We start from the raw sequence: 144,179 nt of genomic DNA, 5'->3' as shown, positions 1-144,179 counted from the left end.
CCTACTTCTTGTTCAGCCAATCGCTAAGACAAACAAGTTTGTTTACATTTACAGTAGATAATGCCCACTTCTTAATTACAATGTCCCCTGAAAGTGAGAACAGGCGTTCATATGGCACTGTTGTAGTTGGCATCGCAAGATATTTACGTGCCAGATGCGCTAAAGATTCATATGCCTCTTCATGCTTCAGCCACCATTCCAAGCTGATGACACTCGTTTAAAAAAAATAATGCGTTAATTAAATTTGTGACCGAACTCCTTGGGGGAGAATTGTATGTCACCTGCTCTGTTTTACCCAAATTCTGCCATATATTTCATGTTATAGCAATCTCGGATGATGACCCAACACATGTTGTTCATTTGAAGAACACTTTCACTGCAAATTTGACAAAATGTAAAGAAGGTACCAATGTGAAATTTCTAAAGATAGCTACAGCACTCGACCCAAGTTTTAAGAATCTGAAGTGTCTTCCAAAATCTGAGAGGGACGAGGTGTGGAGCATGCTTTTGGGAGTCTTAAAAGAGCAACACTCTGATTCAGAAACTACAGAACCCAAACCACCAAAAAAAGAAAATCAACCTTCTGCTGGTGGCATCTGACTTAGATGATAAAAATGAACATGTGTCGGTCCGCACTGCTTCGGATCGTTATTGAGCAGAACCCGTCATCAGCATGGACACGTCCTCTGGAATGGTGGTTGAAGCATCAAGGGACACATGAATCTGAAGTGCGTCTGGCATGTAAATATCTTGCGATGCTGGTGTAATGGTTTGCCCCCCTTTGAGATGCCACCTGATGTACCGGGATACCACTGAGCCCGCCTGTTCTGCCAGGCAGGGCACCCTTTTTACCTGTCTTGCTGAGCCAGGCTATTAAGCCTCCTCCAACACACACACAGGCAGGGCCACACCCAACTGCAGAATGACACAGACACTGAGATCAGCTCTGGGAAGACTCAGTTTAAGGGACTTGCCCCCACCTCCCTTGGAGTGCAGAACAAAGGTATATTATGAAATCTGCCTCTTCCCTCAATGTGGAGGAAGATATGCACAGCCTCTTACCCCTCTCCCCGAATTATGAAGTGCACCAACAGGGTTATATTATAAACAAGAAATACGTTTATTAACTACAAAAGGTGAATTTTAAGTGGTTAAAGAGATAAAGAGATTAGGGGGCTGGAGCACTTGTGAGGAGAGGCTGAGGGAACTGGGATTGTTTAGTCTGCAGAAGAGAAGAATGAGGCGGGATTTGATAGCTGCTTTCAACTACCTTAAAGGGGGTTCCAAAGAGGATGGATCTAGACTGTTCTCAGTGGTACCAGATGACAGAACAAGAAGCAATGGTCTCAAGTTGCATTGGGGGAGGTTTAGGTTGGATATTAGGAAAAACTTTTTCACTAGAAGGGTGGTGAAGCACTGGAATGGGTTACCTAGGGAGGTGGTGGAATCTCCATCCTTAGAGGTTTTTAAGGTCAGACTTGATAAAACCCTGGCTGGGATGATTTAGTTGGGGATTGGTCCTGCTTTGAGCAGGGGGTTGGACTAGATGACCTCCTGAGGTCCCTTCCAACCCCGATATTCTATGATAACAGACAGAATAAAGCATATTACTAAGTAAATAAAACAAAACACGCAAACTAAGCTTGTTTCACTAAATAAATTGGTTATAAATAGTAATTTCTCACCCTAGATATTGTTGCAGACAGATTACAGAAAGTCTTGAAAGGCAGCTGCACTGGTCTGCAGTTTGAGACCTCAGGTATTATTACTCACAAGCTAGATGCCCTTCCAGCTTGGGCTCAACCCTTCTCCCCCCAGTTCAGTTCTTGCTTCCAGGTGTTTTTCAGTGTCCCTTTGGGTGGGGAGGCAGAAGAAAACCACAATGAGGTCACTCCCATGCCTTATATAGCTCTTGTGTAAGGCAGAAACCCATTGTCTTCCAGTGGAAAAACACTGGCATTCCAAAAAGGGAAGAGGGGTGTCCAATACCAGATGACTCGGAACCATGTCTCTGCAGGGCTGTGGCAGCCATTACTTGTAGGCTGTCACGAGTGTCCTCAGGAAGACTAAACTCTTTTGTAGCACATTGTTTTTGCTAATGGACCATTAGCACTGTCTGGCTTTCTCATTGTTGTATCTAAAGGGCTAGTTGGGGATGACATCCAAAGTAACACTTTTGAAATACAGATACATAGTCAATATTCCTAACTTCAGATACAGAAATGATGCATGCATACAAATTGGATACTCACATTCAGTAAATCATAACTTTTCCAATGATACCTTACAAGACCCATCTTGTGTAAAGTACATCTCAGTTATGTCATATCCATATCATAAGCATATTTCCATAAATAATATGGAGTGTAACGTCACAGCTGGCTACAACAGTGCCATGCAAATGCCTGTTCTCACTTTCAGCTGACATTGTAAATAAGAAGCAGGCAGCATTATCGTCTGAGTGACTGGCTGAACAAGAAGTAGGACTCATTGGACTTGTAGGCTCTAAGTTTTACATTGTTTTATTTTTGAATGCAGGTCTTTTTTGTACATAATTCTACATTTGTAAGTTCAACTTTAATGATAACGAAATTGCACTACAGTACTTATATTAGGTGAATTGAAAAGTACTATTTCTTTTGTTTTTTTACAATGCAAATATTTAGAACATAACATAAGAACGGCCATACTGGGTCAGACCAAAGGTCCATCTAGCCCAGTATCCTGTCTTCCGACAGTGGCCAATGCCAGGTGCCCCAGAGGGAATGAAAAGAACAGGTAATCATCAAGTGATCCATTCCTTTTTGCCCATTCCCAGCTTCTGGCAAACAGAGGCTAGGGACACCATTCCCTGGGGTGGCTCCAGGCACCAGTGCACCAAGCGCGTGCCTGGGGCGGCAAGCCGCAGGGGGCGGCGTGCCGGTCGCCATGAGGGTGGCAGTCAGGCTGCCTTCAGCAGCATGCCTGTGGGAGGTCGGCAGGTCCTGCGGCTTCGGTGGCAATTCGGTGGCGGGTACGCCGAATCCGCGTTACCAGCGGACCTCCCGCAGGCGTGCCGCCGAAGGCTGCCTGACTGCCGTGCTTGGGGAGGAAAAATACATAGAGTCGCCCCTGACCATTCCTGCCCATCCTGGCTAATAGTCATTGATGGACCTATTCTCCAAGAATTTATCTAGTTCTTTTTTGAACCCTGTTATAGTCTTGTCCTTCACAACATCCTCTGGCAAGGAGTTCCACAGGTGAACTGTGTGTTGTATGAAAAAATACTTCCTTTTGTTTGTTTTAAACCTGCTGCCTATTAATTTCATTTGGTGACCCCTAGTTCTTGTGTTATGAGAAAGAGTAAATAACACTTCTTTATATACTTTCTCCACAACAGTCATGATTTTATAGACCTCAATCATATCCCCCCTTAGTCGTCTCTCTTCCAAGCTGAAAAGTGCCAGTCTTATTAATCTCTCCTCATATGGCAGCCGTTCCATACCCCTAATAATTTTTGTTGACGTTTTCTGAACTTTTTCCAATTCCAATATATCTTTTTTGAGATAGGGCGACCACATCTGCATGCAGTATTCAAGATGTGGGCGTACCATGGATTTATATAGAGACAATATGATATTTTCTGTCTTTTTATCCATCCCTTTCTTAATGATTCCCAACATCCTGTTCGCTTTTTTGACTGCTGCTGCACATTGAGTGGATGTTTTCAGAGAACTATCCACAATGACTCCAAGATCTCTTTCTTGAGTGATAACAGATAATTTAGACCCATCATTTTATATGTATAGTTGGGATTATGTTTTCCAATGTGCATTATTTTGCCTTTATCAACATTGAATGTCATCTGCCATTTTGTTGCCCAGTCACCCAGTTTTGAGAGATCCTTTTGTAACTCTTTGCAGACTGCCTGGGACTTAACTATCTTGAGTAGTTTTGTATCATCTGCAAATTTTGCCACCTCACTGTTTACCCCTTTGTCCAGATCACTTATGAATATGTTGAATAGGACTGGGCCAGTACAGACTGCTGCGGGACACCACTATTTACGTCTCTCCATTCTGAAAACGGACCGTTGTTTCCTATCCATTAGTTACCAATCCATAAGAGGACCTTCCTTCTTATCCCATGACAGCTTATTTGCTTAAGAGCCTTTGGTTAGGGACCTTGTCAAAGGCTTTCTGAAAATCTAAATACACTATATTCACTGGATCCCCCTTGTCCACATGCTTGTTTACCCCTCTCAAAGAATTCTAGTAGATTGGTGAGGCATGATTTCCCTTTCCAAAAACCATGTTGACTATTCCCCAACAAATTATGTTCATCTATGTGTCTGACAATTTTGTTCTTTACTATAGTTTCAGCCAGTTTGCCCGGTACTGAAGTCTGGCTTACCAGCCTGTAATTGCCGGGGTCACCTCTGGAGCCCTTTTTAAAAATTGGCGTCACATTAGCTATCCTCTTGTCATTTGGTACAGAAGCTGATTTAAATGATGGGTTACAGACGACAGTTAGTAGTCCTGCAATTTCACATTTGAGTTCCTTCAGAACTCTTGGGTGAATACCATCTGGTCCTGGTGACTTATTACTGTTTAGTTTATCAATTTGTTCCAAACCTTCCTCTAATGACACCTCAATTTGGGACAATTCCTCAGATTTGTCACCTAAAAAGAATGGCTCTGGTTTGGGAATCTCCCTCACATCCTCAACCATGAAGACCAATGTAAAGAATTCATTTAGTTTCTCCGCAATGGCCCTTTCGTCCTTGAGTGCTCCTTTAGCATCTCGATCGTCCAGTAGCCCCACTGGTTGTTTAGCAGGCTTCCTGCTTCTGATGTACTTAAAAAAAAATTGCTATTACTTTTTGAGTCTTTGGCTAGCTCTTCTTCAAAATCTTTTTTGGTCTTTCTAATTCTATTTCTACACTTCATTTGCCAGAGTTTATGCTCCTTTCTATTTTCCTCACTAGGATTTAACTTCCACTTTTTAAAAGATGCCTTTTTACTTCTCGGTGCTTCTTTTACTTTGTTGTTTAGCCCTGGTGGCTCTTTTTTTGGTTCTCTTACTATGTTTTTTAATTTGGGGTATACATTTAAGTTGAGCCTCTATTATGGTGTCTTTAAAAGGTTTCCATGCAGCTTACAGGGATTTTACTTTTGGTGCTGTACCTTATTTCTGTTTAGCTAACCTCCTCATTTTTGTGTAGCTCCCTTTTCTGAAATTAAATGCTACAGTGTTGGGCTGCTGTGGTGTTTTCCTGCCACAGGGATGTTAAATTTAATTATATTATGGTCATGATTACCAAGTGGTCCAGCTATATTCACCTCTTGAACCAGATCCTGTTCTCCACCTAGGACTAAATCAAGAATTGCCTCGCATCTTGTGGGTTCCAGGACTGCTCCAAGAATCAGCAGCTGTTTCTTGCACCTCCACCACACTCTTCTCTGATCTACACTTTTCTTCAGGAATGTGCATGGTTACATCCACTTAAGATGGAGATATGGATGCTGCAGTAGCTGTCAGGTCACCTGCACTCTGACTAACTGGAAGATCAGGCATCTCCTCACCACTCACATCCTCACTGGAGCCGGAAGGCTCACTGTGAACATTTGTGTCTATGTATCTCAGGAGAGCTCCTTCCTGCTTAGATAGAAAAGCTTCCTTTCTTTCTTTTTCTGAATGCTGCCCCAGAGGGGCATTTTCTTCTTTCACTCATGACTGCTGTTCTGTGCCAGCTATAGTGGCTCTCAACACTCAGTTGAAGGGGACAAATAAGCAGGCTGGTAGCAGGGCCTGAGTGAGGGAAGATATCAGCATCTTAAGGGCCTGACTGGCTCCTACTACTTCAGTTGACTGCCTGTTCTCCTCAAGTGGGTTCAGAGAAGCAGCAGGAAACAGGAAGCTCCCTGAGAAGCTGGTGTTAATCAGTCCAGGCTCCTGGGGGTGCTAGAGAGGCAGGGGGAGGGATAGCTCAGTGGTTTGAGCATTGGCCTGCTAAACCCAGGGTTGTGAGTTCAATCCTTGAGGGGGCCACTTAGGGATCTGGGGCAAAATCAGTACTTGGTCCTGCTAGTGAAGGCAGGGGGCTGGACTCAATGACCTTTCAAGGTCCCTTCCAGTTCTAGGAGATGGGATATCTCCAATATAATCTAAAAAAATAAGAGGCGGCTCCTCCTCCTCTCTCTCCCTGCAGCTCCTGCTGCTTTCTGTTATTCCCTCTCACCTTTTCTCCTGCCTGCCTGTTATGTCTCTTGTGCCCTCCTTCCTCCAGCACAGCACTCCACTTTCTCTGTGCATCTAGAGCAGAGAGAATACATATGCACCAGCAGCAGACACAATTTTCTACTCTCTGGGTTCTAGTGGCGCCCCCCTTCCCCTACAGTCTGGCACCTGAGGCGGCCGCCTCATGGTAAGGCCAGCCCTGGTTGTAGCTTGTGCTGTAAATTATAAAAACCAATTAAATAAAAATACTGACTATCTCTTTCTCCTAAACCTTAGTTAAATCTTAATCAGAAGAGAGACTCAGAGGTTGCTTGTAGGTGCACAGTATTAACAGGTTTCAGAGTAGCAGCCGTGTTAGTCTGTATCCGCAAAAAACAGGAGTACTTGTGGCACCTTAGAGACTAACAAATTTATAAGCTTATGCTCAAATAAATTTATTAGTCTCTAAGGTGCCACAAGTACTCCTGTTCTTTTTAGTATTAACAGGGTACAGCAGACAGAAAGAGAAGTAGAGTGAGCTAGTGGCCTTAGCATAGAATTGGCAGCTTACAACTTCTGAGTTCTAGTAGCGGTTTGCCACCAAGTAACTGTGTGGCCTTGGGTGACCTCTGTCTCTATTTCCCCAGGTGTAAAATTATAACAATCATGGGTTAAAGTAAACAGGAGCACAGCTCCCCCTCTTCTGCTAACCATGCACCCTCCCTCTGTTTCAGTATTCTTTCCTTTCTTTCCTCGCTGAGGCACCTATCAGGCTGAGCTATTTGCAGCAGAAGCAGAAGGAAGAGCAAATGCCTCGCTGGGAATTTCCTGGGTTCTCATCTTCCTGCCAGTAGGCGGAAGAGCAGGAACACTTAACTGAAGAAGAGCAGTTGCCCCTGCTGTAAATCCTTTATCTGGCTTTTCTCTGGAAGATTCTGTTCCTCTGCCAGCTCCCCACAGGGAGGGTAGGAGACCATCTGCACTCAAAACCCCCAGAGGGGAGGAGTACAAGAAGAGACCCTCATTGCTTCTGGCTTCTCTCTCATTCCCATTCTTATCCTGATAATACCTGACACCACATGGCTATACATCATTGCCTCACCATTACTTAAATTGTAAGCTCTTTGGCACAGGGTATTGGTGGGATTCGTTAATGACTATTTAGAACTTTGAAGAAATATAAATGCTGAGCATCACTTGACTTAGAAGTTAAAAAGACACATATTCAAAGGGTGTTTAAGCATTTATCAATACAATACAGATAGGCAAGGACTGAAGAAACTTAATCTCCCCACCCCATTCCTGCTCTGAAATACTTTGATTTGTTGATTTGCAGTGCATGCCTTAGGGTATGTCTAACTGCAATGTAAGCCCAGGGTTAGTGGGACTTGAGTCAGCCCACCTGTGTTAGGGAACCCTGGGCTTGAGTATCTAGACTGTATTTTAACCCGATGTTAAGACATTTCTAACCTGTGCTTTGGTGTCCACACTACAGTGTGCAGACCGATGTCAAAGTAACCATATCCCAGAGTCCTTAGCGCCCTCTCCCCCCCCAAAAAATATGGCCACTCCAGCCCTTGGACTGTGGTGCACTGTGGGAAAACTTTACTGCCCACCCTGCACATTACCAGGAAGCAGCTCACTTTGCAAAAATCTTGATCAGTTCGCTCTCCATTGCAAACCCAGGAGGTTCTCTGAGAGTGTGCTTGCAGATCAGTGATCAGAAGAGAATGGGTTAATGCTGACCTGAGCGGCTGCAGTTTGCAAAGGTGTCATAGCTTCATATTTCAATAGATTGGATTGCAGACTGCTGGGATAGAGAGACTAAGGAAGTTGTCTCATGGCATTGTGGGAACTTCCAGCCTACTCCCAGGACACGAATCAAGGGGGGTTGTGTCTACACTGTAAAGCAATAGGACTTGGACCCTGGGTCCCAGCATAACTCGAGCTTGCGCTCTCCAGCACAGGCTTATGTTGCAGTGTAGACATACCCTTAGAGTTAACTTTGCCAGGTTTGAGAAGGAGTAGGCAAGGTTTGCGTCATCTCTTATAGTAAGAGCTGCTGCTTTGTAGAAGGGATGATGCTGACTGAGATGTGTTTTTTGATATTGCAATTCTAAAAAACTGGCAGGGTGCTTAGCAAAGTTTCCTCTAAGCTGCGCAGCCGAGCAGCAGCCTATCAAGGGCCGCACAGGTGCTCAGGGCTGTGGCAGGGAGAGGTGCCTCTTCCATGGCCCCTACCCCAGACCTGCTGCGGCCGGGGAGAGGCGCCTCTTCCCCCAGCCCAGGAGCTGCTGTGGTGGGAAGAGGCGCCTCTTCCTCCCCACCCCAGGTGCTGCTGCAGGGAGAGAGAATGTTGGGGGGATTCCTCTCTCCGTCACGGCCCCGGGGCAGCCTGCACCCCAAACCCCTCATCCTTAGCCCCACCCCAGAGCCTGCACCCCCAGCCAGAGCCCTCACCCCCCCGCACCTCAACCTTCTGCCCTAGCCCTGAGCCCTCTCCCACACTCTGAACCCCTTGGTCCCACCCCTGCCACACATCACCTCCATATTGGTGCATATAACGAAATTCATTCCGCACATGCATGGGAAAAATTAGAGGGAACATTAGTACTCAGGGCCTGGGTAAGGGTGGGTGCTTTTTTACTGTTGTGATGACTGGTGTGTGTATGTACTGCCTTCCTGCTTATTGCTTCCTGCTCTCTTTCCTGTTTGTTTCATGGTTCGTGCTCCCTGAAGAGAGAGAGAGAGTGTGTGTGTGTGTGTGCGCGCACATTCACTCAGGGCCTGCTGCTACATAACAACAGTCCAAATGGCAGGTATGTTGTGTTCAGAGAGTTGCTGACTTAACTGGTTCGTGGTAATTGCATGTTTTGACTGACCACTTACCTGTGTGTCTTGCTTTGATTTCCTTGTGGTTTGGGATTGTAGTTCTGGGTTGAATTGCAGCATAACAATTGTTAAAAACAAAACAAAAAAATAAAAATATAAACACTGTGTATCGTATGTATAAATAGCTTTGCAAGATACAACATAAGAAATCTGGGTCCTTTCCTTAACATAAAATCACAGAATGGTAGAACTGGAAGAGACCTTGACAGGTCATCTAGTCCAGTCCCCTGTACTCATGGCAGGACTAAGTATTATCTAGACCATTCCTGACAGGTGTTTGTCTAACCTGCTCTTAAAAATCTTCAATGATGGAGATTCCACAACTTCCCTAGGCAATTTATTCCAGTGACTCATAGACTCATAGACTTTAAGGTCAGAAGGGACCATTGTGGTCATCTAGTCTGACCTCCCGCATGATGCAGGCCATAAAAGCTGACCCACCCACTTTCCCTTAACTCAGCTGTTGAAGTCTCCAGATCGTGATTTAAAGACTTCAAGTCGCAGAGAATCCTCCAGCTTGCGACCCCTGCCCTATGCTGCGGAGGAAGGCGAAAAACCTCCAGGGCCTCTGCCAATCTACCCTGGAGGAAAATTCCTTCCCGACCCCAAATATGGCGATCAGTAGAACCCCGAGCATACAGGCAAGAATCTCCAGCCGGACCCTCATTTTACCAGCGATGGCACGTTATTGCCTAATTGACTAAAATCACGTTATCCCATCAAACCATTCCCTCCATGAACTTATCTAGCCTAATCTTGAAGCCAGGGAGGTCTTTCGCCCCCACCGTTTCCCTCGGAAGGCTGTTCCAAAATTTCACCCCTCTGACGGTTAGAAACCTTCGTCTAATTTCAAGCCTAAACTTCCCCACGGCCAGTTTATATCCATTCGTTCTCGTGTCCACATTAGTACTGAGCTGAAATAATTCCTCTCCCTCCCTGGTATTTATCCCTCTGATATATTTAAAGAGAGCAATCATATCCCCCCTCAGCCTTCTTTTGGTTAGGCTAAACAAAACGAGCTCCTCGAGTCTCCTTTCATAGGAAAGGTTTTCCATTCCTCGGATCATCCTAGTGGCCCTTCTCTGTACCCGTTCCAGTTTGAGTTCGTCCTTTTTAAACATAGGAGACCAGAACTGCACACAGTACTCCAAATGAGGTCTCACCAGCGCCTTGTATAACGGAAGCAGCACCTCCTTGTCCCTACTAGAAATACCTCGCCTAACGCATCCCAAGATCGCATTAGCTTTTTTCACAGCCACGTCACATTGCCGACTCATAGTCATCCTGCGATCAACCAGGACTCCGAGGTCCTTCTCCTCCTCCGTCACTTCCAACCTATGCGTCCCCAGCTTATAACTAAAATTCTTGTTAGTCATCCCTAAATGCATCACCTTACACTTCTCACTATTAAATCTCATCCTATTACTCGCAAAAATAACAGGAGTACTTGTGGCACCTTAGAGACTAACAAATTTATTAGAGCATAAGCTTTCGTGGGCTACAACCCACTTCTTCGGATGCATATAGAGTGAAACATATATTGAGGAGATATATATACACACATACAGAGAGCATGAACAGGTCTCCCCTTGTAAGTATTCTCACACTTGCTTCTTATCAAACTGTCTGTACTGAGCTATCTTGATTATCACTTCAAAAGTTTTTTTTCTCTTACTTAATTGGCCTCTCAGACTTGGTAAGACAACTCCCACCTGGGTTGTAGCCCACGAAAGCTTATGCTCTAATAAATTTGTTAGTCTCTAAGGTGCCACAAGTACTCCTGTTATTTTTGCGGATACAGACTAACACGGCTGCTACTCTGCATCCTATTACTATTACTCCAATTTACAAGGTCATCCAAGTCTCCCTGCAGAATATCCCGATCCTTCTCCGAATTGGCAATACCTCCCAACTTTGTGTCATCCGCAAACTTTATCAGCCCACTCCTACATTCGGTTCCGAGGTCAGTAACGAATAGATTAAATAAAATCGGACCCAAAACCGAACCTTGAGGAACCCCACTGGTGACCTCCCTTCAACCTGACAGTTCACCTTTCAGTACTACCCGCTGCAGTCTACCCTTTAACCAGTTCTTTATCCACCTCTGGATTTTCATATCGATCCCCATTTTTTCCAATTTAACCAATAATTCCTCATGCGGCACAGTATCAAACGCTTTACTAAAATCGAGGTATATTAGATCCACCGCATTTCCTTTATCTAGAAGGTCTGTTACTTTCTCAAAGAAGGAGATCAGGTTGGTTTGGCACGATCTGCCTTTCATAAATCCATGTTGTAATTTGTCCCAATTGCCATTCGCCTCAAGGTCCTTAACTACTTTCTCCTTCAAAATTTTTTCCAAGACTTTGCATACTACAGATGTTAAACTAACAGGCCTGTAGTTACCCGGGTCACTTTTTCCCCCCTTCTTGAAAATAGGAACCACATTAGCTATTTTCCAGTCCAACGGTACCACCCCCGAGTTTACAGATTCATTAAAAATTATCGTTAAGGGGCTTGCAATTTCTCGTGCCAGTTCCTTCAATATTCTCGGATGAAGATCATCCGGTCCGCCCGATTTAGTCCCGTTTAGCTGGTCAAGTTTGGCTTCCACCTCTGATGCTGTAATGTCAATCCCCCCTCCTTTATTCCCCTCTGTCCTGCTCACTCTATTTCTAAGCCCTTCATTAGCCTTATTAAAGACCGATGCAAAATATTCATTTAGATATTGTGCCATGCCTAGATTATCCTTAATCTCCACTCCATCTACATTCTTCAGCAGTCCCACTTCCTCTTTCTTTGTTTTCTTCCTATTTATATGGCTATAAAACCTCTTACTATTGGATTTAATTCCCCTCGCAAGGTCCAACTCTACACGGCTTTTGGCCTTTCTCACTGCATCCCTACATGCTCTGACCTCAATAAGGTAGGTTTCCTTGCTGATCCCTCCCCCTTCCATTCTTTGTACGCTTTCTGTTTTTTCTTAATCGCCCCTTTGAGACGCCCGCTCATCCAGCTAGGTCTAAATCTCCTGCCTACTATCCGTTTTCCCTTTCTCGGGATACAGGCCTTGGACAGCTCGTGCAACTTCAACTTGAAATAATCCCAGGCATCATCTGCCTTTAGATCCCTAAGTATGTTAGCCCAATGCACTTCCCTAAGTAGTTGCCTTAATTTATTAAAGTTGGCCTTTTTGAAATCATAAACCTTAGTCACAGTTTTATTTCTGTTAATCCTTCCATTTAGTTTAAACCGAATTAGCTCATGGTCACTCGAGCCAAGGTTGTCCCCTACAACCATTTCCTCAACGAGGTCCTCACTACTCACCAGCACCAAATCTAGAATTGCATGCTAGTGCTTAACTAGCCTGTCAGTTAGGAAATTTTTCCTAATGTCCAACCTAAACCACCCTTGCTGCAATTTAAGCCCATTGGTTCTTGTCCTATCCTCAGAGGTTTAGGAGAACAATTTTGCTCCCTCCTCCTAATAGCAACCTTTATGCACTTGAAAATTGTTATCATGTCCCCTCTCAGTCTTGTCTTCTCCAGACTAAACAAACCCAGTTTTTTCAATCTTCCTTCATAGGTCATGTTTTCTAGACTTTTAATCATTTTTGTTGCTCTCCTCTGGACTTTCTCCAATTTGTCCACATCTTTCCTGAAATGTGGCACCCAGAACTGTATGCAGTACTCCAGTTGAGGCCTAATCAGCGTGGAGTAGAGCAGAAGAATTACTTCTCGTGTCTTGCTTACAACACTCCTGCTAATATATCCCAGAAGGATATTTTCTTTTTTTTGCAACAGCGTTACAACTGTTGACTCCTATTTAGCTGGTGATGCACTATGACCTCCAGATCCCTTTCTGCTGTGCTCCTTTCTAGGCAGTCATTTACCATTTTGTATGTGTGCAAGTGATTGTTCCTTCCTAAGTGGAGTACTTTGCATTTGTCTTTATTGAATTTCATCCTATTTTCTTCAGACATTTCTCCAGTTTGTCCAGATGATTTTGAATTTTAATCCTAGCTTCCAAAGCACTTGAAACCCCTCCCTGCTCGGTATCGTCCACAAACTTTATAAGTGTACTCTCAATACCATTATCTACATCAGGTAGATGCTTTGGTCACCAAAGTCAAAAACTTTTTGGCCCAAGGGCCACATCTGGATATGGAAATTGTATGGTGGGCCATGAATGCTCACAAAATTGGGGGTTGGGGTGTGGGAGGGGATGAGGGCTCTGGGGTGGGGCCAGAAATGAGGAGTTCAGGGTGTGGGAGGGGGCTCCGGACTGGGGCAGGGGGTGCAGGCAGGGGGTGAGGGCTCCAGCTGGTGGTGCGGGCTCTGGGGTGGGGCTGGGGATGAGGGGTTGGGGGTGTAGGAGGGTGCTCTGAGCTGGGACCGAGGGGCTCAGAGGGAAGGAGGGAGATTAGGGCAGGGGGTTGGGGCGCAGGAGGGGGTCAGGGATTTAGGCTCCAGGCGGCACTTACCTCAAGCAGTTCCCAGAAGCAGCCGCATGTCCCCCCTCCGGCTCCTACGCAGAGGTGCGGCCAGGCGGCTCCGTGCGCTGCCCCGTCCACAGGCACTGCCCCGGCAGCTCCCATTGGCCGCGGGTCCTGGACAATGGGAGCTGTGGGGGCGGCGCTTGGGGCGGGGGCAGCGTGCAGAGCCCCTGTCTGCTCCTACGCGTAGGAGCCAGAGGGGGGACATACCGCTGCTTCCAGGAGCCACATGGAGCAGGGCAAGCCCCGCATCCCACTCCCCAGCGGGAGCTCAAGGGCCGGATTAAAACATCTGAAGGGCCAGATGTGGTCCCCAGGCTGTAGTTTTCCCACTCCTGGTTTGTAAAATGTCATGATGAACTTATTGGCAAAATGTCTTTATTTTACTAGGATTACCCTAGGCTGGTCATGCCATGCCACAGTTTTTGTGGAATAAAAATAGTAATAAGTCTCTTTGTGAGTGAATAAAATTGCTTCATTTATTCACTTAATTCTCTTTTGAATCTCATCCAACTTCTACTCAGTCCCTTAGCTAGGCTTTACTGCTATCACTCTGCATTAGTAGGCTGTCAGTATTTACAGTGCACCTTAAACCATTGTTAGGATCCTGTCACTGGCTGACTGGTTCTTTAGGGCAAACCATGACTCACCTTAGCTGAGAGCTCAGTCTGGCCAGAAGATGCAAGAGAGTCAGGGGAGTTCCCTCCCTGGAAAAGGCCTGGTGAAGGCAGGCTGAAGGGAACCAGAGGGATCAGGTTAGGCTCCTGTGGAATACCCTGAGGTAGGGCTTGGAGACATAGATTCCTGAGAAGAAACTGTCAGAGTCCCCGGGGAGGCAGTGAGGAGAAACTGTGGGCTATGGCATGAATGTAGGGTTGCCAACCTTCCAATTGAACAAAACAAAACACCCTTGCCTTGCCCCAAGACCCCACCCCTTCTCTGAGGCCCCGCCCCTGCTCCCTCCTTGCTCACTCTCCCCCACCCTCAATCACTCGCTCATTTTCACTGGGCTTGGGCAGGGGGATGGGGTTCAGGCTCCAGCTGTGGGTGCAGGCTCTCGGGTGGGGCCAGACATGAGGGGTTCAGAGTGCAGAAGGGGGCACCATGCTGGGGCAGCGGGTTGCTGTAGGAGGGGGTGAGGGCTCTGGCTGGGGTGTCTGCAGGGCCGGCTCCAGGCACCAGCTGAGCAAGCAGGTGCTTGGGGCAGCCAAGGGGAAGGGGTGGCACGTCGGGCTCTTCAGCGGCAATTCGGCAGAGGGTCCCTGTCCCTGTCCCTGTCCCTGTTGGAGAGAAGGACCTGCCGCCGAATTGTCACCGAAGAAGAAAGCGGCGCAGTGGAGCTGCCGCTGATTGCGATCGTGGCTTTTTTTTTTCCCCGCTGCGTGGGGCGGCAAAAACCCTGGAGCTGGCCCTGGGTGTGTGGGTTCTGGGGTGGGGCCAGGGATGAGGGGTTTGGGGTGCAGAAGGGGGCTCAGGGCTGGGGCCAAGGGGTTTGGAGTGTGGGAGGGGGCTCAGGGCTGGGGCAGGGGCTTGGGGTGCAGGAGGGGGTTTAGGGTGCAGGTTCCAGGAAGGAGTTTGGGTGCAGGAGGGGGCTCAGGGTTGGGGAAGGGGGTTCGGGTGTGGGAGGAGGTTCAGGGTGCAGGCTGTGGGAGGGAGTTTGGGTATGGGATGGTGTTCAGGGCTGGGGCAGGGATTGGGGTACTGGAGTGGGTACAGGCTTTGGGCAGCACTTCCCTCAGGCGGTTCTTGGAAGTGGTGACATGTCCCTGCAGCCCCTAGGCACAGGGGTGGCCAGGGGGCTCCAGGCACTGCCCTCACCCACAGGCACTATCCTCGCAGCTCCCATTGGTTGTGGTTCCCGACCAATGGGAGCTGTGGAGCCACCGCTTGTGGTGGGAGCAGCGCACGGAGGCCCCCTGGCCACCCCTCAGCCTAGGAGCCAGTCACGTCGGCCACTTCCAGGAACTGCGCAGAGTCAGGGCAGGCAGGGAGCCTGCCTTAGCCTTGTTGCTCTGCTGACCAGACTTTTAACGGCCCGGTCAGCAGTACTGACTGGAACCGCCAGGGTCCTTTTTCGACTGGGCGTTCCATTTGAAAACCAGACACCTGGCAACCCTGTACAAATGGCCCAAGAGAGGTAGAAGCAAGATTTGTTTTGGGATGTTTCATTTGACTGTTTTTAACTGGAGGAGGAGTTACCCAGGAGGAGAGTGAACTTGTACTTGACCTGGCCAGAGGCCAGGCTATGTAAGGCCCAAATGAAGACAGGCCATTGCAGGGCCAAGGAAGTAGCTGCCAGCAGGTGGGATGCTAGAGATGAGCGTTTCTGCAGTGCTACAACCTGACACAAGGGGGTGCATTAGAGGGAAGTGCACTACCTTACAGATCCCTGTTCAATTACAGGTTTTATGTAGCAGGAGGGATGAGTTGGTAACTTCCCATATTGGAAAGATTTTCTACTGTGTATTTAGTCTGAGAGCCCAAGCAGGGCTGGCTCTAGTGTTTTTTTTTTTTTTCCCGCCCCCAAGCTCTGAGAGCACAACTGCCTAAGCGCAAAAAAAAAAAAGCCGGAATGCCACCCCTGGAATTGTGCCGCTCCAAGCACGTTTAATTTATTACTCTTTCCTTTATAATAGCCTGGTTTTGATTTTAGTGTGCTAGTAAGGCGCATGTGATGAAAAGGACTCATTAATAAGGGCCAAATTGCTGCATACCTCATAGCAAGCTGCATAGCTATGAAAAAGGTTAAGCATTTGGGGGAGGGTGGGTTCTTAAGAAAAAAAATTGATATCCCAATGACTGCTCTTGACCACTCTTTCTCCCCCTCCCCTTTCTACTACTCATCTTGAGATACAGTGGTTAACATTTGTTAACAGGAACAAAATAGTGATATCTGAGGAACAATTCCATTCTATTAGGAATGAAGGGAATAATAATATCCCTTCTTGACACTCTATAAAGGCTACTGAATATCGTTAGTTGATGCAGAAAGAAGATACTGCATCAGAAAAGATGGCAGCCACTATCCTCTTGTTGATGTCCAATAGAATATCTAGCAGAAGAAGGCCAATTCTTGTCTTCAGCTGCCTGTGCACGTGTGCACACACATCAACCTGTTTCCACTGGCATCAGGGGGCCAAATCTTCTTCATAGGAGTAGTCTGACTCCTTAAGTGGGACCAGTTGCATGAGTTGGGCAAGCTGCATTTGGTGAGTGAGAATTGTACTCTGTATATTAAGACAGAATTTGACCCCAAACCCTACATTTATTACTTTTTTTCCCCCTTCTGTGGCTACGTGGAAATATATTGCTTTTTTTTTTTTCTCCATAGAATTCTTTGGGCTCCTTAAAGACTTCATCTGACGAATCCTCACATCGCGCTCTCTCAAGAGAGCGCCATTTGAGTCCAACAGCTACATACCAACAGCCATACTGGGTCAGACTAATGGTCCATCTAGCCCAGTATCCTGTCCTCCAACAGTGGCTGGTACCAGATGCCAGGTCAAGATTCTGATTTTTTTTCTCCCTAGTGATCTGTAATAGTCTCAACCATCTTCAGGAGATGCAAGAACAGGAAAGTGAATACTATTTTAATTAGGCACACTTCATTTTCTTACTACCCTTCACTGAAGCAGGCAAAAAAAATATGAATTCGTTATGTAACACAGTGTTGGGGTCCACTAGGCATAGCTACCAGGTAACTCGGGAGAGTGGAAGGCCAAAAGTGTCGATGAAACTCTTTTGCTCTGGGCCTATCTGAACCCCCAAACCCCATCTTGTGAACTCTCACCTACTTCTGTGCTAACTGCTTACATGCTCTGAAGCAGGCTGAAGCAGAAATGTATTGGTCAGCGTTTCTAGCAGATGGCTGCAGTTTCACTCACACTAGCAGAAATAATAGAGATAAGGAGGAGAGAACAGAGGGGTAGTTAGTTTGCAGATGTCTAACTCAAGGTCGCAGAGACTGGGAAAGTTTTCTCACAAGCTTATGTAGAGCTTATTGTAACAGTTGTCTGGAAGGGAGGGGTGAGGAGGAATAGCCAGACAAAGAGATGTATGGAAATAGTTTGGAGTATAAAAGGTAAAAGTTATTTGTATTTGTGGCACTGGATTTGAGACATGCTGGTCTCCTAGTGCCATTTCAGAGCTCTGAAATAAAGTTGGCTTGCTTTCTCCCCTCGGTGTCTTCATTGGTGCTAAGCACACCGGGCCACGGACCTTTGTTGTCCCCTCGAGCCCCTTGAGCGGCCAACAACAGCAAATTGCCCAAAATCATTTGATGTAATTGTATATACTGTAAGAAATGTTGGCCCTGAACCAAATTCTGCTCTCAGACTTGTATGTGTGACTCCTCAGCACTAATTAAAGATCAATCAGAACAGTATGTATACATCCTTGGGCAGAAAAAGAAGCCAGAAATAAACCCCCTAATAATAACCTTCCTCAACAATTTTCTTATTAGTTTTGAGGTCTCAAGAGTGTGCTATGCTTAATTTGATAACTGATCTTGCATTAATCAGAAAAATGAGCCATGTAGCACCCAGGGAAAAAATTAATCAATGCATAAAATTCAAAATATATCCAATCAATCTAAATTCCCTCCACTGCAGCAATTACTGAGTGGAAATTCTATAACCTATATTATGCAAAGGTCATAGTAGTTCCTCCTGGCCTTAAAATCTATAAATAAACTATTCCTTTTATTCATTCACATTGCAAGTCCTGTCATGATTTTGTCCTATTATAAATATACACTGTAAATTATTATAGAAAGGTAGTGTTTATGGCTAGGGATGGCCCTGGGTTTAGGGATACCTGGAGCAGGGAGTTGCTTACCTAATCATTTTGGCTAATGGCCACTGATGGACCTATCCTCCATGAACTTATAATTCATTTTTGAACCTGTTATAGTCTTGGCCTTCACAACATCCTCTGGCAAAGAATTCCACAGGTTGATTGTGCATTGTGTGAAGTTCTTCCTTTTGTTTATTTGAAACCTGCTGCCTATTAATTTCTTTGGGTGACCCCTAGTTCTTGTGTTTATGTAAAGGAGTAAATAACACTTCCCTATTCAATTTCTCTGCTCCATTCATGATTTTATAGACCTCTAGCATATCCTCCCTTAGTTGTCTTTTTTCCTAGCTGAACTGTCCCAGTCTTCTTAATCTCTCCTCATATGGGAGCGGTTCCATACCCTAATAATTTGTGTTGCCCTTCTCTGCAAATTATCCAATTCTAATATATCTTTTCTGAGATGGGGAGACCAGAACTGCACTCAGTATTCAAGGTGTGGTTGTACATGGATTTATCTAGTGGCATTATAATACTTTGTTTTATTATCTATCCTTTTCCTAATGGTTCTTAACATTCTGTTCGCTTTTTTGACTGCCACAGCACATTGAGCAGATGTTTTCAGAGAACTACCCACGATGACTGTAAGGTCTGTTGCTTGAATGGTAACAGCTAATTTAGACCCTTTTATTTTAAGGGGGAAGGGATAGCTCAGTGGTTTGAGCATTGGCCTGCTAAACCCAGGCTTGTGAGTTCAATCCTTGAGGGGGCCACTTAGGGATCTGGGGCAAAATCAGTATGTGGTCCTGCTAGTGAAGGCAGGGCGCTGGACTCCATGACCTTTCAAGGTCCCTTCCAGTTCTAGGAGGTAGGATATCTTTATTATTATTATTATTTTTTGTATAGTTGAGATTATTTTTTCCACTGTGCATTCCTTTGCACTTATCAACATTGAATTTCATCTGTCATTTTGTCGTCCAGTCACCCATTTTAGTGAGATCCTTTTGTAACTCTCCACAGTTTGCTTTGGATTTAACTATCTTGAGTAGTTTTGTGTCATTTGCAAATTTTGGCACCTCACTGTTTACCCCTTTTCCAGATCATTAATGAATATGTTGAACAGCACAGGTCTTACACTCTTATAAAATGAAACCCACAATGCAAAGTCAGCGATGGTGCTACTGCTGCACCATAACAAAGTGATCCAAACTAGCTGACTCCTGAATATAATAAAGAATAGTTTTGTATTGTTTTTAAATCATGCAGAGGGGATTGGCCAAAACACTAGAGCAGTTGACTCTATTACTAAAATGGCTCTACACTAAAATGACTTAATGTTTGAAAAGTACTTGCCAGTTTGAAGTCAGTGGCACTTAAGTATGTGCTTAGCTTTAAGTAGGTGCTTGTCTGAACAGGGATAGACATAAGCATGTACTTAAATGCCACGTTAAATCAGTGCCTTAAAACAGAATGAAAATGATGAAGTTTATTTAGATTTGGGCCTGAACCAAAACCCTGCATCTAACTTTGTATGAGTTCAAAATCTGAATCCCAGTCTGTTGACTTGAATGGAACGACACCCATTTATACCAGCTGAGGCTCTGACCCAAATACTGCAGTACAATAAAAGCTGACTTTTTGATGTTGCCCTGTGTATATCTGTTTAGATATTTTTTAATTAGCCCCAGTGAGTTTGTACAAATTTACTGTATTTTAAGCTTTTTGGGTCTACAGTGAGGATGAACTTTCTTTCATTTAAAAGAATAAATTAAAAAAACTTATTATGTTTCTGTTGCAAAGACATATAACATCCCCAAAAGAATTTTATTTAATAGTACTATTTTTAGTAAGCCATTGAAATAATAATTACAATATAATTTAAAAATAATTTGTGAAAGCATTCACTGGACAAATTGTAGGGGTCAAGGATTTCCTGTACAAGATTATATATAAAATCATCCTTTGCTCTCAGGAGCTGCCCACAAAACACCATAGAAACAGGTCATAAAAGAACAAGACACTTCTAGCTAAAAATTATTTTAAAAATAGGATTTAAGAGATTTCTTAACTTTTTATCAAAGATGATGTATTTGTAGCTTGTGTCTGTTCCCTTCTTCCTCAAGCTCAAAAGACCCAGGGCCCAATCCAGCTCCTGTTGAAGGCAGTGGGAGTCCTTTAATTGTACAATGTACATTGTTGAAGCTGTGAAACATCTGATGCTAAAACCATTACATATGCCTCTTGAAATTCCATGTAATGAATGCAGCTGGTTTAATTATTAATTACAGATAATGTTCACTGAGAATTCAGTCCTATTTCTGTTCCTGAATATTCAGGAACTGATTAAGAGTCCTATAGCACCTTATAGACTAGTTGCCACAGGACTCTTTGTCGCTTTTTACAGATCCAGACTAACACGGCTACTCCTCTGATACCAGGAACTGATTGTGACTTCTAACTTTATTTTCAACTATATTATATGGTTTGTTTGGACAGACAGTTTTCAATATGGCTTTTTTTGTGAACTGTCCAATTCAGCTAATTTTCATTCCATATTTGTGGAGTGTGGTTGGTCACCAAAGTCAAAAGGCATTACCTCTGCTCCGAGTAACTCACTGGAATGTTTTAAATCACAGAGTAATGAATGATGAATAGCAAATACCAAGGTTGCACTTGAAAGAAATCCAAGAATATTGCAGGGTTTGGAAATGCACAGTTAAGGTTATTTTGGTCCCTTAATACTGCCATTATGCTATGCAATGATTAAATATGATTACAATTAAGGTACGTTAGTGTATTGGGCCCAGATTAGATGAAAGTGATCTTTAAAGATGCATTAAAAGTTTTTTCCCTATTTTTCACCTCCATGTGTCATTACTACAAAATATTCTTCACCCTGAAGTTACTGATAAGTATTCTCAACTATAATTCCATTTTAACACAGTAGTTTTGTCTTGGAATTTCCTGGGGTGTAGTTTTTAATTAAATTTGTACATAAACACTGAAAATGAAACCCTCAGGAGATATTTCTAATGATTTGATGCTATGTAGTATCAACCTTAAATCATTTTTTAATATTCACTTTTGAAGACAGATTCAGCACAACAGCACTGAGTAGTTGAAGTGTGCAGGTGACTCATGCCCTTAATTTGGAACTGAGGGCTACACACTTTTCCAGACTCATGCTAGGCATTTCATCTGCCTGGGAAGTTGCCGGGGAGGGAGCTGGGGTTTGAGGCACAGCTGTGAATGGTGGGAGGCAGGGAATTGATTGTATTGATATTTAAACATTTGCTAGGTAATCTTAACCCTTTCCTTCCCTAGAACCTTTTTCCCTGCCCCCAATAAAGTTTCCTTTAGTATATTGTTTTTGGGAATAGCATTTCATTTGTTGGAGTTTGTATTAATGCATTTTGTGGTTTGTGTACTGGGTCGTACTCCTTGTTAAGAGTGCTAGCATTAGTCATTTCCCCAGGGGACAGTACCTTTGGTGTCCCAGGCACAGAGAGGTGTCACCTGTGGAGACACTAGGCATCACAACAAAGAACCCAGGACCCAATCCATGTAAGGAGTGGGGAGAAACCACTCCAAATAGCAAGCATCAGGGAGGAGGCATGAGCTACAATTAAGGGATGGGCTACTGGGGCACTCTGTATCTCAAAGCAGCATCCTGGAACCCCCATATTCACCACTGTTTTATAATTATGATCTGGTTTGTACAAAGTATGCTTTGTGAGGTATCATTTTAAAAATCTTGATCTGTTGAACATTAATATCCTGTTGGATTTATGTGCTATCATTGTATGTGGAGTTATGAAGTTTTGCTATGTGTATGTTCCCGAAATATGTTGTGAGGTTGGCACAGGGGTGAAAGTAATATTAAAGTCTTACTGGTATGGGGGCCACAGGCAGAAGGGGCGGGGCTGGGGTTCAGCCTTCCCCAGCCAACCCATCTGCGCTGCTGGCCCGCGCTGCCTGGGGCTCTGGTAGCGATTTAAAAGGGCCCGGGACAGCTGCCCCTTTTGCTCCCCGGAGAACTCTTCCCAACTGCAGCCCTTGGGGGAGTAGAGCGGGTAAATGATGGACAGGGGGACCTAAGAGGGGTCTAGGGAGTCTGGGCTCCCTCCCTGGTAGGATACACTATATTCTTCATAAAGAACAGAGAATCCCTGCTTTAAATGCAAAATTGAATTCTGCCTTCTAAAATTCTGTATAGAGTCATGATATCACTTCTAGTGCAGGGGTTCTCAAACTGGGGGTTGGGACCCCTCAGGGGGTTGTAAGGTTATTACATGGGGGTCACGAGCTGTCAGCCTCCACCCCATACCCTGCTTTGCCTCCAGTATTTATAATAGTGTTAAATATATAAAAAGTGTTTTTAATTTATAAGGGGGGTTGCACTCAGAGGCTTGCCATATGAAAGGGGTCACTAGCACAAAAGTTTGAGAACCACTGCCTTAGTGCTGGTGATATAGAACCTGGAAGAAGGAGGAACTGGAAAGACGGACTTCTTGCCTTGAGCAAGTCAAAGCCATTTTTCTTCTTTTGGAGTACTGTATATACTCGTTCATAAGCCGAATATTTTTGCTAAAAAAGTAACGCATCAAAGAGCGGGGGTTGGCTTATAAACAGGTCTACACCAAAATTTGATGATTTTAAACTCTATGGAATCATTGAATCGAATATATAATACATTGTCGTTTTGTTTACTTGGAGCATCTGCAGGCCTGGAGCCCCTCAGCTCCCTGTGGCCACGGTTTGCCGTTCCCAGCCAATGGGAGCTGCCGGAACTCTCCCATTGGCTGGGAACGGTGAACTGTGGCCACAGGGAGCTGAGGGGCTCTATGCCTGCAGAATCATAGAATCATAGAATATCAGGGTTGGAAGGGACCTCAGGAGGTCATCTAGTCCAACCCCCTGCTCAAAGCAGGACCAATTCCCAACTAAATCATCCCAGCCAGGGCTTTGTCAAGCCGGGCCTTAAAAACCTCCAAGGAAGGAGACTCCAACACCTCCCTAGGTAATGCATTCCAGTGCTTCACCACCCTCCTAGTGAAATAGTGTTTCCTAATATCCAACCTAGACCTCCCCCACTGCAACTTGAGACCATTGCTCCTTGTTCTGTCATCTGCCACCATTGAGAACAGCTGAGTTCCATCCTCTTTGGAACCCCCCTTCAGGTAGTTGAAGGCTGCTATCAAATCCCCCCTCATTCTTCTCTTCTGGAGACTAAACAATCCCAGTTCCCTCAGCCTCTCCTCATAAGTCATGCGCTCCAGACCCCTAATCATTTTGTTGCCCTCTGCTGGACTCTTTCCAATTTTTCCACATCCTTCTTGTAGTGTGGGGCCCAAAACTGGACACAGTACTCCAGATGAGGCCTCACCAATGTCGAATAAAGGGGAACGATCACGTCCCTCGATCTGCTGGCAATGCCCCTACTTATACAGCCCAAAATGCCGTTAGCCTTCTTGGCAACAAGAGCACACTGTTGACTCATATCCAGCTTCTCGTCCACTGTGACCCCTAGGTCCTTTTCTGCAGAACTGCTGCCTAGCCACTCGGTCCCTAGTCTGTAGCAGTGCATAGGATTCTTCCGTCCTAGGTGCAGGACTCTGCACTTGTCCTTGTTGAACCTCATCAGGTTTCTTTTGGCCCAATCCTCTAATTTGTCTAGGTCCCTCTGTATCCGATCCCTACCCTCTAGTGTATCTACCACGCCTCCTAGTTTAGTGTCATCGGCAAACTTGCTGAGAGTGCAGTCCACACCATCCTCCAGATCATTAATAAAGATATTAAACAAAACCGGCCCCAGGACCGACCCTTGGGGCACTCTGCTTGAAACTGGCTGCCAACTAGACATGGAGCCATTGATCACTACCCGTTGAGCCCGACGATCTAGCCAGCTTTCTATCCACCTTACAGTCCATTCATCCAGCCCATACTTCTTTAACTTGGCAGCAAGAATACTGTGGGAGACCGTATCAAAAGCTTTGCTAAAGTCAAGGAATAACACATCCACTGCTTTCCCCTCATCCACAGAGCCAGTTATCTCATCATAGAAGGCAATTAGGTTAGTCAGGCACGACTTCCCCTTGGTGAATCCATGCTGACTGTTCCTGATCACTTTCCTCTCCTCTAAGTGTTTCATAATTAATTCCTTGAGGACCTGCTCCATGATTTTTCCAGGGACTGAGGTGAGGCTGACTGGCCTGTAGTTCCCCGGATCCTCCTCCTTCCCTTTTTTAAAGATGGGCACTACATTAGCCTTTTTCCAGTCATCCAGGACCTCCCCCGATCGCCATGAGTTTTCAAAAATAATGGCTAATGGCTCTGCAATCTCATCCGCCAACTCCTTTAGCACCCTCGGATGCAGCGCATCCGGCCCCATGGACTTGTGCACGTCCAGTTTTTCTAAATAGTCCCGAACCACTTCTTTCTCCACAGAGGGCTGGTCACCTTCTCCCCATATTGTGCTGCCCAGTGCAGCAGTCTGGGAGCTGACCTTGTTTGTGAAGACAGAGGCAAAAAAATCATTGAGTACATTAGCTTTTTCCACATCCTCGGTCACTAGGTTGCCTCCCTCATTCAGTAAGGGGCCCACACTTTCCTTGACTTTCTTCTTGTTGCTAACATACCTGAAGAAACCCTTCTTGTTACTCTTAACATCTCTTGCTAGCTGCAACTCCAAGTGTGATTTGGCCTTCCTGATTTCACTCCTGCATGCCTGAGCAATATTTTTATACTCCTCCCTGGTCATTTGTCCAATCTTCCACTGCTTGTAAGCTTCTTTTTTGTGTTTAAGATCAGCAAGGATTTCACTGTTTAGCCAAGCTGGTCGCCTGCCATATTTACTATTCTTTCCACACATCGGGATGGTTTGTTCCTGCAACCGCAATAAGGATTCTTTAAAATACAGCCAGCTCTCCTGGACCCCTTTGCCCTTCATGTTATTCTCCCAGGGGATCCTGCCCATCTGTTCCCTGAGGGAGTCAAAGTCTGCTTTTCTGAAGTCCAGGGTCCGTATTCTGCTGCTCTCCTTTCTTCCTTGTGTCAGGATCCTGAACTCGACCATCTCATGGTCACTGCCTCCCAGGTTCCCATCCACTTTTGCTTCCCCTACTAATTCTTCCCTGTTTGTGAGCAGCAGGTCAAGAAGAGCTCTGCCCCTAGTTGGTTCCTCCAGCACTTGCACCAGGAAATTGTCCCCTACACTTTCCAAAAACTTCCTGGATTGTCTGTGCACCGCTGTATTGCTCTCCCAGCAGATATCAGGGTGATTAAAGTCTCCCATGAGAACCAGGGCCTGCGATCTAGCAACTTCTGCTAGTTGCCAGAAGAAAGCCTCGTCCACCTCATCCCCCTGGTCTGGTGGTCTATAGCAGACTCCGACCACGACATCACCCTTGTTGCTCACACTTCTCAACTTCATCCAGAGACACTCAGGTTTTTCTGCAGTTTCATACCGGAGCTCTGAGCAGTCATACTCCTCTCTTACATACAACGCAACTCCCCCACCTTTTCTGCCCTGCCTGTCCTTCCTGAACAGTTTATATCCATCCATGATAGTACTCCAGTCGTGTGAGTTATCCCACCAAGTCTCTGTTATTCCAATCGCATCATAGTTCCCTGACTGTGCCAGGACTTCCAGTTCTCCCTGCTTGGTTCCCAGGCTTCTTGCATTTGTGTATAGGCACTTAAGATAACTCATTGATCGTCCCTCTTTCTCAGTATGAGACAGGAGTCCTCCCCTCTTGCGCTCTCCTGCTTGTGCTTCCTCCCAGGATCCCATTTCCCCACTTACCTCAGGGCTTTGGTCTCCTTCCCCCGGTGAACCTAGTTTAAAGCCCTCCTCACTAGGTTAGCCAGCCTGCTGGCGAAGATGCTCTTCCCTCTCTTCGTTAGGTGGAGCCCGTCCCTGCCCAGCAATCCTCCTTCTTGGAACACCATCCCAAGTAAACAAAATGTCCCAACCAGCCAGCGGCTTACCCTGACGGGCCAGGAGCCAAAGTTTGCCAACCCTTGAAATATAGGGTTGGCTTATGAAAGGATCATACAGTTTTTGCTATTTTTACCTAACCATCTTGGGGGGTCGGCTTATAAACGAATGGGCTAATGAACAAGTATGTACAGTATATAGTCCACACTCATTCATTTTTTTGAATTTTTTTGCCTGGTCTATTTGTTTTTATTTGATCATTCTCTCTTGTGCTTAGTAATCACATTGTGCAATAAAACCACCATAACACTGTGTTTCCTGCAAGTCTGGATACAGAGTTATTTACCACCTTCCAGCCCTCATCACACCGGGAACTCTAGCAGGCACACAAATCTTTTGAGGGAAGATTGTTAGTACTATATAGTTTTATTTATCTGGACCTCAGACATAGAATGAAGCATGAAATAGCTCGTTCTATCACTTGAGGGTTTTTGCATTTAACGATTGCTGTGTTTCTTTGTTAATAAATTGCAAACCTGATAGATGAATCTTCTGCTTCTGTTGCCAATGAGAGCAGACATAAAATTAAAATAGAAAAGATGAAGTAGTGTTTGCATATAAAGAATGGAACTTAATTTTTGTTGCTGCTTGTATTCAATTCCTTTCTACAATTGACTGACTTACAGCAGCTATGAGAACTGCATGAAGACTTCCTGCTTGGGCATCTGAGATTAATTATTTCACTCTGTGCATGTGTATATGGGTAATTTGCTGGATTAGGGACTTGATCATACTCTTATTAAATTTAAATCTGCTATTGATTTTAGTGGTGCAGAAGCAGATCTTGGCTCTGTGGAATGAAAACACTCTGCAGCAGAGACCTCATCTTTGTATTTGACCACACAGCACTACAGCCACCTATGGTATTATATATCTTCTGGGAGGTTGTGGCCATCCCTCCCTGTCAGTCTCAGAGGGAAGCCAGGGTGCCCCCCCCCCCATGTCCCTGTCAAGATACCGGTTACTGGGCAATTAGCAATCTCTGAGGCCCTGGCTCTTGCGGCAGGGCCAAGCAGTCCATAGACTGGAGCCTGGCTCTCAGGTAGGGCAGAGAACCAAGCTGTCTATTACCTGACATCCTAACTCACGCAGACAAACACAGGTCTCTTGGGTCAGCGGGGATCCAGCTGAAACACACTAACCAGGATTCTAGCCATACAACCGGACTACGGTTTGGTGTCCCTGGACTACTTCCTACAACCCCCTCACAGGGTATCTTTACTCCCTGGGTGTCCTCCGTCTCCTCAGGGTATGCAGTCAGCAGTGTCCTTGTCAGCTAGCAGCTAAGGCAGTCTCTCTGGGTCCTCGGTGTTCAAGTCCCAGCAGCGGGTGGGAGGCTTCTGTCTCCTTCAGAAGCTGCGGGCCACACTTTTTATACTTCCTGCCCTACCCCTCTGCTTCCTGCTAGGCCATGCCCCCTTGCTAAAATCTATATAAGAACACTAAGCGTTTGGGGCTCCATCCTGCAAGGAGCTAAGTGCTTTGCTTTGATCCAACAAAGCATTTAAACATCTGCTTAACTTTAAGCATCTACTTAGTCCCTACTGGGCCTACTCCTGCTTAAGTGCTTTGTTAGATCAGGAGCAGAGTGTTCAGCACTTTACAGGATTGAGCTCTTGTATAACACTTTTAATCTACGATCTCAAAGCACTTGACAATGGTGAGGAAAGATAATTTTCTAAAATAATAATATATTGCTTTTCTCTTACATTGTTTTGGTCAAATGGTTGTGAATTTACTATCGCTTTAATATCCAATGTTCCCAATGTATCTGTCTTTCAAAGCCAATATCAACAAAAGGTGCATTTCTCTTTGTTCTTTACAACCAAAGATACTGTACCTTACACCATACCTTTTGGATAAATATCTGACATCAGAGTGTTGGGTGTAGTGAGCTGGTTGGGTCTGATGAGAGATAGGGTATACTATGCCAGAGGGTATTAGGACTCTTAGGGTCACTGGTATCTCATCCAGTTTCAGACTGTTCCAACTCCCTCCCCATACTTCTTCAAGGACCTTTCTCACAAGATTCTTCTACAACAAGAGGTCAGCTGCCTATTACAACTGGGAATGCTAGAGGAGGTTCCCCTAGAATTCAAAGAGAAAAGCTTCTACTCCCACTACTTCTTGATCCCAAAGAAGAAAGGTGGGTGGAGACCCATCCTTGATCTCTGACATCTCATTGCCTTTATTCAACCTTTCAAGTTCAGGATGGTCGCCCTAGCCTCCATCATCCTCAAACTAGATCCTATGGACTTTTCGTGGCTCTTGACCTACAGGATTCTTCCTTTCATATTTTGATACTCAGCGCACAGTTCATGGTAGGAACAGCACCATTATCAGTACAGGGTCCTACACTTCTATCTGCCCACAGCCCCAAGTGTCTTCACCAAGATCCTCACTGTGATGGCAGCACTTTTAAGGAGATAAGGAGTCCAGTGTACCTGTCCCTGCGTGTCTGACTGATAAGGGGCTCTTCTATTCCATAGGTCAGAGCCTCTATGCATAAGACCTTAGATCTCTTCGCCACACTAGGCCTCAAGGTTAACCGGGACAAATCAGCACTGACCCCAACACAAAGCATAGAATTTGTAGGAGCAGTATTAGATTCCCAGATGCCACAGTGCAGGTTTCAAACCAAGTCAGACCTCATGCAGCAACTTCATGTGCAACCAATAACACAAGTGAAAACCTACCTGAAGCATCTTGGTCACATCAGCATGCCTGTACATCATGCAGCATGCCAGATGTAATCTTTACCCTATCCAAGGGTGGTTGAGAGCAGTATATCAACCTAACAGAGACAGCATGGATAAGTGGATCCCCCTTCCCAGGAGATCCTGACATTAGTAGACCAGTGGACACAACCAGACCAGATATGCACAGGAGTTTCATTCTCTGCATCCCTTCCTTCGAAGAGCCTGATCATGGACAACTCCACCCAGAGGTGGTGAACACACCTGTACCAACTCCAGATTTACCAGAAGTGGCCTACTCTCAAGACATCCCTTCACATCACTGTGTTAGAGCACTGAAGTATATGTCCAGCTTGCAGTCTTACTATGCAAGTGCTTACAGACAATACTGCTATGATCCACTACAGCAACAGCAAGGAGGGGCCCAATCATCCTCCCTATGCCAAGAAGCCATGAATCTAATCTCAGAGCATTTGGCACCAGGTGATCCGGTAGCTCTCCATCTCCTGAGCCTTCAAAACACGAGCAGAGAATCCTTCAAGAGTCATATTGTTCCCTGAAACCCTCAGTCCTCCAAACTGTCGTCCACAGATGGGGACATCAAGACAGACTTATTTGCAACATGCCACAACAAATACCAAAAACTCTGCTCCAAGGGAAGAGAGATCCCAAGATCCCTCACCAATGTTTTCCACATCCTTTGTGCTCCAGACTTCATGAATGCTTTTCTGCTGATACCCATGATTCTCATGGTCCTGTGGAAGCTCAAACAAGCTTCAGAGACCATCATCGGCCTGAAACTGGGGCCGGACAGTTCTGGTACTCTGACCTCAGGAGACTATCAATCCAGAAACCAATTACCTTACCGCATCTACCTGCTCTACTGTCTTTGAACAACAGCCAGGTCCTACATCTGTGCTCAGAGTCCCTGCATCTGTCAGCCCAGATGCTGGCTGGTTGACATCAGCTGAGAGGAGCTGCTCAAATGCAGGTCTTGATATCCTGCTTCAGAATAGGAAACCATTCATGAGACAATTCTACTGAGCTAAATGGAAGCGGTTCTCCATTTGGGCGGAGCAGTAGTGATTGAGGGCCATGCAAGGTTTGATCCTCAATATACTGGACTACTTGATCTCATTGAAATGGTCAAGACTATCTCCCAGTTTGATTAAGTTGCATTTGGCCACCAGCTTGGCTTACCAACCCCCAATACAGGCCCATAAAATATTCTCCCTCACTGCAGGGATGAGATTCCTTGAAGGATTGACCCAGGCCTTTCTGCCAGTCCTCCGTGAGATCTCAATTTAGCGCTGACAGGATTGATGGGACCTTTTGATGAAAACAGCCTTCCTGTTGGCCATTACATCGGCCAGGAGAATAGGTGAAATTCAGGCCCTCGTGGGAGGTACCCCTTATACTGGCTCTCACAATAACAAGGCCACTCTGAGACCTCATGTTAATTTCTTGTCTAAGTTTATTTTGGAATTTCACATTAACCAATCAGATCACCTCCTGGTCTTCTTTCATAAAACTAATTTGACACTGGCTGAAGAAAAATCCATACACTAGACATGGGTAGAGTGGTGTTCTTTTATATGGACAGAACCAAATCAATTAGGACCTCACTGAGATTGCTTGTGGTATTTGCAGAATGAACGAGAGGGCAGCCAATATCCTCACAGAGACTCTCCACATAGATTTCAGGCTGCATATTTACCTGCTACTGTTACGTCGTCACAAAGAAGGATCCACCTGGACATGTCAGATCCCATTTGCCTCAAGTGTAAGATGGTCACCACTTTGAACAATATCCCCTTGACAAACATTTGTAGGGCAGCAATGTGGAGTTCAGTCCACATGTTCACTACTCACTATGCCTTGCTACAAGCTTCTGGATCAGATGCAATCTTTGGTAGGGCAGTCCTCCAGCCAATATTTCAGCAGGACTCCTCTTACCCACCCCCAAGCTCAGGATACTGCTTTCTAGTTACCAAGTGTGGAATTTGTGTGGACCATCACTTGAAGACAAAACGGTTACTAACTCTATAATAACTACGATTCTTTGAGATGTGTGGTCCACACAGATTCTACGACCGGCCCTCTATCTCCACTAATCTGAGTTCTGACTCTAGGGATTGTTATAGGTGAAGGAACTAAGTGGTACCTGAGGCAGCCCTGCCCCCTCAACTACGATGATTGCAAGGTTTTTGAGGATGCAGAGATGGCCCCAACAGGTGCTGCTATTCAAAAGACTCTGATCTCATGCACATGAGGCACATGAGCACCGAGAGTGGAATCTGTGTGGACAATGCATTTTTAAGAACTACAGTTATTGTAGGGTAAGTGACCATACTTTCCTCCCCCAATACTCCAAGTGTGTTACCCTCCACTTTGCAAGATCCTTCTCTGGCTCCCTGTTTTCTTCCATATCACATACAGATTCCTCATCTTAACATTCAGGATCCTGCATGGCTTCACCCTTAGTCACATTTCCTCTCTAATCTCCTGCTATTCCCTCACTTGGACACTTTGTTCTGCTATATTCTTCTCATCACAATGCTCATTTTTTTCATCTTTTTGGGGAGGGTGATTGTTAAGGAATCCCTGAGAAAGGAGAAAAGTAGCACTGTTCTTAAACCTTCAGGGGAGTAGGGTGAAGGAATGTTCCCCATTCCTTACTATTCTCCCTTAAATTCCATCTCCAAAATGCCAGACTATATCCATACTCTGACTTCAACTTCTGATATTTTCACTAAAGAGTTTTGTCTTTACTATTATAATTCCTTATAGTTTCTACTTAAAGAAAATCCCAAACTTCTCCTGCAATGATTCAATACAACAGAATTCTGATATTGCCTCAATTCTTGCTGACCTGTGACTTTTAAAATTAGGTTGCAGTCAGTCCATCTCTGCCTAATGACCAATTGTTAGAAAGTGGCTAATTTATTCTATCTTGTGGATAAAACTGAAGAGTGAACTATTTTTTTGCCCCTCACTTACGTAAGAACTTCTCCTTTTTATGAGCTAAGAAAGAAAAGGAGAAACAGCTAAACTAAACTGAAGTTTTCTTTCAGGTGGGAAACACTGAATTCTCCTCCCAATTTTAGCTAAATTGCAGTCACACTGCATCAATTAGTTAACCCCTTAATAGAGAGAAAAATGAGAACCAGTTTTCTTACTGCTCTGAGGACATCAGAAATAAGGCATGCTGCAATGATTTAAAAGAAAAACGCTTTTATGCATCAGCTGTGTTATTTTCATTCATTCACTACCCACATATGAATTCTTTCAGTACACAAGGTGATAAATTATATTTATTATTTCTTATGGGTATTGTGGTAGCACCCAAAAATCCCAATCAGGTTCAGAGCCCCGTTATGCTAGTTGGTAGACCAACACAAGGAGAACTCAATCCCTACTCCAAAAACCTTACAATCTAATTTGAAACAAGATGCAACAAGCAATTGTAAGCGGGACAAGGAAGAGGATACAGAAGGAGAAAGGCAACAACAAGATCACACAGTTACTTAGGCAAGCTATATGCACAACTTGATTTATTCAGTCATCTGAATTTTGTCATTATTTGTCAGCCATTCTGACCTCTGCTGAATTAATCCATCATTACTTGGCTGATTTCTTGTATCAAGGTAGAAGTGGCTCCTGAGAAAGGATTTGAGAGGAAGAGGCAGAAAATTAGGCTGCTGAGTCTGGCACTGGGTGTTGATGGATCAGAGGGTATGAGAAGGGAAGATATGGTAAGAAAGAAGAGTGGCTAATTAGGAAGGGATAAAGTTCTGAAGGCCCTTGAAGGCAAGAACAAGTAGTACTGCTCAGCTTTAAATGAAAATCCACATTTCACAGGCATAATCTCAGCATAAATTAACAATACACTTGCCTAGTAAACTGAATATACAACATTTTTCTCAAAAGCAGCAGTTGTAATTACTTTTGCTAAAATGCATAGTCAGTTGATGAATATGGATAATATTTCCCTCATAACTTTATCCCATAAAATATTTAAATATCATAATAAAGTTGACGCAAATGATTTAATTAAAATCCCCACAATTCTTAGGCTAGAGTTAAGGTTAATGTGTTATATGTGTGCTTCTTTGTACTTGTTAAAAATAAAGTGATTTTGGCTATTATGCAGAGAGTGAAAAATATAATTTCCTTAACTTTTCACTTCCTGGGTTTTGCGAATTATACATGGCTGTTACTTAGCAGCCTTGACTGTTTTTAAAATAATATTGTGTTTTTGAAATACTTAACATGATGTATTTGTAGACAGTTATATTTTGTTTAATCTAAACATCTGGTTCTACTGTATTAAATTCCTAAATAATTCTTTGACTATTTCTTATCCTAGAATTAATTATACAAATGTTTGTTTGTTCCAACATTCTGTCGAAATAATCCATTAAGTGTCACATGTGGTGGTATGTATGTGGGAACACATTAGCTAAGTTACACCAGTATGTACTAAGGTCCTTATTCAGCATAGCATAGCACTTTTGCATATGCTTAAATCCCATTGAAATAGCAATATAGAGTGCACCTGACTGGCTCTGCTGGCCAGAGAGGGAGAAATGGTGTCATGGCCTGGATCTCTCCAAGTTCCCTTTGGAGAGATGTATGTTTAGGAAGTGGAATAATCTATCCAGGGAAATATGAAAAACTCCAGTGTGGGATCACTGAAAATAGACTGAACACACCAGTGCAATGTGTGTTCTTGGTAGAGCATATGTCCAATTAAAGCTTTTACAGTTGCAAAGGTAACATTCACAAACACAAAGTGAGAGACAAGGTGGGCGAGGGAATATCTTTTATTGGACCAACTTCTGTTGGTGAGAGAGACAAGCTTTCGAGCCACACAGAGCTCTTCTTCAGGTCTGGGAAAGGTACTCCGAGCATCACACCTAAATGCAAGGTGGAACAGATTGTTTAGCATAACTGGTTAGCACTAAAAATCACGGATGGAAGAGAGACACTGGATTTATGGATTATTACAACAGTCTGTAACCCACTAACCTCTTCTTTTTGTCTTATGACTGCAGAGATGTTAACAGACCATTTTACCTCGAATGGTTCTTTAGAATATGTGCTAACTACATATGCCAAAATACTTGAGCAAGAAGAAGAGCTCTGTGTGGCTCGAAAGCTTGTCTCTTTCGCCAACAGAAGTTGGTCAAATTAAAGATATTATCTCGCCCACCTTGTCTCTAGATATCTTGGGCTGGGCCCGATATGGCTACAACTACACTGTATAAAGTGATGCAGTCATTCCTGCCCTCTTACTCTCCATTTTACCTACCAGACTCCTTTCTATTGGCTTCCATTTGTTGAAAGATACTTATTTGGCTTAAATAATCTTTTGTATCTCACCATTTAATAATACTTATTACCATGTCTTCGTGCTTCCTGGTTTGTTTAGGATTATGCATTCCTTCTGTGCTTCTGTTTTGGGTATGCTCAAGTATTTTGGCTGAGTCTAGGAATTTTATTTTCATGTTGACTTTTTAAAAAATCTCTCTTTCTAAAGTGTAGTGCCCAGTGCTCGATTTGTCTCTCTCCCCCAAACATATCGAACGCACTTATATTGTTGTCACTATTACTTACTGTTGCTACTTGAACCAGCTGCTGTGTGTGTGACTTGGGAGTGAGCCAAAAGTAGCTCCTTGTGTTCTAAGGCTCATCTGTTGATCCACCCTGCTAGCGAGGGTTAGAGCCCTGCTTAGAGCTGATGATGTTCTACTGACTCACTGGGCTTTTCTATAAAGGCAAAAAGGTGTGGAGTTTTTTCAACTGACTTAACAGAACTAGATTGAAAACAACCCTTAATACCAGTGTAGACACCAGTTAACACCTTATTAATCATGTTTATTATCATAGTGGAACCATAACCATTAGGGCCAACCCAGAATGGGGCCCCATTGGGCTAGGCACTGTACAGACATAGAGTAGTAGACAAAGTGCTTACAATATAAAGAGACAAGACAGACAGAGGATGGGAAAAGAGGTAGAACACACAAGCAGAGTGAGCAATATGCTGGCAGCAAATGTTGTGTTAGTACCGCTTTTGTGGCCCCGGAGGGGTTACTTAGGAGGGATCGGCTGAGTGCAGAGAAGAGGGAAGGAGGGTGAAAGGGTCAGGGCAGGAAGAAGAGGCGGATAAGAGGGGCAGGTGTGGAGGAGGTAGGAGGTGGGTTGGAGAAAATAGCCAATCAGCACAGCACAGAGAAAACCCAGACAGAACTGGAAAAATGTTCTGAATGTCCAGAGGTCCCTGCTTTGGCTGCTTCTGATGCTACCAACTGGAATCTTTGGCTGGCTACTCAAGGGGAGGCATCACCAGGTGCTAATGCTCCCAGTGTGGTGGTGGTAGTGGGGTCTTTCCTGCACAGTTCTGGGTCCAGAGGGGTGCTGGGAGGAGGGATGGCCCAAACTGCAGTCCCAGATGCTTTGGATCCATTTGCTCCTACTACCTGGAGTCTCTGCTTTCTCCTCTGCAATTTTGCTCCAAAGTCACATAGTGGAGGGGCAAGGAGGGGAGGAACCAACTTAGATCATTCAAGTTGGTTGTGTGGCATGGCGTGATGGTACGCCACCAGCTCAGAGGCTTTAAAGGTATTAAACTGTGTCTACATGGACATGAAGGGCTATTTTTAATCAAGTTAAGCTAACTCTATTGCAAAACACACTGTTTTATATTACACAAAATGAATGTTAAAAGAACATTAAGGTTGCAAAGTCAAACACTCAAAAGTTATGAAATGCAAGAATGAAGATTGCTTGTGCAACCTTAACTTTGCACTCTTGGATGTATGTGTTATGAGACAGTCTTTAATTACATGACCACATACCACTTCTTCCACAGGACCCCTGCCTCATTCAGTGCACAGGATAGATGGTGCTCACTGAATGAGCAGCTATTCAAAATTTTGTTTTATCCTTGTCGTTTAATGCATAGTCTATTCCCTATTTACTGCATGCTATTCAAACCCTGAAGCCAGATTTATTAATTTCTTCATTGGCTTTTCTATGGTACTCATCACTATCATATCAGAGTGCTTCAGAAACATCAATGAATTTAAACTCTCAAAAACTCTGTGAGGTAAGGAGGTAGTATTATTCCCATTTTACAGATGGCAAACTAAGGCATGGAGAGATTAAGTTTAAAAGTATCCACTAATTTTGGGTGCCCAATTTGAGACACTTAGTACCTGATTTTTCAGAGTATTTAGCATTATATAGTACTTTATATGTCCAAAGCCCAGCTTCTAGTGACATCATTTGCAGCTGTGAACGCTCAGCGCTTCTCTAAATTAGATCCCAGAGTCTCAAGGCAGGTACCCAGAACATGAGGAATACACAATTAGTGAGTACCTGTGAAAAGTTTGGTTTACGTGATTTGCTTAGCATCACATAGGAACTCTGTGGCAAAGACAGGGATAGAGACAGTTCTCTGGGGCAGCATTCAACTGCCTTAATCATGAGACCATCCTTTCTCTTCCTGCAATCCCCTGCCTCATTCACGACACAACTTCCAAATTCTGCAAAAATGAGGCAGAAGTTCAACAGACAACTCTTTTGTTCACTATACAACCCTGATTCATCCCCAGAGCAGCTCCAGCTAGGGTGACCAGACATCCCGATAAAATCGGGACTGTCCCAATTTTTCGGTGTTTGTCCTGCGTCCTGACCGATCAGTGGTCGGGATGCAATTTGTCCCGATATTTCGCTCTGCCGGCATTTTTTTTCCCTCCGCCGGCGGACACCCCCGGTGTCCCGATATTTTCTTCCTCTCATCTGGTCACCCTAGCTCCATCCTGGGCACTGAAGGAGGCAGAGGTTTTGTGGAAAAAATCGTATGTGATCATGTAATTAAACCCTGTATCAGAATGCATATGCAGAGGGGGCCGAATTAAGGTTGCACAAGTGCTAGAGCTTTTGAAAGAAAAGGTTACCAGAATTTTTTTAACATTGAAAAACAACGTATTTTTCCCAAACCTCATTCTTGGAAACCACAGAACTGTTTTGGCTGAAATTGTCCAAAGCAGTTCAGCCCAAGGTAGACACATGGCATGGAAAATTTCAGCCTGAGTCATTAAAGTCTGGTAAAGTTATAAGCAATTGAAAACTGGCTTTTATAATGGGAAGTGGTGGATAAAAGGCAGGGCTATGAGCCCTGCCTATAACTATTAACACCAAAAATCTTGCCTTGGGAATACATCAAAGAATTTTTTTAAAATAGCACAGCAGTAGGTATTCAACAAATAGAACATCAAGCACACCAACAAACTAAGACTAAACTTTTAAGGTTCTTAACATGTCTCTAGTTCATAGCCTATTACTATGGCCTCGTTGACTAAGCTGTAAGATTTCTGGAAAGGGTAGTGACTCTTCACTGCAAAATAAGCCTGGAACTAGAGGTGCTGGGGGGCTGCCGCACCCCCGGGCTTGAAGTGGTTTCCATTATATACAGAGTTTACAGTTTGGTTCAATGGCTCACAGCACCCTCAGTATACAAATTGTTCCAGCATCCCTGTGTAGATGAGTTGATTCACTGTATGAACCATCTCAGAAAAAAACAGAATCAGCATGTATTACCCAAGTAATGAAATTTGTTGAAGATATTAAGACACAAAGCAGGAGGAAAAAAAACATAATTTAAAAACAAAATAGACTAGTCAGTCTGTAGCATGTATTATGCTACAATGTATTATGAAAGCAGCTTGGCAAACTGAGAAAATGTCCATATCTGTAACATTTCACAGTTGCTTGTTATACTAATGCATAATTTCCACACAATTGCATTTCATAACTAGATTTCTACCTGCACAGTTAGTGCTCTATTACACAACAAATATGAATATGAGAAAAACTTTCTTCAGTGTACCATTGTTTATACAGCAAGATATACTAGTGTTGGATGTTTTGATGAGGTTATGGGCAAATATTGATTCCTCCAGGTACTTGCTTTATTGAGAGCACTCTGACCAGCACAAACTGATCTCCTCAGAAGTGTCATTTTCTGGAAATGGGATGCCATCCCAGCATCAATGCCCCAATTCAGCATTAATTTTAAGCATGTGACTAGTCTCATTGACTTCAGTGAAACTACTCGTGCTTAAATACCCTGCTGAATCAGGGCCTAACCAATGAGTATTCCCCAAAAGGTTCAATTGTGCCCCTGAGGCACAGCCCTGAGCTGTTGATGGTGTAAAGCCACACTGCCTAAGGGAGAGCAGGGGAGGTATTGTTTCAGAATGGTGTTGCCAGCCTGTTCTGCCTCTTCTGCTATGTATTAGCTTGTAAATGTTTGTAGCTGGAGGTGAAGAAAATGCTGACGTGCTGAGAAGAGCTGAATGAATAACATGAAAATGTGAACATTTAGCTTCCTTCTGCTCACAGACTGTCTATGAGGAAGTCATAATTCCCGGGAATGTATTCATTCACATTTCTTCGAGAATTTTTCCTTCCTGGATTGTCACAAACAGTTTTTTGCAAGTATCTATATTTGATATTTGAAATTCAAGCTACATTGTAGTTGTGATTGATCACAAAAGTCACATGGAATTGTTTCTGTTCCCTAATAGGACAAGCATAATTCTTTTATATAATTGAATTTTCTAGTGCAAATACCTGAGAGACTTCATGTTCCATAAAGACTAGAGTGTGCAAGTTTAAAATGGGCTTGTTGTGTGCATGTGTTCTAATAAATAATACCTAGCTCTTATATAGTGCTATTCATCAGTAGATATCAAAGAACTTTTCAAAGGAAATCTGTAGCATTATCCCCATTTTACACCTGGGGAAAGTGAGGCACAGACAGGGGCATGACTTGCCCAAGGCCACTAGCAGACCTTGGGCAGAGCTGGGAATAAAAATACAGGTCTCCTGAATCCCAGTCTAGTGCTCTTTCTACTATTCCACACTACTTAATCTCAATTGCAGACTAGAATCCTGGAAGATATAGACCTGGAAAGGATATACCCAGTGTGCAGAGTAACTACATCAACTTGGAGTGAAATTTCTAACTAGCTAAGGAAAAAATCATGCCAGTAGAGGTAGATTACTATAATTAGTTAGAAAAAAATGTTTTTTGCATTCTGGATTTTTAAAATATTTCTAATTTATGAACCAACTGCTTGCTTCTTCTGCTACCTTTTACAATATTTATTAATGCATATGTTAAGAGGTGCCACCTTGTGGATTTCAGAGGAGCTTTGTAAAAAATGCTTAGACAAACGTTTGATGAGCACAGTCTCATTAAACTTTGTCTGAACAGTATGTTTTGTTTTGTTTTTTAAATATCCCTGATATATTCTCAATTATGTATTTCAGTTATGGAGATTTTGTTCTATACTGTTAATGAAGATTTCAGAAAGGGATATTTTCTTCCAGTCTCTCATACAGGTGGAATGCTGTTTACTGTTCATTACGGAAGTCAAGTTTGGCTAACTCCCATAGTGCCTAGTGAGTAGCATGAGGTTTATTTAAATAAACAGTGCTTTGGAAAGAAGAGGTCTGGCTAAAGTTAGGGATTGCAAGTCAACCTTTAGTTCTTGGATTTATTAGGACTGCTTTCTGTATCTTGAGCATTGACCATAACCAGATGAAATTGCCATTTGACAAGTCAGCTTGGGATTTTATCCGTCAGAGAGGAAAACACTGGCAGTGGATAACATTGGACATTTATCACCTCCAAGTTGTTCCTTTACGGCTGTACTTTTAATATCTTCCATTCTAAGTATAGAGAATAAAGCTCACTGAAACAGGAGGTTATTGGTTTATGGGAAATTTCACTTTTTCAGTATTTGGTTTCATTTTGAATCAGAACAAATCCATCTTTTTAAAATTCCTATGAACCAGAAATCCTGGGGGGGGGGGAGGGGGGATTGTTTAGGAGACACCAACAAGTATTGTTTCTACTCCCTGGGACCCTCACAGCTGCTGAATAAAATCAACATTCTTATCAGTTTGACTCAGCAGCTGCCAGAGTTACCAGGGTCTTTGGCTCCCAGGCAGGAGCAGCTTGAGGAACTATAAGAAGAGGGTGTCAGGCGGAAAGAGCTAATCCCCAGAGCAACCAGGAGGAGGTTCTGCCAAGCAGTGAGTAGAGGTTCCTATGACAATGGTGCAATAATAAGACATTAGAAGTTCTGTAGTTTGTGCCCCTTAATGTCAGGAACGGTGCATAGGGGTCTTCTTACCATGGGGACTGTCAAAAGTCAGGTAGGATATAAGAATGGTCTGTGTTTTTAATGTGGGTTTAATGATGGGTAAGTGAAAGTATAATTATAGAATTGTAGGACTGAAAGGGTTGAGAGTTCATCTCCCTCCTCCTTGTAACAACCTTTCATATATTTAATAACTGTTACGTCCCCTCTCAGTTTTCTCTTCTTCAGGCTAAACAAACTGAATTTTTTTCAATCTTCCCTCATAGGTCATGTTTTCTAGATCTTGAATAATTTGTGTTGCTCTTCTCTGGACTTTCTCCAATTTGCCCACAACTTTCCTGAAATGTGGTGCCCAGAACGGGGCACAATACTCCAGTTAAGGCCTAATCAGCCTGGAGTAGAGTGGCAGAATTACTTCTCGTGTCTTGCTTACAACACTTCTGCTAATACAGCCCAGAATGATGTTTGCTTTTTTTGCAACAGTGTTACACTGTTGACTCATATTTAGCTTGTGATCCACTGTGACTTCCAGATCCCTTTCTGCAGTACTCCTTCCTAGGCAGTCATTTCCCATTTTGTATATGTGCAGCTGATTGTTCCTTCCTGCATTTTCCTTATTGAATTTCATCCTATTTACTTCAGATAATTTTTCCAGTTTGTCCAGATCATTTTGAATTTTAACCTTATTCTCCAAAGCACTTGCAACCCCTCTCAGCTTGGTATTGTCCACAAACTTAATAAGTGTACTCTATGTCATTATCTAAATCATTGCTGAAAATATTGAACAGAACCAGACTCAGAACTGATCCCTGCAGGACCGCATTCGATATGCCCTTCCAGCTTGACTGTGAACCACTAATAACTAATCTCTGGGAGTGGCTTTCCAATCAGTTATGCACTCACCTTATAGTAGCTCCATCTAGGTTGTATTTCCCTACTTTGTTTGTGAGAAGGTCATACGAGATAGTATCAAAAGCCTTACTAAAGTCAAGATATGCCACATCTACCACTTTCTCCCTATCCATAAGGCTTGTGACCCTGTCAAAGAAAGCTACTAGGTTCATTTGACATAATTTGTTCTTGACAAATCATACTGACTGTTATTTATCACCTTATTATCTTCTAGATGTATGCAAATTGATTGCTTAATTATTTGCTACATTACCTTTCCTGGTACAGAAGCTAGGCTGACTGGTCTTTAATTCCCTGGGTTGTCCTTATTTCCCTTTTTATAGATGGGCACTATATTTGCACCTTTCCAGTCCTCTGGAATCTCTCCCATCTTCCATGACTTTTCAAAGAGAATCACTAATGGCTCAGATAGGGTCATGCTAGAAGAACATGACAAAAGATTGAATACTGTATTTCAAATTACATGAGAAAATAGCTTGAAACTGAACAAAACCAAATGCCTTTAAAAATATGGAAATCAGGTACTTAGAAAAATATATCTAAAGGAATAATACCTTCAGAAAACGTATTACAAAAACAAAACTAGATAACTAGTAGCACAGAATGTAAAAGAAGTGTTGGGTGATGAGAGTGATTATTTTAGTGGGTGGATGCATCCCAAGGCATCTAGCAAAAACAACGTTTCTAAGATGGCTCAGAGGACATGGAGTGCACACGAACAGCAAACCATTATGAACAATGGGATGCTTGGAAAAAAATTCTCACCACACTACCAGTGTTATAGTACTTTGATGAGTAACTGCCAAATAAGGTTCTTAGGAGTGCTTCACAAGATGGGGTGCGTGTGCACGTGTAATGAGTTAAAACTCCCAGCAAAATTAGACCTTGCATCCTTGATCTCAATTGAGTATTAAGGCAAAGAAATTAAAAAGGAAATAACTGCATATAAACTTGCTACAGTCACTCAGAGGTCTCTCATGCAATGTGGAAGTTCATGTAGACAGAGGCTACAAAAAAAGAAATTCTGCAAAGTTGTTGTGATGTTGCACTCCAGAAGCTTTATGAAAATATGCTTATGATGTAACTGGAATATGCTTTATGCAAAAGGTATCTTGTAAGGTATCATTACAAAGGTTATAATCTACTGTGTGTGTTCATCCTATTTGTTTTCATGTTTTATTTCTATGTCTGGAGGTAGGACAATAAGATATAAACTTGTATTACTGATGTAAACACATTAAGTGGAAGCCATTAAGGGTGCTTCAGAATCAATGACCTGTAAATGGCTCTGTTTACTTGCAAACCTTCCTGTGTACATGTGGGCAAGCCCAGGAAGAATGGAGACTGGGGTCTCACAGGACATGTGACCATGTCACATGATACTAAAATCCATCTTAAATCTGTTACTTTTCCATTTAGAAGGAGAGGTGGGGACCCAGAGAGACAAAAGATTCCCACCTTGTGTCAAAGCTATAAAAGGGGGTGGAGCAGAAGAAAGGAGGCGGCCAGTCATCAGAAAACCCCTGCTCACCACCTAAAATATCTGCTGGAACTAACAAGGACTGTACCAGTGGACAGGATTGGGCCCAGACTAGGAAGGAGTCTAGTCTGTGAAAGAAGCTTATTGGAACATCTCTGAGGGTAAGATATTACCAGTAATCAGTTTCTTAATGGATTAGGTTTAGACTTGCGTGTTTTTGCTTTATTTTGTTTGGTGAATTACTTTGTTCTCTCTGTTATTACTTGAAAACTCTTAAATCCTACTTTTTATACTTAATAAAATCACTTTTGTTTATTATTGAACCCAGAGTAAGTGATTAATACCTGGGGGAGCAAACAGCTGTGCATATCTCTCTATGAGTATTACAGAGGGCGGACAATTTATGAGTTTATCGTGTATAAGCTTTATACAGAGTAAAACGGATTTATTTGGGGTTTGGATCCCATTGGGTCTGGGTGCTGCAGAGGTAACATGCTGAGCTGTTTTTGGTTAAAGTCTGCAGCTTTGGGGGCATGGCCCAGACCCTGAGTCTGTGTTGCAGCAGGCTAGCATGTCTGGCTCAACAAGGGTAGGGTTCTAGAGTCCCAAGCTGGCAGGGAAAATGGGCTCAGAGGTAATTCCAGCACATCAGGTGACAGTCCCAAGGGGGTCTCTGTGACTGAACCCATCACAGTTGTAGACTTTTGTTAAGGGAAACCAAATCATATTGCTTTCTGTGTTAACATATCAGATTTGAAAGTGTTTACATGAAGGACATAGTGGTACTGAAATATCAAAAAGACATAGACAAATGTCAATATTTTGAACCAGTTTAACTATGGACAAAGACTAATAGCACAATAAAATAGATTGCTATATGTAGAGTTAAGGAATGTAGATAGTAGGGAAGATCCGTATGTATGTATGTGAGCTATAAAGCAACATGATTGAAATGTAATAAAATATCTTCAGAGCTATTATTTGGCAGGAGCATTCAATAAAAATGCCCATTAGCAAAAAGTGTATCCCACTATTTTGAATAAATAGAGCAAAACAATGATTGAGAAAGACTTTGTTTTTCTTTTGAAGCTTAAGCAAGCATCTAAATTGCCAGGTAATTCTGTGGGTCATATCAGGCAATCTACCAAGAAGAGAGGGGTAAACTGCAGTGCTGATTGAGATCAGTTACTACCAGATCATACTTGGTACATAGAGATGCTGGGAAAATTTGGTGAAAAGTTAAAATTTTGCTAATCAGTGAGAAAAACAAACAAACAAACAAAAACCAACCCTCCCTTCCCCCCACCCACCCCCGGCCAAAAAAACCCCCCACACCTATCATTGGTATTATAACCAATTTAGGAACTGAAGTTTTGATCATTAACCAAAAATTTGAAAAATAAAGGGAATGAATGAGTCAACATGCCACCAACTAGCTGAAGAAATGATCTTGAAATAAATGAAGTTTGAAAACCTGAGTACCATAAAGTATGTTAATAGTGAAACAGCTAGTACTACAGAGATTACAGAGACACACATTCTGGGCACGCTATTCACAGATGATAGATTTTAAGGCCAGAAGGGACCATTATGTTCATGTAGTCTGACTTCCTGCATATACAGGCCATAGAATTTCAGCAAGCGATTCTGGCATCAAGCCTAGTGGCTTCTGGTTGAGCTAGAGTAGATTATCCAATCTTGATTTTAAAAATTCAAGTAAAAGAGAACCCTCCACATACCTAGGTAAACTGATTATCCCATAGTTTAAAAATGTATGCCTTATTTCTAGTCTGAATTTGTCTAACTTCTGCTTCCATCCATTTGATCTTTCTCTGACTTTGTCTGGTAGATTTAAAAGATATCTACTAACAGAAATCTTCTCCCCACATAGGTGTTTACAGAATATGATCAAGCTACCTTTTAACCTCTTGGATAAACTAAATAAATTGAGTTTCTTTAGTCTCTCCCTGCAAGGCAGGTTTTTCAGTCCTGGGAGCTGATGTTCATTTGGTTATCCACCATGGTCCTAAATCTTTTCCTGAGTCACTACTTTTCACGATACAGTCCCCCATCCTATAAATGTGACATGCATTTTTGGTTTTGAGATATGTGACCTTGCTTTTTGTATTAGAATATCTCCAAAGATAAACTTGCTAACTGATTTGCAATGTTTAATGTTAGTTTTGACAAAAGAAATGTATTGAGTTACTCCTGCATCAAAAACACAGGAAGCACCAGGAGTGAGTGATGACAAAAGGTAGGGCTGACTCACTCGGATCACTCCAAAATGATTAGGGCTGTACTGAAAGGAGAACAATAAAAGCTGAGTAGAATTTTGCTGGCCTCTCAGAGTGCTTCTAGACAATAGAGGTAAAATGAAATATGTTCTTTATGCAAATTATGTGTTCGTAGAAGTAAAAAAAATCTAAATCTATATTTCTCTATCTTAAACCAACCATATATTTTTTGAACCAAATCCTGTGGTCCTTACAGATCAGTAAAAAGTGCTCATTAGTTGATTAGGCATTTTGGCATTAGATTTGACATGTAACATCATAAGGTGATCTATCTTCATATTCATCTGGTAAGTAGATTATTCTCAAATAAAAAAAGTTTTATTGTAAACTAACAGTATTAAATCAGGTACCTTATTTGCATAATTTCCTACCACTTACCATTTTCAGTTGATAAAGGCCCCTTTAAAAAAAAAAAACATTCAACACAGTAATTGCAAGCTTCAGCATTTTGTCAACACAGATTCTTGGATTTTTGCTTCGGTAAATTTTAGAATTGGATGAAGCTGATTAGAAAAACAGAACACATAATTAAACATTTATGCTTTACTTTAATCAACAACTGTTAAAAGATAGCTTTCTATAGCAACTTTATTGGCATTTCTGGTGGGGCTGGAAGGTGTTACAATAGCGGCAGAGATTGCTGTAGCCATAGTTGCATTAGCAGTCCCGTGATGGCTTTGCTTCTGCTTTGTGGACTCGGAGAAGGATTCCTTCCCACCCAATACCAAATCTGGGGAAGCAAAAAGTTAAGAAATCTGGGAAATATACGTAAATGAGGCAATACCCTAATTTGCATACTTGGGAACAATGCATAATTACATCAGCTACATAAATCATGTCAGCTGTCCAGATTACTCAGGTCCAAATGTCTCACCATGAATTATTTCTCATTTCTTTTTGATGACAGAAGAACATAATTAAAAGGCCAGGTCTCCATATTGTTCCTCCCACCCATGAAGGGTCATTGTCTCCCCTTGGCCAGATCTTCCACCCAGACCAATAATGGGTCAGCAGGGGGCAGCATGATGAATAAGTTGATGTTCTTGTCCTCCTGCTCATGAAGTTGATGGGTTGCGAGCTGGGAAAGATTCCACAGTTGCTGAAAGGAGTGGGTATCAGGCCAGGGTGTCTGATTCCCTGAGAAGAGTGGTGGTGGTGCATTGGGACCCATCAGCTGTAAGGACCCATAGAGCCTTAGCAGCTGAAGCACCGACTGTGCTTGCTCAGCCATTGTGCCCCTGGTGATACTGGGTCAGATACGGGCTAGTACCACAGCATGCTGGAGGCCCTAAGAAAGACCAGGGGGCTGAGGCCCCATACCAGCTAGGGCCAGCATCTGACAAAACAGAGACGCAGCCTAGCCACCTCTCTGCCCACACACAGATCTACAACAACCTTTGTGATGAGGTTTACTGTGCTGTCCCTAACCCTTCCCTGGCCCCTGAGAAGTACAGATTTGGTCAAAGTGACACCCTACATAGGCCCTTTCTAGTCACCACTTCATGGCTTTGAGTGCAGTCTCCTTGGCTGAAATCCACCAGGAAACTTAACCATAGTGATGTTGTCTCAAGTGTCAGCCCTGCAGCTCTGCCAGTGAAAAGGGGACATTGTAGTAGCTGGTTCAGAGCCAGGAGCAGGGTGTCAGAAACTCCCTATGCCCTGCCTGTTTACTTGAACTGTGCACAGGGACTAAGATTTGGCCATAATGTATTACCTAGCTAATACTGTGTCAGTGCTAATTCATCCCTTCTGTTCAACGCATGAAATGCACAGAGCCAAACCAATCAAACTGAGCATCTTCCTCACTGAGCTCAGACAGATTTTATACTAAAATTACAAAATTAACAGTGAGCCTCTGGTAATAGGTGTTTAATTACCAATTTCATGACTGACTTCTTTGTCCATCTCCCCCCCCACACACACAATTGTAAACAGAGATGCAAAACAACTGCTAGAAATTATGACAGTGTCACTTGTACCACAGGCTATGCATAAAGTACTGTAGCCAGCAATCATCTAGCTCCACTTGCCAAGGCCCAAATGTGTAGGAGACTATGTGTGGCAAAGACTCAAAAAGAGAGATACAAAAATATTCACACAGGAAACTTCCTTCTGTAAGCTCAGTGTCATGGTTCTTGTTTGATGTAAACAATTTACATGAAGATACCTCCAATTAGTGCGGAAGGCTGGTAACTAAAATGAGTGACATCTCTCAGAATAAGTGACATTTGAGAAGTATGCCAGTGCCATCAAAACTCAGGGGGACAGCTCATCAGCTGAAGTAAATCAGCATGGCTTTATTGCATTCAGTGCAGCCATGTCAATTTACCCCAACTGAGGATCTGGCCCAGAGATTCTTGCATATTTCTTGGCAAGTATTTTATTCTGAGGCTGGAAACAAGTAGGTTATTGCATCTTGGAGGTTTCTGAACAAATGCCTTTGAGTACATGGTAGGAGAGGGATAGCAAGGGAATAATAATAGGGAGATAATACGGTGCACAGACAATCCAGGAAGTTTTTGGAAAATGTAGGGGACAATTTCCTGGTGCAAGTGCTGGAGGAACCAACTAGGGGCAGAGCTCTTCTTGACCTGCTGCTCACAAACAGGGAAGAATTAGTAGGGGAAAGCAAAAGTGGATGGGAACCTGGAAGGCAGTGACCATGAGATGGTCGAGTTCAGGATCTGACACAAGGAAGAAAGGAGAGCAGCAGAATACAGACCCTGGACTTCAGAAAAGCAGACTTTGACTCCCTCAGGGAACAGATGGGCAGGATCCCCTGGGAGAATAACATGAGGGGCAAAGGAGTCCACGAGAGCTGGCTGTATTTTAAAGAATCCTTATTGCGGTTGCAGGAACAAACCATCCCGATGTGTAGAAAGAATAGTAAATATAGCAGGCGACCGGCTTGGCTTAACAGTGAAATCCTTGCTGATCTTAAACACAAAAAAGAAGTTTATAAGAAGTGGAAGCTTGGACAAATGACCAGGGAGGAGTATAAAAATATTGCTCAGGCATGCAGGAACGAAATCAGGAAGGCCAAATCACACTTGGAGTTGCAGCTAGCAAGAGATGTTAAGAGTAACAAGAAGGGTTTCTTCAGGTATGTTAGCAACAAGAAGAAAGTCAAGGAAAGTGTGGGCCCCTTACTGAATGAGGGACAGAGGACGTGGAAAAAGCTAATGTACTCAATGCTTTTTTTGCCTCTGTCTTCACGAACAAGGTCAGCTCCCAGACTGCTGCACGGGGCAGCACAGCATGGGGAGGAGATGAACAGCCCTCTGTGGAGAAAGAAGTGGTTCGGGACTATTTAGAAAAGCTGGATGAGCACAAATCCATGGGGCCGGATGCGCTGCATCCGAGGGTGCTAAAGGAGTTAGTGGATGTGATTGCAGAGCCATTGGCCATTATCTTTGAAAACTCATGGGGATCGGGGGAGGTCCTGGATGACTGGAAAAAGGCTAATGTAGTGCCCATCTTTAAAAAAGGGAAGGAGGAGGATCCAGGGAACTACAAGCCAGTCAGCCTCACCTCAGTCCCTGGAAAAATCATGGAGAAGGTCCTCAAGGAATCAATTCTGAAGCACTTAGAGGAGAGGAAAGTGATCAGGAACAGTCAGCATGGATTCACCAAGGGCAAATCACAGTATTCTTTCCAGCAAGTTAAAGAAGTATGGGCTGGATGAATGGACTATAAGGTGGATAGAAAGCTGGCTAGATCGTCGGGCTCAACGGGTAGTGATCAATGGCTCCATGCTAGTTGGCAGCCGGTATCAAGCGGAGTGCCCCAAGGGTCAGTCCTGGGGCCGGTTTTGTTCAATATCTTCATTGATGATCTGGAGGGTGGCGTGAACTGCACTCTCAGCAAGTTTGCAGATGACACTAAACTGGGAGGAGTGGTAGATACGCTGGATGGTAGGGATAGGATACAGAGGGACCTAGACAAATTAGAGGATTGGGCCAAAAGAAACCTGATGAGGTTCAACAAGGACAAGTGCAGAGTCCTGAATTTAGGACGGAAGCATCCCATGCACTGCTACAGACTAGGGACCGAATGGCTAGGCAGCAGTTCTGCAGAAAAGGACCTAGGGGTTACAGTGGACGAGAAACTGGATATGAGTCAACAGTGTGCCCTTGTTGCCTAGAAGGCTAACGGCATTTTGGGCTGTATAAGTAGGGGCATTGCCAGCAGATCGAGGAACGTGATCATTCCCCTCTATTCGACATTGGTGAGGCCTCATCTGGAGTACTGTGTCCAGTTTTGGGACCCACACTACAAGAAGGATGTGGAAATATTGGAAAGAGTCCAGCGGAGGGCAACAAAAATGATTAGGGGTCTGGAGCACATGACTTATGAGGAGAGGCTGAGGGAACTGGGATTGTTTAGTCTGCAGAAGAGAAGAATGAGGGGGGATTTGATAGCTGCTTTCAACTACCTGAAAGGGGGTTCCAAAGAGGCTGGATCTAGACTGTTCTCAGTGGTAGCAGATGACAGAACAAGGAGTAATGGTCTCAAGTTGCAGTGGGGGAGATTTAGGTTGGATATTAGGAAAAACTTTTTCACTAGGAGGGTGGTGAAGCACTGGAATGGGTTACCTAGGGAGGTGGTGGAATCTCCTTCCTTAGAGGTTTTTAAGGTCAGGCTTGACAAAGCCCTGGCTGGTATGATTTAGTTGGGGATTGGTCCTGCTTTGAGCAGGAGGTTGGACTAGATGACCTCCTGAGGTCCCTTCCAACCCTGATATTCTATGATTCTATAGAGATTTAATAGCACCTCTTTTACTTAATTCAACTGAGCCCTAGGCAACAGCACATAACTATTTCCTGTTATTCCCCATTGCTCTTTATTGGTTTCCATGTAGGGAATCTAAATGCTGCATGTGCACTCTTTCAGGGTCTGGATCCCCACCCTTGGGGATTAGTGTGTTATTGAGTTCAACGGGACTACTCATTTATATAAAGTTTACTTACTGGCTTAAGTGTTTGCAGGATGGGGCCCATATTTAGGGACCTGAATGACCTAAAACAAAAATGACACAAAATACCAAAGCAACAAGGTGGGTGAGGTGATATCTTTTATTGGACCAACTTCTTTTGGTGAGAGAGACAAGCTCTCTCACCAGACAAAGCTCTCCTTCAAGGTAGAATAGTCCTTTATTTGTGCTAACTACTTTTGCTAAACAATCTGTTCCACCATACATTTTAGCTGTGATGCTGGAGTACCTTTCCCAGACCTGAAGAAGAGCTCTCTGTGGCTTTAAAGCTTGTCTCTCTCACCAACAGAAACTAGTACAATAAAAGATATTCCCTCACCCACCTTGTCTCTCTAATATCTTGGGACAACATGGCTACAACTACATTGCATATAACAAAATACCAAAGATGACAACTGCAAACCGACTTACAGATTTGTAAAAAGCAACAGAGGGTCCTGTGGCACCTTTAAGACTAAGGGATTTGTGTATCCATTACCAGGGTACAATATTTAAAAAAATATTTTATCCCTTCTGATAAAAAGAGAACGGAATTTATTTCACCTATCCAGTAAAACTAAGGTCCTTTGCTCTCTCAAACTCAGTCCATAGTAATCAAGCAACCAGACTGAACTTTTACTTTGATTTAAATAACTTTAACAACCTGCTGGGTGACAAGAGACTTACCCCTCAGTGTTTGCAAGCAGCTGGCTGTGAGCATGCTTGGTAACGTACGTAGCTGCACTGGAGTTTGTTATATGAGAGCAGCTTCTAAGGTGCTCAGGTGCATAAGTGTAACTCAGTTGCTGTAAACATACTCTTACTTCTCTTAATCTTATTAGCTTCAGACTGCCTGAAATGCTACTTCTGCTTCTTGTTGCTCTGTTAGAAATTAAAGGTAAGATTATTCCTTTCCTACTACTCTTATGAGACTGAATGCACTCCAGTATGAAAAAAATAAAATAAAGCATTTTCAATTAGACAATTTTATTTTAAAAAAATTATAAAATGGTTTATTGTTTAAAGTAGACAACTTATCTTTGATTTCTTGATACTGCTCCCATGTCTAGCCTCAATTACTACAAACTATGAATTCATATTTATTCAATGTAAAATTAAATGTTTAAATTTTGTCCTTTTGTAAAAATATTTAAAATAAATCTTTGCAAAATCTTTGCAAGCTTCTTGCTAGTAGGAGAATGTATTTCCTTACATTTTAGAAAAAAGTAAACATTTAATTTACTACCAAGCCTTCATTGATTTCATTAATTATATCTAATGAGATGTATTTGAAATGCTAATATGACACAAAAATAAGCCTTTTCAGTATAAACACATTTAAATTTAGCATTATATGTATGACAGCATCTTGAATATCAAAAAAGATGTCTGAAACAATTATTTCTACTGGAAAAGTTTTAATTAATACTAGGATACAGGAAAAAGCCACAGTATTTTTTTTAAACAAACTTTCCAAAATTATGATTTTTCAGTTCATTAAGATTTCACTTTCAATAATGAAAAGTATTTATCACCCTTTGTTGTTTCCTGACCAAAAAAGTGAATAAATGGTTCTTACTGAATTGAGACTGGAAAGAGATAACATTCTTTGTAGAAGTTTGAAAAGTAATCCCGTAATAAATAACAGTTTTCAAGTTGAAACTTACTGGTGATTACTAATAAGGTACAGAAATTTTAAATACGGTATTTAGCAAACAAATTAAACAAAATACCATTCTGAGGGAAAAACTATGTCTTGGAGAAAATGTTTGTCCAGAGGACCTGGTGGAAGAAAGATGGAACATGTCATGACGCATTTCTCATGAAAAAGGAATTCATGTTATAAAATTCTTTTAAACAAAAGTATGGTGTCCTTTGTTGTAGTGGATGGAGGTTTATCAGTGTAAATACTTTTTACTTTAATTTGCTACTTCATTTTTATGTTTTCACCATTTACTTTACTGTAATAGAGAATATATGATGACTCGCCTTTTAATTACATAGGTTAACACATTTCTTTCATTACTGCAGTTTGGCTGGCTACAAACAAAAGTATGAAAGAAGTTATTACTAGAGCACCTGTTACCATACTGTCTATTGCCAAGTTGTCATATATGTATATTTATTTATTTTGAGTCCTACCAGAGTAAATGAAAAGGGCATCTACCACTCAGTTTAGGTGCCACTATCATCATTAAAATGCAGACATTAGAACAGCTCCCTTATTGCAACTCCAGTCTCTACATCTGTCTCCTAACCAGCAGTAATCAGCAATAAAAACTTGAAACAATCTTACCACAAACCATTGTCATAAGGCTAGGTAGGCTGTGCCGCATGCTCCTAATGTATGTGAGCAAATTCAGGCTGTTTCAGACCCAGGCAGGAAAGGAGTGAATTCCAAAGTTATGGGGCACTTGGAGAGAATGCCTTAGCAGCCACCCCTCTCTCATTCTGAAATGAGACGGGTGGCTGCTATCTGCAAATGCAGTAGTATGGAACAGAGAAAAAGTGGTCTATCACCAGTGTGACTCCCATACAGACAACCACTCAGGTTCCAAGCACATAGAAATGAAATGAAAAGTGAATTGTCCATCTGCTCCAGCTGGTTTCTAATATTAACCCCCCACCCCCAAAATGTTGCTGAATGTCCATATCTTAAATAGAGCACTTCCCTATTGTTTATGGAATGCCATTACAGGGAATCACATTAGGAAACCTCACATTTGTTGCGTGTTTCAAAAGAAAAAAAATGATGCAGAATAAGAAATGGGTGTTTGTTTTTTGATTGATAATTTTTAGGTATCGATACTGTATGAATGTATTATAAAACCCCTAGCACAAATATAAATGTACAGTAATGGATTTGGTAATAGCACTTGGTTATAACAGCTGCTGCTATCTGAGTGATTTATTAATCTTCAGAAGCTACTTTAGGGCTTATCATGAATTACCTGGTGGTATTTAAAAATATGGTATTTTACTGCCCTCTAATGGCCACATATATATATACATATAGGCTCTATTTTGTTTCATTTACCTGTTTATAACTGGTCACTGTAACACAGGACAGAGTATTCCAACCAAAAGTAAACTTCATTTAATTATCTCCAAGATTCATAGAGCTGTGAAAAGTAGTTATACTGAAACCTAGGCATGTCTGAGAAGCAAAACCAACAAGTTTGTTAATGAATTAAAAGAAGCCTGTTCATATCAAAGTCTGCCGACTGACTAAGCAGCAGTTCTGCAGAAAAGGACCTGGGGATTACAGTGGACGAGAAGTTGAGTGCGAGTCAATAGTGTGCCCTTGTTGCCAAGAAGGCTAATGGCATATTGGGCTGCATTAGTAGGAGTATTGCCAGCAGATCGAGGGAAGTGATTATTCCTCTCTATTCGGCACTGGTGAGGCCACATCTGGAGTATTGCCTCCAGTTTGGGGCCCCCCACTACAGAAAGGATGTGAACAAATTGGAGAGAGTCCAAGGGAGGGCATTGAAAATGATTAGGGGGCTGGGGCACATGACTTATGAGGAAAGGCTGAGGGAACTTGGCTTATTTAGTCTGCAGAAGAGTGAGGGGGGATTTGATAGCAGCCTTCAACTACCTGAAGGGGGGTTCCAAAGAGGATGGATCTCGGCTGTTCTCAGTGGTGGCAGATGACAGAACAAGGAGCAATGGTCTCAAGTTGCAGTGAGGGAGGTCTAGGTTGGATATTATCAGGGCTGGCCTTACCATGAGGTGAACTGAGGCAGCCACCTCAGGTGCCAGATTGGGGGAGAGGAGGAGGGAGCGCCACTAGGACCCAGAGTGTAGAAAATTGTGTCTGCTGCTGGTGCATATGTATTCTCTCTGCTCTAGATGCACAGAGATGGTGGAGTGCTGTGCTGGAGGAAGGAGGGCACGAGAGATATAACAGGCAGGCAGGAGAAAAGGTGAGAGGGAATAACAGAAAGCAGCAGGAGCTGCAGGAAGAGAGAGGGGGAGGAGCCTTTATGTACCTCTCTAGCACCCCCAGGAGCCTGGACTGATTAACACCAGCTTCTCAGGGAGCTTCCAGTTTCCTGTTGCTTCCCTGAACCCACTTGAGGAGAACAGGCAGCCAACTGAAGTAGTAGGAGCCAGTTAGGCCCTTAAGACACTGATGTCTTCCCTCACTCAGGCCCTGCTACCAGCCTGCTTATTTGTCCCCTTCAACTGAGTGTTGAGAGCCACTATAGCTGGCACAGAACAGCAGTCCTGAGTGAAAGAAGAAAACGCCCCTCTGGGGCAGCATTCAGAAAAAGACAGAAAGCAAAGGAAGCTTTTCTATCTAAGCAGGAAGGAGCTCTCCTGAGATACATAGACACAAATGTTCACGGTGAGCCTTCTGGCCCCAGTGAGGATGTGAGTGGTGAGGAAATGCCAGTTCGTCAGAGTGCAGGTGACCTGGCAGCTACTGCAGCATCCATATCTCCATCTCAAGTGGATGTAACCATGCACATTCGTGAATAAAAGTGTAGATCAGGGAAGAGTGCGGTGGAGGCACAAGAAACAGCTGCTGCTGAGTTTAGTTCCTTAAGTCTAGATGATCCAGGACTGTGGACCCACTTGAGCAGTAGCCTAAGGTACTTCCTTGTACTGCATGGGCCACAGCAAGTGAAAAACTTCATGTTCCCCAAAGACAATGAAAATAGAAGTTTCCATCCAACACATTACTGGCATGAAATCCCCAATGGTGACAAAGTGGAGAGGCCATGGCTTATGTACTCAAAAACCTAGAATGCTGAATACTGTTTTTGTTGCAAACTCTTCCAGTCTAGTGTTCCAGCTACAGGAACAAAGGACTAGAAAAATCTGGCTACAAATCTGGCATGCCATGAGAAGGCAGCAAATCACCAGAGAGCATTCCATAGGTGGAAAGAGCTTGAGATGAGACTAAGGTTAAAGGCCACCATAGATGATCAGCATCAAGAGAAGATTGCATCAGAGTCTCTTTAATCGCAAAATGTTCTGAAAAGGCTCATTGCCATTGTGAGAATGCTTGCTACCCAAAACCTAGCATTGCATGGCACTTCAGATCAGCTGTATGTGCCGAACAATGGAAACTTCCTTAAAATTGTGGAGCTGATGGCTGAGTTTGATGCTGTACTCCAGGAGCATCTAAAAAGAGTCACCACCCAAGAAATGTACACACACCACCACCTTGGGAAAACAATTCCAAATGACATCATGCAGTTACTGGCAACAAAAGTCAAACAGAAGATTGTGGCAGATCTGAAGTCAGCAAGATAATACTCTGTTATTCTGGACTGCACACCTGACATCAGCCATATGGAACAAATGACTTTAATGGTGTATTTTGTAACAACAGAACCTAGTGAAAATGTCCCTGCAATGGTGACTGTCAGAGAGCATTTTCTAGAATTTGTTGACATTGATGATACTACAGGAGCTGATATGACAAATGTGCTTCTTAAAAAGCTGGAAGATATGGGAATTGCGAAAGCTGACATGAGAGGTCTGGGCTACGATAATGGTGCCAACATGAGAGGAAAGAACAGAGGAGAGCAGACACGGATCAGAGAGTTAAACCCTTGAGCTTTTTTTGTCCCATGCAGTTCTCATTCATTGAACTTGATGGCCAGTGATGCAGCATCAGCTTCTAGCGAGGCTGCTGAATTTTTTAATGTAATTCAAAGCATCTATGTATTTTTCTCTGCATCAACTCATCAATGGCAAATTTTGAAGCAACATCTGGGAACATCCTCTCTTGACAGTGAAACCACCAAGTGCCACATGATGGGAAAGTCGAGTGGAGGTAATAAAGCCTATCAAACACCAAATTGGGAAGATAGATGATGCCATAGTTGCCATTATGGAGGATAATGCTATGACAGGTACTGTTTGTGGGAGAACAGTGGCAGAGGGAAATGGAATCACCAGAAACATACATAACTTCAAATTTCTGTGTGGCTTAGTGTTGTGGCATGACATACTGTTTGAAATAAATGTTGTAAGCAAGAGACTCCAAGGTGTTGATCTTGATATATCTGGAGCAATGGAACAACTGGACAAAGCAAAGTCATACCTACAGTCTTACCGGTCAGATGAGGGATTTCCAAACGTTCTGAAGAGTGCACAGAAGTTGGCAGAGGAACTTCATACTGAAGCTATTTTCCCACCCATTCACGAATACAAGAGTCACCGAAGAAGAAGACATTTTGATTACGAGGCACGGGATAATCCCATAGGAGACCCCAAACAATTCAAAGTTGAATTCTTTAACCAGGTGTGGCGGTGCGACGACTCACTGGCGCGCGCCTCCTGCTGGACATCTCAGGAATTAGCTTTTTCCAGCCCGGAGCGCCCTCTGCAGGCTGGTGTCTCACCTGCCGCTGGCCCCGTGTCTCTCCCAGACCCCGGTGCCCTTTGCCCAGGGGTTCTGCCCACCACATTACCCCCTCACTCTGGGTCTCCCAGATGTTGAGAAGTGATATCAAGTTATGCTGTGGAATCAGCTATACATTTTCCTCTCATGGAGCATCTTCTGTTCCAACCACAATTCCATACTTTTCCTCCAACCATTATGCTGCTTAGTTACATGAAAGTGCAGTATTATTAGGACTATGTTAAATAGGATTAAAACACTCACTTTAAGAAATGGTTGTAGCTGCATAGTTTCATCTTTTCTTTTCTTTTTAACTCTTCAAAGCTATCATACTGTACATATGTTGACACTGAATCTCCTCTCACTGCCTACTGTCCCCATTGCTCTAATATCCAGAACATTTCACATTTTGTTTCCATCAACCTCTCCCTGCAAATTTAGGCCCAGATTCTGCAAACACTTACGTACGTGCTTCACTTTAAGTTTATGAGTTATCCAATTGACTTCTCAGGTGCTTAAAATTAAGCACTTGTGTAAGTGTTTCCAGGATGGCAGGCTTAGTGTTTTCCACCAATGTAATCAAGATTAAATATACTAGATCAAATTTACACGTACTTGTTCAGAGAAATTCCTGACAAATAATGACATAGAAGCAACTGTATACGGTGCAAGGAATCTGGTTATTGCTTTGTGTTTTGTAGTGGTGGGCCGGTTTCATTTGTTTAGTTGGTCAAAACAGCCTGTGTAAACCCTGTGGAAAGGAAGCATCACCATTTGAAGATAGATATGCGTCACTACTATGATGGAAGCAGCCTATCAGATCACAGGCCAGTGTTCACCAGAAGACCTATTGTTGATAAATCACTGCAATACAGGAAACAAAATTGTTCTCCAGCATCTTCAAGAGTTTTACAAATGATGGAAGTCATGAAAAAAAACAAATAGAATCTCTAAAACTATGTAAATTAAAATCCAATGGCAGTGTGTGGCTTCTGGTGCTGCCACAAAACAAATAGCAAACAATAATTACCTAGAATGAGTTTTGAAGTAGAAATGAAATGGTTCTAATGCACATAAATGTTCTTATTTTATCAGAACCTTATGATTAGGGACATGCTCTAATTTACAGACATTGTTTTTTCATGTTTCCAGAATCCAGATCAAAGGCAGCTCAATTAGTCCTGTCTGTCAAAAGGGTTATTTTCCATATGGGAACCTTACGACATGCTTACCATGGGCATTTCACTGTGATGGTGTAAATGACTGTGGGAATGGTGCAGATGAAGAAAACTGTGGTGAGCATAACATCTATGACTACTCTGTGCTCAAGAAACAAAGTGAAAAGTGCTTGTGAGATATATGCTACTCCAGATAATATGCATAAATGGTCTTGAGACAACCTACAAGCATGACAGGTCTAGCAGTTCATCAGTATAGAATAGGGTGACCAGATAGCAAATGTGAAAAATCGGGACGGGGTGGGGGGTAATAGATGCCTATATAAGAAAAAGTCCCAAATATCGGGACTGTCCCTGTAAAATTGGGACATCTGGTCACCCTAGTATAGAATCATAGAATATTAGGGTTGGAAGAGACCTCAGGAGGTCCTCTAGTCCAATCCCCTGCTCAAAGCAGGACCAACACCAACTAAATCATCCCAGCCAAGGCTTTGTCAAGACGAGCCTTAAAAAGCTCTAAGGATGGAGATTCTACCACCTCCCTAGGTAACCCATTCCAGTGCTTCGCCACCCTCCTAGTGAAATAGTGTTTCCTAATATCTAACCTGGACCTCCCCCAGTGCAACTTGAGACCATTGCTTCTTGTTCTGTCATTTGCCACCACTGAGAACAGCCTATCTCCATCCTCTTTGGAACCCCCCTTCAGGTAGTTGAAGGCTGCTATCAAATCCCCCCTCACTCTTCTCTTCTGCAGACTAAATAAGCCCAGTTCCCTCAGTCTCTCCTTGTAAATCATGTGCCCCAGCCCCCCTAATCATTTTCATTGCCCTCCACTGGACGGTCTCCAATTTGTCCACATCCCTTCTGTAGTGTGCAGACCAAAACTGGAGGCAATACTCCAGGTGTGGCCTCACCAGTGTCGAATAGAGGGGAATAATCACTTCCCTCAATCTGTTCTCAATGCTCCTACTAATACAGCCCAATATGCCGTTGGCCTTCTTGGCAACAAGGGCACACTGCTGACTCATATCCAGCTTCTTGTCCACTGTAATCCCCAGATCCTTTTCTGCAGATCTGTTGCTTAGCCAGTCGGGCCCCAGCCTGTAGCAGTGCATGGGATTCTTCCTTCCTAAGTGTAGGACTCTGCACTTGTCCTTGTTGAATCTCATCAGATTTCTTTTGGCCCAATCCTCCAATTTGTCTAGGTCACTCTGGACCCTATCCCTACCCTCCAGCGTATCTACCTCTCCCCCAGTTTAGTGTCATCTGCAAACTTGCTGAGGGTGCAATTAATCCAGATCATTAATAAAGATGTTGAACAAAACTGGCCCCTGGACCGACCCCGACGTGGTTTTCTATTTTCTATTTTTTGCTGTGAAAGAGGAAAATTGCAAACCAGAAGGCCTGGAGCCTGCCAGTGCAGCCTCAAAACTGGGCAATTCTCACTGGGAAAGAGTGGGCCAAGCTGTCTAAAGGAGGCACTGATTCAACCCATGTCCCAGGCAGCCTCCACTGGTAAAACTCCTGTACAGCCCTGGCCACACTTGATAGCTTCCCTTTTCTAGCAAAAATCTCTTGGGGGATGGCAGGGTGAACACTATATATCATTCCTGAGAGCGAATCCCAACAACGTGTGTGTGTGTGTGTGTGTGTGTGTGTGTGTGTGTGAGAGAGAGAGAGAGAGAGAGAGAGAGAGAGAGAGAGAGAGTTGGGGAGGCAGGATTCACAGGCACAAGAGAGTATTATGTTAAACCCTTTGCCAGTGGACGTGCCAGTTACTGTAAGAGAGAATTTCCATTATATGATGATCTAAGGTGGTACAAGAGTCTTAACTGTCTTGTGTGTGAGAGAGCCATGTCTCCACTTGATAATTTCTCAGTGAGTTTCATGAGAAAGTTCCTCTCTCAATCTGGGAAGCGCACACTGCTCCATCTGCATGACCACACAGTCTAAAAGAGATGTAAATCAGAGCAAGGAGCCAGCCCTTTTTTCAGATGGTTAATAAAATTCTTTCTACCTTTGATCCTGGATCCTTCTCTTCCCATTTTATTCAATGTCTACATGGCATTCTATTGAACTTTCTGGTACTATTCTTAAACATCTTGGATCAGAAGCCAGTGCATCCAGCAGTCTCATCTCTTGTTTTGAATCCTACCTCTGTAACTGCTTGTTTCATTTCTAGAGGATGTCTTATATCTTCTGTTTCATCACTTATTTTATTAGGTGCCTCATATCTCCTCCTTTCCCCTCTATTCTTCTCCATGAGCCTGTTCCCTCTACCTTTAGCTTTAAATGTGGACATTTGTGCAGGTGACTTTCCATTTTACATCTTCCTTGGCTAATACCCATCCATTTATCTGCCTGTCTTAACTTTGCCAGCTCCTGATTACACCATATGTTACTACTGAGTGCTTCAATGACTGAAGTTCTCCATCTGTGTAAGGAGTCTTCTTTGTCCCATGACACTAACTTCCATTTATTCTATTCAAAACTGTTTTCCTTGCTTTCTAAATTTTCCATGGCTTTTCTTCGTTTTGCTTTCCAGTCTCATCACCTACATAACCACTAATAGTTAATTTGGCTGTTCCAACCTTGGTCTACTTTCAATATTTTTCCATGAGCCTGTCTGAAATTTGAGGTCATTCTTGTACCTGTGCTACACCAGTTATTGAATCTGCTACAATCTTTGTCTTCCCACTGAGTTTTCTCTCTTTATATCTTGCCTTAGAACATTTTTGTCTTCATTTTAGATTTTAATTGATTCTCATTGTAAGCTACCATGCGAGTGTCTATGCATGTATATATATATATATATATAAATGCATATATAGTATATAAAAATGCACTATTGTATTAATCCTCCTGTTTCAATATTCAGTTATTTTTTTCAGCATACCATTTTTTAGAATTAAGTCTATATTAACTTCATATTTTGGAATATTAATTTAAAGTTTGAACTGGCTGTGTTGGTCATAGTATCCTTACTTATAGAAAAAGGGGCAAGCTCATTTTGGCTGTTGAGATTTCAAATCATTGCACTTTCCCTCTGGGCTCCAGGGTATTTGATTGATATTGCCCGTGGGTCTGGAACAGACAGCCTAACTGAACCGAAGTGTGAAATATCCTGCAGATTCTGGTACACTTCAGAGGTCTGACTTACTCCTCTGCATGACCATGTAATCCAAAGCCACAATCTAACCCTAAATGATCATTTATTGTTAAGAAACCAGAGAGACCCCAAGCAATAGTTGTCAAACATCCTAAAAGGAGAGGGTGAGTTGTCTGCAACAATCATTACTAATTAAAATCTGTTTCATGGTCATTACTTCACAATTGAAATTGTAGAATGACATGTACAAAATATAATGCATTCCATTCCAATAAAAAGTGAAAAATAGCAAAGCCTGCAAATAGCTAAATAAAGCATGGCGAAAGCCTTTGCTTCACCTGATAAATAAACGTTCAAACTTGAGAGCCTAACATTAAGCACCTGAATAAGTAGTCTGATTTTCAGAGGCGCAGAGCAGTCACAGCACCCATTGAAATACATCTTGGATCCCCCACTAAAACTTAGAGAAAACATGGAAAAGCTAATTTAATAGTTTAGAAAGAAAAGTAGGGCATGGGAAATACCAGAAAAAAAGGTATATTGGTAGCCCAGTGTGAATGTATGATATCTGGCTTTGGGAGAAAAGTTGAGAAATGAGTTAAATAGTGGGTAGTTGAGTCATGGGATGAAGGAGTCCTTTCCAGATAGAGAACTTCAGTCTTTGAAGCATTATGTGATACATGTTCTGCTGTGAAATTTTGACCAAACAGGCAATGGCTCTCTCCCTCTTTCTAAACAAGATGATTTTCATGTAATAATTTTCATATTTTTCTTTCCCACTTTCTTTTACAAGCTGATATCTTATTTATAGTGCAGCTGACAAATGTTAACACTGTTTTATAGGAGATAATAGTGGATGAGCAAATATCTTTGACATGGTCCATGGAAAGCCAAATTATCTGGACTTATCACAGGAGTGCTGTAAGTAATACCAGATGAAAAAATCAATACACTTCTCTATTTTAATTTGATTACCATTTTGACTTAATGTTGATCAGATTGAAATGCGTAATCTATTTTATACTTCTGAATTATTCCATTAAATGAATGTATTAACCTTTATTAAAGGGCTCTCTAGGCTATTAGATCGTCTCAGCTGCCTATGTTTTCCAGAGCACATAGAGTTTTTTGCATGCACACAAGCATGGAGCAGAAGGGCACAGTGTGAAAAATGCTAATATATTTGCTCACTCGTGTCAAGTTGTTATTTTTAGGACAACTGTGCAGAAATCAGTAATTCTCTTTCGCAGAGGATTTAGAAATTTGGTCTCGTTCCAATTTGGCTGCTGAAGAACTGGAAGTCAGGGCTCCCCAGCAGCCCACCAAGTGGGCTACTGAGGAGCCAGACAGGTAAGCTGGCAGGAAACCAGGCAGATTCACATCAGAAACCTGCTTGGGTACTGTCAGACTCATGCCAAAATTGAACCGTCTCTGCAAAATGTTTCAATGAAAATTGTTTCATCAGAGAATTTCTGAAAGTACTAATTTTTAGATGTACAGCTATAAGACACACAATGGCTATTGCCCTGAAGCACCCATCCCAATACTAGCTTTTCATATGTACAAGCTTATGTGATTTAAGTTTTGCTTCTATCTTTTTGTGTTTGCTTTCACAATTTTTAAAGCGCTAAAATCCAATGACGTTTATTTCACACCTGTGCCCTCTGGCTGGGTTGTCAGCATAGGGAATCAAACCTTGGCCTTTGGGAGGTTAACATATGAGCCTTTACTGCCAGAGCTAACCCCCTTCCCTGTGTTCTTAGCCAAGATTGTAGTAGGCTCATCAATCTCTAGTTGGCCTAACTACCACCAGAGGGGGACCAAGAGCCACACCAAACAGGCCTGGCTTCCATTTAAAAAGATTGATCCTTAGAGCCCTCCGAAGAAGTGGGTTGTAGCCCACGAAAGCTTATGCTCTAATAAATTTGTTAGTCTCTAAGGTGCCACAAGTACTCCTGTTATTTTTGCGGATACAGACTAACACGGCTGCTACTCTGAAACCTTAGAGCCCTGTTATCACTGAGGAAAGCCCACTATTGTAGGACTGATATGAGTGCAGAAGCAGCATTTGTAGGTTCCTCTTCCTGAACACTCCAAAGTCTTTCCAAAACTAAGATGGAGGGGCATCATCATCAAAAATCTTCATATAAAGCAAAGTCTTGCAGAAAGTTGGGTAGGAGTAAGAAATGCCATAATGGAACAGACCAACGTGGTCCATCTGATCCAGCATCCTGTCTCTGATAGCATCCAGTATCAGATGCCTCACAGGCAAGTGCAAGAAACTGGAATAGATAGTTATGGAATCATCTGCCAATAGGGGACAGTTTCTTTCTAATATCCCCCTTTAGAGGTTGGCTTATGCCCTGAAGCATGGTGTTCATATCTTTTCCAATTTTTTTTTTAAATCCTTACTGATATAACGCTGGATGTTCTTGTGATCCATATAAATATCCACTCCTTTTCTGAAGGAAGGTCTTAAAATGACACAAACAGTCTGTATTAAGCAGATCATAGTCATCCATATGTTACACAGTCACATCTAAAATGCTTTTTCCCCCCCTCTAGGTCTCCTCCAGTATCCAGAAATTTGTGATTGCATAGAAACTGAACTAGAATGTGTAGATGTTAATTTAAAATCTGTTCCACTTGTTTCAAACAATGTAACCCTACTGTAAGTAAACCTCAATATTGTACATGCATAAATACAATTTCCTGCCTTTCCTTTCCTCTCTGAAATAAAAGTGCTGTAGAAACAAATGAGATGGCTAAACACAACCTGAATATGTTTGTAGAATTTGGGGAAAATCTGCTGTCCCACCATGTGCATAGGACGTCATATTCCCTACTATCGCCACTTCTTTGTATCACCAAAAAAAAAAAAAAAAATGGTTAAGGGTAAGAATAATGGTGCTGACCCTTAGAACATAAGAACGGCCATACTGGGTCAGACCAAAGGTCCATCTAGCCCAGTATCCTGTCTTCGGACAGTGGCCAATGCCAGGTGCCCCAGAGGGAATGGAACAGGTAATCATCAAGTGCTCCATCCCCCGTCACCCATTCCCAGCTTCTGGCAAACAGAGGCTAGGGACACCATCCCTGCCCACCCTGGCTAATAGCCATTGATGGACCTGTCCTCCATGAATTTATCTAGTTCTTTTTTGAACCCTGTTATAGTCTTGGCCTTCACAACATCCTCTAGCAAGTAGTTCCACAGGTTGACTGTGCGTTGTGTGAAAAAATATTCCTTTTGTTTGTTTTAAACCTGCTGTCTGTTAATTTCATTTGGTGACTCCTAGTTCTTGTGTTATGAGAAGGAGTAAATAACACTTCCTTATTTACTTTCTCAACACCAGTCATGATTTTATAGACCTCTATCATATCCCCCCTTAGTCGTCTTTTTTCCAAGCTGAAAAGTCCCAGTCTTATTAATCTCTCCTCATATGGCAGATGCTGCAGACCTCTAATCATTTTTGTTGCCCTTTTCTGAACCTTTTCCAAGTCCAATATGTCTTTTTTCAGCTGGGACGACCACATCTGCATGCAGTATTCAAGATGTGGGCGTACCATGGATTTATATAGAGGCAATATGATATTTTCTGTCTTATCTATCCCTTTCTTAATGATTCCCAACATTCTGTTCACTTTTTTGACTGCTGCTGCACATTGAGTGGATTTTTCAGAGAACAATCCACAATGACTCCAAGATCTCTTTTTTGATATCAGCTAATTTAGACCCCATCATTTTATACATATAGTTGGCATTATGTTTTTCAATGTGCATTACTTTGCATTTATCAACACTGAATTTCATCTGCCATTTTGTTGCCCAGTGACCAGTTTTGAGAGATCCTTTTGTAGCTCTTTGCAGTCTGCCTGGGTGTAGCACAGCGCAGACTCACCCCTGCGGTGCCTCCTGCTGGTCGTCCTCAGGAATTAGCTCTTCGACCCAGAAGCGCCCTCTGCAGGCCGGTGATCCGCTTGCCATTGGCCCCCCGTGTCCCTCCCAGGACCCCGGTGCCCTTATCTCAGGGTTCTGCCTCCTGCAGTACCCCACTGTCTTACTGGGTTTCCCCACCCCAGGGGAACCCCCAGCCCCCTATCCCCATGTCGCCTCAGTCATGGCTACTGCTAGTCTCCATTTAGCCCCCGCACTCTGGGGCAGACTGCAGTCTATCAGCCGATCATCATAGGCAACACGGGGTTTGGACTGGCTGCCTTTACCCACCCTCCGGCTGCCCCTCTGCAAGCCCAATGCCTAGATGGGCTTAGAACTAGGCCCTGCAGCCTGGGGAGTTGCTGGCCTAGGGCTTCCCAGCTCCTAAGGCCTTTCCCCAGCCCTGCCTCCCTCTAGGTCCCCTGGGTGAGTTCCCCAGCAGCCAGGCCTGTCTCCCTCTCAAGTCAGAGAGAGACTGCTTTCTGCTTGAGCTCCTGGCTCAAGCCTTTATAGTGCCAGCTGGGCCCTGATTGGGGTGTGGCCCAGCTGAGCCTGCTTCCTCCCCATCAGCCCAGGCGTCTTGCCCTTCAACAGCCCTCCTCCAGGGCTGTTTTAAACCCCTCAGGGTAGGAGCGGGTGACCACCCCGCTATACTGGGACTTAACTATCTTGAGTAGTTTTGTATCATCTGCAAATTTTCCACCTCGCTGTTCTCCGCAATGGCCTTATCATCCTTGAGTGCTCCTTTAGCATCTCAATCATCCAGTTGTCCCACTGGTTGTTTAGCAGGCTTCCTGCTTCTGATGTACTTAAAAAAATTTTTTTTGCTATTACTTTTTGAGTCTTTGGCTAGCTGTTCTTCACATTCTTTTTTGGCCTTCCTAATTATATTTTTACACTTCATTTGCCTTTCTATTTTCCTCACTAGGATTTAACTTCCACTTTTTAAAAGATGCCTTTTTGCTTTTCGGTGCTTCAATTACTTTATTGTTTAGCCATGGTGGCTCTTTTTGGTTCTCTTACTATGTTTTTTAATTTGGGGTACACATTTAAGTTGAGCCTCTATTATGGTGTCTTTAAAAGGTTTCCATGCAGCTTACAGGGATTTTACTTTTGGTGCTGTACCTTTTACTTTCTGTTTAACTAACCTCCTCATTTTTGTGTAGTTCTCCTTTCTGAAATTAAATGCTACAGTGTTGGGCCATTGTGGTGTCTTCCCCACCACAGGGATGTTAAATTTAATTATATTATGGTCGCTATTACCAAGCGGTCCAGCTATATTCACTTCTTGGACCAGATCCTGTGCTCCACTTAGCACTAAATCAAGAATTGCCTCTCCTCTTGTGGGTTCCAGGACTAGCTGCTCCAAGAAGCAGTCATTTAAGGTGTCAAGAAACTATATCTCTGCATCCCGTCCTGAAGTGATATGTACCCAGTCAATATGGGGATAGTTGAAATCCGCCATTATTATTGAGTATTTTATTTTAATAGCCTCTCTAATCTCCCTGAGCATTTCACAGTCACTATCGCTATCCTGGTCAGGCTGTTGGTAATATATCCCTACTGCTAAATACTTATTATTGGGATATCAGTTAATTCCCTGGGAACTGTCTAATTTCCACTGTTTTCACTAGAGATGGGCCTGAATTGTAATAAAAGTTCTAGATACTAATTTTGAACCCCACCAAGTTCACGTGTGTTTGGATCCTGGGTTTGGTTTGGCCTATTACAGAAGTGAGTGAGCTATGAAATGTGTATCTCATGTGCGAATTATAAGCTCTTTGAGGTTGGGACTGTCTTCCTTCATGTTTGTATTGTGTCTAGCACAATCAGGCCGTGATCCTCTGTGGCACTTCTGGGCCCCACGTCAACAAAAATGAATTTTTAAAATGGTAGCATCAGATGACCTTTTACTGGAATTCAACGTATGAAGCTTTAAGTATGGCTTTATCAGTGTTACTATAGAAACCAATCTGATGTTCATTTAGTAAGAGGAACTCTTGTGTAAATTATACAGTTTGGTAGAATGTGCCGTGATTCTGTTAAATATAGCTACTAGCAACAACAACAAAAATATTAGCTGTGCTGATAACTGCTTCATACCAAATGTCACTCTCAGATAAACCTTCATAGGGTTGAACTGTACATACAAAGCACTAGGTACATATAATCCTGGCTTTTCTACATGAGAAAAGAGTGACAGCTAAAACGTCAGGAATTCATATAGCAGACAAAGTAAATCTTAGTAAATCCTCCAAGAACACAGTATATGCGATTATTCCATCTGATTTGAGGTTATGTGTTTGTTATTAGGCAGGTTCTAGTGACAGCCCAAACTGCCTTCCATCCAGAACAGACTGGCAGCCTTCAGAAACTACAATAATTTGAGAGGGTCACATAATTTAAAGAATGGGCTGGCACTAGAATTACTTCTATTTTAATAAAGTGTAAACACAGTAGGGTTTATTTTCCTCTCAGTGCACATGATAATATACTGTATGTGCATCCCTGAATGTGAATAGGGATTGTCCTTGCGTGATAAAACTCAGAACAATATAAGCTTGGTGAGAAACTCTATAGGCCTTTCCCCCACACTGCTGTGCATATTATGTCCTTATGACATATGAGACTACGTTCCACAGACAGAATGAACTTGTTCCTTGAGGCAGTGAGAGACAGCATCCCCTACAGACTGACACAGAGAGTAAAGCTGAAGAAGTTGTCAAGAGAGTTTCATTCTCGTTGGAAAATATTGAACCATATTCCTCCCCAGTGTAACTCCACTGATTTCAGATATATTACACCTAGAATTAATTTAGCCTAGCGGGCTTACATGGCAGAAGGGGTAAATGTGAGATTATGAAACATCTGCAATTGTAGGATGTTTGTGAAAGCTAATTACCCTGTTTTTTTAATCTTATCCCTATCAGATTTCTGCAACATAATTGCATTCAAACTATTTCAAGGAAAGCATTTTTTGGATTATACAAACTTCAGATATTGTGAGTAATCTCTTGCTTTATATTTACTTTTTAATATAACTAATTGCCTAGTGTATACAATAGAATGTGCATAATTTATAAAATTGAATTTTGTAAGACTTACACGTTGCTAAAAATATTCCTATGGGAAATTTCAGCTGTGCTCTTTCTTTCAAATCTTAGTCAATCAAGAGGCAGTGGCCTCAGCAAGATTGCTGGGAGCCAGGAACTCCTGAGGTCTGTTCCCAGCTCTGACTCTGAATTTGCTTTGTGACTATATGCAAATCATTTAACCTCTTTGTGTCTTAGTGTCAACCTATAATAATAATCAGTTACTATATTTTCTTTACAGTGGTGATGAGGATTCGTTAGTTTGATGTTTACAAAGCATTTTAGTCAGTTAGGTTTCTAAAGTTAGGCACCTCAGTCCAAATTTTGCTGTCTATTTCAAACAAATGCACTGATTTTTCAGGGATAGTGAAGACCTGCGATTTTCAAGTGGGAGTTGTAGGTACTCAGCATCTTTGAAAAATCAAGCTACTTATTTAGGTCCCTTAACATGGAGTTAGATGCCTAACTTTGGGAATCAACATTTGAATGTTAGCTTATATAAATACTAAGAGTTCTTATTACTAGGCCTGTATTCATCTTAAAAGGAATTGTGCAGGATCAAGGCAAATATTGTTCACTGAATCACAGGAACACAACAAGTTATAGCTGTTCACCCCCATATAGAGCAAGATTGTTTCCTATAGTACATTTGCAAATACTTTATCCACAGTAGTTTTAAATGTCTAACAACACAAGAAAAGAAAGATTAAATCAAATTGTCTTGTTCTTGTAGTACAGACAACCTCTGTAAGAGACAGAAGTTAAATTGCTATCATCCAGGGTTTTAAAAACACAAAGGCGGTTGCTACAGTCATCCATAAATATTCCATAAGTGTTGTCACATCAATGTCTAACTGCAAGAAGCTTTCACTTTTGTTTTGTTTTTTTGGTTGTTAGTCTAATCTAGATTCAGGTGCAGTTATTTTAGGCCTGGTCTACACTAGGAGGTTATGTCGAATTTAGCAGCGTTAACTCGAATTAACCCTGCACCCGTCCACACAATGAAGCTATTTATTTCGACATAGAGGTCTCTTGAAATCGATTTCTGTACTCCTCCCCGACGAGGGGAGTAGCGCTAAATTCGACATGGCCATGTCGAATTAGGGTAGGTGTGGATGGAATTCGACGCTAATAGCTCCGGGAGCTATCCCACAGTGCACCACTCTGTTGACGCTCTGGACAGCAGTCCGAGCTCGGGTGCTCTGACCAGCCACCAGCCACACAGGAAAAGCCCCAGGAAAATTTGAATTCCTTTTCCTGTCTGGCCAGTTTGAATCTCATTTTCTGTTTGGACATCGTGGCGAGCTCAGCAGCACTGGCAACGATGCAGAGCTCTCCAGCAGAGGTGGCCATGCAATCGCAGAATAGAAAGAGGGCCCCAGCATGGACTGATCGGGAAGTCTTGGATCTGATCACTGTGTGGGGCGATGAGTCCGTGCTTTCGGAGCTGCGATCGAAAAGACGGAATGCAAAGATCTACGAGAAGATCTCAAAAGTCATGACGGAGAGAGGATACAGCCGGGATGCAACGCAGTGCCGCGTGAAAATCAAGGAGCTGAGACAAGGGTACCAGAAGACCAAAGCGTCAAATGGACGCTCCGGATCCCAGCCCCAGACATGCCGTTTCTACGAGGCACTGCATTTCATTCTAGGTGCGGCCGCCACCACTACCCCACCACTGTCCGTGGACTCTGACGATGGGGTATTGTCGATGGCCGCTTCCTCGGAGATGTTCGCGGACGGGGAAGATGAGGAAGGAGATGAGAAGGACGAGGCAGTCGACAGCGCTTTCAACGCTGATTTCCCCGACAGCCAGGATCTCTTCATCACCCTCACGGAGATCCCCTACCAACCCTCCCAAGGCGGTAACCCGGACCGTGAATCAGGGGAAGGATCAGTAGGTAAGTGTTTTAAACATTTATTTTGAACAGAATAGGAATGGTATCTTAACAATGGGTTTTTCATGATTAGTTTGCCCTAGGCGCTTTAGTTTTTAGTCCTTGCCAGTGCAGCTACTGGAAAAGTTTGTCAATATGTCCGGGGATAGAGCAGAAATCCTCCTGGGACATCTCCACGAAGCTCTCCTGGAGGTATTGTGAAAGCCTTTGCATCAGGTTCCTGGGGAGAGCGGCCTTATTGCGTCCTCCATGGTAGGAAACTTTTCCGCGCCAGGCTAGCAGCAAGTACTCCGGGATCATTGCCTTGCAAAGCATAGTGGCATACGGCCCTGGTATTTGCTGGCATTCACGCAGCATGCGGTCTTTCTCTGTCTCCAAAATCCTCATCAGAGTGATATCACCCATGGTGACCTGCTTTGAATTAGGGGAATGTTAGTATTGGGACTGATTGCCTGTTCCTTTACATAACTGTAACCGGCGGTTTACAGCCACGCAGTGGAGGCGGGACAGGGGCAGCATGCAGGGATCTTTCCCAGGGACAGCCGCGACGGGGGTGGGAGAGGGGCAGAGTTCATGCTGGCCGGATTGCCGGCAGCAGGAACTGGCCAACGCTAGGAGCATTGCTTGGAACGTGAAAGGAGGGAACTGCTATAAATTAAGCTTTAAGCAGCCAAAAGTCTATGGCTTACCATGTCCACCTGCTAGCCGAATTCCGTTGTCCGGCCCCGCTTGTGTGATCTGTACAGCAAGACCCCAGGCACTCAATGGGAAGGCCGAAAATTCGACCTTGTACTGAGTGTGCATGTGATAGGTACTGTGCATGGTCTTGTTCACAGAGAAAGACTATATTCATTGTTCGCAAAACTGTATCTTTGTGAGGAATTCACTCCCTTTTTCCCATCCCACAGCTGCGAGTGTCTCCCGAGCTACCCCGGCATCCCCCTCCCAGAGGCTGGCGCAGATCAGGCGACGAAAGAAAAGGACACGGGACGAGATGTTCTCAGAACTTATGGGCTGCTCCCAAGCCGAGGCGGCAGAGCAGACCCAGTGGAGGGAGAACATGTCGCAATACCAGCAATCACACAGCGAACGGGAGGACAGGTGGCAGCAGGAAGACCAGCAGGCGACTCAAACGCTGCTTGGACTAATGAGGGAGCAAACGGACATGCTCCGGTGCCTTGTAGATGTTCTGCAGGACCAGAGGCAGGAGGACAGAGCCCCGCTGCATTCTATCTCTAACCGCCCTCCCCCGCCACAAAGTCCCATCCCCCCCTCACCCAAAGTCCCAAGAAGGAGGGGCGGCAGGGGCCGTGAAAACAGTCACTCCACTCCTGCAGACTGCTCAAGTAGCAGAAGGCTCTCATTCCCAAAGATTTGATAAGTCCTTTCCTTCACTCCAAAAGCACCTCACCCAAGCCTCCGTCCCAGTTTCATCCCCTAACTGTGTAGTTGTTAATAAAAAATACGTTTCTGTTAATTCCTGTTTCCGTCATGTTCTTTTAGAGGAGAGTGTGTTTGAAGGGAGGGAAGGGGGCTTGGTAATTGGAGAGGACAGTCACCTTTACCAGGGTACAGACACGGGGGCAGGTTCAGCAGAAGGTCACACACACATTGCAGTCACTAGGCACACTGGTCAGTCTGGGAGGTGGTTTTCATGTTCTGTGTGGGGGGGCTATGTGAGTTTGTGGCGGGGGAGGGCGGTTACAGATCTTATGCAGTGGTCCTTAGCCTGGATGACAGAGCCACGCAGCAGGGGATCTGTAACCGCCCTTCCCCTCCACAAAGTCACATAGCCCCCACACACAGAGTCCCGAAAAGGAGGGGTGGCAGGCTCCGTTGAAACAACCAGTCCACCACTGCGGACCGCACTAGGAGCAGGAGCCTGTCATTCCTCGAGTTTAGAAGCGTCCTTTCCATCACTACACCCGCTCCCCACCACAGTCTGTGTCCCAGTTTCAACACTTTACCACGAAATCCTTAATAAAGAAAACGGTGTTAATGAACAAAGTTTCATTTATTGTATTTTTAAAGGTGTGTTGGAAGCGGAGGAAGGGGGTTGGTAACTGGAGAGGATAGTCAACATTAACTGGGTAAAGAAACGGGGGCAGGTTCAGCTTCTGTTTAAAAAAACTTAATAGTCACAGGTTACCCTGGTCACTCTGGAACCTAGCTTTCAAAGCTTCCCGGATGCACAGCGCGTCCCGCTGGGCTCTTCTAATCGCCCGGGTGTCTGCCAGGGCGTAATCAGCAGCCAGGCGATTTGCCTCAACCTCCCACCCCGCCATAAACGTCTCCCCCTTGCTCTCACAGAGATTGTGGAGCACACAGCAAGCTGCAATAACAATGGGGATATTGGTTTCGCTGAGATCAGAGCGAGTCAGTAAGCTTCTCCATCTCCCCTTGAGGCGTCCAAAAGCACACTCCACCACCATTCTGCACTTGCTCAGCTGGTAGTTGAAGAGTTCTTTTTCACTGTCCAGGGCACCTGTATAGGGCTTCATGAGCCAGGGCATTAGCAGGTAGGCTGGGTCCCCGAGGATCACTATAGGCATCTCCACATCTCCAACAGTTATTTTGTGGTCCGGAAAGTAAATACCTTCCTGCAGCCGTCTAAACAGACCAGAGTTCCTGAAAACGCGAGCGTCATGAACCTTGCCCGGCCATCCGACGTTGATGTTGGTAAAACGTCCCCTATGGTCCACCAGTGCTTGCAGCACCATTGAAAAGTAGCCCTTTCGGTTAATGTATTGGCTGGCCTGGTGGTCCGGTCCCAGGATAGGGATGTGAGTTCTATCTATAGCCCCACCGCAGTTTGGGAATCCCATCGCAGCGAAGCCATCTATGATCACCTGCACGTTTCCCAGGGTCACTACCTTTGAGAGCAGTAGCTCAAGGATTGCGTTGGCTACTTGCATCACAGCAACCCCCACGGTAGATTTGCCCACTCCAAATTGATTCGCGACTGACCGGTAGCTGTCTGGCGTTGCAAGCTTCCAGAGGGCTATGGCCACTCGCTTCTGGACAGTCAGGGCTGCTCGCATCCGGGTGTCCTTGCGCTTCAGGGCAGGGGACAGCAACTCACAAAGTTCCAGGAAAGTTCCCTTACGCATCCGAAAGTTTCGCAGCCACTGTGATTCATCCCAGACCTGCAGCACTATGCGGTCCCACCAGTCCATGCTTGTTTCCCAGGCCCAGAATCGCCGTTCCACAGCATCAACATGACCCATTGCCACCATGATGTTTTCGGCGCGGGGTCCCGTGCTTTGTGAGAGGTCTGTGCCCCCTCAAACTTAATGTCCTCACCACGCTGCCGTAGCCTCCTCGCTCGATTTCTCAGCATCTGCCTCTGAAAAAGGTGGATGATAAGGTGCGAGGTGTTGACAACGGCCATAACTGCAGCGATGATCGCAGCGGGCTCCATGCTCGCGGTGCTGTGGCATCCGCGCTGTCAATCACCAGAAAAGTGCGCGAACTGATTGCCCGCCGGCACTTTCACGGAGGGAGGGCGGGAGTGAGTGTTGAATGACGACAGTTACCCAAAACCACCCTCGACACATTTTTTGCCCCAGCAGGCATTGGGGGCTCGACCCAGAATTCCAATGGGCAGCGGGGACTGCGGGAACTGTGGGATAGCTGCCCACAGTGCACCGCTTCCAATGTCGACGCTTGCCCCGTTAGTGTGGACTCACAAAGTCGAATTACTGTCCTTAGTGTGGATACACACGTTCGACTTTGTAATATCGGTTCCACAAATTCGCTTTAATTAAAATCAAACTACTCTCGTAGTGTAGACATACCCTTAGTCTTAACATTATAGTCCTTTGTTCACAGATATCTCAGTCATAACTGTATCACCAGTCTGAGACCTGGGATATTCAGAGACAAATTGAAATGGCTGTGAGTGTCCATTTTCTTCACTTTTAAAAACAATGTTTGTCATTGTAAATGTGTTCCTACACTGTAGATTTAAAATGATAAAAGCAAAACATAAATGTTATGTTTGTAATTGGTTTTGCAGGAAAAAAAGAATTAGAAACTGTCATTCATGATAGCAGATTTTTTGCAATCCTTACAATCATCCCATAGGCTACATATTAGTTACTGTAGATATCAAATTCTAGTCACTTTGTGACCTCAAAAAGAAACCACTCATCTAACTTCCTCATGAATTAGTTTTCTGGACCATTTTTCATTGATTTTATGTATGTCTTTCATGTAGTAACAAATCAGTTATGTCTTGCTAGAATTCTAGATGGTAACCCAATAGTGAAAATTTCACAGCAGCTATTTACTGGGCTAAAGTCTTTGTTTTTTATGTAAGTACTAGTCTTGTACATTTCTCATATCTGTATTTTTCAGTATCGGTGCCACTGCTACCAGTTAAAAGCCATACTATACTTCCTTTCTTTCCATAAGATTTTCAAACATTTTCCTCATGAATGAATCTCACCTTTCAACTTTTCCTAATAATAAGGGATGCTTTCAAATTTCCTTCCATTTGTAAGGTTCATTATTGTCCACACTATAAAGTACTATGCTATTATTAAGATTTGAATTATGTCAAAGTTATTTATTTACATTATTATTATTATTTATTAAAGTCCTGGCTGCAAGGGCTGATTAATTATTTATTAAAAGTGGAACAGCTTCAAGAGAAGAGACTGAGGGCACGTCTTCACTACCCGCCCGATCGGCGGGTAGCAATCGATCTATCGGGGATTGATTTATCGCGTCTAGAGTAGACGCGATAAAATTGATCCCCGATCACTCTGCCATCGACTCCGGAACTCCACCGCAGCGAGAGGCGGAAGCGGAGTCGGCGGGGGAGCGGCAGCGGTCGACTCGCCGCCGTCCTCACAGCCAGGTAAGTCGACCTAAAATACGCAACTTCAGCTACGCTATTCGCGTAGCTGAAGTTGCGTATCTTAGGTCGACCCCTCCCCCCCGTAGTCTAGACCTAGCCTGAGAGAGCCCCTGCACTGGAATATTCTAAAGCCCAGTGGCAAGCGTGCTCTTCCCGTAGGAGGCCCAAATTCAGATTCCATCTCCTTATCAGGCTGAAGGGGGAACTGAATCCAGGTTTCCTACATCCAAGATGTGTACTCTAACCACTGGCCCAAAACTTATAAGGAGACACCATTAAAATGTTTGGACTCAAACATTCCTTGGTTTTTCAATTAACTGAACAGTTTTGAAAATGTCATTTTCAGATCGATCCAAAACAAAACTTATTTATTTTTATTTTTTTTAATTGCCAGAGAATCAAAAAATCCATTAGTTGCCTAGCTCTCCTCAGGAGTTCCTGGATTTCTTTCCCAAACATATATTATTACAGCATATTTATTTGAAAACTTAACTACAGCTGCTTTAAATAATTTCCAGGGAATTGAATAATTCGGGGTTTTGATAATCGGATACAGAGACTTTCACTAATAGGCCATTGGTTCAAATCCAGTCCAGGTCAGTAGAGATGAAAAATGATTAATCAGCAATTTTAGAGCAATGATTTATTTTAAACTATTTGGTTGTCTCAATCAAGCTCCTGGCAAACAGTGGCCTACATTACAGAAACCACTATAGTTGATACTAATTGGTCTCCATGCTGCCAGTCTTCCCAGAATGACCAATGAAGAAATGGTGGATGTAAGCCTTTAGAGTTGGTGCCTCCAGAATAGGATTGGGGAACAGGATTGAAAGAAACTGGCACTAGCACTACCTGGGTTGTAGTTTATTTTATGGAAAAAAATGCTCTGGGGTTGTCAATTTGACTCCTTTCATGAGCATTTATTATTTATTGTTTATTAAGAAAATACCTGATATTCCAGTGTCAGAAGATTATAGATTTGTTATAGACTCATGGACTTTAAGGTCAGAAAGGGACTATCATGATCATCTAGTCCACTGTTTCTCAAATGCGGCCACCAGGGGGTTTCCCTGCAGCCAGGAAAGCTTCCTGGGCAGTGATGGGGGAGGAAGCATCAGCCCCTCCCCTTCCTCCCTGTTGCTCCTGGACGAGTGGTGAGCCAGCAGTGAGCGGGGGTTCTCATGGCATGCAGGGGGGCGTCTGGCAGGGGACTGAGGAGGTGAGCGGCAGGTGGGGGGCTGAGAGGAGGTGAGCAGCAGGTGGGGGACTGAGGAGGGATGCAGCAAGCCAGCAGCAAGTGGGGGGGTGGCTGAGGAGGGACACAGTGGCAGGGAGGCAACCCCCCTCCCAAACCTTACATAAATAAATTACAATGATTTAGATGTATATATGTGCATATTACTTTATTAACTTTCGGAAAAATAATAATTTTAGGAAAAAGGTGTCAGTGCGGCACCAGCAAGAGTTGGTGGCCGCACTCTGAGGCCACCAAAAAATTTGTTGTGAGAACCCCTGGACTCGTCTGACCTCCTGCACATCGCAGGCCACACAATGTCACCCACCCACTCCTGTAATAGACCCATAACCTCTGGCTGCATTACTGAAGTCCTCAAATCATGATTTAAAGACTTCAAGTTACAGAGAATCCACCATTTACACTAGTTTAAACCTGCAAGTGACTCATGCCCCATGGTGCACAGAAAACTGGGGGGGGGGGGGAACCCATTTAAATCACTGATTTTTTTTCTTAATGGACTGTAGCAAACTTAATTTCTTGCTTTTAAGGCAATGTAACTAACCTAACCTCATGGACTCTTCGCTCACAAGTTTATGTTTTGAATGTTTTTTTCCACTACTAGACAGTATGTTTTAGAGTACAATGCAACAGTTCCTTTTGTAATAGTGTCTTCCTTTTATGAAGGTCTATGATAAACAACTCATTTGAGGCCCTTCCCAGGAAAATGTGTACTGAAATGCCTTTTATTAACTGGATGTAAGTACATTATGCAAAAGGTTTATCTGGTTATTTACTCAAATAAATTGTTAACATTTAAGGGTGGAATTTTCAAAAACACTCAACATTGGCATAACTCGGCTCCCACTGAAGTCAATAGCCAACACTGAGCACTTTCAAAAACCTCATCCTAAAACATTAAATTATGGTTGTCCGAAAATTGTCACTTGGCCTCTCTGAAGATAACAGAACGAATCAGATGTGGAGTTTTTAGGTCAAGCCATTTTTGAGAGTTGTACATTCCCAAAACAGCATCAGGAAATTTGCAAAAGTTGAACTCTCCCGTATTTCAAACCATCATCTGACAGGTGCCTCAACCAGTTGTCTACAAACTTAAATACAGAAAGTTGCCCCTTCTGACACCGGTGTCCCTCTTCTTACATCGGTGACACTCCTCTGATGATGCAGTAGCAGAATTCTGGGGCAGGTGAGCTTCCTAATGGGGAGGAATTCGGTGATGCAGAATCTGGGTATATTCTAACTAACTTGATATCTATAATTCACTCTTCCAGAAATCTTACCCCACATATCAATGCCCAAAATTTACCCTGTCCTAAGAATTTCCTCCAAATATAGAGATTAAAGCCAGGAGCAAACTCTCTTCTATCTGCCACAGATTCTCCCCACACAACAAAACTAGTAATACAGCATTTCTTAACAGACTAAAAACTTGTTCTCAGTCTTCCAAGTTCTGTTTCTTAGCATATGTGTAACAGTGCCACCTGCTGATGCCTGCTGCCATAATAATCTATATCAGAGTGGTCAAATTGCGGCTCGTGAGCGGCATGTGGCTCTTTTACAGTTAAAGTGTGGCTTGTGGAGCTCCCCATGCCTCCCTTGCCCCAGTCTGGTAGGCGACCCTGCGGCGGGGTGGTGGGCTAGGGGCTTCTGCCAGAGATGACTGGTGCCTGCTGAGGGGGGGTGCACCATTAAAAGGGTCCCCCCAACAGCTTGAGTCCTGCCCCCCCCTTACTTTCAGCTGCCACCCACCCCCGCATCTCCCAGCTGTTGCTCCCCGTGGAGAGGCAGTGGCAAACAGCTGGAAGCGGCAGGGAGGGGCCGCTCCTTCAGCTCCATGGGGAGAGGCAGCAGCAAAAGTAGCAGCTCTCCCTGCAGCTCCCAGCTGTTTGCCATTGCCTCTCCCCATGGCCGGAGCTCCCATCTTGCCAGCTCCAGCAGCTGCTGTGCAGGGAGGGGCCCAGCGGCACCATGTGACTGAGTGGGGCCAGCAAACCCTGGCAAAAATCAGAGGGGGGACACATAACCCCCTCACGCTTTGCCTCTGGCTTCTGACCAGCAGGGTGGAGGGGGAGAGGTGGGTCTCGGGGCTTCAGCAGGAAATGGGCTGAATGGGTCCCAAGCCCCGGCAGGCGCACCCCGGCTCTTGATTGTTGTATGCGGCTCGGAGGGTCAGTAAGTTTGGCCCCCCCTGATCTGTATACTTCAGTACACAGACTACACATGAGAAATGTCAGGCAGGTTGGTTTAGTTCTGATGAAATGAGAGAGGGGATGGTCACAATCAGGGCCTGCTCCAGGGTTTTTGCCGCCCCAAGCAGATTCCCCCCCTCCCCCCAAAAAACCCCGCGATCGCGATCTGCGGCACTTCGGCGGGAGGTCCTTCGCTCCGAGCTGGAGTGAGGGACCCACTGCCGAATTGCCGCGGAAGAGACGGATGTGCCGCCCCTCTCCGGTGTGGCCGCCCCAAGCACCTGCTTGGTAAGCTGGTGCCTGGAGCCGGCCCTGGTCACAATTGGGCCAGTAGCAGAGTTTCCTTTCTTTGACATTTATGTTTATGTCCTGGAATAAGGGATGGTTTGGAAAGAAATGTAGTAAAAAAGTTCAAAAGCACAAGAACAGCCCAGAGCCTTGGGGCCACTGCTATGAAAATATTTGTATGATTTGTTCATAAAAAGTAAATAAAAACTCTTGTTTTTCATTCAGGGATTTTGAAGGCAATCGTATCAAGACCTTAACTAATACCACCTTCCTGGAATGTGATGCACTCACAGTACTGTAAGTAAATAAACAGTTCATAAAATGACAGCAATAAAAACTCCTTAAATCATATTACTCAACACATGATTTGTTTCCATTCATAACTCCTAGTCAGGGACACTTCTGCTTCATAGCATTTTGTCAAGGGAACAATCTTTATTGTTAATTAACTAATAATAATTAGTTATTTTATGCACAGCCTTCAGGAGCCTTTTGGAAATGGTCATTTTATCAGTTGGTTCAACAAATAGAATAAGAATTAGACAACTTCTGTTGTTTCTGCCTTATGATCAGATCCCTCTTTAAGTTAACGTGTCAAGACCAGGAGCCTAATATCAGACAGAAACAAAGCTGATGTTGAAGAAGGGCATTCAGCTGCATTGGTGTTTACCATGTGAGTTGTGGCTATACAACAATATCTCTTTGTCAGTAACAAGATTCTTCGGTCAGTTTCCCAGGTTATGCAAAGTAGAATTTGGAGGGGATTCACATGCACCTGGAGAGCTTTCTGGAGATCAAGAAAAAGGATAAGTACCTGCATTTTACACATGCTGATTTTTTCCAGTTGGGGTCTCTAGAGTAGGACTGTGTGAAATTCAGGGGGATTTACAGAGCAAAAACCTGATGCTACATTTTGAGTATTTAAGATTCTTGTCTATAGATCAAAGCCATCAGCCTTTAATCAGTCAAATTCTCCATTGCCTTCAGCGAGAGCTTTGTTTGATTAAGTACCTCAGAACTTAGCTCAGCACAATTGCTTTTGAGCTGAATAAAAAAGTACAATACGTCACCGCTTGTGAAAATGAGCCTGGTCCTATGTAAATTCCAATTCAACTAGAAAAACTATAAAGCCAGAAACAACTATATTAAAACATTAAACTGTTACTTTAACATCTATTTAATGTCACAGTTTTCTTTGTGGAAATCAAATTCGTTTTGTGCCTGAAAAGACATTTTCTTCATTAAGAGATCTGGGAGAACTGTGAGTTGTTGATCTGTTTTTGAATGATAGTTATGGTCTGTTACATTTTAGTAATTTGTGGGAGTGAATAATTAAGAGGCACATGCAGTGTATTCTCCCTTCCTTGTAAACCAATACTGGAGAAGAGCAGAAGATAGCTCTAGCACTCTCTTGAATCCTAAAAGGGGGACTCGGTTACTAAACTAGCTGGTGTTCCATGTCTAAGGGAACATGTGCAAATAGCTGGAGAGGGAGTAGAAGTCTAGAAGGGAAGGGTAAATAATGGATCATTGGTGTCTGGAGTAGGGTGACCAGATGTCCCGATTTTATAAGGACAGTCCCGATATTTGGGGCTTTTTCTTATATAGGCTCCTATTTCCCTCCCTCACCCCCGTCCCGATTTTTCACACTTGCTGTCTGATCAGCCTAGTCTGGAGAGAGGGACATGATGAGTGATTAGAATTGACTGTCATTGGCAGCTGAAGAGAGAGGAGTAGGTGGAGCTGTTAATTGGTAGGGGGTTTGGCTTGCCAGAATGTTGAAACTTTTGAGAGGTGGGCAGGGCATTCAGTAATGTGATTCTGTATAAAATTAGTTGGTTCATCATATTCTTCAATCTTCACAGTGTTGAATGCACTCTTTTTTTTCTTACTCTAACTGTACTAAAATGTAAAAATTGCAGCTCAATATAGCAAACAGATGATTAATGTTTAGTAATCACCAGACACCAATGCATGCATTTAATCAATTCAACATCCCAAAAGATGAAGGATGTTATAAGAAACAAGTGATAGAATGGACTGAAGCAATGCAAACAAATAATTCTTCTCAAGTGAAGCATTTGTCATGAGTTGTTAAGTAACAGGATAGAAGGGATTCCAGCTAATATTAAACGTGCAGAAAATCTGTTCCTTTGGCTTCCTCAAGATCAAATATGCCATTGAATGAAACTTTGTCTATTGAAACGGAAGAGCACAACACTGATGATGATTCCCAATGCTTTTGGTCTTTATTTTTCTCCCAGGGACCTCTCCAACAACTTAATTACAGAATTACCACATTATATTTTTGAAGATCTGAAACATTTACAAAAACTGTAAGTCACAAATCAGATTTTTAGAATATTGTAGTTTGGCTTGATTTTTTTTTCTAAATTCTGAGCAATAAGCAATTTTTTTGTTTTTTTTTCAGTAACTTGTCTTGCAATCCACTTTCTCAGCTGTATGGGGATCAGTTTGACAGTCTTCAACAACTTGAGTCTTTGAAAGTGAAGAATTGAAATATGTTACGTAGTGTATTGAATGGTATGCCTCTAAGCCAGGAGAAATATTGATTAATTATAATAGGCCTGATACTGTGAGATACTGAACAAAGGGACATAAGGGCAGTCAGCACATCACTGATAGGTGCTCAGTACCTAGAAGTATCAGGCCCAAAATGTATAATTCACAGCCACAAAGATTGATAAAGTTTACTGCCGTGTTCAACAATAAGCCTAGGAGCAACCAAAGAGTTCAGACAAAAAATAAATTATACATCTCCTACAGTGCATAGGCTGATGGGCAAGACATGTAAGTCACAGACAGGCAAAACTAAGAAGTCAATGAGACAATAGTGTAGGGAAGAGGGATTTAGGTTTATTAGGAACTTGGGAACCTTTGGGGGGAAAGTGACCTATACAGAAGGGATGGGCTCCATCTAAACTAAAATAGAACCAGACTGCTGGCACATAAAATGAAAAAGATTGTAGAGGACCCTTTAAACTAAGGGCTGGAGGAAAGCCTACAGATGCGGAGGTTTGGGCAGAGACGTCCCTAAGGCCTATGGCCTGGTCTACACTAGGAGGTTATGTCGAATTTAGCAGCGTTAATTCGAATTAACCCTGCACCCGTCCACACAACGAAGCTATTTATTTTGACATAGAGGTTTCTTTAAATCGATTTCTGTACTCCTCCCCGACGAGGGGAGTAGCGCTAAATTCGACATGGCCATGTCGAATTAGGGTTAGTGTGGATGGAATTCGACGCTAATAGCTCCGGGAGCTATCCCACAGTGCACCACTCCGTTGACGCTCTGGACAGCAGTCCGAGCTCGGATGCTCTGACCAGCCACACAGGAAAAGCCCCGGGAAAATTTGAATTCCTTTTCCTGTCTGGCCAGTTTGAATCTCATTTCCTGTTTGGACATCGTGGCGAGCTCAGCAGCACTGGCAACGATGCAGAGCTCTCCAGCAGAGGTGACCATGCAATCGCAGAATAGAAAGAGGGCCCCAGCATGGACTGATCGGGAAGTCTTGGATCTGATCGCTGTGTGGGGCGATGAGTCCGTGCTTTCGGAGCTGCGATCGAAAAGACGGAATGCGAAGATCTACGAGAAGATCTCAAAAGCCATGACAGAGAGAGGATACAGTCGGGATGCAACGCAGTGCCGCGTGAAAATCAAGGACCTGAGACAAGCGTACCAGAAGACCAAAGAGTCAAACGGACGCTCTGGATCCCAGCCCCAGATATGCCGTTTCTATGAGGCACTGCATTTCATTCTAGGAGCGGCCGCCACCACTACCCCACCACTGTCCGTGGACTCTGACGATGGGGTATTGTCGACGGCCGCTTCCTCGGAGCTGTTCGCGGACGGGGAAGATGAGGAAGGAGATGAGGAGGACGAGGCAGTCGACAGCGCTTTCAACGCTGATTTCCCCGACAGCCAGGATCTCTTCATCACCCTCACGGAGATCCCCTACCAACCCTCCCAAGGCGGTAACCCGGACCGTGAATCAGGGGAAGGATCAGTAGGTAAGTGTTTTAAACATTTATTTTGAATAGAATTGGCATGGTATGTTAGCAATGGGTTTTACCAGGGTACAGTTACGGGGGCAGGTTCAGCAGAAGGTCACACACACATTGCAGTCACTAGGCACACTGGTCAGTCTGGGAGGTGGTTTTCATGTTCTGTGTGGGGGGGCTATGTGAGTTTGTGACGGGGGAGGGCAGTTACAGATCTTATGCAGCGGTCCTTAGCCTGGATGACAGAGCCACGCAGCAGGGGATCTGTAACCGCCCTCCCCCGCCACAAAGTCACATAGCCCCCACACACAGAGTCCCGAAAAGGAGGGGTGGCAGGCTCCATTGAAACAACCAGTCCACCACTGCAGACCGCTCTAGGAGCAGGAGCCTGTCATTCCTCGAGTTTAGAAGCGTCCTTTCCATAACTACGCCCGCTCCCCACCACAGTCTGCGTCCCAGTTTCAACACTTTACTACGAAATCTTTAATAAAGAAAACGGTGTTAATGAACAAAGTTTCATTTATTTTATTTTTAAAGGTGTGTTGGAAGGGGATGAAGGGGGTTGGTAACTGGAGAGGATAGTCAACATTAACTGGGTAAAGAAACGGGGGCAGGTTCAGCTTCTGTTTAAAAAAACTTAATAGTCACAGGTTACCCTGCTCACTCAGGAACCTAGCTTTCAAAGCTTCCCGGATGCACAGCGCGTCCCGCTGGGCTCTTCTAATCGCCTGGCTGTCTGGCAGGGCGTAATCAGCAGCCAGGCAATTTGCCTCAACCTCCCACCCCGCCATAAACGTCTCCCCCTTGCTCTCACAGAGATTGTGGAGCACACAGCAAGCTGCAATAACAATGGGGATATTGGTTTCGCTGAGATCACAGCGAGTCAGTAAGCTTCTCCATCTCCCCTTGAGGCGTCCAAAAGCACACTCCACCACCATTCTGCACTTGCTCAGCTGGTAGTTGAAGAGTTCTTTTTCACTGTCCAGGGCACCTGTATAGGGCTTCATGAGCCAGGGCATTAGCAGGTAGGCTGGGTCCCCGAGGATCACTATAGGCATCTCCACATCCCCAACAGTTATTTTGTGGTCCGGGAAGTAAATACCTTCCTGCAGCCGTCTAAACAGACCAGAGTTCCTGAAAACACGAGCGTCATGAACCTTGCCCGGCCATCTGACGTTGATGTTGGTAAAACGTCCCCTATGGTCCACCAGTGCTTGCAGCACCATTGAAAAGTAGCCCTTTCGGTTAATGTACTGGCTGGCCTGGTGGTCCGGTCCCAGGATAGGGATGTGAGTTCCATCTATAGCCCCACCGCAGTTTGGGAATCCCATCGCAGCGAAGCCATCTGTGATCACCTGCACGTTTCCCAGGGTCACTACCTTTGAGAGCAGTAGCTCAAGGATTGCGTTGGCTACTTGCAACACAGCAACCCCCACGGTAGATTTGCCCACTCCAAATTGATTCGCGACTGACCGGTAGCTGTCTGGCGTTGCAAGCTTCCAGAGGGCTATGGCCACTCGCTTCTGGACAGTCAGGGCTGCTCGCATCCGGGTGTCCTTGTGCTTCAGGGCAGGGGACAGCAACTCACAAAGTTCCAGGAAAGTTCCCTTACGCATCCGAAAGTTTCACAGCCACTGTGATTCATCCCAGACCTGCAGCACTATGCGGTCCCACCAGTCCGTGCTTGTTTCCCGGGCCCAAAATCACCGTTCCACAGCATCAACATGACCCATTGCCACCATGATGTTCACAGCGTGGGGTCTCGTGCTTTGTGAGAGGTCTGTGCCCCTCTCAGACTTAATGTCCTCACCACGCTGCCGTAGCCTCCTCGCTCGATTTCTCAGCATCTGCCTCTGAAAAAGGTGGATGATAAGGTGCGAGGTGTTGACAACGGCCATAACTGCAGCGATGATCGCAGCGGGCTCCATGCTCGCGGTGCTGTGGCATCCGCGCTGTCAATCACCAGAAAAGTGCGCGAACTGATTGCCTGCCGACGCTTTCACGGAGGGAGGGCGGGAGTGAGGGTTGAATGACGACAGTTACCCAAAACCATCCTCGACACATTTTTTGCCCCAGCAGGCATTGGGGGCTCGACCCAGAATTCCAATGGGCAGCGGGGACTGCGGGAACTGTGGGATAGCTACCCACAGTGCACCGCTTCCAATGTCGACGCTTGCCCCCTTAGTGTGGACTCACAAAGTTGAATTACTGTCCTTAGTGTGGATACACACGTTCGACTTTGTAATATCGGTTCCACAAATTCGCTTTAAGTACAATCGAACTACTCTCGTAGTGTAGACATACCCTTAGGGATGAACTTATTGAAATGGGAACTCTATATCCTAGTAAAATGCATAAGAAAAAATTGGTAAAGTAGAGGTCGGAGCTAATGAGGAACAGTCAAACAAAATGGAGTCCCATTTTAAAATAACACATGAAGGCAAGCAACTGAACAGTGACAAAATGTACAAATGCCAGAAGTCTAAATACTAAGATGGGGGAACTTGAGTGCCTGATATTAAATGAGGCTATTGATATAATAGGCATCATAGAAACTTGGTGGAATGAGAGTAATCAATGGGAGATAGTACTATCAGGGTGTAATATATAGGAATGACAGAGTAGTTCACCCTCATGGGGGAGTGGCATCATATGTACAAGAAAGCATAGAATCAAATAAGGTAAAAATCTTACATGAAATAAACTGTACTACAGAATCTCTACAGATAGAAATTCCATGCTTGAATAGTAAGAGTATAGCAGTAGGAATATACTACTGACCACCAGACCAGGATGGTGACAGTAGTTGTGAAATGCTAAGGGACGTTAGAGAGGCTACAACAGTAGAAAGCGCACTAATAATGGGTGATTCCAACTACCCTCATATTGATTGGGTGAATTGTATCACAGGGCATGAAGAACAGATAAAAGGTCTAGGTGCCATTAATGTCTGCTTCTTGGAGTCCTGGAACCCACAATGGGAGAGGCAATTCTTGATAGAGTTCTAAGTGGAGCACAGGATCTAGTTCAAGAGGTAACTGTAGCTGAGCTGCTCAGTAATAGTGACCAGAATGTAACTAAATTTAACATCCTTGTAAGGGTGGCCGGGCAGGGGGGGAGAATGCCCAAAAAACCCCACCATTGTAACATTTAACTTTAAAAAAGGAGAACTACACAAAAATGAGGATGCTTGTTAGACAGAAATTGAAAGGAGCTGTCACAAGGGTTAAATGACTGCAAGCAACATGGAGGCTATTTAAAAACACTACCATAGCGACTCAGACTAAATGTGTACCCCAAATCAGAAAGGACAATAAAGGGACCAAAAGAATGTCACCATGACTAAACAGCAGAGTAATGGCAGCCATTAAAGGCAAAAAGACAGGTTTCGGAGTAGCAGCCGTGTTAGTCTGTATCCGCAAAAAGAACAGGAGTACTTGTGGCACCTTAGAGACTAACAAATTTATTAGAGCATAAGCTTTCGTGGGCTACAGGTATCCTTCAACATTAGGAAGTCAAAACCTAGTGAGGATAATAGGAAGGAGCACAAACTCTGGCAGGTTAACTGTGAAAGTATAAGAAGGCAGGCCAAGAAAGAATTTGAGAAGCAACTTGCTAAAGACACAAAAAGTAACATTAGACTTTTTAAAAGTACATTAGAAGCAGGAAGCCTGCCCAACAGGCAGTGGGGCCACTAGACGACAAAGATGGTAAAGGAGCACAGTTCAAGGAAGACAAGCCCATTGCAGAGAAGCTAGTTAAAAAATAGGTAACAAAGTTTTCAGTTTTCACAATGGAGAGGGTAAGCAGTGGGGGTGGGGGTGCTCAAGAATCTGTACTGGGTCCTGTGCTGGTCAACATATTTGTTCATTATTCACTTCCTTTTCCAGATCATTAAGTGGTTAAGTTTGCGGATGATACAAAATTATTCAAGATAGTTACATCCAAAGCTGACTGCAAAGAGTTATAAAGAGATCTCACAAAACAGGTTGTCTGGGGGGGAAATGGCAGATGAAATTCAATGCTCAAATGGGTCCACAGTCCTGGATCATCTAGACTTAAGGAACTAAACTCAGTAGCAGCTGTTTCTTGCGCCTCCACCACACTCTTCTCTGATCTATACTTTTCTTCAGGAATGTGCATGGTAACATCAATTTGAGATGGAGACATGGATGTTGCAGTAGCTGCCAGGTCACCTGCACTCTGACTAACTGGAAGATCAGGCATCTCCTCACCACTCACATCCCCACAGGGGCCAGAAGGCTCATTGTGAACATTTGTGTCTATGTATCTCAGGAGAGCTCCTTCCTGCTTAGATAGAAAAGCTTCCTTTGCTTTCTTTTTCTGAATGCTGCCCCAGAGGGGCGTTTTCTTCTTTCACTCATGACTGCTGTTCTGTGCCAGCTATAGTGGCTCTCAACATCAATTGAAGGGGACAAATAAGCAGGCTGGTAGCAGGGCCTGAGTGAGTGAAGATATCAGCGTCTTAAGGGTCTAACTGGCTCCTACTACTTCAGTTGGCTGCCTGTTCTCCTCAAGTGGGTTCAGGGAAGCAGCAGGAAACTGGAAGCTCCCTGAGAAGCTGGTGTTAATCAGTCCAGGCTCCTGGGGGTGCTACAGAGGTACATAAAGGCTCCTCCTCCTCCTCTCTCTTCCTGCAGCTCCTGCTGCTTTCTGTTATGCCCTCTCACCTTTTCTCCTGCCTGCCTGTTATATCTCTCGTGCCCTCCTTCCTCCAGCACAGCACTCCACCATCTCTGTGCATCTAGAGCAGAGAGAATACATATGCACCAGCAGCAGACACAATTTTCTACACTCTGGGTCCTAGTGGCGCTCCCTCCTCCTCTCCCCCAATCTGGCACCTGAGGTGGCCGCCTCAGTTCACCTCATGGTAAGGCCAGCCCTGCACCCATCAGACCAGTCAGCCTCAACCAACTCAAGTTGTTCTGGTGCCACAGTGGCCTCTGGTGGGCAAAAGGCAGAACTGCACCACATTTTCTGCAGGAAAAAAAATTGTGCCTCACGTGGAACTCCCCATAGTGTGGCCAGTGGCAGCAGGGCAGCAAAATAGACCAAAATACCACAACTCTTAACTGCTAAAAAACCCTGGAAACTGTCATCTAAAAATAGTCCAATTGGGCTAGAAAATCACATACTTGGCAACCCCCTTAGAATGCTGGCCCCCCCAATGCATGTGCTACTGTGCCTAATTGGAAATCCGGCCCTGGTTAAGAGTATGGAATGGCTTCAATGTGAGGAGAGACTAAAATGATTAGGGCTGTTCAGCTTAGAAAAGAGATGATTAAGGGGAGAAACAATAGAGGTCTATAAAATCATGAAGGGTGTGGAAAATGTGAACAGAGAAATTTTTTTACCCTTTCCCACAATACACAATGAAATAAATAGGCAGCAGGTTTAATGCAAACAAGAGGAAGTACTTTTTCACACAGTGCAAAATTAACCTGTGGAACTCATTGCCATGGGATTTTGTGATGGCCAAAAGTATAATTGGGTTAAAGAAAGAACTCGATATGTTCTTGGAGAGATAGGTCCATCAATCGCTATTAGTCAAAATGGTCAGGGATGTAACCCCAGACTCAGGGTGACCTTAAATCTCTGACTGCAGAAGCCAGGAGGAATACACAGGGATCGATCTCTCCAAATTGTTCTGTATACTCCCCCTGAAGCTCTAGTACTAGCTCCTATCAGAGACAGAATCCTGGGCTAGATGGACCTTGGTCTGACCCAGTATGGTAGGTCTTATGTTCTTATGTTCCAGAATGTTTGCTGCAATTTATTCCTCTGTAAAGCTTTCTTTCAGATTGCTATGATTTCAATAGAGGTAATTCATAGCAATCATAATTTATAAAATAGGTACACTATAAAAGTTTGAATTCAAAAGATTTTCTGTTTCCCCCTACTTAGGGTCAAGGTCTGCCCTTGTATGCCCAATCTGTGATTCCCTTCTGCATGTCATGTTCATGCCAAAAATACGTATTCCAGACTTCTCATGTTTGCAGGTGAAACACAAGAATATAGTACAACTTTAAAATTATTACCATCACATTGATGTACTATATGGGCTTTTTCCAGTAATCTGCAGAAATGGAAAGTTAAACATTAATTTTGTATAGTTGAGTTTCTAGCTATTCTATTTTTGTTAAAGAAGAGGAAAACCTCTTACATCTGTCTGAATGTTCAAAATGCTCTACTGAGCAAAAAAGGCAATTCTTTACTTCAAAAGGCTCAGATCGTTTCAGATATAAGTTGGTATTAACCACAAACTGTTCTTAGTAGCTCTCCTATGCGTCATCTTTTGATCCCTTTCCCCTATCTTGCCTTACCATAAAAATCATTGATGTTCAAAGCCTGCATTGTGCTGTGACCCGAAGTGAGGATGCCAAGATATGGTGTCTGAATCAGAATGGTTTTTCTATTTGAATTATTTTAAGTACATTCCAGCGCTTCATTTCATGATCATTCACAGAACAAATATAGCGAGTGTAACTGTTCCTATAAATCTTCCAGTCCTGGAAGAGACCACAGAAGCAGGATAGCATTAGGAAGACAGGGAACTCTTTTGAAATTTGAATGGGTATATATGCTGAAAGTAAATAAACTTGAGCAATCCAGAAAAGTTTGGTTGTTTTGAATATGGGAGCGCACACACCAGTCTTTGATAGGTATGTTACTACTCATACAGCACCTACCTATCTGTCAAGATTAGCAATATGATTTATCTATTCAAATTAGAAGGAATGTAACACAAAAAGAAGCCTGTAAACATTTCTTGCTGCTTTAAAAAGTCACCAGTGTTATCATTTGTATATAATGTGATCAGGTGTAAAGTCAAAAGATCAAAATCCAAAGTAAAGTACTAGTACCTGTGGCATTTTCCTTATTGAGTTCAGACACTTCTGAACCCAAATTTCATACATCATCTCAGGGGAAGCCCTATAGCAAGAATACTGCGTTAGAGCTGCCAGGCCCAGTTAACGCAGTTGCTGACCAGTGCAATTTAACTAGATACCTCTATTTGCATATCCTGGCTCATTGTTGAAAGGATCTGTGAGTTCTGTCTTGTCTTTTGACCAATACATCTGGACAAGGTTCTTTTGTATGTCCGTTGCTTTGAGAATATACAAAACATGGGGGAGAAGTGCCCTTATAGCCTTGCATATATGTAAAAGCAGTCTGTAAAATACTATTGTAATGCAGGCAAATTTCTGACATACTTCCAAAATTCACCTTCTAAATTGCACAGGCTATACACCAGCATAAATACAAAATAATTGAGGTCAGTGGAGTTACTCTGGATTTATGCCGGTGTACCTGGGATCAGAATCTGGCCCAAAGTGATTTATACTGTAACTGATAATGTGTAATAGAAGCTAGGTCTCCCAGCAGATTCAAATACATGATGGTTCAGTATTATAGGGCTGTCAATAAATTGCAGTTGACTCAAGCAATTAACTTAAAACATATTAACTCAATTAAAAAATTTAATCACAATCACAGTTTTAATCGCACTGTTAAACAATAATAGAATACCAATTTAAATTTATTATAAATATTTGTGGATGTTTTTCTACATTTTCAAATATATTGATTTCAATTACAACATAGAATACAAAGTGTACAGTGCTCACTTTATATTATTTGTATTACAAATATTTGCACTGTAAAAAAAATAAACAAAATAAATAGTATTTTTCAGTTCACCTCATACAAGTACTGTGATGTGATCTCTTTATTGTGAAAGTGCAATTTACAAATGTAGATATTTTTGTTACATAACTGCACTCAAAAATAAAACAATGTGAAACTTTAGAGTCTACAAGCCCACTCAGTCCTACTTCTTGTTCAGCCAATTGCTAAGACAAACAATTTTGTTTGCATTTACGGGAGATAATGCTGCCCACTTCTTATTTACAATGTCACCTGAAAGTAGGATGACCAGACAGCAAATGTGAAAAATTGGGATGGGGGTGGGGGGTAATAGGAACCTATACAAGAAAAAGACCCAAAAATCGGGACTGTCCCTATAAAACCAGGACATCTGGTCACCCTACCTGAAAGTGAGAACAGGTGTTTGTATGGCACTTTTGTAGTTGGCATTGCAAGCTATTTATGTGCCAGATATGCTAAACATTCATATGCCCCTTCATGCTTTGGCCACCATTCCAGAGGACATACTGATGATGCGTGTTAAAAAAAAAAGTGCTAATTAAATTTATGATTGAACTCCTTGGGGGGACAATCGTATGTCTTCTGCTCTGGTTTTACCCACATAGTGCCATAACATGAAATATATGGCAGAATTTCTGCATCCTTTTTGGTTGTCCATTGACAAATAGATTCATATTATAAACATCAATCTATAACCAGCCAAATTTATATTTATTGTAAATTAGACTGAAGTTTATGTTAATGGAATACAGGTAGGTATGGTTAATCTATACCTGGTTTATCTGTGCATGTATGTCTCCCAATGGCATCAATGCATACAGATAAATCAGGTACTTATTGTCATGCACAGGTACCAGTTTGATTTATTAATCTTAATCTTTTAAATCCCAATTAAAAGGAGGTTGCTAAAAGATGCAAGATAACCAGGTCCAATTACACTTTTTTCTCTGTATAAATCAACAAAATTAGTCTTAAAATTTCTCCACAAAACTTAGAGCATGAATGTGTGACTGCTATATGCTATTGTTAACTATAATGTGTCTTTCAAAAACGGATTCCTTTAAGATATCAGCAGGGAATCTGAACATAGTGATATATAGAAATCGCTGAACTGGGGCATTTATTTAAAATAAAATCAATACACTAAGTTTTGACTGATCTAAAAAGCTTTACATCTGTAGTTATTTGAACTATACACTCTTTGTGAGTGTACAGTCTTTTGAACAGTAGTTTGCAAAAGAAGGCAGAAACTACATTTTCTAAATCATTTGAGACTATTTGGACTCAAAGACTTTTGTAGATTTTGGGAGCAGTGAGGGGAGGTTGTCTTTTGTTTTTTGTTTGTTTTGCTTTTTTTACATTTTTGGTATCCTTAAAATATTTTCTGTTATAGTTTGCTGAAAGTAGTGCCATAAAGAATTGGATATCTGGCATATTTACAATATTCTATTGGACTCCCTTCGTTCCTTTATAAACATGGTGTATTCCTTAAGGATTTCAGGGCACAATAACCCTAATAATCAGCCAGGAAATTATAGTTCTTTGAGACTGAGATCTCATATCACTGGACACTCAAATTAGTGAATCCCAGATTAGTGGAGACAAAACATATATTATATCTGACATATGGAAATAGTAAATAGGCCAATTATGGCACCATCAAGTGCTTTCTTTAATGACCTGAAAATCAAAAAGGAATCCTACAAAATATGGAAACGTGGACAACTTGCTAAGGAGGAGTATAAAAGAAACGCACAAGCTTGTAAGGACAAAATCAGAAAGGCTAAGGCGCAAAATGAGTTACGCCTAACAAGGGACATAAAAGGCAATCAGAAGAGGCTCTTTAAATACATTAGGAGCAAGAGAAAGACAAAGGAAAGTGTAGGTCTTCGACTTAGTGGGAAAGGTGACCCTTAACAGATGACATCAAGAAGGCTGAGGTGTTTAATGGCTATTTTGCTTCAGTCTTCACTAAAAAGGTTAAGGGTGACCAGCTACTGAACACAATTAACAAGAGGGAAAGAAGGCAAGCCAAAATAAGAAAAGAACAGGTTAAAGAATATTTAGATAAGTTAGATGTATTCAAGTCAGCAGGGACTCATGAAATTCATCTGAAGATACTTAAGGAACTAGCTGAAACAATCTCGGAACTGTTAGCAATTATCTTTGAGAACTCCTGGAGGATGGGTGAAATCCTCTGGGATTGGAGAAGGGCAAACATAGTGCCTGTCTTTAAAAAGGGGAGCAAAAAGGACCTGGAGAATGATAGACCAGTTAGCCTAACTTCAATACTTGGAAAAATACTGGAACAAATTATTAAACAATAGATATGTAAGCATCTAGCGGATAATAGGGTTATAAGGAATAGCCAGCATGGAATTTGTTGAGAACAAATCATGCCAAACCAACCTAATTTCCTTCTTTGATAGGGTTACTGGCCCAGTGGCTGGAGAAGGAGCAGTAGACATGATATATCTTGATTTTTAGTAAAGGCTTTTGACAGTCCCCCATGACATTCTCATAAGCAAACTCAGGGAAATGTGGTCTTGATTAAATTACTATGAGGTGGGTGCACAACTGGTTGAAAGATCATATTCAAAGCGTACTTAATAATGGTTTGCTATCAGACTGGGAGGGTGTATCTACTGTGGCTTTGCAGGGATCAGTCCTGGGTCCAGTACTATATTTTCTTTAATGGCTTGGATAATGGAGTGGAGAGTATGATTATAAAATTTGTGGATGACCCCAAGCTGGGAGTGGTTGCAAGCACTTTGGAGGTCAGGATTAGAATTCAAAATGACCTTGACAAATTGGAGAATTGGTCTGAAATCAACAAGATGAAATTCAATAAAGAGAAAAGCAAAGTACTACACTTAGGAAGGAAAAGTCAAATGTACAACTACAAAATGGGGAATAACTGGCTAGGTGGTAGCACTGCTAAAAAGGATCTGGGGGTTATATTGGATAACAACTTGAATGTAAATCAACAATGTGATGAGTTGTGAAAAAGGCTAATATCATTCTGGGGTGTGTTGACAAGAATGGCGTGTGTCAGACATGGGAAGTAATTGTCCTGCTCTACTTGGCACAGGTGAGGCCTAAGCTAGAGTACTGTGTCCAGTTCTGGGTGCCATGTTTAGGAAAGATGTGGGCAAATTGCAGAGAACCCAGAGGAAAGTAATGAAAATGATAAAAGATTTAAAAAACCTGGCCTATGAGGAAAGGTTAAAAACACTGGGCATGTCTAGTCTTGAGAAAAGAAGACTGAGGGGGGACTTGATAACAGTCTTCAAATTTTTTAAGTGTTTTATTTTATTAGAGAGGCTATGATCAATTGTCCTCCACGTCCACTGAAGGTAAGACAAGAAGTAATGGGCTTAATATGCAGCAAGAGAGAGTTAGTTAAGATATTAGGAAAACCTTTCTAACTATAAGGATAGTTAAGCTCTGGATAGGCTTCCAAGGTAGGTTGTAGAATCCTCTTAATTGGAGGTTTTTAAGAATGGGTTGGACAAACACCTTTCAGGTTTACTAGACCATTTAACACAGGAGCCTGGACTTGATGACCTCAAGGTAGCTTCCAGTCCTATACATTTCTATGATTCTATACTCTTCCATAAACAAGCTCACTGTGATGAACAAAATACTAAGAGTAGTCTTGTTGAAATAGCATATTGTGCATTGTGCACAGGCTACTTATTACCATGTGATTTGGGAAATACACTTTTTCGTGTAATTCAGGATGTGATAACTAAAATAAAACTATTTCAAAGTTTGTTTATAGATAACGAAATTTACTTCTTTTCCAGAGACCTGGAAACTATAGAGATTCCAAATATAAATTCAAGAATGTTTCAGCCCCTGAAGAACCTTTCCTACATGCATGTATGGAAAATAGCAGACATCATGGTGACATTTCTTTAGCATATAAGAATGTACAAAGTAGCTCTGATTATTAAGTCTTTCCATATTATTAAATACTAAAATATTTGTCACAATGGAGTCCAGTTTCTGCCAAAAATGTTAAGTATATCATTTTATACAAATAAAATAAAGAAAAATACATTTTCTCCATGTAATTCATATTTCCATAGGGCATCACCCCTCTCTTCCCCACACAGTAACCACTTTTATGACATCGGGTGGTGGGGATTTCTGCCTGATTACTTGGAAGAAGCAGAATAGCTCTTCAAGTGATTAACATCATAAGAGAGGTAGAGTTACCCAAAAATTTACTGTATGCAAAGAGTACATATCTTTTGGCTGGGGGAAGAGCTGTATATGTTGGTGCAGACAGTTTCACGTGACTATTTTCCTCTACTGTCATGTCTCAGTAGCTTCATAACATGTCATAGCTTGTAGTACTATTGGATGCCTCTGAACTACAAAACACTTTTTTTTCCTGTTTTTGAGGCAGAGGACCCCAGCTTATGGATCATGTTTTCTCTCACCTCATTGACCCCAGCCAGGACACATGCCACAAGGTCTCTCTCCTCTCCAAGGCAGTAACTATAGGGTCAATCCCACTCTAACTGAACATCTTTAATCTTTTGCTCTAGCGCTACATTCTAGGCTGCCTTTTATTTCTTTTGTGGCTCCCTCATAATATTCACATTCAGGGCCGGCTCTACCACCATTTTTGCCGCCCCAAGCAAAAAAAAAAAAAAAAAGTCGCTCAAACTGCCGAAGCAAAAAAAAACTGCTCGGACTGTGCCGCCCCAAGAATGGACGGAATGCCGCCCCTTAGCATGTGCCGCCCCAGGCACGTGCTTCCTCCGCTGGTGCCTGGAGCCGGCCCTGTTCACATTTGCTACCTCTCTACCATGACACAGAATGTAAGCAGTCTGCAGCAACTGTGCAGTGTTCTTCTTCACTTTGTTTCTAGAGCTCAAATTATACTCTGTCCGATATCCCTCAACTCTTCTTGAAAACTGAAAGCTTCATAATTTTCCTAGCTTCCCCATGCCATCAAAGTGTGAAACTTAAATTGATTTCTGTATGATTGGCAGACCCACCCACTAAATGGCTGGGTCACACCTACATGCTGTCATTTGGCATATCAACTTTCATATATTTCACAATAATTTCAGAAAAATAGTGTCTTCTAATGAATATTTTCCCATTTTAATTTTATTGCGTATTTGTATCTTTCATGTTTTTATACTTTTGATATTCGTTAACAATTTATTATCCACGTGCATCATTTCATGTTGTGGAGAAACTAAATGGATTCTTTGCTTCAGTCTTCACGGCTGAGGATGTTAGGGAGATTCCCAAACCTGAGCTGGCTTTTGTAGGTGACAAATCTGAGGAACTGTCACAGATTGAAGTGTCACTAGAGGAGGTTTTGGAATTAATTGATAAACTTAACATTAACAAGTCACCGGGACCAGATGGCATTCACCCAAGAGTTCTGAAAGAACTCAAATGTGAAGTTGCGGAACTATTAACTAAGGTTTGTAACCTGTCCTTTAAATCGGCTTCTGTACCCAATGATTGGAAGTTAGCTAATGTAACGCCAATATTTAAAAAGGGCTCTAGAGGTGATCCCGGCAATTACAGACCGGTAAGTCTAACGTCGGTATCGGGCAAATTAGTCGAAACAATAGTAAAGAATAAAATTGTCAGACACATAGAAAAACATAAACTGTTGAGCAATAGTCAAGATGGTTTCTGTAAAGGGAAATCGTGTCTTACTAATCTATTAGAGTTCTTTGAAGGAGTCAACAAACATGTGGACAAGGGGGATCCAGTGGACGTAGTGTATTTAGATTTCCAGAAAGCCTTTGACAAGGTCCCTCACCAAAGGCTCTTACGTAAATTAAGTTGTCATGGGATAAAAGGGAAGGTCCTTTCATGGATTGAGAACTGGTTAAAAGACCGGGAACAAAGGGTAGGAATTAATGGTAAATTCTCAGAATGGAGAGGGGTAACTAGTGGTGTTCCCCAAGGGTCAGTGCTCGGACCAATCCTATTCAACTTATTTATAAATGATCTGGAGAAAGGGGTAAACAGTGAGGTGGCAAAGTTTGCAGATGATACTAAACTGCTCAAGATAGTTAAGACCAAAGCAGACTGTGATGAACTTCAAAAAGATCTCACAAAACTAAGTGATTGGGCAACAAAATGGCAAATGAAATTTAATGTGGATAAATGTCAAGTAATGCACATTGGAAAAAATAACCCCAACTATACATACAATATGAGGGGGCTAATTTAGCTACAACAAGTCAGGAAAAAGATCTTGGAGTCATCGTGGATAGTTCTCTGAAGATGTCCATGCAGTGTGCGGAGGCGGTCAAAAAAGCAAACAGGATGTTAGGGATCATTAAAAAGGGGATAGAGAATAAGACTGAGAATATATTATTGCCCTTATATAAATCAATGGTACGCCCACATCTCGAATACTGCGTACAGATGTGGTCTCCTCATCTAAAAAAAGATATACTGGCACTAGAAAAGGTTCAGAAAAGGGCAACTAAAATGATTAGGGGTTTGGAACGGGTCCCATATGAGGAGAGATTAAAGAGGCTAGGACTCTTCAGCTTGGAAAAGAGGAGACTAAGGGGGGATATGATAGAGGTATATAAAATCATGAGTGATGTGGAGAAAGTGGATAAGGGAAAGTTATTTACGTATTCCCATAATACAAGAACTAGGGGTCACCAAATGAAATTAATAGGCAGCAGGTTTAAAACAAATTCAAGGAAGTTCTTCTTCACACAGCGCACAGTCAACTTGTGGAACTCCTTACCTGAGGAGGTTGTGAAGGCTAGGACTATAACAGCATTTAAAAGAGAACTGGATAAATTCATGGTGGTTAAGTCCATTAATGGCTATTAGCCAGGATGGGTAAGGAATGGTGTCCCTAGACTCTGTTTGTCAGAGGATGGAGATGGATGGCAGGAGAGAGATCATTTGATCATTGCCTGTTGGTCCACTCCCTCTGGGGCACCTGGCATTGGCCACTATTGGTAGATAGGATACTGGGCTAGATGGACCTTTGGTCTGACCCGGTACGGCCGTTCTTATGGTCTTATGTTCTTATGTTATGTTCACAAATAGAGTGGGAAGTTTTACGATTATAGATGGATACAAACACTGATAAAATGTTTGATTTTGGAATTTGATCTTTATGCCAATATTTTGTTACAGCCCTTTAGGGCCCCAATTCAGCAAAGCACTTAAGCACAGGCTTAACTTCAAGCATGTGCCTAAAGCATTCCGCAAAGTGCTTAACCAAATGTTTAAGTGTCACTGAAGTCAATGGGACTTAACATGCTTAAAGTTTAGCATATGCTTAAGTGCTTTGATGTATTAGAGCCTTTATGCCCAGTCCTGCAACCCTTATTCATGCTAGTAGTTCCACTGAAACCAGAGGAACTATTTGCTTGACTCAGGGTTGGATGATTAGACCCTTTGTTAGCTGTTGGTGGTAAGAGTATTCTTATGATTCTGTGTGATTCACAATATTAATGTTTGTTTTTTTCTTCAAATATGCATGAGGTCTTCATTGGGTATCTCATAAACTTAGCTACTGTTCTTGCATGTGGAACATAACGTCTGAGTTGACAAAATATGCAATAATGCCCTCCTGTGTATGTCAGACCAAGATCAAGCTTTTAGAAGGAGAGATCCATGAAACAAACTCTGTCATTCTAAAGGTTTGGGAGGTGTTAGAACCAAGAGCATAGATGCTACTATAAAGTATTATAAGTTATATTTCCATGGACAGCAGGTATCATAGACTGTGAGAGGCTGTGCCTCCCCAAACAGCCAGGTGTGGCCCCACCCACAATCCGCCCTCAGATCCCCCCGTCCTGTTTCCCACTCGGTGTTGCTCCAGTCCCCCTGTGCGGTATCCCCGGATCAGACTGGTGGCATGCCGCCCGCCCTCCCAGCGCTCCAAGGCTGGGGAGGCTGGAGCTGCGCCGCCTGCCCTCCTGGCGCTCTGGGGCTGGGGAGGCTGCGGCCGCAGCACCCGCTCTTCTGGGGTTGGGGGCACTAGCCTGCGGCTGAGGCCAGCGGTCGGAGGGCTCTGGACTCTGGCAGGGGGGCATGGAAGGGGCAGGGCCTCGGGTGGAAGGGCGTGGCTGGGGGCTAGCCTCCCCCAGCCTGTGGTTCACGTGCCACCAATGTATATTTCCTTTTGGTAAATATATGTCAATTAGGGCTGTCAAGTGATTTAAAAAATTAATCACGATTACTCACACAATTAAAAAAATTAATTGTGTGATTAATCGCACTGTTAAACAATAAGAGAATACCATTTATTTAAATATTTTTGGACGTTTTCTACATTTTCAAATATATTGATTTCATTTACAACACAGAATACAAAGTGTACAGTGCTTATTTTATTTTTGATTACAAATATTTGCACTGTAAAAAACAAAAGAAATAGTATATTTCAATTCACCTAATACAAGTACTGTAGTGCAGTCTCTTTATAATGAAAGTTGAACTTACAAATGTTGAATTATGTACAAAAAATAACTGCATTCAAATATAAAACAATGTAAAACTTTAGAACCTACAAGTCCACTCAGTCCTACTTCTTGTTCAGGCAATCGCTCAGACAAACAAGTTTGGTTACAATTTGCAGGAGATAATGCTGCCCACGTCTTGTTTACAATGTCAACTGAAGATGAGAACAAGCGTTTGCATAGCACTGTTGTAGCCGGCATTGCAAGATATTTACATGCCAGATGCGCTAAGGATTCCTTCATGCTTCAACCACCATTCCAGAATACATGCATCCATGCTCATGACGGGTTCCGCTCGATAACGATCCAAATCAGAGCCGACCGACACATGTTCATTTTCACCTTCTGAGTCAGATGCCACCAGCAGAAGGTTAATTTTCTTTTTTGGTCGTTTGGGCTCTGTAGTTTCCGCATCAGAGTGTTGCTCTTTTAAGACATCTGAAAGCATTCTCCACACCTTGTCCCTCTCAGATTTTGGAAGGCACTTCAGATTCTTAAACCTTGGGTCGAGTGCTGTATCTATCCTTAGAAACTTTCTTTTCGTTTTGCCAAATCTGCTGTGAAAGTGTTCTTAAAACGAACATGTGTTGGGTCATTATCCAACACTGCAATAACATGAAATATATGGCAGAATGCGGGTAAAATAGAACAGGAGACATACAATTCTCCCCCAAGGAGTTCAGTCACAAATTTAATTAACACATTTTTTTTTAACAAGCATCAGCAGCATGGAAGCATGTCCTCTGTAATGGTGGCCAAAGCATGAAGGGGTATATGAATGTTTAGCATATCTGGCACATAAATACCTTGCAACGCCGGCTACAAAAGTGCCATGCGAATGCCTGTTCTCACTTTCAGATGACATTGTAAATAAGAAGCAGTCAGCAGTATCTGCCGTAAATGTAAACAAACTTGTTTGTCTTAGCAGTTGGCTGAACAAAAAGTAGAACTGAGTGGACGTGTAGGCTCTAAAGTTTTACATTGTTTTATTTTTGAGTGCAGTTATGTAACAAAAAAAAATCTACATTTGTAAGTTACACTTTCACAATAAAGAGATTGCACTTCAGTACTTGTATGAGGTGAACTGAAAAATACAATTTCTTTTGTTTATCATTTTTACAGTGCAAATATTTGTAATTAAAATCATAATATAAAGTAAGCACTGTACACTTTGTATTCTCTGTTGTAATAGAAATCAATATATTTGAAAATGTAGAATAACATCCAAAAATATTTAATAAGTTTCAATTGGCATTCTATTGTTTAACAGTGCGATTAATCACGACTAATTTTTTTAATCACAGTTAATTTTTTTTAGTTAACCGTGTGAGTTAACTGCGATTAATCAACAGCCCTAATGTCAATAGCTTTAAACTTTCTATTATTTTTAGTATACATTGGGAATGAACTTTTCCACACATACCACTTCTGCAGAAATGGGCCTTCCTCAGAAACCACATTCCATCTGGCCTAAGAAGTCAGAATTGTCAACTCAGTAACATTAGGGTTACCATTCGTCCGGATTCCCCCGGACATGTCTGGCTTTTAGAGTTAAAAGTAGCGTCCGGGGGGAATTTGTAAATGTCCGGACTTCCCCCCCCCGCAGAGCACGCGCTGCTGACAGGGCAGCCGGACGGATGGTGCCACTTACATGGGGCTCCGACAGCCAGAGAGAGCCCCTCCTCCACTTCCCCCTCCTCTCCCCTGCAGCTGAGAGCACTCCCTCCCTCCCTGCATTCGCAGATCACCAGCCGGCCGTTCGCACCGGCAGTCTGGAGCTCCTCCCCCTACTCCTCCTCCCGGCACGCTGGTCTGAGAGGCAGAGTAAGGGGGCCAGGGGGTCGGAGAAGGGGCAGGGAGGTTCTGGAGGGAGCAGTCAAGAGACAGGGAGGGGTCGGGCGTTCGGGGGGGGCTTTCTGGGGGTGGGGGTGTGGATAAGGTTTTGGGCAGTCAGGGTACAGGTAGGGGGTAGGATCCTGGGGGGGGGCAGTTAGGGTGGGGGGTCTCAGGAGGGGGCAGTTAGGGGACAAGGAACAGGGAGGCTTAGGTAGGGGGTGGGGTTCTGGAGGGCAGTTAGGAGCAGGGGTCCCAGGAGGGGTAGTCAGGGGACAAGGAGCGGGGGGGGGCTGTCAGGGGGCAGGGGTGGGGAGAGGGATCGGAGCAGTCAGGGGACAGGGAGCAGAGGGGTTTAGATGGGTCAGGAGTTCTGGGGGGGGGCTGTCAGGGGGTGGGGAGTGGTTGGATGGGGCGTGGGAGTCCCGGGGGTCTGTCTGGGGGTGGGGGTGTGGATAAGGGTTGGGGCAGTCAGGGGGCAGGTAGGGGGTAGGGTCCTAGGGGGCCAGTTAGGATGGGGGGAGGGTCTCAGGAGGGGGCAGTCAGGGAACAAGGAGCAGGGAGGCTTAGGTAGGGGGTGGAGTCCTGGGGGGCAGTTAGGTTCAGGGGTCCCAGGAGGGGGCAGTCAGGGGACAAGGAGCAGGGGGAGGGTTGGGGGTCCTGAGGGGGGGGAAGTGGGAGGGAGTGGAAGGGGCAGGGGCGGGGCTAGGGCAGGACTGGGGCGGGGCTCCTCCCGTCCTCTTTTTTGCTTGCTGAAATATGATAACCCTAAGTAACATACATGAGATCCAGTCTGCTGAGGGCCTTAAATGTCAACTATCAACTTACAGTCAGTCCACACACCAGCAGTCTGATAATGCAGAAAGCAAAGTAGTGTCCTGGCAAAATCTTTTCTGCCAAGACATGTTAACAGATCTGCATCTTTGTCAACCCAGTATGAAGAAAAGGAAGGCAGCAGAATTGGATTAGTGCAAAGGGATGCATTAGGGTCACAAGTTCAAAGTAGCCACATTCTCAAAACAAAACCAGCTTTGAGCTGATTTGACAAAAAGCCTTCTAATATCAGCCACAGATCAAGGGCTTCACACTGGCGGCATGTTACACTAACTAATGCGAAATGCTATTCACATTACACCTCCTACTTAAACCAATAGGCATAATTTTGATTGTTAGAATTTCCTCTCTTTCACTTCTTTATGTGTAATTGCATATCTAATACATAACTGTGACTTTGACCTGTGCTTGAACAGCAATTTTATATGTTCATTTCTTTGCTTTCAACTATTTCAAAAATTTTCCATATTGTTCCTATGCACTCCATGTGCGAATGTGCACACCATTAACAGATGGGATTTCATCATTTGAGAACCTCTTGGCTAATAATGTTCTTAGAGTATTTGTCTGGGTCATAGCTTGTGTTACCTGTTTTGGAAATCTTTTTGTCATTGGAATGAGATCATTTATCAGAGCTGAAAACAAGATGCACACCACGTCTATCAAAATGTTGTGTTGTAAGTATATATTAGTGGTATTATTTTTAAATCAGACAGACCGTTGTACTATGTACATTAGAGTATTCAACCATTTACATTATAGATAAAAATATAAGCAATGCATTAACTTCAAAATATTAGTAAACTTTGCTATTTTTGTCCCATTTTCCAATATTCTAAATATAAGCAGAAAGTTGCTTTTAACCCTTAAATTCAAATGGTCAAGATGTATAAGAAGAGTCTATGCAGCCTAATGGTTTCACTTTATTAATTTTACTGTTAATTTTACATCCAAGAAAACAGAAAGGTTAACCAGTGCTAGACTGGCTATTGCATGCATTTTGTGATGTGCCATGCCATCTTATTCTTCTCAGTTTTGGCACCAGCAACTAGTAAACTTCACTGTGGTTTAAAAATTCCATGTTCATAATTAGCCAGAAAATTATATTGACTCCAAATTAATGCACCATATTTTGTCTAACAATAATTTTGGAATTAAGAGCCTGCATTTGAACAATATTAACACAGGGCCAAATTTAGATCTGCTATAAACAAGTGCAACTTCTTTAAAGTCAATTTATACTGGCTTCCGTTTATAAAATGAGTGTGTGATGCTGCCCTCTTCTAGACTATAGAGAGGATATGGAATCTGATTCTACTTCCAGGCTAAGAGAATTCTCCCTTGGCTCAAGTAGTACTAGCTTGTAGTTTCATCTCCCTATCTGTATGTGATTTTCAAATGAGAGGTGTCAGTTACCTGCAGTTCATAGATTTACTACAGTGCCATAACCCAGTATTCATGGCATGATCTCAGACTAGGGTGACCAGATGTCCCGATTTTATAGAGACAGTCCCGATTTTTGGGTCTTTTTCTTATACAGGCTCCTATTACCTCCCACCCCCTGTCCCAGTTTTTCACACTTGCTGTCTGCTCACCCTATCTCAGCCACTTCCATCAAATTCATTCTGATGCCACAAACTCTGGGTTAAATTACATTACTGCATATGTCAGCCAGGATCTGGCCAATTCTAAGATATTTTTAGTATATAAATCTTTAAATTTCATAACTATTTTTAATAAACTGTGAAATTTTCTTTTTAAATAGGTGCTGATTGTCTGATGGGTGTGTACTTCTTCTCCATTGAAGTCTTTGACATTAAATACTGTGGACAATATAAAAAATATGCTGTGCTGTGGATGGAGAGCTTACCATGTCATATCATGGGTTTCCTGGCCATGTTTTCTACAGAGGTCTCTGTCTTGTTGTTGACATATCTGACTTTGGAAAAATATTTAGTAATTGTCTTTCCCTTCAGTAATATCCGACCAGGAAAGCATCAGACAATAATAATCCTTGTATCCATATGGTTTATTGATTTGTAATAGCAATAATCTCATTTTGGGATGAGGATTTTTTTGGAAATTTTTATGGGAAAAATGGAGTTTGTTTCCCACTTTATTCTGATCAAACAGAAGAAATTAGAGGCAAGGGGTATTCTCTTGGGATTTTTCTTGGTAAGTTTAATATTTTCATACATCTTTATTACTTGTTTCTCTTATTGCACTACAAAAAGTGATTTCCAGACTACAGAAAACTCATGTATAGTAGATATATTTTTACAGTGGTCCCAATGATTGTTCGCAGGCTTCCTGCTTCTGAAGTACTTAATTTTTTTTTCCTGCTAGTTTTTGTGTCTTTTACTAGTTGCTCTTCAAATTCCTTTTTGGCCTGTCTACTTATACTTTTACACATGACTTGCCAGAGTTTATGTTCCTTTTTTATTTTCCTCAATATGATTTGACCTCCTATTTTTCAAAGATGTCTTTTTGTCTCTACCTGCCTCTTTTACTCTGTTGTTTAGCCATTGTGGCATTTTTCTGGTCATCTTACTGTTGTTTTTTTATTTGGGATATATTTATAGTTTGAGCCTCTGTTATGGTGTTTTTAGTTTCCATGCAGCTTGCAGGCATTTCCCTCTTGTGATCATTCCTTTTAATTTCCATTTAACTAGCCTCCTCATTTTTGTGTAATTCCTCTTTAAGAAGTTAAATGCTACTCTGGTGGGTTTCTTCTATATTCCCTCACTTACAGGGATGTTAAATTTAATTAAATTATGCTCACTATTACCGAACAGTTCAGCTATATTCACCTCTTGATCCAGAACCTGTGCTCCACATAGGAATTGCCTCTCCCCTTGTGGGTTCTAGGACTAGCTGCTCCAAGAAGCAGTCATAAATGGTGTCTAGAAATTTTATCTCTGCATCCCATCCTGAGGTTACATGCACTCAGTCAATATGGGGATAGTTGAAATCCCCCATTTTTATTGGGGTTTCTGTTTATTTAGCCTCTGTAATTTCCATGAGCATTTCACAGTCACCATCCTGGTCAGGTAGTCAGTGGCATATTCCTACTGCTAAACTCTTCTTATTCAAGCATGGAATTTCTATTCATAGAGATTCTATGGTACTGTTTGATTCAAGATTTTTACTATATTTCAATCTATATTTTATTTCACATATAGTGCCACTCCAACACCAGTGCAACCTATTCGGTCATTTCTGTATATTTTATACCCTGGTCTTACTGTGTCCCATTGAGAATCATTGTATCAGCAAGTTTCTGTAATGCCCATTATATCAATATCCTCATTTAATATCAGGGACTCAAGTTCACCCATCTTAGTATTTAGACTTTGTAAAATTTGTCACTATTTAGTTGTCTGCCTTCATGTGATGTAATTGAATGGGACTCCTTTTTGTTTGACTGTTTCTCTTCAGTTCCTACTTGTACTTTATCAACTTCTATCCTCTCCTCTTTATTAAGATATAGATTATCCCCTTTAATAAATCCTCCCTTAAGGGATGTGTCTGTTCAAACCATGTGCTCCTCTGCACCTGTCAGCTTTCCTCCAGTTCTGACTTTAAAAACCCCTCTATGACCTTTTTAATTTTACAAGCCTGCAATCCGGTTCCATTTTAGTTTAGATGGAGCCCAACCTTCCTATAAAGACTCCTCCTTTACTAAAAGGTTCTCCAGTCCCTAATAAACCTAAATCCCTCCTCTGAACACCATCGCCTCATCCACGCATTGAGACCCTGAAGTTCTGCCTGTATAACTGGCCCTGCATGGGGAACTGGAAGCATTTTCCAGAATGCTACCAAGGAGGTCCTGAATTTTAATCACTTACTTAGCAGACTAAATTTGGCCTCCAGGACCTCTCCTCTACCTTTCTACCTAATGTACCATGACCACTGTCTGCTCCCAGCACTGCATATAAGTCTGTCTAGATGTTTCGAGAAGTCTGCAATCTTTGCACCTGGCAGACAATTCACCATGCAGTTCTTCCAGTCATCACACATCCAACTATCTATATTTCTAATAATCAAATCCCCCATTACTATTACCTGTCTTTTCCTAATAACATGGGGCCCCTCCCCCAGAGAAGTATCCTTAGTATTCCTGCACAATAATGGGGGCCCCTCTCCCTGGAGAGGTATCCTCTGTGTTCCTCTACAAGAGGATTTTTATCCAAGTCCACTTTACAGTCCACAAGTAGGAGTTGCATGCATATCAGCAAGGGAGGTTTAGGCTGGACATTAGGAAAAAGTTCCTAACTGTCAGGGTGGTTAAACACTGGAATAAATTGCCTAGGGAGGTTGTGGAATCTCCATCTCTGGAGATATTTAAGAGTAGGTTAGATAAATGTCTATCAGGGATGGTCTAGACAGTATTTGGTCCTGCCATGCGGGCAGGGGACAGGACTCGATGACCTCTCGAGGTCCCTTCCAGCCCTAGAATCTATGAATCTATGACTCAGCTGGCATGATTTGGTGCTAACTCTTGCAACATTTTCTTGTCTCTCTTTATGTGCAGCTCTGCTCCCTCCATGCCGTTTGCTGCAAGAGAGGAGCACATGGCCCTTGTGGAGGCGGGTTGGATTTCTGTAATTACACCCTATGTTTGTAACATATACCTATATTTGTTAATATATAGGTCATACTATGGAACAATAACTTTTAAATAAAGAGGTTCAATGGAAAGACTGAAAATAGTTGTTTATGAGAAGTCTTACACAGGAGGCAATTGAGGAGAACAAACAAAGTCTTATTAATGTATTTGTAATGAATTTATTATTGTCAAATTTTAATATCAATAAAATATTTATAAGAAATCATCCTCCACAAAAGAATTTTGATAGCCTCCTATTAAGCACTGAAAACAATATTGGATTCTTGATTCTTTAAAAAGGGATTGGGGGGGACAATCTAAAATAAACCCCAAAATTTGCAAACAGTGTTTGTGGATGGAATAATTGAAACATGTGAATCAGCAACCTCTGAATTTTTCTTTTTTAATGAGCCAGTCCTACTGTGAATGCAGCAAAAATAAAAGTATATCTAAAACAGGTCCTATTTCTACAACCCTGGTCATGCAAGTAGTCCTTACTCAACAGAATAGTCCCATGTATGTCAATGGGATATTCTGTATGAGTACAGACTGTTCACATAATACAGTAAAGTTTGTAGACTGGGACTCTAGTGAGTCCCAAGTAAAAATGACTAAGGCTCTGATTCAGCAAAGTATTTATATATGTGCATTGCTCATGTACTTAAAGTGATCATATACAAACCAGTGGGGCTACTTATGTAGCTAATGTTACACACCGCTTTAGAATCTTGCTGAACTGGGGCCTAAAACAAAAACAAAAATTATCTCTTCATTTGCCTGAGCTTGCACTAAAACCTCCTTGGAAGAGATCAAGATCTCGCAAAAAGGTCATTCTCTCAGTTCCAGGAAAACTGCCTCAAACCAAAATCTTTAAACTGAATAGTTTAGTGTAGCAAGAACACAGAAGAGAGCTATCTTCCCTCACCAACAACTGCTGTGTCATTTTATATTTACAGCTCATAACATTTGCAGTGAACATGGAAATGCAGTATTTCCCAAATCAGTGCTAAGTATAATGGGTTTTTCAGCAGGATGCCTCATCACAGAAGATTTCCATCATTCATATTTTGGTTCTGTTTTCGAAAAAAGAGGCGAGGCCTTCTTTGCGAGCTCATACCTGCCAAGTGGCATTGCCTGAAGCTTTTTTTTCTTTTCTTTTAACTGAATAGGGGATTGCTACATGAGTTTAATGTAGTCTTTGGAAAGTTTATTGCCCTCACACTTGTGGCTCAGGAGTGTTTCTGGACAAACATCAACCCTATATTTTTGTTTATAGTTATTTTTTGCCTGTTTTGCTAAAAGAAAACCTGGGAACAGTGACCAAGAGACAAAAATTGGGGATAATTGTTAAATATAAATATTTTGGCAGTGTATAAATGTGGCTTAGGGAATGTGGGGCAGAGGGAAGACAGTGTGCCAAGAGTTTGACTAATGCTCAGTCTTTGGCATGGTGGTGTGTATTCCATACTAGAGTTTTTATTTAGTTTTTTTATGGCTGCTTATTCCCAGTTCAATTTATAGCCTAGCTAGGGAAATGGTTCCTCAGATTCTCTGTGTTAATCTTATATGACTGCTATTTTCTGCTATTATACTGCACCTAAGTTATCTGCTTTTGTAATTTGATGGTTTGATCCATTATGATCCCCAGTGAGGACTAGGTTGAATGGTGGTTGGGGATACCTGATTTTACTAATTTATAAAGTGGAAAGGTTTCAAAAGATTTGGAACCATCATGTTGTGCATACGGTGCAGCTATGTACAGGAAAGGCCCTAAGCCTTTGCCAGCCTGGGCAGAAAGCGTTTTCTGCACCCCATGGAGCAGCAAAACAAACAAATAAAATGACCAGCTGGCACAGCGATATGGCACCCGCCTGGAAATTGGTGCCCAGACTGACTCCCCTGCTTGCTGGCCCCTAGAATTGGCCATGGCTATATAATTGAATTATCTTATTATTGTTAGCCGTGTCCCCGCCCCCACTTCTTTCCCTCCTTTTGTTTGTTACATTCACTTGTGTCTTGTATAAAATTAGATTCTACACTCTTCACAGAATGGACCATGTCTTCCTATGTGTATATGTGAGGTGGCAGTTTGCAGATGATACAAAATTACTCTAGATCAGAGGGTCCCCAAACTGTGGGGTGTACACCTCTAGGGGGGCACAGAGGAAAGTTCAGGGGGGCGCAGCTGGGGCCTGGTTCAGCCCTTATGGGGAATGGGAAGGGAGCACCACCCAGCTCTGCTCCTGGCCCTGGCCGGTCCTGGCCCCAACTCCAGCTGCCAGCCTCGCACCCAGGGCTCCGCTCCCGGCACCACACCCGGGGCCCCAGCTACCAACCCTGTGCCCAGAGATCCATGCCCGAGGCCCCAGCTGTCTGGCCTGCACCCAGGGATCTGCTCCCCACCACGGCTCCCAACCCCGTAGCCGAGGCCCCGGCTGCCGGCCTCAGCCCCGCTCCCGCTCCCGCTCCCGCTCCCGCCCCCTGCTGTGGCTCCAGCCTCAGCCCCCTTACCCCATCTGCATCTTCCAATCCTGGAGCCACGGCCCCACTCCTGGCTCAGGGTGGGGGGCACAGAGAAGGGTAAGGGGGGGCACGAGGTAAAAAGGGTGGGGACCACTGCTCTAGATAGTTAAGTCCAAAGCCGACTGCGAAGAGTTACAAAGGGATCTCACAAAACTGGGTGACTGAGAACAAAATGGAAGATGAAATTCAATGTTGATAAATGCAAAGTAAAGCACATTGGAAAACATAATCCCAACTATACATACAAAATGATGGGGTCTAAATTAGCTGTTACCACTGAAGAAAGAGATCTTGGAGCCATCATGGATAGTTCTCTGAAAACATCCACTCAATGTGCAGCAGCAGCAGCTGTCAAAAAAAGCTAACAAAATGTTAGAAAGCATTAGGAAAGGGCTAGATAATAAGACAGAAAATATCTTAATGCCACTATATAAATACATGGTACACCCATATCTGGAATAATATGTGCAGTTCTGGTCACCCCATCTCAAAAAAATATATTAGAATTGGGAAGAGTGCAGAGAAGGGCATCAAAATGAGGAGATTAAAAAGATTGAAACTGTTCAGCTCAGAAAAGAGATGACTGACAGGGTACATGATAGAGGTCTACAAAATCATGAATGGTGTGGAGAAATAGACTAGGGAATTGTTATTTATCCCTTTGCATAACACAAAGGGGGTCACCCAATAGAATTAATAGACAGAATAACAAATACTTCTTCACACAACACACACTCAATCTGTGAAACTCATTGCCATGGGACTTTGTGATGGCTAAAAATATAACTGAGTTAAGAAAACATCTAGATATGTTCACGGAGGATAGGTCCATCAATGGCTATTAGCCAAGATTGTCAGGGATGCAACCCCATGCTCTGCTTGTCCCTAAACCTCTGACTGGCAGAAACTGAGGCTGGATGACAGTGGATGGACCACTCGATCAATTACCCTGTTCTGTTCCTTCCCGCTGAAACATCTGGCACTGACCAATTGGAAGACAGGATACTGTGCTAGACGGACCATTGGTCTCACCCAGTATAGCTATTTTTATGTTCTTATGTTCTTAACAAAACCTGCATTGATTGCACCGGAAGAGCCATGAAGGCCAGCATTCCAGCAGATTGTACCACTATGGGCACAGGGGCTTATGGCAATGATATTTTGAGTGGTATCCTGAGTTCCTTATACACCATCACAAATCTATACACACACCCAAGAGTAATACATGTCTCATGTTTGCATCAGTAGCCAACCATATGGGGATAAGCTGAGTCCCTCTTTACAGTTGCCTTAGAGCAATGTTTAAACATGGTTCTGACTAAACTGTATTATAACACTGTTTGTCAGGGACAAATGAAAATTTGGGCTATAGCTTGGTTGTGAAATCATGTTTTTGAAAAATAGTCTAAACTGATTTGGGCCCCATCCAGACCAGCTACTCAGCAAAACTGTGTTATAAGAAGATTAGCAACAAGTGGACCAGAATTCTGTTTTTGGTTGCATTGTTGTAAATCCAGAGCAGCTCCCTTTTTTGAGAACAGAATTTGGCCCATTGCTAAAAGTCCACTTCTTAAACACAGATATGAAGCTAGTGTAGACTGGCTTTTAGAAACAAGTTGCAAATCCTGTTTTGTGCACATTCCTCTTGCAGTAATTTGTGGTGTGTTTTTGAACAGATCTGAGGTAGCTGTTCTGGGGCTAGTACAAGTATCAGCTGGGTTTGGCCCTTTCACAGTCACTATGCCATTATTTCATCGATATGCAGGATTCCTGCAGATACTTTGTGTTCCAGCCTTATTGGAGCATATCTAGTCAGGGGCTCAGACCTCTGGGAAATTCTGGAAGCTATCTGTTTCTATAGTAAGTTACTACAGAATCCTTCATTTTACACTATGTAACAGAGGGGAGTACATGTACATAAGAAGGCTTTGTGACAGCAGAAAATATATAGGACATACTTCTAACAATAAAAAGCTATCTGCAGTGATGAATATTTATAATAAAGTTAGAAAGGAAGAAAGAATATAAAAATGGTGGGAGACAAGGAAGATACGAGGATATCCCTTTTATAGGATTTCCTGTTTTTGAATCTTCTGTTTTTCCCAACAGGTGTGAACCTACTAGCATTCATCATAATAGTGTTTTCATATGTCAGTATGTTTTACTCCATTCAAAAAACTGCCCTTCAGACATCAGAAGTAAGAAGCAACATTCACGTGGATGCTTCTATGTACTTCATACCAAAAGAAAATGCTGATTATCTTCTAAAGTTCTGTATTTCATTGTGATTTTTTCTAGGCACTGTCACTTTCTGGATAGTGATATTTATTCTGCCAATAAACAGTGCCTTGAACCCAATTCTCTACACTCTCACCACCACTTTCTTTAAGGAGAAGTTAAAGCAGTTACTGCAGAAACATCGAAGGAGGTCGGTTTTCAAAAATGACAGAAAAAGCTTGGCTACTTCAATAGTATGGACAGATGATTCCTTAATTCATGCCTCCTCTCTTAGACTTGGATTTTTAAACAAATAACTTTTGGGGGCTGAGTCAATAAGTTAATTTACGAATGATGGTTTCTCAGCAAGAGCATGAGACTTGGAAGTACCAGAATTAGTTATGTTAATCTTTTTGAGATTCATTTTGAAATGTCTTTGTCATTACCATCTTTGTATTCATCTTCCTGTAAGATAAAATGACAGCTGTTGCTTTTATCATTTCAGTTTCATGTAAAGGTTTCAGTGCAAGCACACTGTGTGTTGGGGCTGAAAATAATGAGGCATTTTCATTATTCATCCCACTCCCCATGAAGCCCTAATTCCTGATGGAATGGCAGAGACTAAATGAGCTTGTCCTTACAGACACTAAGTGGGGGGGGGAGGGAAGAGATGAATTGGAGTAGGCATTAAATTTTACACCCTGAAATGTTTTAGACAGTATTATAAGGTTTGAGGTCATGCAGTAATCCTATTGTCATCAGGAAAATTGGAAGCAGAACTGGTCTAAAATGACAGTGCAGCTGTGACTTTTCAGCACTGACTCTCGAGGTCAAGATTAGGTACAATTCAGAGGGTAATGAGAGGTTGGAACCTGAATTTAAAAAGGCAACCACTGCATTTAGTCAGTAGCCATCTAAGGGTAGGATTGCCATTGGCCACTTCCGAAGGGATCACCAGATGACAATATGTCCTCTCAAATTTCTACTTCAGTGTACTCCCTTAGAAATACTGCAAAAGCGATTCATGCCAGTACAGTACTGCCGTGAAGCAGTGCCAAGCAGGCAAAAATCTGGTGCCACAGCTCATATAGCTAGGCCCCTCTTGTCTCAAGCTACAGTTAATGTGCACTAACCCAGAAGCCACATGGCTTTTTTTTTTTAATTTGCCAAGTGGTGTCCATACTTTCACTCACTTCAATTTCTAAAGAATTTCTAAAGTGATTTTTGACAATTATACTAGTAATTTCCCATTATTGTCTCTGTAACATTGAATAGATATAGATGAAGGAGTCTCCAAAAGTACTTTGCCTCAGTGAGATTGCACTGTACGTTGCATGGTGTGAGTCTGGCTAATATTTCTCACCATGGGCCAAATAGATTGCTGAGCAGGGTGTCAGCATACTTCCTATGTGCCACGTATGTTCTAGTTAAAGTCCTGTGGGACTTATGTAACATATAGGCTTTATGCTTGCTCTCTGCACAGAGATTAATTTCTTTTAGCCCATAAGGTAACCAATCAATCACATCGGACATCAGAGTGTTATTTTTATTTTTTTTAATAAGCCAGGGGCTAAAAGTAAAATGAAACTGAGTTAACCTGCCCCTCCCCACTGTTCAAAGATAGAGCTAAGTAGGCCCCATACTTTTTTGTTTTGTTTTTTTGTTGGTTTGTTTTGTTAAGTGCTCTCTAGAGCTGAAATCATTTGTGATGGGACACCGTTTCTGCCCAGCCTGCTTCAGGTTCCCCCACGAAGAGCTGACAATCACTGAGAGCTGGGTGGAACCTCAAGAGACTGACATGCAGAGGTCACAGCAGAGAGGCAGGTGGCAGCAGAAGGTGACCAATAAACAGCTGGCGAGGGCAACCAGCAGAGCAGCAAGCAAGCGGCTGGTGGGGCGGCCAGCAGAGCGATGAGCGGCTGGCGAGGCAGCCAGCGGAATGGGGGCTGGTGGGGCGGCCAGCAGAGCGATGAGCGCCTGGCGAGGCAGCCAGCGGAATGGCGGCTGGTGGGGCGGCCAGCAGAGCAATGAGCGGCTGGCGAGGCAGCCGGCGGAATGGCGGCTGGTGGGGCGGCCAGCAGAGCGATGAGCGGCTGGCGAGGCAGCCAGCGGAATGGGGGCTGGTGGGGCGGCCAGCAGAGCGATGAGCGCCTGGCGAGGCAGCCAGCGGAATGGCGGCTGGTGGGGCGGCCAGCAGAGCAATGAGCGGCTGGCGAGGCAGCCGGCGGAATGGCGGCTGGTGGGGCGGCCAGCAGAGCGATGAGCGGCTGGTGAGGCAGCCAGCGGAATGGGGGCTGGTGGGGCGGCCAGCAGAGCGATGAGCGGCTGGCGAGGCAGCCAGCGGAATGGGGGCTGGTGGGGCGGCCAGCAGAGCGATGAGCGGCTGGCGAGGCAGCCAGCGGAATGGCGGCTGGTGGGGCGGCCAGCTAGAGCAATGAGCGGCTGGCGAGGCAGCCAGCGGAATGGCGGCTGGTGGGGCGGCCAGCAGAGCGATGAGCGGCTGGCGAGGCAGCCAGCGGAATGGCGGCTGGTGGGGCGGCCAGCTAGAGCAATGAGCGGCTGGCGAGGCAGCCAGCGGAATGGGGGCTGGTGGGGCGGCCAGCAGAGCGATGAGCGGCTGGCGAGGCAGCCAGCGGAATGGGGGCTGGTGGGGCGGCCAGCAGAGCGATGAGCGGCTGGCGAGGCAGCCAGCGGAATGGCGGCTGGTGGGGCGGCCAGCAGAGCAATGAGCGGCTGGCGAGGCAGCCAGCGGAATGGCGGCTGGTGGGGCGGCCAGCAGAGCGATGAGCGGCTGGCGAGGCAGCCAGCGGAATGGGGGCTGGTGGGGCGGCCAGCAGAGCGATGAGCGGCTGGCGAGGCAGCCAGCGGAATGGGGGCTGGTGGGGCGGCCAGCAGAGCGATGAGCGGCTGGCGAGGCAGCCAGCGGAATGGCGGCTGGTGGGGCGGCCAGCAGAGCAATGAGCGGCTGGCGAGGCAGCCAGCGGAATGGCGGCTGGTGGGGCGGCCAGCAGAGCGATGAGCGGCTGGCGAGGCAGCCAGCGGAATGGCGGCTGGTGGGGCGGCCAGCAGAGCGATGAGCGGCTGGCGAGGCAGCCAGCGGAATGGGGGCTGGTGGGGCGGCCAGCAGAGCGATGAGCGGCTGGCGAGGCAGCCAGCGGAATGGCGGCTGGTGGGGCGGCCAGCAGAGCGATGAGCGGCTGGCGAGGCAGCCAGCGGAATGGGGGCTGGTGGGGCGGCCAGCAGAGCGATGAGCGGCTGGCGAGGCAGCCAGCGGAATGGCGGCTGGTGGGGCGGCCAGCAGAGCGATGAGCGGCTGGCGAGGCAGCCAGCGGAATGGCGGCTGGTGGGGCGGCCAGCTAGAGCAAGAGCTCAGATGGCAGAGCAAGCAAAGTGTCTTCTTCACTGGGTGGGAGGTGAACTCACGTAGATGCACCTCTGAACCCTGAGTCCTCACTGACCACGGACAACCACTGTGAGTGGGGTGTGATGAGGGAGCAGAGAGGGGCACAGAAAAGGAACTTTTGGTTGTAGAACTCAAGAACATGAAGCAGAAGACACAGCCCCATGCACTCTGGGGTGGGTGACCTGCTCACAGTTTTATGATTATGAATCCAGCTTGTGGCATTTTCCCTAATTAATGTCAGGTGACTTCCCTCCTTTCATTAAACGTTTCTTTTCTACACTCAGACTCTGTGCTTGCGAGTGGGGAAGTATTGCCTCTCAGAGGTGCCCAGGGGTGGTGTGTAATTTTCCCAAGTTATTGGGTGGGGGCTTGAGCTGGTTCTGAGTTGTATCGTTGAAAAGGAATCCCTAGATATTGAACCCAGCCCTGGTTGCTGCCAGCTCCACCAGGCAGAAGGGCTACAACAGCAATGCGCTATATCAACCGGCAAGGGATACTAAGATCATCCCCACTCTGTCAGGAAGCCATACTTCTATGGGAATGCTGCATTCTGCACCAGATCACACTGGTAGCTCTGCACCTTCCTGATCTTCAGAACACACTTAAAGTTGCATTTTTCAGGAACATAACTACAACGTTAAGTGAGGAGTTACTGTACAGTAATTGCAAATCATTGGAAGGACCTCAGTCCATTGGTTAGAATGCTCCCATTAGTATAAGTTCATAGTCCAGAGGCTGGAGCAGGATAGAGGCAAAATGAAGGGGATTCCAGGGCCTTTTATATCTTCTGCCATGTGGAGGGAAACCCATTGTTTTAAACAAAAACCTCAGCACAGCTAGTGGAAAATTACAGGTAAAAGATGGGAATTTGGAGTCAGATAGGCAAGTCACATGTTCGTGCCCAATTTCGCTCAGTCATTGCAGGAAGCCATTACCTATACTCCAGACAGCACGTTTACAGGACAGTCCACTCAGGGTAAATGAGTGTCTCCCATGGTCCATTGTGAGTTAAGTGTCCTTTTGATGGGCCACTCAATTTGAATAGTCCCTCCAAGATGTGCTGGATAACTACTTTGTTAGTTACCCCAGGAGCAAACATTTGAAATACAGGTATAGAGCCAATACTCATAACTTCAAATACAAAAATGATACATGTATACAGATAGCATAATCATAACAAGCAAATCATAACCTTTTCATAGACATCTTACATGCCACATTTTGTACAAGATATGTTGCAAATATATAATAGTGGTTGCAACAATGATCGATATAGTCATATTTTAATCAGATAACATCACAATCCACTATAGGCTTGTTCTTAAGTTTAGACGGTAGCCTTCTTCCCTCTTTGGTCTTCTGCTCTTGTTGTGAGTAATGCAGAAATCATGCTCTTCCCTTGATGTGAGACTATTTTTTCTTCATAAAGTTAAAGGAAATCCTGTTATACCCGAAGTGCGGGGGGAGGGGGAGAGTGAGTAATGAGGCCCCCCCCTTGTAAACCTGCTGGACTTAGGTCCTATTTCAGTTGAGATAAGAGTTACATATTTTTAAGTGATTCTTGATCAATTTTGATCACTTTATTCCTTTTTCTCTGTCTGTTCCCCACATCATATTTATTTTTTTCTTTTCCTGGTCTGCCTTATCCTGTATCCTTCCTCCTCCCCCCCCCCCCCCCCGATGTCCCTGGGGTGATGAAGGGAACCCAGATATACCTTTCCTAGACCTGGAATTAATAATGGCCCAAGCAATGACACTGTCCAGGTGCCTGACAAAAAGATATATTTGATCTAAGCACTCTTTATGGCTAATATTACAAATTGTGTTTCCTGGACCACCACCCAATAAAGAGAAAAAAAATTATCACTCATCTAAAAATACTGAAAGCAGATATTAACTTCCTACAGGAAACCCCACTTAATGACTCAGAGGCAGAGAAATTTAAGAGGGGCTGGATGGGGTAGAGGGGTTTAACAATTTCTCCTCTGCAGCCAAAGGTGTAGTAGTGCTATTATTTAACAAAAGACTCAATTTTCAAATTCTAGCTGTAAATGAAAGAGGCGGAAGATAGGTGGTGGGAGTTGTTGTTGTTTTTTTATTTGGTTTAGTTTGGTTTGGTTTTTTTGCTGATGAAGGCTAATATCTCTGACTCAATATATACATACCCTAATTACTATGTATAGACCTGTGATGGGGTGTTCACCCCCACACAAGGCAGAGCAGGTTAAAGTAGGTTTAATTAACCTGAAAGGATACACCTGGGGGAGAGCCGGCGCTTGAGAGGCTGATTGCAGATGGAGCCCAGCTGAGAAGAAACAGATGGGGCTGGTATAAAGCCAGGAAGGTAGCAGCACAAAGAGGCTTCAGGGGAAGTAATCTGCAATCATTCTGTGAGGGGGGGGGAAAAAAAAAAAAAGGGGGCGGAAGAGGGGTCTACAGAGTTTAAGTAGTCTGCAGTCACTCCCTGGCAAGAGGGAGTTTAAGCTAGTTAACCTGGGGAAGGGGGAGCTGGAACCCATAGGAAGGAGACCAAGGAAAGAACAATGGGGTCTGAGAGAAAGCAGACCCCAGTTGCTATGTATAGGGTCCCTGAACTGGAATCTGGAGTAGAGGAAGGGGCCTGGGCTCCCCTACCACGCAATGGAGCAGAAAGCTGCCTGGGACAGTCATCCAATGGGACTTCGATATCCTGAAAAGGGAGGATTATAGTGACTTGGCTGAAGGGCCAAGCAACAAAGAGAGCACCCTGAGTTCTAGAGAGAGGGGGGGGCAACAGGGCACATGAACGAGTGACAGAAGGGGGAGTCAGACCTAGAAGGAGCAAATTCTCATAGCAGCAGGAGGGGGTGCCCTAGTGGTGAGTAAACCCCATGATGGGACCCTATAAAGATCCAATTTTTTTAAAATATTTTTTTCCAGATTAATTAATATCCCAGATTAATAACAGCATAGCAGGATACTTTAATGAGGTGTTGGACCCTTTTTTAGACAAACCAGGCCAGCCACAATCTATACAATCACATGCTAGAAACATGATAAAAGATGATATGGAAGAACTGGGGTTAAAAGGTGTATGGTGAATGCAAAACCCTACAATGATTTTTTTTCCCCTCCCCACATTCTACTTGCTCACAAATAGATTTCTTCCTCATTTCTACGAATCTATTGGGTTCAGTGTTTAATAATGAAATCAGGTCTATCATGATATCTGAGAACGCACCCGAGATATTACATTTTCCCTTCCTGAGACAAATGGGACTTGTGAAAGGTGGAGACTGAACTCCTCTTCTGAAAGATAAACACTTTCAGAACTATGTTGCAGAAGAAATGTTTTTTTTCTTCAAAACAAATGATGCATCAGGAATATCCCAGATCACCCAATAGGATATACTAACTCTTTTTTTTTTTTTTTTTTTTTTTTAAAGGAATAGGATCATTTCTGATGTCAGTGGGTAGGAAGAGGGCTAGCCATGCTTGGCTCCTGGAATTAACTGAACAACTTAAAGTTAAGGATTTAGAATGTAAAAACTACCCCTCTTCTCCCCCCCACCACCAAAAAAAAACTTTAAAAAATGAATTAATCATCAGTATAGAGTGAACAAAGTGACTTCAGCACAAGCTGAATTTGCTCTTTTTAGACTCAGACATACTGGGAGTTGAGGGGGAGAGAGAGTGGGAAAAGTTCTCTCATACTGATTAAAAGCAAGAGGTCAAAGGTTTCAAATAGTATCACTCCAATCTGAACAAAGGCAGGTTATTACTAATCAGAAAGAGATCAGTGATCTTTTTTTTTTTTTTTTTTTTTATTTTATTTTTTTGAAATTCTACTGGGCTCTTTACACTATAATTCATCACCTGTCCCAGAAGAATTGAATAATTTTGTTAAAACTCTTAATCTCCCACAAATCTCAGAAGAGCAGCATGCCAGGCTGGCCTCTTCCTTGCAATCACAAAAAATAATCAGTTATGAAGGAAATGAGTCCAGGCAAGACCCATGGCCCTGTTAGAATTCTATCAAAGTTTCAAAGAAATTCTGGCTCCTAAGCTGATATACATTGATGAAGATGCCTTAAAGAAAAGTATTGTACCTCCTACTATGAGGGAAGCCCTAATTACTGTATTAAACTGGGTAAGGATGTGCAAAAGTGTAATCACTATAGATCTATCTCTTTAATCAATACTGATTTAAAAATACTTTCAAACATATTGGCCAAGAGGTGTGAAAAAGTAACCATATCACTCAATCAGCCCAGTTAGGTGGGATTTATTTTTAAAAGGCCCGGTTCAGATAACACACATCAATTGGGCTATACCTATACTACTGTTTAGGCTGGCATAATTTACGCCGCTCAGGGATGTGAATTAAACCACCCCCCAAGCAACTGAAGTTACGCTGGCATAAAAGCTCATGTGCACACCGCTATGTTGGCGGGAGAGCTTCTCCCGCTGATGTAACTTCTGCTTGCAGAGATGGTTTTATTCTGCCGACAGGAGAGCTCTCTCCCGTCAGCATAGTGTGTCTTCACCACATGCATTGCAGCGGCTCAGCTGCATCAGTACAGCTGTGCTGCTGCAGCACTATATGTGTAAACATAGCCTTAATGGTTATGGTATTCTGTCAACTCTCTAGAAATTCCTCATTTCCTTCAATGCAGAGACAGCCTTTGACAGAATGTCTGGGAATATCTGTTTCTTACCCTGTATAAATTTGGGCTGGGGAAAATCCTTTATTTCATGGATAACCTGTAGTATTCCAATCCCAACTCTCTCTAATAGCACAGCATCCTCTCACCCCATCTGAACTGGGGAATCAGATAGGGATGTCCCCTCTCTCCCTCCTATTGAATCTAGCATAGCCACTTGCAATACTATTTAAGGAACACCAAGGTATTCCAGGGATCAAATCAGGGACTCAGACAAAAATCCTTCTACAGTATATGCAGATGACATCTTCCTATTTATTAAAGATCCGGATCAGTCTGTTCCAAATATCCTACAAACAATAGATAACTTTGGTAAATTCTCTGGCTACGACATAAATTGGGATAAGTTGGAAACAATGATAGATCTCACCGGATTTGGTTGGAAGTGGTTACCCTAACAGGACATTTAGATGGCAGCAGACAAATGGCAGATGACTGTTGTTGGTGGTTTTTTTGTTTTTTGTTTTTGCCAAGATGCCAGGATAAGTTTAACCTAGCCCCATTAATCATGCAGTTAGCAAACAATTTAAATAGATGGCAGGCACTAGCTCTCTCCCTTTGGGGAAAAATAAAGAATGTTCTTCCCAGGATCCTTTTTATTCTGAATTCCCTCCCTATCCATAGTCCGCCCTTTTATTTTACCAAAAATTGACAACCTGTTCAGATCCTTCCTGTGGATGCTGGTATCAAATCCAGAATCTCTCTACAAAGATTACAATTCCCTATCAAAACAGGTGGTTTTAGATTTCCCAGCTTTAAACTTTACCATCAGGCAATAATTCTTAGCCAAGCAGCTCAATGAGGCATTCCCTCATGCTGTAGAGCCCCAGATTTTCCTCTCTCCAATGTGCTGCACTCGGATTACTACTGATTCCCTAAAGAATAATTAGCAACCATAATTATTTGGCATATTATGTCTACTAAATATAAGTCACCCCCTTTTTCATACCAAGGCCTCTATCTGGGGTAACTTCAAACTCTGCATAGCAGACAACTCCATCATTTGACCAGCTTGCATTAGGAAAGAGATTTTGACCATTAGTCAATTTAGTAAAAATGCTACCTTCCTCCCTCTTGCAACGTTACAAGAAAGGTTCAATCTAGAGACTTAGGAGGAATGGTATCATATCTAACTTAAACATGCCATCTGTTAGGCCCTGATGCCTGCACTACCTTTCACCTAAGTTCCTTCTAAGCTGCATGGCCGCACAGCAGCCTATGAAGCGCCGTGCAGGAGCTCAGGGCTGCAGCGGGGAGAAATGCCTCTCCCCCAGCCCTGGAAAAAGACCAGCACCAATGACAATGTGAAACTAGGTTTTTGTCATCAAATCAGCGACAAATGATTATTAGGGATGGAAGAAGCAAAGAAGCTTAAGTCATTACAAGTTTTAAAATCCTCAACAACTTTTTGAAAAGTGTCATGTGACAAAGATAATGAATCATGACTTTCTTCTAACAAGAATCTTTATTAAAATTAAGAAAGCAGTATTATCTCTAAAGCTAGTCTCTCTCTGCTTCACTGTAGAGTTTCTTTCTACAGCCATCTCCTGCCTGGCTTTCTGCTACAGATCTGAATACTACACATATGCTCACAAAAACTAGTATTATTTCATATTTGTGGTACGATACCGGCCAGAGGTTCCAGAGAAAGTGAGTTCCTTCTTTGTGATTGGTATTCATATATGAACATAGGCTAATAATAATAATTCTAGCTTTGAGCTCGGTGATGTGATTCCTAGGTTGAGCAAAAACAAGGAGTCCGGTGGCACCTTAAAGACTAACAGATTTATTTGGGCATAAGTTTTTGCGGGTAAAAAACCTATTGGTGGTAAATCTGTTAGTCTTTAAGGTGCCACTGGACTCCCTGTTGTTTTTGTGGATACAGACTAACACGGCTACCCCCGATACTAAGTTGAGCAGACATATCTGCACTAGCTCTGCCCCTAAAAAAAAGAGCAGTGTGTCTGTGTGATGGATTACAACCCTGTATTCACACTCTAAACAGTGTTGTAATAATCTTTGTACAAGATATGCCTTGTAAGGTATCATTTGAAAACTCATAACTTGCTGGTCAGTATTGTCCTGGGGAAATGTGTTTGGCAACATTGTATGTGAAGTTATAAGATTCCCCTGTATGGTAGTATTAACGCATGTTCCAAATCCCACAGCCCTGCCCAAGCAGAAGTCTGCAAACAGGTCTATCCTAAGTAAAGGAATGTGTGCTTGCCTTAATTTCCATTTATGCAGTAAACAGAGTCATCAAGCAAAAAGGAAAAATAAAGGTAATTCAAACACGTGGAAAAAAACCCACCAGGGAACATCCTTCCACATAGACTCTTTGTCTCCTGGGTCTCAGCTGGAAATGTTTGTCAAGAGGGGGACTGAAACTATAAAAAGGAGGGACAAGCACCCCAAGCCACCACCACCCCCTCCTTGCCCACCTCATTCTCTGCACTTGAGAAGACAAAAGGGAACAGCCGTTGGACTCCGAGGGAGAGATCCTGACCTGAGAGTTTGGTCAGTAATCTGATGAAGCATGTGGTAAGAAAGTTTCTTAAGTAGATACCAATAAGTGTTTTATCTTTATTTCTCTTGTAACCATTTCTGATTTTTATGCCTCATTATTTGTACTCACTTGAAATCTATGTCTTTGTAGTTAATACACTTGTTTTACTGTTTTCTCTAATCCAGTGCGTTTAAGTTGAAGAGTCTGGACAACTGTTTAAGGTAACAAACTGGCATATTATTCCCTTAAAGGAATAATGGACTTAATATATTTGTACTTTCCAGGAGAGGGCTGGAAAAGTACAAGACGTACATTTCTGGAGGAAAATCCAGGATGTGTTTGGGATCACCCAGCAGCATAACCAAGGCCGGGTTATAGCCAGGGTATAGCTTGGTAGGTTGCAATTACCCACAGACACTCAGGGTGTGGCTTGCCCGCTGGAAGGCTGTCTGTGAGCAGCCCAGGTGGGAGCTACTTTGGCAAGGCATTGTAAGGAACCCAAGGTTGCAGGGCATGGGTGACACAGCCCCCCACTCATCTGAGTTGTACCCTGGGTATGTTGCACTCTGCTCAGGGTAGCAGTCCCGAGTACAGTGCTGCCTGACCCCTGGATATGTACTCGGGTGGCTTGCCTGAGTTGCTGCCAATACAATGCTATTTTTAGATGCTAAAAACTGGGAATTGCAACTCCTAGCTCAAATGTAGACATACCCCTTAATCCCACCCTAGAGAGTTTACATTACAGGGATGTTTATATTGAATGCTGCCCTCATAGCATAATGAAATATAACTGAAGAGTTAAACGCTGTCCTCATTTGCACACAAAACTCCCATTGACTCCTGCTTGTGTGAAGGCATAGTTTGAATCTAAGGGCTGGTCCACACTAACCCCCCAGTTCGAACTAAGATACGCAACTTCAGCTACGTGAATAATGTAGCTGAAGTCGAAGTATCTTAGTTCGAACTACAAGGTACTTACCACGGGTCCACACGCAGCAGGCAGGCTCCCCCGTCGACTCCGCGTACTCCTCTCGCGGAGCAGGGGTACCGGTGTCGATGGCGAGCACTTCCGGGATCGATTTATCGCGTCTAGACAAGACGCGATAAATCGATCCCAGAAGATCGATTGCTTACCACCGAACCCGGAGGTAAGTATAGACGTACCCTAAGTTATTACACAGGCTTATGTAATGTAACATTAGCTTTCATTAACTATAATGGTAGATTAGTAACGTGCTTTTGCCAGTGTTTCATGTGATACTGCAAGAATATCTATAGTCAAGCTATCTAAATAAGATCTCTAATCTCATTTAGACAGATTGATGAAAGAGGGTGATCCATGAAATTTTTGCCAATCTTTCCATTTCCTAACAGTCTGGAGGGTTTTTTGGGGTTGTTTGTTAATTTGTGTTTAAATTCAGAGAAATTAATTCTACAGAAACTTGCATAATTTGACAGTATATAAATTCGGCAAGAATGGAGGTAACGTATGTGCCTTCCTTCTCAGGAAAGTTTTTGAGGCAGGGACTGTGTCTTCATATGTTTTCTGTACAATGCCAAGTAGACTGGGTCCCTGATCTTCATTGGGACCTCTCGGTGTTACAGTAATATAAATATTAAATAACTATGCTTAGACTTTTCCTGAATGAGTATATAATTTAGCCCATTCAGACTGTGAACCCTTTTTCATACTGACAGGTTTCAGAGTAGCAGCCGTGTTAGTCTGTATCCGCAAAAATAACAGGAGTACTTGTGGCACCTTAGAGACTAACAAATTTATTAGAGCATAAGCTTTCGTGGGCTACAACCCACTTCTTCGGATGCATATAGAGTGAACCATATATTGAGGAGATATATATACACACACATACAGAGAGCATGAACAGGTGGGAGTTGTCTTACCAACTCTGAGAGGCCAATTAAGTAAGAGAAAAAAATCTTTTGAAGTGATAATCAAGATGGCTCAGTACAGACAGTTTGATAAGAAGCAAGTGTGAAAATACTTACAAGGGGAGATAGATTCAATGTTTGTAATGGCTCAGCCACTCCCAATCCCTATTTAGCCCTGAGTTGATTGTGTCTAGTTTGCATATCAATTCCAGCTCAGCAGTCTCTCGTTGGAGTCTGTTTTTGAAGTTTTTCTGTTTTAAGATAGCCACCCGCAGGTCTGTCAAAGAATGGCCAGACAGGTTAAAGTGTTCTCCCACTGGTTTTTGAGTATTATGATTCCTGATGTCAGATTTGTGTCCATTAATTCTTTTGCGTAGAGACTGTCCGGTTTGGCCAATGTACATGGCAGAGGGGCATTGCTGGCACATGATGGCATATATCACATTGGTAGATGTGCAGGTGAACGAGCCACCGATGGTATGGCTGATGTGATTAGGCCCTATGATGGTGTCACTTGAATAGATATGTGGACAGAGTTGGCATCGGGCTTTGTTACAAGGATAGGTTCCTGGGTCAGTGTTTTTGTTCAGTGATGTGTGGTTGCTGGTGAGTATTTGCTTTAGGTTGGGGGGTTGTCTGTAAGCGAGGACAGGTCTGTCTCCCAAGATCTGTGAGAGTAAAGGATCATCTTTCAGGATAGGTTGTAGATCTCTGATGATGCGCTGGAGAGGTTTTAGTTGGGGGCTGAAGGTGACAGCTAGTGGTGTTCTGTTATTTTCTTTGTTGGCCCTGTCTTGTAGGAGGTGACTTCTGGGTACTCGTCTGGCTCTGTCAATCTGCTCCAATCCCTCAGATAGAGACAAGCACCTACAAGATCTCTATCAAGCATTCTTAAAACTACAATACCCACCTGCTGAAGTGAAAAAACAGATTGACAGAGCCAGACGAGTACCCAGAAGTCACCTCCTACAAGACAGGGCCAACAAAGAAAATAACAGAACACCACTAGCTGTCACCTTCAGCCCCCAACTAAAACCTCTCCAGCGCATCATCAGAGATCTACAACCTATCCTGAAAGATGATCCTTTACTCTCACAGATCTTGGGAGACAGACCTGTCCTCGCTTACAGACAACCCCCCAACCTAAAGCAAATACTCACCAGCAACCACACATCACTGAACAAAAACACGGACCCAGGAACCTATTCTTGTAACAAAGCCCGATGCCAACTCTGTCCACATATCTATTCAAGTGACACCATCATAGGGCCTAATCACATCAGCCATACCATCGGTGGCTCATTCACCTGCACATCTACCAATGTGATATATGCCATCATGTGCCAGCAATGCCCCTCTGCCATGTACATTGGCCAAACCGGACAGTCTCTACGCAAAAGAATTAATGGACACAAATCTGACATCAGGAATCATAATACTCAAAAACCAGTGGGAGAACACTTTAACCTGTCTGGCCATTCTTTGACAGACCTGCGGGTGGCTATCTTAAAACAGAAAAACTTCAAAAACAGACTCCAACGAGAGACTGCTGAGCTGGAATTGATATGCAAACTAGACACAATCAACTCAGGGCTAAATAGGGATTGGGAGTGGCTGAGCCATTACAAACATTGAATCTATCTCCCCTTGTAAGTATTTTCACACTTGCTTCTTATCAAACTGTCTGTACTGAGCCATCTTGATTATCACTTCAAAAGATTTTTTTCTCTTACTTAATTGGCCTCTCAGAGTTGGTAAGACAACTCCCACCTGTTCATGCTCTCTGTATGTGTGTGTATATATATCTCCTCAATATATGGTTCACTCTATATGCATCCGAAGAAGTGGGTTGTAGCCCACGAAAGCTTATGCTCTAATAAATTTGTTAGTCTCTAAGGTGCCACAAGTACTCCTGTTACTTTTTCATACTATCTATGCTCTTTGTGCGTGATGGGGATGAATCCCTTTGTACACATGTAGCAAGAAGTCTGACAGGAATATCATGACATTTTAATACAATATTTTGACATTTAGTGCTTGGGTAGTCGTAGCACTTGCATATCAACACCCAGTTGTTTTGAAGTGCAAACACTGCTTTCTCTGCAATGAAATGAATGAGAAACACAAGCAGTCTGAGTTGCTCAAAAGGCAGCACTAACCTGTGCTAAACAAAACCTCCATGAAGGTGCCCATATATATACTGTTTAGGTGAAATACATAAGAGTGAACTCAAACTTTTACCCCAGACTTCAATAAACCTTTCTTGAGGTTCAAAAGCTTGGTTGTCTTTCCCTCTGTTTTTACTTTTTATGGGCCACTAGACATTTGACCAACCACAAAATCCTCGAATATCAGAAGAAAAGCTGCTGTTTTCGTATTTTTCCCCAAGTAGTACATGAAGTATTTCCCTAGGTAACCTTTCTCATGAGGTTTCCAGTCAAATTTGCTGAGAGATTTGGAAAGTTTGTTTAATCATCTTCCAGGTGCTCAACTGAACCTTCTGCAACCTACTGCAAATCCCTGGAAAGAGAAACACAAGGTTATTCTGGCTCTCGTGCAGGGCTCCTAGGAAACTGATCCATTCACTCCCACCCCTACAAATACTATACCATCCAAGAAAATCATTGCTCAATTCTCATGCTTTGCTTTAGTGAATTTAGTGTTTGTGGAAGTGCTGGATTGAGATCTCAAGATTTATGCAGGGACAGCCATTATTTGCCCTCTCTTTAGATAGTGGAGGTGCCAGAGGTTGCACGCAAACTCACTGAGTTCAACAGGGAGCTTCCAAGCCTTCCAGATTACCAACAGCAACAGGCAAGGTATAGTAGTCTCATAGAGCGACACTAGTAGGTAATGGAAAAGAGACCTTCACCTTGAAATCTGATCTGGGAGATCTTGGACAATTGACTCACTTTTTCTCCCTGTCTCCAACTGCCCTGGAAGAATGACCCTATCTTGGCAGAGCATGTTTATTCTAATGTGAGCTGGCCAGCTCACATGCCAGGTCCCTTCTCCTACACCACAAAGAAAAGAGGAGGTTACATTTGTGGCAGCTAAAAGAAGGGAAGATTCCTGACCAAACTGATGTTCTCCTGTCCTGTTTAAAATCAGCCCTGCCCAATGATTTGTGAATACATTTGAAAAATAAAAGTTTCATTAGTAAGATTGTGTCAAAGGCTCTATTTTTTTTTTCTAGTAGTAAAAAAATTCTCTCAAATGTCTCATTTTAAATTTTATCCAGATGTTAATTGGGTTCAATCCTGCAGCCCTTACTCAGTCCTTCAACCTCCTATTAACATCAAAGATAATTTTGCCTGAGAAAGGACCACGATAGGGCACATCACATTTTTAATGAATGCAGTACTGTGGGGCTTTTGCATATTACTGTGTATGGAGTTCAATGTGCATTTCCCACAGATTCTCATAGATCTTAGGCACAGAAGGGACCATTATCGTAATTTAGTCCGACCTGCTACATAACAGAGGCCCAGAATCACCCCATCATTACTGCAGGTAGCCTGCCCAACAACTTGTGGTTGAGCTAGAACTTACCTTTTAGATATACATCCAATCTTGCTTTAAAGACTGCCAAGTGATGGAGAGTTTGACATCCCTGGGTAATCTGTTTTAATGGTTAATTTGCTCTCATTGTTAAAATTGTGCATTTCACTTCCAGTTTGAACTTTGCTCACTCAGCTTCCAGTTATTGGACTTTGTTATGAATGTGAATGAAGAAAAAGACTCTCTGAATAAAATGTTTCAGATGTCTTGTTCTTTGCTCATAGTTTATTTCATTTAGCACATAAAATGCTGAAGGATTTTAAAGGCTATTTGTCCTTCGCAGCTGTACCTCAAGGACCTCTTGATTCCAACTGATAGAGGGCACAGAGGAACAAAAGAATGTCATGTAAGGTCTCTAATGAAAGCTTGTCACACTGGTTATCATAATCATTGTGAGATATAGGTATGGAAAAATATAAGTGTTATGTATAGATACTAAAAATTATGTTCTCTGGATCTGTGAGTTAAGACATGTCACCAAAAGGTAATCCACATATTCCTGGCAGGCAGGGAGGAAGAGATGCTTATCTCACTCTGGCAGGTTATATGCAAATTGAGTATTGTATCATTCACAATGAATGCCCATTTACTGACTGAGCAAAATCCTAATCAATAGATTATGGGGATTGGAGGAAAAAATAAAAACAGTGGGAGTTATCCTGCTTTGGGGTAAGACATCAAACCTTTGAAACTATATCTGGAGTACAGATGGACCCTGGGGCATTCCTTGAATCTGTGAAGAAAAGCTGCCAGCAGGCTTGATCATATGAGAAGGAGTCTCAACCAAACTGGCTGAAAACACTGGGGAAATAACTTGGGGTAAGCTGTCTGGTAAGAGATAGGGGAATGCCTTGTTAAATTTAATCTCTAGAAAGCATGTTATGATTTTTGTTTTATATGTAACCATTTTTTCCCATTAATCTTACCCATTGTCACTTTCTCTGTTCTTTGATAATAAACTTATTCTTGTTTTTATATAAATAAGAGTTGTGTTAAGCAAAGTGGTGATCCTGTGCTGAATCTTACAAGCTGCTATGTGCTATTGCTTTGGGAATAGGGATCTGAGAGATCTGTGAGCTTTCAGGGGAACAGGGGCTGAGCCACTTCAGATGGACACTTGGAGGACTCAGTGATTGATGCATCCCTAACCTGTACAGAGAACAAGGCCTGTCCAAGCCTGGAAGGCAGTGCTTGTATTGCCAGCAGCTGGGTGTTTCAGGGAGCTGATTCACAGACCAGGCTCCCTCACGCTAAGGGCAGGTGGTAGTGGACCTCACAACCCTAGGTACTCCTGGGAAGCATCACAGCCACACTTTTTTTTTTTTAAATTGGTTGTACAGCTTTGTGACCATGTCCCACTGTATTGCTGAGATGTGACAAAGAAATGGAATTCTGGAAAAAAGAGCTTATTCAATCTGGTCTTATGTTTGTTTTTAATGTATGGATACTGAGTGTAATTAAAATGGTGTGGCTTTTTCTTTTTCACTGTTAGTCTCAGAAAAATATATAAACAATCTCCTAGTTTTTAACTGTAAAGAGAAATAAGATAAAGCTAACGTCTGGTTTCCTAATAAAATGCTCCTTAGAATTTTCTATTGTGCTTATTTTTTAAAAGAAAATGCTGTGGAGATTTGAGAGGGTGACTGCCTTTGTACTGTCAATTTTAAAAAAAAACTTTTGGCCATGCAGTCATGAAAATCTATTTAACTAGAAAAAAGCTAATGGCTAACTTCAGAGCAAAATTTTACCTACAAAATACTGTGGTGAATAATAATATCTCTTATCCTTAACCATCAATTTGGTGGTTCCTAAGTGTTCTTTTCTTATACATTGCCCTCACAGGTCACTTTGATATAAAAATTACCTATGACTGATTAAACATATGGGTCAGAAGTTAGAGCGCTAATGGTGGAAATCACAATTGTAGTCCTATTGATTGCAGTATAGGAGAATTTTTAAGGTCCTGCACTGTGACTGTGATGCAGGCAACAAAAAAGTTCTTCTCTTCACAATTTTATCTGTGAAATGTTGTTGTTGACATAACTGCTCCAGGTGGTAGGCAGCCTGGTGAATCTGTGTTCCCTCCACTCTCAAACAGTCAGATTTTTCATATTGTGAGGAATATCTACCTACTTCATGGATAAGGTAGATTGGATTCTGACCATGTTGGCTGATTCTGTGAGTGCAGATCTGTGTCTGGATAGGAAAACTGATGTCTTCTCTGGTTAAAATTCAGCCACTTTCACTCAGAGGTTCTCTAGAAACTTTGCACCGTGACCTGCAAGTTGGTCCTATGCCCTTTATGGCTATGACAAACAAGAGAAATAACTTCCTGTTTAATTTTTAAAATAGCAAAACCTGTCTATGTTGGGTGAGGCAGGGGAATGAGGTGAGAGAGAGAATGAATGAATGAAATTTGAAGTTTGTGCTTACTATGTTTTTTAACTACGGGACCACAAAAATTAGACTGATTGGGGGCCAAGTATCAAAAATAACTGATTTTTTTTTAAATAGCTTTCTCCTGAATAATTGAACTATTTTATCCAAAAACTGTCAGCAAAAATTCAGTTGCCCTCTGTAACAGTAATCTTAGTCAATTTGCAGACTAAATTCAATCACTGAACTGTGGAATAGAAAGATTTTAATTCTGCTTTATGTAAAAAGCTAAACACAACCTTCTTTATGGAGTTTTTCCCTATGTCTCCATAATTTTACTTGACATATAAAGCACTTATGTTCTCTCTTGGACAGATGAATACATTGTCTGAACTTTCCTCTTTTTTTGACTGGAGGATGCCCTCTCATGTTATAATACTGAGAGGCTTTTAGATTAATCTATTTTATTTAGCTTTTGTACATTTCAGTGCTTTAGAAGTAAGTATGTATGGTGCCCTTAGGATATTTCTAATACACTGTGTACCTCACTATTTGTCCAAGGTAGAACTACTTAGCTTCCCTGCTCTGTAGCCCAGAACTAAGATTGCTCATGAGACATATTTTAATACAAATACAGGTCCCCTCAGGACAACATATGAATAATGGAACCAAGAGTAAAACTAGTCACCTTCCTTTTAGTATAAATCCATAGAATGTATGCCAGTATGATGGATGATGATGGCTGTGTATTGCATGTTCAATGATGTCTCAGTATCTAAATAAATTATGCATCAAAAGTGTGACTAGGCCTAGATGGGGTCATCTCTTTGCCTCTTCCAGAAGAGTGCTGTAAACAACAAAAATACATTAGTGGCTTCAGTTGCCTTTGCCTATTATTCCACCGTCTGACATTTAGAGATCAACACTTACTGAAAGCACAAACATATTGATTTTTTTCATTAGAATGAGTAGCATTTAAATATGATCTTTTTGCTGCTTGAAAATGTAAGAAAAGCAAAACACTGTGAAATACAAATCATGTCAGATAAAATCTTGTAGGTCTAGATATACACATCAGTTGACTACTGATTTGTTATAGAATGGTTTCATTCACATTTACTAATGAAAGCAGGGATTGTAACCAAAAATAATCTTATACGCAACTCTTCTACCTTGAAATGAATGGCAAAAATTGTTTGTTTGGGTTTTTTTGTGGATTTTGGGTACATGTAGGCCAGACGTTTGGGGCTTTGAAAACATCTCTGCACATCCAGAGGCACCATGCAACTGGAGCATAGGGTGGCACTATTAATTTATTACTTTGTTGTATGAGAAGACAGAAAGCTGAAGCTCAAAAAGTTGCATGTAAAGAAGTAAGAAACTCTCCTTTTTCTAGCCTTGAAATCTTCCTATTTTCTTCCCACTGATTGTTGTCGTTCCCCCATCTGCCTCTAATTCCTATGTTGTTTTCCACCATTGCTTTGTGTGTGCTAACAGTAACACAGTGGAGCTCAAGCAAATGCTGATTTCTGAAGCTGGTATTATTGTTACTTTCACTTTGCTATTGCTACCACACACAGAAGGGAGCAGTAGGACAACAATGGAGGAATCGGAGGGTAAATAATGTTATTTGTAAGGGTTCACCAAGCAATACATCACAAAGAAATTAACAAGGTGTTTCTATTAGAGCTCCTAGCTCTACTACAGTAGCTCTTTAGCCTTTTCTGCAATGATATGCCAGACATTCACTGCAGGAATATGTATCCTAAGAAGGGGGTTTACTCTCAGTAGTGATGATGTTGCTATTCCTACTAGTGCTAAAACAGCAGCATGCCCTTCATCCCATTTCCACATGGTGCTTAATAAGAATTCAGTGTCATGGCCAGATTGTGGCTGTCCCTGGGGTGGTGCCCCAGGCACGGAGAGAACACAAGAATCATTTGCCTTTCATCCTTGTCCCACTGAAGAGGGAGTTGTGACACTGCACCCCATATTCTTCATAGAGATATTATTATGATATGATTATGGCATAATGATGTATTTTATGTAAGAGAGGTCATGTGAGATATCATTGAAAAGGTTATGATTTACTGAATATGAATTATCCTTTTGGTATGCATGTATCATTTTTGTATCTGAAATTAGGAATATTGACTATGTATCTGTGTTTACACATGGGCACCGCCCACTAGGCAGAATGCACTCAGTCTAGATGGCTGGCTGGGAAGGGCCCATTCAGGTTAATGAGCTATTAGGAAAACAATAGGCCTTAGAAGAAGCTTATTTTCCTGGACCTGGGGAGCCTTCCTGAAGTCACTACAAACAGCCTCTGACTCATGGTCATTATGGGACATATGACAAGGTCACCTGGTGCTGGACTACATCTTGAGATGCCAGTGTTTTTCCACTGAGTAGTGTGGGACCCAAGCTTTGAAACAAAGGGTTCCCGCCATATGCAAAAGCTATTTAAGGCAGGGGAGTGACATCATGGAGGTTCTTCACTAATTCCCCACCCAAAGAGACGCTTGGAAACACCTAAGGAACAAAGACTGAACTGGGGGAAGTAATGGACCCAGGCTAAAGGGATTTTTAGCCTGTGAATGGAACACCTGGGAAACCAAAGCTGCAAAGCCAGGGAAGCTTGTGCCTTAAGGATCTGCCAGCCTGTTTATCACTCAGGGTGAGAATTTGCTAATTCATATCCTACCTATTTAGTATATTAAGCTTAGATTGCATTTTTGTTTATTGGCTATGTAATCTGCTTTGATCTGTTTGCTATCACTTAAAATCTATCTATCTTAATAAACTTGTTTTTGCTTTATCTAAAACCAGTGTGTATGGAAGTCATAACTTGGGGCAGAAAGCTGTTGTATATTTCCTCTCCACATAGAGGGAGGGGGTGAATTTCATGAGCTTACTCTGTCCAGTTCTCTGTGTAGCTCAAGACAGTATAATTTGGGGTTTACACTTCAGAGAGGTGGTTCGTGCCTTAGGAACTGGAAGGTGCACTAGCTGTGCCTTCTCATGCAGGGGTTGGTAAAAGAACCTGTCTGAATGTAACTGCAGCTGGGTGTATCCCTATCTGTATGTGTGCTGGTAAAAGTTTAGGCTGGAGCCTGGGAGAGGGCTTGTCACAGCAGTACAGTGTAAAGGGAACCCAGGCTGGTGGGTCAGGGGGGCTCAGTGATACCCCAGTTCCAAGTGGAACCCCAAGGGGAACCTGTCACAGGAGTATCCATGAAGTGACTGAGTCATGTCAGCACTGCTGGTGGTGCTAGACTTTCCAAAGTGCTGGCTTAGAGTAAGACCATGGTCTCTACACCAGCCAGCACTGTTGGTAATGGGTGGAGGGGAGTACATGCTGCACCGATTTAAAGAGCAGTGGATTTACTACTGCAGCATGCAGTCACTGGGACCCTCAATAGGAATTCCAGATGGGGCTCCTGCTGCAACATGACCCTTCTGCAATACACCCCCACAGCACAGGGCTGTGCCTTTAAGGCACAATCTAGTCCTGAAATGGATTACTTGCCATCTTGCTTTCTGAGCATGGGTGACGCTACAATTTAAGAGAGTTAAAGGCTTTTACATAATGAACACTATAGACTTTAGGAGCATGTTAAATTATGTTGATACTGATTTTTAAAATGGCATATGCACATTCAACCTCTAGCTATAGTTCGACAAGAGCAGTGGTGGGCAACCTGCAGCCCACAGGCAGCACGCAGCCCATCAGAGTAATCTGCTGGTGGGCTGCGAGACAGTTTGTTTACATTGACCGTCTGCAGGCACGGCTGCCCGCAGCTCCCAGTGGCTGCAGTTTGCTGTTCCTGGCCAACGGGAGCTGCAGGAAGTGGCAGCCAGCATGTCCCTGTGGCCCGCGCTGCTTCCTGCAGCTCCCATTGGTAGGGAACAGCGAACAGCGGCCACTGGGAGCTGCGGGCAGCTGTGCCTGCTGACTGTCAGTGTAAACAAACTGTCTCACGGCCCGCCAGTGGATTACCCTGACGGGCCGTGTGCAGGCCGCAGGTTGAAGAGATTTTAAATGCAGAAAAGTCACATTGCACATACCAGAATATATTGTTATGGTGAAAGATGCAATTGTTCTCCATAACAGTATGCCTAAGATGTGAGATTCCAGGAGAGTCCAAGGGGGACAGAGGCTCAGGACAGCTGCTCTTGGTGAAAGGGCAGTACTGCTTTAGCTCAGATTTCTGCAAGACATAGGTCCCTGTGTGCAGTTTGAGACCACCTTTGTTCAAGGAAACAGGATGTGTACATTTGTAAATATGCAATTACAAATAAGGAAATATTCCACCTCTAAATGACTGATTTCTCCTCCAATGGGAAACTGACCTGCAACAATCTGAAATCTGCTCCACCCAGCAAGGGAACAACAATATTCTAGCATTGGAGTTTCTGAATAAGCAAGGCGAGATCATGTTGGGCCTGTTTCTCTACTTCTTGGCACCTTATAAAGTCATTGATAGCTGTGCATAAGGGTGTAAAGTGCCATTACTCTGATTTGGTAGAGTTTTACACTCACTTTGCATTCATTCAGTTTGTTCCAGTGCAAATGAGTATACCATGTGCAAGGCAATGGAGAATCAAGGTCCATTGGGCTGGAACTTGGGCCAGAATCTGGTTGTCGGGAGGGTCTAATTTATAAATGTAAGCCTTTGGTCTGAATGAGCTCTCTCCTGCCATCTATCGGTGAACTGAAGGAAAAGACTTCAGGATCAGATAGTATTTTCATAGACACACCTACAGTAACTCCTCACTTAAAGTCGTCCCGGTTAATGTTGTTTTGTTGTTACGTTGCTGATCAATTAGGGAACATGCTCGTTTAAAGTTGTGCAATGCTCCCTTCTAACGTCGTTTGGCAGCTGCCTGCTTTGTCCACTGCTTGCAGGAAGAGCAGCCCGTTGGAGCTAGCTGGTGGGGGCTTGGAACCAGGGTGGACCAGCAGCCCCCCTATCAGCTCCCCTCTCCCCTAAGTTCCCTGTGCTGCAGCCGCTGAGCAGCCTATCAATCGGCAGTTCAGCTGTCCCTCCCCCCACTGCCGTGTGCTGCTCCTGCCCTCTCCCTTGGAGCTGCTCCCAGAGACTCCTGCTTGCTATCCTGGGGGGCGGTAGGGGGGGCTAATGTCAGGGTGTCCCCCTGCCCCCTGCTCCTGCACCCTGCTTACCCCTTCTCCATATAGAGCAGGGAGGGGACACGGACGGAGAGAGACAGAGAGAGCTTGGGGCAACAGCTGCTGTCTCAACTTCCTGATCCACTTAAAAAGACAATGCACTTAAGAGTGGGTCAGCTTACTTAAAGGGGCAGTGTGCATCTCTCTCTCTCCCCCACGCACAAGGTGTGTGTCTGTCTCTGTCTGCTATGCTGTCTCCCCTCCCTCCTGTTCGTGCTGCCTTGTGTGAGAGGCTACATTAACAATAATGTGTTAACCCTTGAGGCCTCAGCCGAGTGCTAGTTCATCATTTAGCAGCAAGGCATTCCCTGGGAAATATCCCACCCTCTGACTTCACCACCTCAACCAAGCTTCACAATCATCATCGCTGTGAACAGTATTAAATTGTTTGTTTAAAACGTATACTGTGTGTATATCTATATAATATATAGTTTTTTGTCTGGTGAAAAAAAATTCCCTGGAACCTAGCCCCCGCATTTACATTAATTCTTATGGGGAAATTGGATTCGCTTAACATCGTTTCGCTTAAAGTCGCATTTTTCAGGGACATAACTACAACGTTAAGCGAGGAGTTACTGTACTTTACCTATGTGATCAGCAGACATACCTGTTTGACAAAGTGATCAATTTTGGCTGTTTTGGTTTTAAATCCACTTAAATGTTGAATACAGGGGTAATGAAATGTTGTTATCCATATTCTATGACTAAATTTCAGCAGAACTGAACTTAATATATCCTAATTGAAGGGCCACCCAAAATGGAACCTCACTCACTAACCATGGGGTAGTGATACCAACCAAAGTAAAATTGGGGGTGGGGGTGAGGAGGTAGAGGTTTTTATATCACTTGATTCTCTTTCTATAGTGCTGAAAGGTAGAGCTAACTAAACTCAACTGAAAGTCCTTCTTTCTTCTCAGTGATCCCTAGAGCTGAAATCACTGGTGAACTGATCTATGGGGCTGAGCCTTAGACCGAGGGTGGGGACAGTGTTCCAGTGAAAGGTAACAGAGAGGATGCAGCAGCAAGTGAGGTTCTGTTAAATCATTAAGAATGGGGCTAGGTGGTGGAACCTCAGAACATGGCATTGCAGCAAAGCTGGTAGCAAGCACTGGCGGAGGCATCATTCGACCACCTCCCTTCAGGGGCAGGAGGTAAAGCAATGTGAATGCATCCCTGGACTCTGGGGCTTCACTGACATTGGATGGGTTGCAGTGGCGGGCAAGCGGTAGTGGCATTTTGGACTTTATACCACATGGTGGGAAACTGAGGCAAAGGACTACTGCTCAAGATACTGTGGGATGGGTGTTTGTTTATTGTTTGCATACTTTTGAGTCATTGTTGCAGTGTTTTCCCACAGTAATGCTGTGTTCCCGCTCCTCTTAATAAAAGTTTTTCTTATACACGGATTCAGGCCTGGTCTATACTACACAGTTAGGTTGATGTAAGGCAGCTTATATCAACCTAATTATGTCAGTGTCTATACTACTGCCTTGCTCCCACCGATGTAAGTGCTCTACTACACCGACGGCATAACTCCACCTCCACGAGAGGTGTAAGGCTTACCTCAGTGTAGTTAGGGCAACGCAGTGTCTGTGTAGACACTTTTCAGAGTAGCAACCGTGTTAGTCTGTATCCGCAAAAAGAACAGGAGTACTTGTGGCACCTTAGAGACTAACAAATTTATTTGAGCATAAGCTTTCATGGGCTACAGCCCACTTCATCGGATGCATAGAATGGAACACACAGAAAGAAGATATTTATACATACAGAGAACATGAAAGGGTGGAAGTAGCCATACCAACTGTAAGAGGCCAATCAATTGAGATGAGCTATCATCAGCTTTACTTACATCAGCTGTTGGCTGTCTTGTCAATTTCATACCTCTTGCCACCACAGTAATTATGCGGTGGCTGTAAGGCAACCTAATATAGGTTACTTAAGATTCTAGTAAAAAGCAACAGAGGGTCCTGTGGCACCTTTAAGACTAACAGAAGTATTGGGAGCATAAGCTTTCGTGGGTAAGAACCTCACTTCTTCAGATGCAAGTAATGGAAATCTCCAGAGGCAGGTATAAATCAGTGTGGAGATAACGAGGTTAGTTCAATCAGGGAGGGTGAGGTGCTCTGCTAGCAGTTGAGGTGTGAACACCAAGGGAGGAGAAACTGCTTCTGTAGTTGGATAGCCATTCACAGTCTTTGTTTAATCCTGATCTGATGGTGTCAAATTTGCAAATGAACTGGAGCTCAGCAGTTTCTCTTTGGAGTCTGGTCCTGAAGTTTTTTGCTGTAAGATGGCTACCTTTACATCTGCTATTGTGTGGCCAGGGAGGTTGAAGTGTTCTCCTACAGGTTTTTGTATATTGCCATTCCTGATATCTGACTTGTGTCCATTTATCCTCTTGCGTAGTGACTGTCCAGTTTGGCCAATGTACATAGCAGAGGGGCATAGCTGGCACATGATGGCATATATAACATTGGTGGACGTGCAGGTGAATGAGCCGGTGATGTTGTAGCTGATCTGGTTAGGTCCTGTGATGGTATTGCTGGTGTAGATATGTGGGCAGAGTTGGCATCGAGGTTTGTTGCATGGGTTGGTTCCTGAGTTAGAGTTGTTATGGTGCGGTACGTGGTTGCTGGTGAGAATATGCTTAAGGTTGGCGGGTTGTCTGTGGGCGAGGACTGGCCTGCCTCCCAAGGTCTGTGAAAGTGAGGGATCATTGTCCAGGATGGGTTGTAGATCACTGATGATGCGTTGGAGAGGTTTAAGCTGAGGACTGTAGGTGATGGCCAGTGGAGTTCTGTTGGTTTCTTTTTTGGGCCTGTCTTGTAGCAGGAGGCTTCTGGGTACACGTCTGGCTCTGTTGATTTGTTTCTCTATTTCCTTGTGTGGGTATCGTAGTTTTGAGAATGCTTGGTGAAGATCTTGTAGGTATTGGTCTCTGTCTGAGGGGTTGGAGCAGATGCGGTTGTACCTCAGCGCTTGGCTGTAGACGATGGATCGTGTGGTGTGTCCGGGGTGGAAGCTGGAGGCATGAAGGTAGGCGTAGCGGTCAGTGGGTTTTCGGTATAGGGTGGTGTTAACGTGGCCATCGCTTATTTGTACTGTGGTGTCTAGGAAGTGGACCTCCCGTGTAGATTGGTCCAGGCTGAGGTTGATGGTGGGGTGGAAGCTGTTAAAATCATGGTGGAATTCTTCCAGGGTCTCCTTCCCATGGGTCCAGATGATGAAGATGTCATCAATGTAGCGTAGGTAGAGAAGCGGCGTGAGTGGACGAGAGCTGAGGAAGCGTTGTTCCAGGTCAGCCATAAAAATGTTGGCATATTGTGGGCCATGCGGGTGCCCATAGCGGTGCCACTGGTCTGGAGGTATATATTGTCACCACATTTGAAATAATTGTGCGTGAGGATAAAGTCACAGAGCTCAGCAACAAGCTGTGCTGTGTCATCATCAGGGATACTGTTCCTGACAGCTTGTATTCCATCTGTGTGTGGGATGTTTGTGTAGAGAGCCTCTACATCCATGGTGGCTAGGATGGTGTTTTCTGGGAGGTCACCAATGCATTGTAGTTTTCTCAGGAAATCAGTGGTGTCACGGAGATAGCTGGGAGTGCTGGTGGCGTAGGGTCTGAGTAGGGAGTCCACATATCCAGACAGTCCTTCAGTGAGAGTGCCAATGCCCGAGATGATGGGGCGTCCAGGATTTCCTGAGTAGATGGTGCAGTTTCTTAGTGTATTCCTCAGTGGGATCTGAGGAAAGTGGCCTGTAGAATTTGGTATTGGAGAGTTGTCTGGCAGCCTCCTTCTGGTAGTCAGACCTGTTCATGATGACAACAGCACCTCCTTTATCAGCCTCTTTGATGATAATGTCAGGGTGGTTTCTGAGGCTGTGGATGGCATTGCGTTCTGCATGACTTAGGTTATGAGGCAAGCGATAACCTAAGTCGTGCAGAACGCAATGCCATCCACAGCCTCAGAAACCAGTATAACCTCGTTATCTCCACACTGATTTATACCTGCCTCTGGAGATTTCCATTACTTGCATCTGAAGAAGTGAGGTTCTTACCCACGAAAGCTTATGCTCCCAATACTTCTGTTAGTCTTAAAGGTGCCACAGGACCCTCTGTTGCTTTTTACAGATTCAGACTAACACGGCTACCCCTCTGATACTAAGATTCTAGTGTAGACATATCCTCAGTGTGTGTGAGTGGGGCGGTATTACCTCTGGGCACCCAGGGTGGTGTTTAGTTTTTACCAGATTTCTGGGTAGGGGCTCAAATTGTTTCTGTTTTGTAATGCTACAATGAACCCCCTAGAGATATTGAACTTAGCTCTGGTTGCTGCTGATATGACCTGGCAGAAGGGTTACATAAACAAAAAGCCAAATCTTCTCAGTACACAGCTTGAGTGTATGGGCCATGCACTAGGATAGCATGTGTGGATCCAGGGAACAAAACTTTCCCCAGACACTGGAGCAGATAAAAAGGTGTTTCATGGACAGAACTACAGCAGCTGCAGCCACCACTGTTGCTGGCTCTGAGGCACACTGAAGGAGTCAATTTGGCCTTTCTGCTTCCCCATGTAGGGGGCTGTTGGCCCCTTACTGAAACTTAGTGGTGGTTTTGTGTTGGCCCTCTCCCAATACCAAAAGAAAGGGGGAGAGCTGAAGAGAAATCAGACTGACAGTCCCCAGGGCCAATGAGGAAGTCGGGACCTCGGGGGCCTGTCCTCCATTTGGGCTGCAGCTGCCTGAGACAGAATAGGGCAGAGCTAAGGAGAGAGCAGCATCCAGAGCTAGGCTGGAGGCAGAGCTGCAGTGCAGAGCCAAAGGAGCCAGAGCTGGGAGCTGGAGCAGTGCAGACCAGCTGTGCTGACGGTGAGCTAGGGCTGAGCTACAGCAGGGCGCTGCGGGGCCAGAGCCAGGATAGCTGACGCCAGTTGTGCCACAAGTAACACTGCAGCCAAGCCTGGTGAGCGGCTGGGGAGAGCGAGGTGGGGGCCCAGTGCAGGGAGCCATCGCCAGACAGGGCCTTGGAGGGGGAGATGTGAACCTGATGGGAGGGCTAATACTGGGGAGAAGGGTACCTGCCATCTAGAGCTTGAGGGTGTGTGGCCACCATCAGAGCAGGTGTCTTACCTGTGGTACAACTGCAGTGCCGCCAGGTCCTGGGAGGGAGGCTTGGGACAAAAGACTGAACTTTTCTTACATTCCAGAGACAGCTGTTTATGGTGGTCCCCATGCCCATAGGGCAGCGTTCCTTGTTTCCTTTAATCTTTTCCATTTTTTCTTATTTTTCAACATTTGCTGTTTAATCAATTGTATTTGGTTTGAACTTAATGTGGTGATTAGTGGGTCAGAGAAGTGGCCAGAGTGGAGAGAGTACCCCAGAGTGGGGATACCCTTGCCCCTGTCCAAGTGACCATGACAAGACTGGGGGCTAAGCCTCCCAGAAATCCTGGGCCCTGCCTTGTCGGGGTTACAAGGACTCTGCCGCATGGGAGAGTGGCAGGGGAGTCCTCAAGGTCAGGCAGGCCTGCAGGTAAAGTTGGAGTTGGAGTGAGGACTCAGATCCTTTTGCTATCCGATTCCATCGGGGTAGTGCAGAAGCCAAGAAAGTTCCCCATAACAGGGGGGCCCATTCCCCTGCTTACATCCACACCAAAGTCCCTAGCTATGCTGAAGTGCAGGGATCCCCTGCCTCCCCCTGCACTAGTTCTGTTGTATTCTAGGCCTTCATGGCCACAGGATTGGTGTCTAAGTGTTTTTTTATTATTCCTTTTAATCAGTGTCATAATTCACATTCTTCTAAGTCAAAACAGATCCTTTGGGATTTACATCTGGCACAGGACCAGCTACAGACTCACTTTTAACTTCATTCTGTTTGCAAGGCTGTAGTTAACCTGGTGTTACTGGCTACTTTATCTTAGAGAGATTGTGTCAACTAGTTTTAGGCCTAGGGTTGCCAGGTGTTCGGTTTTTGACCAGAATGTCCGGTCGAAAAGGGACCCTGATGGCTCCAGTCAGCACCGCTGCCTGGGCCATTAAAAGTCCGGTCGACGTCGCAGCGGGGCTAAGGCAGGCTCCCTGCCTGCCATGGCTCTGCGCAGCTCCTGGAAGCAGCAGCATGTCCCTCCTCCGGCTCTTATGTGTAGGGGCAGCCAGGGGGCTCTGCACAGTGCCCCTGTCCCAAGTGCCGGGTCCGCAGCTCCCATTGGCTGGGAACTGCAGCCAATGGGAGCTGCGGGGGCAGTGCCTGGGGATGGGGCAGCATGCAGAGCCGACTGGCCGCACCTCTGCGTAGGAGCCGGAGCGGGGACATGCCACTGCTTCCAGGAGCTGCTTGAGGTAAGCGCCGCCTGGCCCCTGCACCCTGACCTCATCTCATGCCCCAACCCCCTGTCCCAGCCCTTATCCCCCTCCCATCCTCCCAACCCCTTGGTCCCAGCCCAGAGCCCCCTCCTGCTCCCCAAGCCCCAGCCCCACCCCAGAGCCTGCACCCCCCAGCCAGAGCCCTCAACCCTCCTGCATCTCAACCCACTGCCCCAGCCCGGAGCCTCTTCCCGCACCCTGAACTCCTAATTTCTGGCCCCATCCTGGAACCCACACCCCCAGCCCAGAGCCCATATCCCTCCCTCACCCCAACCCCCTGCCTCAGCCCGGAGCCCCCTCCCATACTCTGAACCCCTCGGCTCCACCCCCCAGCCCAGAGCACCCTCCTATACCCCAAACCCCTCATCCCCAGCCCCACCCCAGACTCTGCACCCCCAGCCGGACACCTCACACACACCCCCGCACCTCAATCCCCTGAGCCAGCCTGGTGAAAATGAGTGAGTGAGTGAGGGTGGGGACAGAGAGCAACAGAGTGAGGGGGGATGTAGTGAGCGGTGGGCAGGGCCTCGGAGAAGGGGAGGGGCATGGGCGGGGCAAGGGTGTTTGGTAAGTAGAAAACTGGCAACCCTATTTAGATACCAAATGCAGGGCCAAACTCTAGTCTCCTGTGGTGCTATTTACAGAAGAATGGAGAGACCAGGAAATTCCACCCCCAAACACCGTCCCCCGGGTAGCATAGCTCCAGCAAGAACTATGTGTCCTCTACATGGGGTGGAGAAAGATCTATTCAACATTGTCTGTCTGCGAGGCCTTTAATTTAGAAAAATAAAGTGGCAGAACAAAGAAGAGAAACAGCTAATATGAAAATAAATAATAATCATTATCTCTCATATAGTGCTTTTCATCGGTAGATCTGAAACCACGTGTACATGATTTCGTTTCCATGGAAACATTTTAAATTTAAACACTCTTGTGCAGCGTTGCAAAACTAAACCATTGTATTCATGCATGATAACCAGAGAGTGAGACTGACTGCAAAAACCTAGCCTGTCTCTTTTTGTTATCTAAGCCAAGTGAAATGCAAAATATCAATAAACATCATAAAGGTTGACAAGCAAATAAGATTCTTTTAAGTTTTAGTATTTCAAGTAGGGCTGTCGATTAATTGCAGTTAACTCATGCAATTAACTCAACAAAATTAATTGCGATTGAAAAAATTAATCGCAATTAATCGCAGTTTTAATCGTAATTGCGCTTTTAAACAATAGAATACCAATTGAAATGTATTAAATATTTGTGGATGTTTTTCTGTATTTTAAAATATATTGATTTCAATTACAACACAGAATACAAAGTGTACACTGCTCACTTTATATTATTATTTTTTATTACAAATATTTGCAATAAAAATCATAATAGTATTTTTCAGTTCATTTCACACAAGTACTATAGTACAATCTTTTTATTGTGAAAATGCAACTTATAAATGTAAATATTTTTGTTACATAACTGCACTCAAAAACAATACAATGTAAAACTTTAGCACCTACAAGTCAACTCAGACCTACTTCTTCTTCAGCCAGTCACTACGACAAACAAGTTTGTTTAAATTTACGGGAGATAATGCTGCCCTCTTCTTATTTACAATCTCACCTGAAAGCAAGAACAGGCATTTCGCATGGGACTTTTGTAGCCGGCATTAAACATTTGTATGTCCCTTCATGCTTTGGACATCATTCCAGAGGACATGCTTCCATGCTGATGATGCTCATTAAAAAAATAATGCGTTAATTAAATTTGTGACTGAACAACTTGGGAGAGAATTGTATGTCTTTGGCTCTGATTTACCCGCATTCTGCCATATATTTCATGTTATAGTAGTCTCGGATGATGACTCAGCACATGTTCATTTTAAGAATACTTTCACTGCAGATCTGACAAAACACAAAAAAAGTACCAATGTGAGATTTCTAAAGATAGCTACAGCACTCGACCCAAGGTTTAAGAATATGAAGTGCCTTTCAAAATCTGAGAGGTATGAGATGTGGAGCATGCTTTCAGTAGTCTTAAAAGAGCAACACTCCTATGCAAAAACTACAGAATCTGAACCAACTGTGACGGGTTGGATCACAGAAACCCCCTTGGGAGCTGCCACCTGATGTACCAAGACTACCCCTGCTCCTGTTTTCCCTGCCAGCTCAGGACTCCAGCACCCTGTCTTGCTGAGCCAGACACTGCCGTCTGCTCCAACAAAGACCCAGGGTCTGAATTACTTGCCCCAAAGCTGTAGGTTTACCTGAAAACAGCTCACAGAAGTGTGCTTGTCTTTAGCACTCAGATGTCCAACTCCCAATAGGGTCTAAACCCAAATAAATCCATTTTACCCTGTATAAAGCTTATGCAGAGTAAACTCATAAATTGTTCGCCCTCTATAACACTGATAGAGAGATATGCACAGTTGTTTGCTCCCCAAGGTATTAATACATACTTTGAGTTAATTACTAAGTAAAAAGTGATTTTACTAAATACAGAAAGTAGGATTTAAGTGGTTCCAAGTAGTAACAGACAGAACAAAGTAAGTTACCAAGCAAAATAAAATAAAATGCGCAAATCTATGTCTAATCAAACTAAATACAGATAATCTCACCCTTAGAGATGCTTCAGTAAGTTTTTTCCTCAGCCTGGACACCTTCCAGGCCTGGGCACAATTCTTTCCCCGGTACAGCTCTTGTTCCAGCTTAGGTGGTAGCTAGGGGATTCTTCATGATGGCTCTTCGCTCACCTTTGTTCTGTTCCACCCCTTTATATAGCTTTTGCATAAGGCGGGAACCCTTTGTGCCTCTGGGTTCCCACCCCCCCTCACTGGAAAAGCACCAGGTTAAAGATGGATTCCAGTTCAGGTGACATGATCACATGTCACTGCAAGACTTCATTACCCACTTGCCAGCACACACATATACAGGAAGACTCACAGGTAAAACCCAGCCATCTGCAGACAATGGTCCTGGTTAATGGGAGTCATCAAGATTCCAAACCACCATTAATGGCCCACACTTCGCATGATTACAATAGGCCCTCAGAGTTATATTTTATATTTCTAGTTTTAGATACAAGAGTGATACGTTTACACAAATAGGATGATCACACTCAGTAGATTATAAGCTTTGTAATGATACCTTACAAGAGACCTTTTGCATGAGGCATATTCCAGTTACATTATATTCACTTATTATCATGTTTTTATAAAACCATATAGACTGCACAACGTCACACCAACAAAAAAAATCAACCTTCTGCTGGTGGCATCTATCTCAGATTATGAAAATGAACATGCATCAGTCGACACTGCTGTGGATTGTTATTGAGCAGAACCTGTCATCAGCCCCTAGAATCATAGGACTGGAAGGGACCTCGAGAGGTCATCTAGTCCACTCCCCTGCACTTATGGCAGGACTAAGCATTATCTAGACCATTCCTGACAGGTGTTTGTCTAACCTGCTCTTAAAAATCTCCAATGATGGAGATTCCACAACCTCCCTAGGCAATTTATTTCAGTGCTTAACCACCCTGACAATTAGGAAGTTTTTCCTAATGTCCAAACTAAATCTCCCTTATTGCAATTTAAGCCCATTGCTTCTTGTCCTATCCTCAGCGGTTAAGAAGAACAATTTTTCTCCCCCGTCCTTGTAACAACCTTTCATGTACTTGAAAACTGTTATCATGTCCCCTCTCTTTCTTCTCTTTTCTAGACTAAACAAACCCAGTTTTTTCAATCTTCCCTCATAGGTCATGTTTTCTAGACCTTTAATCATTTTTGTTGCTCTTCTCTGAACTTTCTCCAATTTGTCATCATCTTTCCTGAAATGTGGCACACAGAACTGGATACAATACTTCAGTTGTGGTCTAATCAGCGCAGAGT

The 144,179-nt window shown here is 43.4% G+C and overlaps 1 protein-coding gene across 1 annotated transcript; it reads left to right on the top strand.

The window, feature by feature from the left end:
• The first annotated feature begins 55,018 nt into the window (after positions 1-55,018).
• RXFP2 (relaxin family peptide receptor 2) lies at positions 55,019-110,617 on the top strand. Its single transcript, XM_065397574.1, is given in 18 exon segments — positions 55,019-55,170; positions 57,432-57,574; positions 61,410-61,487; positions 63,132-63,312; positions 67,431-67,502; positions 73,322-73,387; positions 73,735-73,806; positions 76,276-76,347; positions 78,312-78,383; positions 79,276-79,347; positions 80,351-80,422; positions 80,518-80,583; positions 82,494-82,499; positions 93,608-93,679; positions 101,399-101,628; positions 102,717-102,983; positions 102,986-103,126; positions 110,193-110,617. Coding segments are annotated over 18 exon segments (2,259 nt in total).
• The last annotated feature ends 33,562 nt before the right edge of the window (positions 110,618-144,179 follow it).

The sequence above is a fragment of the Emys orbicularis genome, chromosome 1 (assembly GCF_028017835.1).
Source record: "Emys orbicularis isolate rEmyOrb1 chromosome 1, rEmyOrb1.hap1, whole genome shotgun sequence".
Classification (NCBI taxonomy): Eukaryota; Metazoa; Chordata; order Testudines; family Emydidae; genus Emys; species Emys orbicularis.
Note: the sequence above shows the minus strand (reverse complement) of the source record. Positions and strands in the feature narration are given on the sequence as shown.